The sequence below is a fragment of the Camelus dromedarius genome, chromosome 1 (genome assembly GCF_036321535.1).
Source record: "Camelus dromedarius isolate mCamDro1 chromosome 1, mCamDro1.pat, whole genome shotgun sequence".
NCBI lineage: Eukaryota > Metazoa > Chordata > Mammalia > Artiodactyla > Camelidae > Camelus > Camelus dromedarius.
Genome location: NC_087436.1, coordinates 7,917,275 through 8,061,453, shown reverse-complemented (window position 1 = coordinate 8,061,453; position 144,179 = coordinate 7,917,275).

The following is a 144,179-nucleotide window of genomic DNA, read 5'->3' as shown; positions in this document are numbered from 1 at the left end:
AAATCCTGTCCCCACCACCTGTCTCTGTAAATAGTTTGATGGGAACACAGTCACACCCACTTGGTCATCACTGTCTAGATCTGCTTTCCCATTACAGTGACAGAGCTGAGCGGTTGCAACAGACCCCGTATGGCTTGTAAAGCCTAACATACAATAAATATGCTTCTAATATTTATAATTATTTATCTTATATATTTGTATTCTCTAGGAGAGACTAGCTTAATGCTGATTCTGCTATTAACAGGAGTATGTATGTAAACACATGGCTATTAAAATTTGCAAGACAAAAATATGAATATATTTGCCAGGAGAAACTCAAATACATGATGTTAACTCTATTTCCCGTATATTCTACATTGCCTAATCCTACTCTTGTAATACCCACTGACGAAATTACAATACTAATGATTTGGAAAAACATAAATTAAATATATACACAAATATACAAATTAAACTCAATATGTAAAATAAATGTACATAAAGTAGATAAAGTATCATCTGGTCCTTTATCTAAAAAGTCTTCTGAACTCTTAAGGGTTCAAGATGGCAGTGCTGGAAGATTCTGCCCTCATGTCCCCCCGTAGACACAACAAATTCCAAATCTCTATCACACAACAAACTCTAAATCTCCATCTGGAATTACTTCCTCAGAAGGGGACTTGAAAACTGAATCACAGAGTCTGCACAACACAGGTTAAAAGTGCAGCATCGAAATGGTCAGGAAAGGCAGAGATGTGATCTGGCAGATAAAAACCAAACCCCAACTGTGGCAGTTCACACTTGGGAGGGACCACAGTGGCACAGATATTTTCCCTAAGGAACGAGGGGTTCGAGCTCCACATCGGGTGCCCCAAGCCCTGAATCCTGTGCAGGGGAGATGCGCCTTTCCAAACAGCTGACTGGGAACCACTGGGGAAGACGCCTAAGAAAACGTCAGAACTTCAGGAGATGAAAAACGCACTTCTAAAGGTCCTGCATGCAAAGCCACTCAGCCTGAAACCAGCCCAAAACCCCAGGCTGGCAAGACTGTGTGCACACTGTAGATGAAGGGGGCCTAGGAACTGGTCTACAAACTGTCTTCTGGAGAAGCAGGAACCAGTCGGGATGCTGCTTGGGGATTGAGACACTGATGTGAGCTATTTTTGCAATCTCAGGCTGCCTTGCTAACACCAGCACTGGCGAGTGCCATCATGAAGTTCTCTATCCTGCTAGCACCAGGGTGTGCATGCGCCCTACTGAAAGCCCCACTCACCCAGGTGTTGGCAGGGCCTCGCAGCTACCCAACAGACAGCCCCACCCACTAGTGCCTGCAGCTGAAGCCAGAACCAGCAGCTGTCCAGGGACCAGCCTCAGCTACCAGCTTGTTGGAATAGCCATGAAAGGGTCCCACAGCCAATCCTGGGGTCAACCCTGCAGTCCAGTGCACCCCAGTAGCCACAGCCAGTCATCACAACAAGTCTGAGGCCAGCCTCACCCAGAAGCACACTATACCAGCCACAGCTGATCAATACAACACAATACATTAGACCCAATAGGCTTAATATATACAGAACATTCCATCCAAAAGCAGGAGAGCATTACTCTTTTCAATGAACATGGACAGTTCTCTCAGGTTAGATCAGCACTTAAGTCATAAAACAAGTCTCAATAAGTTAAGAAAAGTTGAAGTCACACCAAGCATCTTCTCTGACCACAATGATATGAAATAAGAATCAATCACAAGAAAAAAAAGAAAAAAGAAACCAACAAAACACAAGAACATGGAGATTAAACAACTTGCTACTGAACAACCAATGGTCATTGAAGAAATCAAAGGAAAAATTAAAAATTGCCTAGAGAAAAATGAAACCAAAAATACAACATACCAAAACCTATGAGATGTGGCAAAAATGGTTCTAAGAGGGAAGTTCATAACAATACAGGCACATCTGAAGAAACATAAAATTTTCAAATAAAGAACGTAACTTTAAATCTAAAGGAAATAGAAAAAGAACAAACCAAAGTCCAAGACTGAATCACGAAGAAAGAGAAAAATCTGAATATACTGATTACTAGTGAGGAGATTGAAAAAGTAACCAAAAATCTCCCAACAAAAGGTCAGGACCAGATGGCTTCACTGGTGAATTCTACCAAATATTCAAAGAAGATTCAATACCTATCTTTCTCAAACTCTTCCAAAAAATTGAAGGGGTGGGAAATCTTACAAACACATTTTACAAAACCAGCATTACCCTGATACCACAACCAGACAAGACACCACAAAAAAAAAAAAAAAAAAGAAAATTATAGGCCAATACCCTTGATCAACATAAAATCTTTGACAAAGTGTTAGTGAACTGAAACCAACAATATATTAAATGGATCAAACACCACAATCAAGTAAGATTTATTACAGAAATGTTAAGATGGTTCAACATCTGCAAATCAATTAATATGATATACCATATTAACAAAATAAAGGATAAAAATTATATGATCATCTTAATAGATACAGGGAAAGCATTTGACAAAATTCAACATTCATTTATGATAACAAACTCTCAACAAAGTGGGTATAGAAAGAATATATCTCAACATAACAAAGGCCATATATGACAAACTCACAACTAACTCCATGCTCAAAGGTAAAAATTTGAAATTATATCTTTTAAGATTCAGAATAAGATAAGGATGCCTACTCTTACTACTTTTATTCAACATAGCATTGTAATCCCTAGCCACAGCGACTTGGCAAGAAAAAGAAATAAAAGACATACAAATCAGAGAGAAAGGTAAAACTGTTACTATTTGCAGATGACATGGTATTATATAGAGAGAACCCTAAAGACTACCAAAAAAAACTATTGAAACTAATACATTAATTCAGTAAAGTCACAGGATACAAAATCAGTATATAGAAATCTGTGGTATTCCTATACATTAATTAATGAGAAAGAGAAATTAAAAAAAAAACATGATTTACAAGGCTTAAAAAAGAAAAAAAAAAATCCTAAGAATAGATTTAACCAACAAGGTTAAAGATCTGTACACTAAAAACTATAAGACACTGATAAAAGAAAATGAAGAGGACACGAATGTAAAGACAGTCCATGTTTATGGATTGGAAGAACTCATATTATTAAAATACCTGTATTATCCAAAGCAATCTACACATTTAATGCAATTCCTATCAAAATTCCTGTGACATAATTTCATAGAAATAAAACAAATAATTTTAAAATGTGTACAGTACCACAAAAAAATTCTGAATCTTTTTTACAAAAGCTTCTGAAGAATAAAAATGGAGGTATCACACTTCCTGATTTCAAACTGTTCTACAAAGCTATAAAAATCAAAATAGTATGCTACTGGCACAAGAACAGACACACAAATCAATGGAACAGAATTGAGAGCCTAGAAATAAACCCATAAATATATGGGCAATTAATTTACAACAAAGGCACAAAGGACATTCAATGGAGAAAGGACAGTCTCTCCAATAAATGGTGTTGGGAAAATTGGACAGATACATATGAAAAAGCAAAACTAGACCACTGTCTTACACCCTATACAAAAATTAACTCAAAATGAATTAAAGACTTAAATGTAAGACCTGAAACCATGAAATTCCTAGAAGCGAATGTTTCCAGTAACCTCACTGACATCGCAATGATATTAGCAATGTTTTTGTGGATCTGACTTCAAAGCAAAAAGATAAACAAATGGAACTACATCAAACTAAAAAGCTTCTGCACAGCAAGAGACACTATCACAAAAACAAAAAGGCAACCTACTGAGTGGGAGAAGATATTTACAAATTCCGTATCTCATAAGGTGTTAATATTCAACATACATAAAGAACTCACACAACTCAGAAACAACAAAAATCAATTCAATTAAAAACTGGGCACAGTATGTGAATAGACTTTATTTTTCCAAAGAAGACATACAAATGGACAACAGACAGGTGAAAAAATGTCCAAGGGCACAAATTATTAGGGAAATGCAAGTCAAAACCACAAAGAGATATCACCTCGTACCTGGTAGAATGGCTGTTATTGAAAAGACAAGAAATAGCAAATGTTGGAAAGGATGTGAAGAAAGAGAAACTTTTGTACACTGCTGGTGGGAATGCGAATTGGTGCAGCCAGTATGGAAGACAGTATGGAGGTTCCTCAACAAATTAAGAATAGAACTACTATAACCCATCTATTCCACTTCTGAGTATTATCCAAAGAACACAAAAATACTAATTTAGAAAGATATATGCACTCCTATGTTCATTGCAGCATAATTTGCAATAGCCAAGATACGGAAACAATCTAAGTATCTGTAGATGAATGCCTGGATAAATAAGATGTGGTGTATATACACAATGTAATATCATCCTGTTATTAAAAAAAAATAATGAAATCTTGCCATTTGTGACAACATGGCTGGACCTTGAAGATATTATGTTAAGTGAAATGTCAGAGGAAGAAAGACAAATACCATATGATTTCATTTAGAAGTGGAATCTAAAAAACAAACAAAATAAACAAAAGAAAACTCAGAGATACAGAGATTGGATTAGTGGTACCAGGGGGGAATGAAGTTGGGAGGTGGGCAAAAATGGGCGAAAGGAAGTCAACCGTATGATGATGGATGATACCCAGACCTGTGGTGGTGACCAGTTTGTAGTGGGAACAGATGTCAAATTATACTACTGTTCACCTGAAATATTAATAAATTATTAATTTATTATTAATAAATTAATAAAAAGGGTTTGCCAATCCAATTTAGACTATTCATAAACAGTGTTGAAAGTAAAAATTATAGACATAATCAAAAACAAAAATCTAATCTTTCAACACTTTACAAAATCCCAGGAAAGAACTAAAACTTTTAACTTGTTTAGTATTTTATTTTAACATGTTTTGTGATACTAAAGCTGAGGAAATTCAAAAACATGTTTCTGTTTTTCATAATCAGTATCTAAATGTATTGTGGTATTTTATCCTTTATACTCAAATTGTGAAGTTTCTTTTACTTGAAAAGTGACCCTTTAGACATTTCATATAAAGCATACATAAGCATAAATCTTAGAAAAATATATAGAAGTCATCTTATTCATCTTAATTGGAATTTTATGTATGTAAAAAATTAAACAGTACAAGTCAAAAAGTGGTACTCTTGAAATAACTAATTTGACACACATTATCTTTTATTCAAAACTTAATGTTTAATTCTTTTTCAGGAGATATTTCCTTTGCGGGATTTGACATAGTCACATGCAGATCTGGAGAGAAACATTGTTTACAGCTAAGAATTTTCAGAGTTTAGCATTATGCCATTTATAGTAATGTTTGTTACTTAATGCTATAAATTTGCAACAGAAAATACATTCCTCCATTTCTAAAAATCAATACTAATTTAGAAAAAGTTAAATTCACCATTATTAATGAAAATTCCTCATGCCCGAAGATGATTTTAAGTGACTTAATTTCAAATTACTCTTCTGATACATAGATTACTTTTTAAAATATATTGCAGAACATATACCATTCTTCATTTAAAATTTTTGGAATGTCTTTTTATGGATTAAATCATATGGACCCATAATAATTAGAGAACAATGACTATCCCATAAACTATGAGAAATGGGACGGAAGTTGAAGGCCAGTTAGTGGGAATGATCACTTCCTTTTTTCCCCTCCAGTTCATTTCAATTAACTAATGTTGATAAAGAACCCACTGATGTCAGGCACTGCATTAATTAGAGATGTAGTGATTAATAAATCATAGTCATGACTACCCGAGCCTTTCACTGTATTTTAAATATGAGAAATTGGCTTACATTGTTGTACTCTAACAGGTCTATAAATAATAATGTATCCTGGAAAATACGGCAACTGAGGGCTTGGCTTCTCCAGAAGAATACCAACAGCATGCAATATTCATTTAATTTAATAGTTTCATTATTATGTATATATAATCCAGTATTATGTTGTGATGTCTTATGTAACTTACTAAGTTATTAAGTGTCAAATATCAAATTAATTCTCTGAATTCAAAACTACAATGATTCCATACTGTATTATATATACATATTATATATATAATTGTCCTTTCTATATCTGGACTCATGTTTCAGCATCTTATGCATGAAACAAAAGGCTTTCCCTTCCTCAATAACTGCAATAAATACAGAGAAATAAAGAGAAGACACACCCAACATTTTTAGAGCACACATAAGTTAGAATTGATTCAATATCTGTGAATGTGTAGAAAACTTGTAGATCACACTTGTGCAAATACTTAGGCATTATCATTCTTAAGACACATGTTAGATTCTCCACACCATGAACACGTATGGACCACTTCAGTTACATTTTATTCAGAACCAAACATATGAATTTTGTTCTTTACCCCATTTTATATACTCATCAATTCCCCTTTCCTCTTATCTTTCTCCTTCCATCACAGAAAAAAAAAATTATTCCTGTATTTCTAGGTGCAAAATCATTAATTTATGAGCAAGACTGCTGACAACAATCTAAGCTCATAAAGTTTTCCTGCAGAGAATTTCATTTCTCAAAGGAATTCTGATACCAGCTACTAAGTTCATAAAATTCCCATTCGTATAATTACTAAATGTAGACAGTGCACTGTTCTATGAGATGCGTAATAAAGGAAGCTTGTTACTTATGGAAGAAATGTCTTAGCTGTTTTCTGAAGGCTAATCAGATGCTGCACACTTACTTGAACACACTTAACACTCAGGAAACCATGATGTTTATTACACAGTCCTTAGCCAAGAACAGACACGTTCATACAACATCTCCTCTGACTTGATAAAGTCCCAGCTCTCTGGTCTTTTGGATACCCTGACCATACCTGGAGTTTAAGTTTCACTAGAGACAGAAAACAACACAGCAGAGATAGGATTATGGGATTTCTCACAGCATCAGGCAATTAGAAATCCTTCTGAACCAATGGCCAGCCAGGATGACTCAAAGTCAGTTGGTGGTAGCATCCAGGAAGAGAATTAATCTAGTTGCAGTTTTCTCAGAACTTTATGGCCCAGAGCTTCTTAGTATCATGGTAATTTTTTTCTTGGATTTCCTAAGCCAAAATAAGTATCTCATAGTTTTATTATTACGCATATATTATGCATGCATTATATATGTATAGATTATGCATTTATACATTATATATAGTCGTTCCCGCCTTATGTTGTGATGCCTATGCAACTTAAGTATTTACACCCTCACAACTTAGCATTTATTTGGCGAACATTAGAATCCAGTTAGACACGGACACCCTTATTTCTTGTTCCACATTGCTTCTCATGGCACTTGTTTTTTATTATAGCAACTGATGGGAAAACAGCTTTGTAAGGATATGACACAAGCATTGCACCCAAAAACTTAAGTTACAGCAGTGAAACAAAGTAATCTTATTCAATTTAATTTTGAAGGTTTATCTTTTTTAAAAAAAAAAAAATGTGCATTTTGTTCTAGTGTAATTAATTGAATTTGGACTAGAGTTAATCTGTTTTTACATTTCTGATATTTAGATTTAGACTTATTTTTAACAGGCCCACAACCAAGAATATCAGCAATATTTGTTCATAAATTATTAGTACTCTTTAAATTATTTTCTTTTTTTAGTGCATATTTTCCAGGAAAATTCTCCTCATCATGAGAAGCACTAGTTTCAGTGGGAGAATTTTTATTTAAATTTGGGTATTTCTAGTGCACAATTTCTATTTGCCTTTTTTTTTTTTTTACTTATATAGATTCTATATATGAGACATAATAATATTCATTAATTGAAACAGACAAATCTCATTATTTACATTCAAAACAAATACTGAGAGCCTACATAATCGTTAAACAGACAAAAGCCAAGGAAACTTTTCTTATCAAAATATCTTATAATACTTCATGACTGCCTTTTGGATTTCTTCTTTTGTCTCAGTGAACATTTTTCTTTTTGTTGTCCTCATCACCTGGTCTACTCTGAGACTTGAAATCAAGTACCCAGCAGCTGTTTTCCCAAAGGTTTCACCAGCAGTATTGAAAGATTTGGGATAGCCCTCTTTCTTCATGATTCCAAACATTGTGAGGGTTCCTGGCTTCACAGGAAATGAAATTTTTACCACCCATAGGACAGGTAATCCCCAAGGCACAGAACAGGTACAAGTTTGAATAGAACTTTACAGACACTATAAAATGATGCCTTAAAATACTTAATTGAATGCAATTTATCTTTTAGTGTTATACTTCCATCATCTTCAGTTTTATACACCCTGTTTATATGATGATAGCCTGGTATGGAGGACAGCTGATTTATGCTGATTTGTGCAAGCAGCTGTAGCTACATGAAAACAAAGTAACTATAAAATACCTGACAACCATTCTGAGTAGTTTTGCAAACAAGTTCATCAACGCATGTATCACATTTTTGACACCCTCACTATGAACTCTGGCAATGGCATTGTCTGCAAATAACAATTTGATTTTTCACAAGTGTGTTACAATTAGAATTAGGAAAATTTAACCCAATGCATTTTATCGAAGGACAACAGTGGTTTCTCTAAATGTAGCTCTTATTATAAGAACTTGCAAAATTGAGGATTGCAGGTTAAAAAGGAAAGGAAAAGGACCTTTACCGTATGCCTATTGGAAAATAAAATATTTTAAATAATACCTCTTGACACAAATGAACTTATTTACGAAACAGAAAGAGACTCACAGACACAGAAAACAAATTCATGGTTACCAGGGGATAAAGGGGTTGGAAGGGATAAATTGAAAGTTTGAGAATTGCAGACACTAACTACTCTACGTAAAATAAACAAGTTCCTACTGTATAGCAAGGGAACCATATTCAATATTCTGCAGTAACATATAATGAAAAATATGAAAATGAATATATGTTTATATACATATATGACTAAAATATTATGGTGTACACCAGAAATTGACAGAACATTGTAGACTGACTATACTTCGACTAAAAATAAATAAAATACTAAAAAAATGATACTTCTTGATGTTTCTTCTAGTCTTTGACTTCTAATTCATGGCAGGACATTGAGGCTAGTGGTAGAGAAGAGGGGAAGTCGTCAGATGATGACAAGACTGAAGGGCTCCGTTAATTTCCCGGTAACAGTGGTAGAGAAGGGGGAGTGTGAAGTTGCCTATCGGGGGTGTAAGTTGAGGCCATAATAACAACCATTTCATAAATATGCAGAAGGCTTCATGACAGTGCGTACATAGGGGGCCACAAAATTCATCTGTAAAAACAGTATGTGTGCAGATATTAGGAGGTTAAGCTTCTCTTTAGATCTAGGAAACACATTGTTGGGTTATTTTTTCCTCACTTTTAAGCTAAGTACTTATTCCTAAGTAATGCAAAGACGGCATGAAAGGCAAGCGACCCTTTGAAGAGTGCACCTTGGAGTTGAAAAAAGCAAAATCTCTACTATTCACATAAACTATAAAGAAAACAAAAGTTAACTTTTCTGTTTATAAAAAGAAAATGTTTATCCAAATAACATGCTGTAATGAGCTCCCAGGGTTCTCCACTCTATTAAATGTAAACTTCTCTGTTTTAGAGAAACTAACATATGCCTTAATACATCTGTTAACTCCACACATGTACTTACAGCCAAGTAATTAATAGTAGATATCATTTAAAACTTTAATTACAGAATTCTAAACAGGTTCTTTCAAGAGATGTTTTATAACAATATCTGTTTAATACAGCTATTTTACCTTGAATGTTATGAAGAACTAACATATTTGCGTAGAGACAAGGTCGCAAAGATAACAACGGTTTTATGGTGACAGTATTTTTTTCATCTATTCATTTAAATTCTTTAAAAATATTGCTAATTAGTAACTTCACATAATGTTAGTTCAAATACCTACAGTCCAGTAGATAAAGTACACTACCACAGAACTAATACACTATTTTTTTATAATATTACCTTTATTTCCATGGTTCCCTTATATGCATTTTATAATTTTTTTACTATCTTAGGTATTTTTCTTCCAATTCTATTGACATATAATTGGCATACAGCACTGCATAAGTTTAAGGTGTACAGCATAATGATTTGACTTACATCATGAAATGGCCACAGTAAGTTTAGTGAACATCTATTATCTCATCATTTGCAACTGTTTTCTCCCAGTCCATAGGTTGTCTTTTCATTTCGTTTATGGTTTTCTCTGCTATGCAAAAGCTTATTGTTAGATGGATAACATTTTATGGAACTTGGTAAAATGCATAGGGGTCTTCAAACAGTGTGATTAATTTTATGTGCAAGTTTAGTAATGACAGTTCTATGGAAATCTAAGGATATGTACTTTTTCATGTATTTCTAGAAAGATTTACATTAGAGAAAAATCAGATTTTCCCAAGTGTACAGAAAATAATACTCTAATATTCACTGCTAAAAGATGAAGAGCGTTTGAAAGTAAATTAGCAAAATATAGATATATACCATAAATGGGAATTAAATAAAATTATAAAACTCCAGGAAGATACTAGAATGATTTCAAATGGATTAATTATTTTTCTTTTAATTTGAACACTTTTTAAAATAGATTCTGTACTTTTTTCTGTACATTTTACCAATTATACTTTAAATAATATATATATATTTTTCAAAACCACTAAAGCACCTTGATGAATAAAATCTAGTTTCATAATCAGAAGTCTCTATAAATGTAGTCAGTAAATAGGTATTTTAGTTGCATTTACTTTGGAGGGGAAATTAAGTTTTCTAAACCTAAAATGACTGAGACAAATGTAAATCTTTAGACTTTCTTCTTTGTCTGCACCTCATTGTATAATCTGTTTCAAATATTATTTTAGAAGCTTGAATCTGTAAAGAATCTTGATAAAATAGAATGTTTATTGGTGTAACTTGATTATATTATTATGTTAACTTAATGGTTTTTATAAATTTTCGAATCTCTTTCACTTTTATGAAACTATCGTGAGTAAAATAAACAAATTAAGAAAAATGTCATTATAGAAGTTAGCATTGTTGATTTGGTTTGCTCTTTGTTCTCTCAATACCAATAATTATATGTGTACTAATAGAATTTAGTTTTTTCTTGATATAGTGCATTAAAGAAATCATTTTACACAGTATTTCAGGCAATGCCAAATAATTTGTAAGAATTTTTTATTTTATCTCTGAGATCACCTAATGTTTAACTTCAGAAAAGGAACTGACATTAGAGACTCAGACTCAATTTCTAATAAGAATGAAACATTTTATATGCAACATTTTTCTCACTTAGTAATTGCCACGAAAGTGGAATTGTCAGGTTCAATTTCCTTTTCCTGTTATCTTTTTCATGTGAAAGATGTGGCAGAAAACATTGTTCCAGACTATTAAAAAGAATAATTGAACTGGATTGATCATTGAGTTTGATTTGTTAATTTTCCTAGATTGTTTCTTTTTTTTTTTTTTTTTTTTTTCCTGGAAGAGGTACAGGCGAAAAGAACTGAATGAAGATTGCCTTTCACATGTCATCAAATGTAATCAACTAACAACAAGGATTTTTCAGTAATAGAGAACTTCGTGTGGATAGACTAAGGCTTGAAAAACAGTGATTAGGCAAAGACTACCAACATATATAAAGTGAGTATCGTGTGTTTATGTGTGCTTTCCTGCAAAGCAAAAATTCTGCGACTGACCTCATTGCAATGTTATGATTGTTTTTAATTTTCATATGTAATATCATCATAATTTATGTGTGTACCTCTATCTAAGGTACGTAGATCATGAAGCAAGAGTTGCTTTTGACTATGTAATTCTGCAGTTAAGCCATGCTACAGTTACTCCTGATTTTTCACTTCCAGACAATTAACATAAATATCGAATGCCCACTACATGTTAGATTTTTATTTATGCACTGATTATTCATAGCAGTTAAATTAACAAAAACTAATTGGTCTTATAGAATTCCTATTGTAGTGGTATATATGTACAATACTCAGGTAGACTAATATACCATCAAAGTTTAACATGACATTTGCATTTTGGGGGGAAATAAAATACATTTTGTTTGGTAGCAACTGAAGACATTTGACTATTCTGCCTGCCGTCCTTGCTATATAATAAGGCAAATGTGAAGCTTTCCTCAGTGGTGAACTAGGACCTGGATGAGCGGATACACTGTTTACCAAGAACACTCTTTCCTGGTTTTGTTGTACCAGGTGTCCTCCTGCTTTCTGAGAGCATCATTAAAATCTGTTCTTAATGTAGGACGAAGCACCTGGGATGTAAGACACAAAACACTAACAATAATACATTTTTCACTTGGAGTTTTAGAATCACATCACTTCCATAAATTCAGCATTTATCAATATGTATTTCTAATTTACCTTCTCATCTTACGCCAGATTTATCACTGCAGTTGAAAGTGACTGACATGGAATTTCACTTCTGTTCATAATGATGTAACAGAGAATGGATTTAACCTTTCACCGTAAGTGACTATAAAACCAAACTAAATATATAAAATAGCAGTTTTTAGAACTTGGAGAAGAGGCAGTGCAATGTCTGGACTAAAGACTCAGAGAAGTGGAACACAAACAGGGCACAGGAGTCTCACTGAGTTTAGGAGATGGAGATCAAGGGTTCAGAGGGGAAGGCTTGGGCCACAGTTCAGGAAATAAGAGAACTAAGTAGAAAAGGGTTTCTACATGGAAACATAGAACAGAACATGGAAACAACAGCTTAAAGCAAAAAATTAAGAAACCAACCAAAACGTATTGCACAGCTTACTACATACGGAGATTTGAATCACAAGCACAAACAGAAGATACTGCTGTAAGGGTTTTACACTCGAGATGAAGTGCTAAGACATGCTTTGTGGTAGACTGTGATAAGTTAAAGACAAAGATTATACACCCTAGAACAAAGTAAAAATTAAAAGGAAGTATAGTTAAGCATTAATGGTAGAGATGAAACAGTAATAAGAATTGCCAATTAATAGAAATAAAGAAATTTAAAATGTTTAGTGTATGTAAGAAACAAAAGGCAAGATGTTAGATTTAAATAAAGTTGTATTGAATATTACATTAAATGTAAGTTGTCCAAAAAAATCCAATTAAAAGACAGAATTTGCCTGACTGGATAAATAAGACAACTATTCACTTTATGCTGTTTATAGGAAACCCACTTTAAGTATAAATACATACATTGGTTAAAAATAAAACAAAGAAAATATTATCACAGAAGGACAAAGCACAAGATGAAGTGGTCGTGGTGGTATCAGATAATGTATATTCAGAGGAATAAGTAGTATTAGAGATAAAAAATATTTGTAATGATAAAATATAATTCAATGGGAAGATACAGCAATCCTAAAAGTGTGCTCAGTGTCTGAGTTCTAAATACATGAAGCAAAACCAACAGTTCTGAAAAAGAAACAGACAAATTGGCGATTACAGTTGAGTATTTCAATACCCTTCTCGCATCAACTGATAGAACAAGTAGGTAGAAAATCAGTAAGTGTGCAGAATATTTAAACAACTCTATGAATTGAATTGAACTAATAGATATTTAATCAGCATGCCACACAAAACAGCAGAATATACATTCCCTATATTGCACATGGAATATTCAATCTCATAGACCATATGTTTGACCATAAAATATTACAAGGCTCAATAAATTAAAAGCATATCGACTATGCTCTCTGATGCCAGTAGAATTAAATTGGAAGTCAATAACATAAATTTACCTGGAGAATTCTCATACATTTGGACATTAAACAGCACACTCCTCAAAGGAAATCCATGATGAAATTTAGAAAGTATTTTGAACTGAATAAAAATAAAAATGTAATATGTCAATATCTGTGAGATACAACTGAATATGTGCTTAGTGGAAAAATTATAGTTTTAAATTCTTAGCAGAGAAAAGATACTTACCAATAATCATAGCATCTGCCTTAGAAAGTAGGAAAAATGGGGAAAATTATCCACAGAATTTTTTGAAAAAAAAAGAAGTATTTATGATAATAATATCAGTAAGTGATGCAGAAAATGTATAGATAAAGGAATAAAAGTATCAGTAATCTGAAAAGTCATTTTTCAAAATAAAATCAACAAACTTGATAGACCAGTAGCTAGTCTGAGCAAGATACAAGGAGAGCAGATACAAGTAAGTGATACTAATAGAATGAAAATGTCAGAACAGACCAATATACTTTAAAAGGATTGTAAGAAAATATTATGAACAATTTATTCCAATAAATCTGACAATTAAGATGAGAAGAGTTCTTGAAAGACACAAAGAACCAAAACTAACTGAAGAAAAGAAATGAGAAATCTGAATAGCTTTCTGTCTTGAAAGAAATTTTATTTGTATTAAAACATTTCCACAAAGAAAACCCCAGGCCCAGATGGCTTCAGTGATGAATGCTATAAATGATTTGATGAAGAATTAATACCATTCCTATACAAACACTTTTAGAAAAATAGAGGAAGAGGAAATATTGTCTAAGTCATTTTTATAAAGCTCATATTACCATCATACTTCAGCCAAGTGAAAATATTCCAAGAAATGAAAAAGGGAACATAGATGTGAACATCACTCGCAAAATATTACCAAGTAACTCCAGTAATATCTAAAAATAAGAAAATAAAGATTTATTTACCATTTGCAAATCCATCAAAACTATCCACAATTATTACAGAATAAAAGAAAAAAACTCAGTATATTTGGGAATAGTACTTGAACATGATTTTTTTTTTATAAAATAATAAGTTCTCAACATGAGACTGGAAAGTAACTTCCTCAAAAAGGTAACAATCCTCGATAAAAATCTTATAGCTAGCATTATACATATTGCTGAAACACTAAGTGATTTTCTTCCAAGATCAGAAAAAGGACAAGGATATCTGCTCCCTTACGCTCAAAATTAGACTGGAAGACACCGAAGACATACAGATCATATTTATAGATGACATGATTGTATTCAAAGTAAATTCTAAATAATCTACCATAAAAAACTACTTCTCTGAAGTTTAGTGTCAATATTTAAAAATTTGTTTTCTTTCTATATATTAACAATAAACAACTTGAAGAATATGAAAATGAATATGTGCATGTATATTCATGACTGGGGCATTGTGCTGTACAGCAGAAATTGACACACTGTAACTGACTGTGCTTCAATAAAAGAAACCAATAAACAATTTGAAATCAAAACTGTAAGATAGGTGTTCAAAATAGCATCAACAACATGAAACACTCAGGGATATATTTAACATGGTATGTGCATGATCCTTAGACTGAAAACTACGGAACATTGGTGAAAGGAATAACAGAAGTCTTAAATAATTGGATAGACAAACTATTTTCATAAGTTGGGCAGGAGCACAATCCTGTTATCAAGCTAGTAAGTTTTTATAAAAAGCAGAACTAATATAAGGTCATTTAACTCAGGAAAATTTCTTATAATTGTAGCAAGTGGAATTCAATATTATATAAAATAGGAAACACAATGTCTATTTATCTCTGGAAGATAAGGCTGGTTTATTATTTAAGTTATTTACAATGAAATTCACATATAGAGATTATAGAGAAAAAAATTTGATAATTACAGAAAAATATATTTGACAAAAAGAAATATAAGTTGATTATTTATAAGAAAATCTCTCAGTTAAGTTGGAATAAAAGGGCATTTTTTAGTGTGATATAATTTTTAAAATGACATAATCATGTTTATTCTTTTAAGATGAGTAAAAAATCAAGGATGATTATATTATCACTTCTTCACTTCCTATTGAAGGACCTATTCAGGAAAAAATAAATTTTAAAGCAAAAATATTAAGAGGAAATTAAATGTCATTATTTGCAAAAAAAATTTGACAGTATACATTATTAAGCTAAAGAAAATGTAAATAATAGGAAATATGTTTCCTATTTATAATATTAAAATATAAATAGGAAACTTTGCACTATGAATATATGACTTAGTAGAAATGTCAGTTGCAAGTCTACACCTCTGAAATAAACTAATAGAAAAATAATATTATTTACAACAACAACAAAAACATAAATTATTTTGAAATATATATAACAAGAAATTCTCAATGACTCTATGTAAGGGATTATTCAACTTTTGGAGGAAAACATTGAAAGATACTTAAATAAGGAGAAATTCAATGTTTATGAATGGAAAATAAATATTGCAAAAAAATAAATTTTTCACAAAACTTTTGATTGAGTGAAATTCAAAGTAAAATGCTAACAGAGTTTTTATAACACTTGATAAGATATTTCAAACATTTATATGAAAGAGAAATAACACAAGAATAACCAAGACATATTTGAACAGAAAAGAGAGGATTTGCATTCTAGAACATCAAATTTTATAAAACTATAGTAATAGATGTAGTATATAATTAAAATATAATATAATAATAGACAGGATTGAATAATTCTACTCATAGAATATAACTGAGAGCCAAACAGAGACAGTTTTTATAATTCTTGAAATATGATAAGTTAGCTTGGAAGATCAGTGAGAAAAATAGGAAATTTTAAAAAATCAAGTCGAGCAGGAAAATAATTATTGACATGAAATAAATTAAATTGGATTCCTTTATCACACATTAACCAAAGTCAAATCCATATGAAATAAGTTAAATATCAAAGTAGTGTTTTTGAAAATTTAATATAAATTTTAATGGGTTCTATTTCTGAGCTTGGGAACTGGAGGTATTTTTAAATAACGCAAAAATTGCCACTTAGAAAGCAAAAGATTGACAAAAAGGGTTACATTAAAATGTAAAAGCCTTTAAATCAAAAACCACTTTATAGAAATTTAAAATGCAACTTACAAACTAGAGGAAGATATTTGCAACACATATAATGAATAAAAAATATAAAGAATTCCTACAAATCAATATGAAAATGACAGACAACCCAATATGAAAAACGAAAAGATACTTGAGAAAGTACTTCACAGAAGAGGTAATACATATGGTTAGTGAAGACATGGAAGGATATTCAATCATATTTATGATCAGACAAATGTAAATTGAAGCCAGAATTAGATTCTTGTTTACGTATTTTCAAATAGCAAAAATCAAGAAGTATGACAGCGCCAGGTGCTTGAAAGAATGATTCATCACAGTCTCCTATAAACTGTTGGAACTTTGCAGATATTCTATGTAGCCATTTTGTACAATCATTCTGAAAAATAATTTGACATCTTCTTATAAATTTTACCCCTTACTATCCATGAATTTCACTCCTAAGTGCATACAAAAGAAATACAAATACATTATAAGATAATATGCAAGGGTGTTAACAGAAGTGCTGTTCAGAATAGCAAAAATGTGCCCATCAACAGGAAAATGGATTACTCAAATATAGGATTTTCAAACAATGGAGTATCACACAGTGGTCAGAGTAAGTGAACTACAGCTAGTTATGACAACATAGATGAACCTTATTACTGTAATATTTGGTTTAAAAATCACCAAAGAGTGCATAAAGTATGATACTATTTTCATAAAATCAAACTACCTGAGACCATGTGCTCAATAGGAACACCTTGAAATGTGACCAAACTGAATTTTTACCAGAGATAATGATAAAGACAAGATTAAGAGAATGGCTATTTTGGGTGGAGGAAAGTACCACATAGGAGGAAGTTAATTATTGTCATTATTTTATTTTTTATGTTGGATGAGCTGTATACAGATATGTTCTTAAAAGAAAACATATATATATATATACATATATATATATATAAATATATTCTATGCATGGAAGTCAACCATCTATTGACCAATAATAAAATAATATTGTGAATTAGATGAAGAATAATCCAATTCTATGCCCCTAAAACCTAGAGATTAAAACCTAGTGTAAACACACACACACACATACACACACACACACACACACAGCAAATTCCTTAGGATAAACTTGGAGCCTTTTTTACATGGTCATAGCTCCCCTATGCAGCCTCAACTTTGACCATTTGGTAGACAAGACTGCATATTATGCCTACACCAGGCCATTTATATTTTTTAGCAGTACAGAACGCTGTTTTCTTCATGCGATATCTTCAATGTCTGTACCTGTACTTCTTCCTCTTAATTAGCCCATTTTATTCATCTTTTATAGTTCAGTTCAGCTTCTGTTTTTTAAAAGAAACCTCTTTGATTTTTCCCCCATGCTCACAAAAGATATCCAGCTCTGTGCTTCCCTGATACTCGTAGCTGTTTATACGTGAAGAGTGGAGGTTCCTGCCCTAGACCTGAGCAATTTAAGATCTGGACGTGCGTCTAGTTAATCTGTATGTTCCCAAACTAGGTACTATGCCTGGAATGCAAGCAGACATTCAATAAATATCAAATTAACTTGAGTAAGTATACAGATGAACCTGTAAATTGAAATCTGTTGAAATACATCCATTCTAACTACTGCTCATTATGAAGGCTACCATTTCTGACCACCTCTAAGCTGTTCAACAATTTTGTAGAACAGAGCTCCAGGAATTATGCAACAAACATAATCCCACAACCATCCTTAGAGATGGACAGAAAAATTTAAGGCTGACAAATCACGTTCCACCAGCAATCCTTCACCCCGTGGTTTTAACATCTGTTGGTGACCATTGTTTAAACAAGTATTTACATTGGGCTTTCTCATTTTATTAGTCCTTATATATGTATTAATTGACTTTTTTTTAAAGAAGAACTTTTCTCTTCCTCTCCTCCTTCCGCTTTTATTGAGTATAAGTATAGAATGATAGGTTTTTTAAAACCATTATTAAAAATGTTAACATTATGATTATTATTACTCATAATGCCCAAACTTAGGGTAGTATTAGTTATTTCAAACTGGCTTCTTTTCTTTTTGGCATAACCCCATTAATTTTAGAGCATGACATATATATCTATATAGATATATAGATACATATCTCATAATGATACTTCTACTTCAGATACAATACTTCAACCTTTTCTCTTTCTCAGCAAAAATTATGGCTTCCAACAATATCAATATATTTGTCCATTTCACACTTTTACATAGTACAGAGGAAATGGTTTCAGGATGACAAAATAAATACCATCCAGACAACAAGATTACTAATAAAGTCTAAGATTGTTTTGTGTGTTTTGTTGCCCTTGGAATACGTTCCATTAAACATGTACAATCAAAATACAGCCATCAAAGTTATATGAATTATTTTCCTTGTTTTTATATAAATTTGATATGAAGTGGGTATAAAGTTGGGATAGCATTTGTTTGTATTCAGGGATTTGCTTTGAAGGGGCATATTTTGGCCTTTTAAATAATTATACTAGTATTTCTTTGTAATAAAATTGTTGTCGTGTGTTTATTAATGTGTTTTTGGCAAACAAATGTCCTTTTTGAAGACCTGAATTATCATTAATCCTGAATATCTTGACATTTTGCTAGAAACTCCGTTTGCATTTCTATGATTCTCAACCTTGATGTTTATTCTTCTTTTATTGTTCTTTATAATGCCAGTATGTTAGTTTTTCTTTTCTTCTATTGTATTGACTGATTACAATACAGTCAATACAATATTTGGCTGACTTTTTCCTATAACCTCATGAAATTCCAATATGCATAACCAGTGGTAACCTTTCACATTGGAGGAAGGGAAAGCGGGAGGAGAGGGAGGAGGGTGAGGAGGGTCCAGAAGATGGCATTGTGGCTGCCTCCAGCACAAAGGGGCATTACTTCTTCTAAATGAGTGCCAGCAAGGAACTCGTTAGAACCTGACAGCCACGACTGTACAGTAGCAGAAAGGACTTAACCAGACATGACCCAGTGCTCATTGTATTATAATTAGCACTGCGGTTTAGGCCCCCATGGGCTGCTCTGTATGCCTTAAAGACATGTGCAAAGGGGGGGGGGCGAACATGACTGAGGGACATGAGCTGTCAATCAATCAAGAGACCATCTCTAAGTGAGGGTATAAGAGAAGGAGGAGACAAAAACAGTCACTTTTCCTCCCTTGGATCAGCCCACCTCTCATTCTTGGAGGTGCACTTTTCTTTTTTTTTAAATAAATCTTTAAAAGTTTTTTGCTACACAACGCACCATCTCCTGACTGCAAACTTATCTTTCAGGTGTGACAAGAACTGGGGTCTTTACTTTTGGGGGTAACATAGTCACTTTCACTGCAGTCTCTGTCTCTATGGAAGTGTCACCTGCTATGACTGGATATGAAAGTAGTTCATCCCATTTCTTCTAAGGTTAACTTTAAAACTCTTCTTATAAATGTAGAGTGTATATAGCCTAACTTGTAATAATTATCAAATATGCAACATGAGGAAATTACTCCAGTCTCACCATTGTGTGTCTCTCTTCTGGTGCCACGATGTAGCAAAAATTCAAAGGTCTGCATGCACCATAATTTGGAGATAATGATGTTAGTAAGGGTGAAACATAAACTGAATGGAATAAATTTATGCTGAAGCCCCCATTTTTTTTCCTGAGTGATACGTATCTATTCCCCAGGATTTTATGCAAATCAAGAAATTGACCCGATATTCAGCATGAAAATCGCATCCAGTGTGCTGTGGATCTTGCTGAGCTCTTCCAATAATATTGCACTGGCAGTTTTCCAAACCATATTTTACCCAGACTTAAAATATTGCTTTAGTCTGCCTTTATTCCTCTGAAGTGACACCTTGAAAGTGATGCCTTGTGTGTTATAGAAGATGGACGAAAGACAGATTCAATAAACTGTCTGTCTAATTTATACCACGGACAACATCATCTGGAGACAGTGTTCAATAAAGGGAAAAAGGAAGAAATAAACAGTGCTTCTGGCATTCCGGAGAGCATGCGAGTTTGGAAGCCACTTTGACTATATTTTGTTTGCTGTGTGTACCTCCATTCCCAGAATTTGTCAGATTTTAAGTCTCTCCACCCATTGCAATTTGTACTCCATCACAAAGTCATCTTGAAAATATTTACCACCAAATTTTACCTTATTTTCTTTCCAGTGTTTCAGAACTAGGGTATTCTTTAAATGATCTACAAATGAATTTAGAAAACAACATATGATTTCTTCTTTCAACATTTAAGTTAACGAGCCAAGATATATTTTTTAAAGACACATGTGTAAAACACATTGGATAGTAATTATACATATTTCCTTGATCATCTGATATAAAAATATGCTAAGGCAATGTGTTATTAAAGTTAGAAAAGCTCATTATACCTTACAACATATTGCCTCTTTTAGAAACTTAGTAATGGTTTATTATATCAAAGAGAAACCTCATTTCAATCTGGAACACAATATCTAAGTCAATTTCATAATATTTGGAGAAATAATACTATCCTGACATATTGCATATCCAAGTGGAATTTAAGGGAGGTAATAAAACTAAGTGTGTTAATATTTCAATGACTTGAAACGTTGAAAATGATTAGTTATATCATTGTGTACAATAACAAGAGAAAATTGAGTCATAGGCTGATTCAGAAAATATGAAAATGTTAATGATCACATGTGATCTTTATCAAAATTAGAAGTTGTAAAGTATACAGACTCTCCCCAAAGGCTTTTGATCTTACCATAGTCCTGTTTTTCTATCTAAGTTTAAAAAAAAAATGGCCTATACGTAAGGACTGTATTTCTTGGTATTTCCAATTGATTGAGGATTTACATTGGATCATAAATTTGACCTTCCTTTTTGGATGAGAAATGCTTTATGATTCTCATGTTCACCTTCTGACACCTGAGCTGTAGCCATAAAATGGAACAGAACCATTGCCCTGACGTAAATGTCATATTCCATGACCACATTTTCAGAAAGGGACACAGATGCTACATTGGTATAAAGATATAAAGAGGAACATTGCAAAAAGTTAAGGGATCCATTTATTTATATAACCAGTTCAAATAATGGTTTAATACAATCTATTTTGTAATTGATAAAACTGAAGAGAAGCATACTCCTCTAGTATTTTACACAATATACATTTTGAAATACTTTAAATTGGTTACCATCTTTGGAAAGGTTTTCTCAAAATGAAATTAATTTTGAAATTGTTTTGCAAAATGTGAATTAGAATTCATATTTATTCATTCCTTTTTTTTTTTTAAATGAGCAAGTGTTTGAGAAATTTGTAATGGTTAAAAGGTTAAGAACTCCTTATATTTAACATGTTACTTTTGATGAACTACTTAGGTTTAGAAAGAAGATTGATTTCTAAAACTATCAAAAGTTACTTTTGAAGACTTTGTTTTTTAAAGCAGTTTTAGTTTCACAGCAAAATTGAGAGAAAGATACAGAGATCTCTCACGTACCCCCTGCCCCAACATGTGCGTAGACTTCTCCGTTATACCCCACCAGAGTGGTACATTTGTTACAACTGATGAACATACACTGACACATCATTTTCACCCTAAGTCTATAGTTGACATTAAGGTTCCATCTTGGTGTTGTCTATTCTACTGGTTTGGACAAATGTATAATGACATACATCCACAAATAGAGTATCATATGTAGTATTTCCACTGCCCTAAAAATCCCCTAAAATCTTTTTAAAAAAACCTATTATTTATCACTAAATATAAAGTATCTCATGAAACAAAAAAATTAATTAAGTGTTTAATCAATGAATGCCGTAGCATTAGTTTGTTTTGATGACGTAACATTCTTCCACCCTGGTGCAACAAAGCCTGCTTTTCTGGAGACTGTCGGTAAATCAGATGCTTAGCAATGTCCAGCCAGAGTAGTTATTGCCCAGAAACCAGGGAAAAGAAAGCTAGTAGCTCTTCACAGTTACTGCTTCCTTGTGCTCTGAGGATCTGTCTCTCACCACCCCTAACAGATAAAGCAGAATTTTTGCTGCTTCCTTCCACCTCCTAAATCTTGCTCAACTTCATCTTAAGTGAACTCTAACCCAGTGCTATATTCAGAAGGGGATTCGGAGAAATACAGCCCCAGTATAACCAAACTGAAATTGAGCAATCTGGCACAAATATGTTTGGGTCTGAACCTCTTCACTCAATACTCCTTCTGCCCCTGTTCCTATTTTCAGGTGAGTTCCCTCTCCATAATGCACAGCTAGTCACCCCATACAGAAGCTCTTGCCTTAATGTCCAAGGTTCCCATAAAGACACAATGTGAGGCTCTGAGTCACCCACCAGCACCTGGAATCAGCATCCAGGGACATGATGGGATAAAGATCGAGTAAGTTATTTCCAGCTGAAGCTGGCAGGGAGGAGAGGGCTCGGCAAACCAGCGGCAATTCCATTAACTTTCTAGATTTTGTCATATTTTAAGTATATTTTTATTGAATTATAGTCAGTTTATAACGTGTCAATTTCTGGTGTAGGATTTGAAATAGCGTATTGAAGTATAACACCCATGCAGAAAATTGTACCTATCAAGGGTTCATCACCCTTTTTCCACATTTGCAGCCAGTGTGCAGGTCAAGAATAGCACTCCTATTACTAGTACAACCGTGGTCCCCACGGGGCCCTTTGAGCATCTCCTGCTAAAGGATAACAGCTCTGTGGACCTCTGAGAGCAGAGATTGGTTCTTCCAGGTTTTTCATCTTTATATCTGTGAAATCATACAGTAGATACACTTCAGAATCTGGCTTCTTTCCCTCAACATCCTATTTTCAAGTTATCCAAATGGCTGAGTGGCCACAGTTCCTTTATTTTCTCTACCAGGTAATCAACTGGGAAAATATAGATTACAATCATTTATCCATTCTATTCCTGGGGAGTTTCCAGGTACTCGCTATTACAAATCAGTGAACATCCCAGGGCATGTCTTTGGTGAAAAAATATACATATTCTGCAGAGTGTCTTCCTAGGAGTGGAGGAGCGAGGTCCCCGGCTATGCAGACATGGAGCTGGAGTTATTACAGCCAAGTCATTTTCAAAATTGATTTGTGGTGTGTTCCACTTAGGCAAGTAGGGGAAGTTGGTTAATTATGTTCTTCAAATGCACTGTATTCTTACTGATGCATTTTCTGGTTGTTCATTTAGCTATGAAGACAAGTGTGTCAGGTCGTACCGCTATCTTTTAAATTCTGCCAAGTTTTACTTTACATAGATTATGCTTGCAGATTTATAATAGCGATTCCTTCATAGAGGATTGGTTCTTTTATCATTATGATGTTTATTATCTCTAGAATGCTTCTGCTTTTTAATTTTTTTCTATTTTTAAAATTTTTATTGAAGCATAGTCAGTTACAATGTGTCAATTTCTGGTGTACAGCACAAGGCCCCCAGTTATGCATATACACACATATATTCGTTTTCATACTCTTTTTCATTAAAGGTTCTTACAAGATATTGAATATAGTTCCCTGTGCTCTACAGAAGAATTTTTTATCTATTTTTATATATAGTGGCTAAGTGTTTTTAAACCATTTTAATAGAACCTTAATTTTATATATTGTACTTATAATGTCTAGAATTTCTGTTAAGCATTTTTGTAGATTCCAATTTTGTAAAGCATTATTCAATTATCAAATGTTTGTAGATCATAATTCTCCAAGTATCTAACTTTCTTCATTTTTTTCTCCTATTTTCTCTACCTTTTCTATATATTTAGATTATATTACTCACAGTTGTTATAGTCCTAATTAGCTTACATGAATGTCTGGTGAATTTCTTGCAAATTTCTTTATACTGTCTGTTTATACTCTTGATTCAAAAAAAAATTAGATTTCTCTGTCTTTTGGCAAGCCTGGTGATTCTATTACATGGAAGCCACTGTATATAAAAGTTATGGAGGCTCAAATGATATTATCTCCCTCATTGGCTGACTCTTCTTTTAGGCAGGTAATATGGTTTCTGAACATTTGATAAGATTAGAGACTTTGCTAAGTCAACTTTAGGCTGCTTTCTTTGCCTGAATTCAGCAACCGTACTGACAAAAAAAGTAGTTATATCCTAGAGGCTCTCACATTTTTTTGTGCAGAACTCAGCATATCCCTCTGTCTCCCCAGCTTCTATATATATAGTTTTTATATTTTGTAGGGGGAGGGCAGGAAACTAGGTTTATTTATTTATTTACCTTTAGAGGAGTTACTGGGGATTGGAACCCAAGACCTTCTGCATGCTAAGCATACATCTATCACTTGAGCTATACCCTCCCCTCCTGTATGTATAATTCTGTGCTTAGATCCTCAGTTCCTTGCCAGCATCCAAATCAGCAAATGCCCCCAGGGGAAAATAGCTTCAAAAATGTGATCCCCTCCATGAGGTTCTCCCTTCTCTAATCTTATAGCAGTTACAGTCCCAATGACAGCCCTTTCAGATAACTTAAAGCCAACATATACTCTATTGAGTATTCTTAATTATTATTGACTGGAATATTGGATGCCACAAACTACTTCATTTCACCTGTAAATGTAGGTTGTCATCTAGGGGACTTTTTGGTGTGAAATTTTGTAGCACCCCTCTCCCTGCTTCTTCCAGTACAACCCACAATTTAGAAGTCTTTGGAGAAAGACTCAGATTACCACATTTTAAAATAATAATCCCTGGGATTCTCATCACAGATGTAGTTGATTTATAGACCACCTTGTGACTCACTACTAAAATCTACCCTAACTTTGACATAGATCTCATCAGGTTTAGCAATCTTAGTTGTGCAGCAAATAGTCAGATGAAGTTAAAGTAGAATATAATTTTAATTCCCTTGTGCCCCATCTTGCCTTCCAGATCACAATAAGTAAAAGTCAGGACCAAGCAGTCCAAAATTCAACTGAAATCTCTGCTTTTTACCAGACAGTCTCTTCTAGAAGATAAAGGTTAATCTCATTATATTTTATTTTCAAGTAACAGCACCATGACTTTGAGAGTCTTAACTTCTGTGAAGGTATCAGAATATATGGAAGGATCTTCCATTTCTCAATAATTTTACTATTATTACTTCATTTTATTATTTGTAACTTCTTGATGTATCCACTGCATTTACTCATCTATTTTTGGTTAAATAAACTTCTAAAATTTTACATTTCAGCCTGAAAATTAAGCATAAAATTTATGTTGATCATAGTAATGATACAGCCTGACAGTTACTCTTAACTTCAGATATAATAAACATGTTAAATTGTAGGCTTTCCATAACCATTTATTGAAATATTCCTGATCAGTAAATATATTATATAATTTTAGGTTTTGATCCACCAGTTAAGGATTTGCTCTTAATCTTTCTGTTTTAAAACAAGTTCATGGCATGACATATCTTGGAACACATGATGTGTTTGTGCTCATAAATAAAAGTTTAACTTCTTGCCAACTTCACAGGGCCATGATGTGCCCTCCAGTTATTGTCTGGAACTAAAAACTGCCTGCTTCTAAACCCCTTGCCTTGGATGCTGGAAGTATAAGCAAGTAGACTTGTTTAACCAGATTCTTTCTCTTTCCTTCTCTTTTTCTTTCTCTTACTTATTCTCTTATTAACTAGTCATCTCTCTTTTCCACATTGCTACAGATGCAGGCTGTATTTTCCTCCAAATTGTATTAACCACAAGAAAATATATCAGGTAAAATATGACTCAATACTAGCCATTAATTGGGGGTGATGCCAGAAAGATGGCTGAACAGGAAGCCTCACACTCCTTCAACCATGGAGATTAAACTCTATGATTCAGCTCATTCAACAACACGTAGACCCAAACCCTTTGTGAGAAATCTATTGAAAAGTTAAGAGTATCTTGCACCTCAGGGGAGCATGAAACCAGCTGCATCAAAGACAGCAGGAAAATCCAAGGCAATAAAACTTGCCAGAGCCCCTCCACCTGGCTCAGTGCCAACACAGTCGGAAGGAAACTCCCAACTCTCAGCTTCTTCTTGGGTCGTGGGGTGTAGAAAGAGTAGTCTGAAACCAAGTCTAACATTCAGACTTTTCAGAAGGCTACCCAAGGGACTGGTTTCTGTCTTGCTTCAATAGAAGTGCTCACAGGATAGAGTGCCAGGTTGGGGGTCACTGAGAAAAAGGGTGACAGCTTGAACTGGGTGAACCCATTGCTCATGCACTGGCTCACCACTGCCCCTCCCCTAGCTCAGCCCAGAGCCCAAGGGAGAAAGCTCCAGGCTCTCTCTCTTGAATGAAATGTGCCTGCACCTGACACTCTAGCTTCATGGAGGGCTACCAAGGGGTTGGCTTCTGGTTCTTCTGGCTTAGAGTGCTGACAGGATCTAACATACTCTAAGTGCTATAGGACCTTCAAGAACAACAAAAACAACCATAGCTGGACCACTTACTGCTGCCCCAAAGGACCCACCATACAGCAGCTAGAGGCTGAAACAGGTTGATGGTTTCTCCCTTAGAGAGGACAGGGAAGGGTGGAGTGTGGATCCATCATTCCAGCTTTATGGTGACTGCCCAAGGGACTGTTTTTTGTCTCACCAGGCTCAGAGCACTGATGGGTCCCTGCATGTTCTAGACACCTGGGGTCTGCTGACAGACATCAGAGAGGGCAGGAGCTACAGGGTACTGAAAAAAGGGAACCAGTAAATCATTTCTAATTAGGAATTCACATGCAAAACTCCAGGAAAGATGAATACACAGAAAAGGTTGAGGGGTTCCCCCACATTTCTAGCTGAATCAACTGGTGAATAGATTTCCTGTTTAAAAAAAATGTCAGTAAACACCGGAAGCTGTGACTGTTTTTTGCAAGTGTGTAGACCCCAACACAAAGTAACAGGGCACACAGAGAACTATGGCCCATCTAAAGAACGAAAATAAATCTCCAGAATTTGACCACAAAGAAACAGAGATATATGCATTACCTGACAAATAATTAAAAATAACTGTCATAATGATGCTCAAAGAACTTAGAAAAATGATGCATAAAAATGAGAATATCAACAAATAGATAAAATATGAAAAAGAACCAAACAGAAATTGTTGGGTTGGTAATTAGTAACTGAATTGAAAAATTCACTAGAGGGATTAAACAGTAGACTTGATCAAAAGAAGAGAAATTTAAAGATAGACCACTTGAAATTATGCAATCAGAGGAACAAAAAGAAAAAAAAAAAGAAAGAAAAAGAGGAGTGAAGAGAACCAAAGGGACCTGTGGGATACCAGTAAGACAATCAATATACACATTACAGAAGTCCCAGAAGGAGGGGAGAGAGAGTAAGGAACAGAAAGCTTAACTGAATAAATAACGACTGAAATCTTCCTAAATCTAGGGAAGGAAATGAACGTCCAGATTCAAGAAGCCCAGTAGAGCTCAACTGTGGTGAACCTAACAAACACATTGAGTCACATGTAACCAAATAATCAAAAGCCCAAAACAAAGAGAAAAATTTGAAAGCAGCAAGAGAAAACAACTCATCAAGAATAAAGAATCCCCTATAAGACTGTCAGTGGATTTTTCAGTGGAAACCTTGCAGGAAGAAAGAAGTGAGACTATACATTCAAAGTACTGAAAGAAAAAAAAAAAAAAGAAAACTGCAAAGCAACCAAGAATACTATGTTCACAGAAATTGCCCTCCAAAAATGAAGAAGAAATATAAACACAGGAGGAATTTTTGTTAATGTAACCCCCCTTCCCAATCCCCTGAAGTCATGTGGTTTTTTGCTTGCAGCCTTATCTCAGGTACTGCCTAAGCCAGTGGCTGGAATATAATTGATATTCATTTCATGTCAAATAAATTTTTGTATGAATTAATTGATTAATATGGTAATAAGTAGAAAGTACTAACAAACCACACATACTTGAAAATACTTTTTTCTTTTTCTTTTTCTTTTAAAGAGGTATTGGGGATTGAACCCAGTGCTAAGCAAGCACTCTACCTTTGAGCTATACTCACACCCCGCCAAACTTGAGAATATATTGATCACAAAAATCCGTCTCCTTTCACTAGTAGACCACCACTGTTATGACAATTGTTTTATTATATTGGTAAGTTATAGGTGATAGATGAGGGATGGAGGCAGAAAGAAGAGAAATTAATATGGAAAGAAGTGAGAGAAAACAAATAATTTTAATATATTTTTTATAAATAGATGGTGACAGCTGATGCAGAATTAAATTTATAAGTGTGCAGGGAAAAGTTAATGCGTGTTACATTTAGAACTCCATACATATATGTTTAAAAGCACTATTCGTCATAATATTGCAAAATGTTCCTTGGTCTCTGTGTTAAACTTTTCAATACTATACTAATTTTTGACTTCCTTCGGAAGCACAAAGAAAACAAGAAGAAAATTTAGGAATGGGATGTTTGCTACTGTTAGAAATAATACTTGTTTACATTTTAATATCTAAGAGGAAGAGCCTGGCAAGTGGATTAATTTGGTTTTGCTGTCACTTGCACACCTCTGCCATTCAACGTCTCCTCACTCCAAAGCAATATTTGACTATAATGTTAGTAGTTATGCAAACCACAAACTTTTATAGATTCAGACATGGTCATATTTGTGTGAAGCACTGATTTCTGTTACCTATTACGCTGGTGTTTAGAATTACAGATTATGCTGTGCCAGGGTTTGTCACAAGATTCTAAGTGATGAAGTTCTCAGAGTCTTTTCCAAAATATTATGTTTGTTTTTCTTCTTATGCTGGGTCTTCTAATATGTGGTGTTTAAGGAAGGAGTCCTTCTGTCTGTGTACAAGAGAGATGCTGAGTGGAACAACCTCCAAATCTCCATGCATTATAACAATTATTTCTTTCTCTGCATCTTACTTCCATTCTCAAGCAATTCATACATCCATACCGGAGGTCAAAGAGGAAAGATATGTGTTTTCCTCTTATAGAAAGGGTCAGTAAATAATTGGGAGTAATGATCCTAACCACCCACATAAATATACCATTTAAGGCCACTTGGATTGTTTCCATATGTTGGCTAAAACAGATAACAATTCTATGTAAAAGTTTAAATTATTTTATTCTTCTTTGTTGCATATTTATATATCTTTAGGATGCATATCTTCAGTTCTAATAAATGATCAACAATGAATTAAACAGATTTTTGAAGTTATAAAACTTCACATGCTCACTATCATGAATTTTTTTTTTCTTGCCAAATCATTCCAGAAGATGGATGTATACTGTTAAATAACTCTTAATGTACTAATATAAGCAGGGAGATTATGCTGTAAATGACAGCAAAAAGAAAAGTATTTTCAGGAAAGAAAAACTCATTTTCCCAACATTCCATTTTAAAAACTTCCAATAAATGTATTTTAGAAAAAAAGGAAATTGATTCTAGAAAGAAAGCTGAAATTCAAGGAGGAATGTTCAGCAAAAAAAAAAAAAAAAAAAAAAAAAAAAAAAAAAAATGTTGACATTGGGGTAAATATGAATAAACAAATATTGTAAAGCAGTATTTGTAATATGAAATTTATAAGCACAAAGAAATAAGATACAACTAAAACACTGAAATAATTGGTAGGAATACTAGGATTAGATTACTTTCATATATTTTTCTTGTTTTGGAGTAGAATAGATTATTGATTAAAATAGATATTGCTTACTTAAATATGTATAGTTTCTAAGGTAACTGCTGAAGTAATAGAAAAAGCTATGATTATGATCTAATAGAATAGAAAAAAGAATTAGACACTCAGGTTGAAACATAAAAAAAGTAAGTACCTAAAGAAACAGAAGCAGGCAAGTGAAAATAGAAATCACAAAGCGTGATGGTAGAATTTGATGCCACCATATGAGAAACTATAGTGAATAAAAATGAATTAAACTCTCAATGAAAATAAGTAAATGAAATTTAAAACTTAAAAGTAGAGAATGTTTGGAAATAAAAGGATATCAAGTTGCATAGTAGGAAATACTAACAAAATAAAGCAAAAGTTGTGGTTATCATTTTGCAATGTATACAAAAGACGAATCAGTACGTTGTACACCTGAGACTAATATACCATGAATGTCAATTCTACCTCAATTTAATTAATTAAACACTAAAAGGGGGGGGGTAAACATAAGAGCCACATTATCAAAGATAGATATAAAAATAGAATACATTAATAAATAGACAACTATGTTTTAAAACAGTATAATGAGCAATCTCTAAAAATTCTAAAGTTCTATTTAAGCAGAAAAAAAATCATTTCAAAATGCATAAATCAACATGCAAAAGTGACAGATAAGGTGAATTGGCAAATTTGCCATTATGGAGGGAGATTTTGCCACATTTCTATCAATAATTGATACAAGAAGCAAAGCTTTGAAAAATAGCTAGAATTCGTCTAGACCATTTTTATTTAGATTTACAATTAACACTCTTAATCAAATAGAACTTTGATTGAAACCTTTAGCAAAAAGGCTCCTACTGGAATATAAAAGCATATCAATAGCTTTTTTTTAAGACATCTTTTTAGAGATATGACTGTAGTACCACAAATTAAGATGATGCTCCCGACCAAAGGAATGAGGGGATATCAACGGGACACAGGAACCAATTTGAAAAAAATCCCCCATGGCCCAAAGCTGGAACAATTTGAGCAACATAGTAGTGTAGATTTGGAATAAAACCTGAAGCACAAAGCAAATTTACACGAGTCCATAGTGATATAAATTTTGAATATGTAAAAGGGGGAGGGGAGAAGAATCTTCCTTACAGAGGATTTCCAAACAATGTGCATAAATACTATTACCTACAATCTTACAGAAGGAAAGTCTGTGTGCCTTACACACCATAAGGTCAAACAAACCAAAACATCAGAGTTTGGAGCAGAGAAAGGTTGATTGCAGGGCCGAGCATGGAGGAGGGGGTGGCTCATGCTCAAGAAAACCCTGAAGGGTTTCAGCAAAGCCAACTTAAAGGCAGGTGAGGGAGAGGATCACAGGATCCCTTATCAGCCTGTACACAATCCTCTGGTTGATGTCAAGGGAACAGGGCAGTCACCACTGTCAAACCCCAGGAGCCAGAAGACCAGGGGGCCACTTGCTCTAGACCATCAAGCCATAAATTTCTTACCATTCGTGGTGGTTTTTAGCATCTGAAACACTCAGGAAATATACATGAGATACTATTCTCTGGGTGCTTCAGAGAGGAGCTTCAGCAGAGGACATGGGGGACACATGTCCTGGGAAGGCTCCACAGGGTCCTGATCATGTTACAATTCCCCCCTTTTCTTTGATAGCCCTCAGTCTCCAGGAGGACAGGTGTTGGATGAGAAAGGGAATAATGTTTGGACAGAGAGGTTAGCCATCAACTCGGCAGAGGAACCCGGTTTTAGGGGGACTTGGTCTCAATCACAAATCCTATTTCTTCCTTCCCCAAAGCTTTCAGAGAACAGGTAGATGACTGGCTACTTCCTGCTGAAATGGGGCATTGTCCTGCTTTAATTTGGGGGACGGACACCGAGTTGAAAATATCCCTGAGTTTCAAGTCCTGGGTCCTAGCCTTGTATGATTAAGATCCCAGGCCTTTAGTCCACCCTTTTAGTGCCAACAAACCCAATTAGAAGTGGAGGGAAGAGTGACAAACAGAACTTTAAAAGACAAAACAGATCTCAATCCCCAATTCTCTGAGGAATTCAGGAGAATGAGCCTGAAAACCAGTCTGAACCTGGCACATTGGGGGAGACTTGCAGCCAGTTGTATACATTTATGTAAGTAGGTTTTAACTTCTGATGTGGTATCAACATATACATAAAAGGAGTTATTGGCCATTACACACCTTTTTTTTTTTTTTTTTTGCTAACATCTAATCTAAAATAACTTTTCTATCTAAAAACGTAATAGTTACAAGAGGTGACCTTAGGATCATAAGTTTGCAGCTACCAGCAGGCACTGCTTTGAGCACGGTTGGTGGTTTCCTGAGTCTGGCACAGCTCAGAAAATTCAAGTTCTCCACGATACAAGAACGTGTCTGACATCACGCACCCCCTGGCCACCTAGTTTTCCCTTGAATGTCTGAACCACAGTGCTCCATTTTGACTTTCAAATGCATCCCCTCCTCAAGGCCAAAGCAGATGTACAATGCATGTCCAACAGGCCACAAAACAGGAGTTTCGGTCAGTAAAGTTTAAGTTAAACTATGTATAAGCCAGAAAGACTTCTCCACACTTCAGTATGTGCAGATTTTTTCATCGTTTTCCATTTTGATAGCAAATCTTCCAATAGAAAGCATTGATGATCAAAATATTAGTCCTTCAGTGCTGGGGTGAGGGCTCCCACCCCAGGTTCAGAGCATGTCCCTCAGTGCCAGGCCTCCTTTGTATTTGCCTAGTTATCCATGTGGGGGGAAACTAAACAGATGTCATGAAGAGGCTCAGAGGCATGTTAATGGGGACACACTTTACAGGCCACACATTCATCACTTCTACCCCATTGTTACACAAGCATAGTGCGTGTGCTTTTAGCAACAGACACAGAGCGAGTGCTGCTGTGCACCATGAGAGGTTGTGCTGCGACAGCTCCATCAGAGATTTCTCTTTCTGGCCTAAATACTGGGGGCAACACCGTGTTTCGAAGTAAAACAATGATTTTCAATACTGATTGAGAGACAAACATTTGATAAACAATTCAACTAGAAAATGTAGATTAAAAGCCAGAAATGTTTCAGACAAAACTAAAAAATCAAAACCGTATTCACCAGTTTACTCAATCCTATGTAATCAATCATTTTTACTAACAGTTTTATGAAATCAGAGTTTTCATTAGACTTTTCAAATATCTTATCCAGCTCATCAGTATGATTTAAAAGAAACCTGTACTTGTCAAAAAAGTCCATTTTATGAATATTATTAAAGATGAAGCAGTTTTGCAAAGCATCAGCTTAATTATCTATGAATGACAAAACACTTAAAAAGGTAAGGTTTAAGAGCCGGTTACATTTTTGACTTAATTGAGTTTGATCAAGTTGCTGTGGCATACACCCTTTTAAGATAACAACTGGAATTATGACTGACAGCATTACACCAGGATGCATCTAACTTTCAGAAGCCTTACATCATTTCCAGAATGTCTATATTAATAACATTTATCCATATCATATAATCTGAGGAGACTATCACTCCTTTGACAATGTCATGTAATTTAACATATCAACCAATCCTACTTAGTTCAATATTTTTCTCTGAGATGTCTCAGGGGTCCTCTGAAGCATCCTAAAGTTAGCTGAAGTCAAAAGAACTTTGATTATACTTTTATAGGAAGTTTGTCAACAACATCGAAGCTTCACACAGTCTGTAATCAGAAGCATTCTAAGTAAACTTGTTCACTTAACAGAAAGAAATCAAATCTAGTCCTTTACTAGTCTACTTTCAATAACAAAATCCCTTTACCTACTTTTTAATTTAATCTCAGCTCAACCATACACAAAAGTCCTTTTATAGGGGTCCCTTTCTACAAAATTTTCCCTTAACACAATGCACATCCATTGCTCATACTTTTTATTCAAAACATATATACTACTTTTTTTTTACTGTACTGAAATGTTTCCTTTATTATTTTAGTAGCTTTAATAACATCTTTAGAGTTTGCAACTCTTAAAAACCTTAATTTCTAGTGAAAACAAAGAAGTTAGCAATTATAAAATGTATTTTACATTAGCATTGTATAGATTGGCAAACATAAATACCAATAATAATTTCAAAAAATATTGCTTTTTATACAAAATATCTCATTGTGGCACCAAACATATTTAATAATAGTCCTAATCACCTTTAGTTTCTCTGTAAAGGGAAGCCAATGATTAGTAAATTATGTTTCAGTATCTTATTTTGTTTGGGAATGACCTAGCTATTCAACAAACTTCCATCATTTAACTTAAGTTAGCACAGCTCTCCAATCTCAAGTTGCCAAGTATTTGCGGAGATCATGTTTAAGTAGACACTCCTAAAACAGAATTATTACTAAAGAGTTCCCTCAAAAGCTATAATGCTATTTAAATTTAATTTACTGATAAGAATTTTGTTAGAATTTTGTCAAGAACTTTGTCATATTGAGTTAATTGACTTTTTTACTTTCTTTCTGCTGTCGAACTCAGAAAAGAAACAACATAAACCTATTGGCTTTCAGTAAATCCAGGTGCAATAAAAGACATGTCTTGGTGTTGATTATATCAACAAGCTTAAACTAGCTTTAATATCAGATATTAATTTAATACTGATTATTTTCTAGGTCACATGAGCCTTAAGTTTGATCACATGAGCTCTTCTACATGTTAATTTTTACTTAAAGACAGAGACAGAGATCGCAATTTTTCTGCTTGAGTTTAAAAACCCCTTTTTCCTTGAGAGCCTGGGTAGATCATTTATATTTCAAAGTCACACAAAAAGAAATGCAAATTCCTCTTCTAATGGCTTATACAGAACCCAAGATGACTGGGATTTTTTTTTTTTCCTTTTCTGAAATACTCACTTCACTTTAAAGAAATAACAGTAATAGACAATAATGGCAAAACCAGGAAGAGAGAACAGGATTTGGACTCAGGAACCAAGACGCACACACACACACCCATGATAAAAGCCAAATTGCAAAAGGTCCCTTTTCATATAATAGCAGAGACCTGAGAGTCATTGTTCTCCAGATCTCAGGGAGAATTGAGCTCACACAGCATTAAAATAAAAATATCATTTTCTTTAATTTATGGAAGCATAGTCAAAGATCTCCCAGCTTTGCAAGTTACACTCTAGGAGGATTGTATGTAAGCGGGAAGAGAGCTCTGATCAGTTATACTTAATTATTCATGGCTGATGTTATCAAATACCAAGCAAACAACAATTCAAAACGGTCTCTCAGGGTCACAGTCCCCTGGTTCCAAAATGGAGAGTCCCAACCAATGCCCATCAGAGACAAAACTGAGTGAAAACCAAGACTCGAGAAAGGGAAGATCCTGAGCAACGCTCCGCCACAGGTGAGGCCAATGCAACAGGGAGGCGCCCCGGTGTTGTCACACGTGAGCCCTGTTACTCAAAGACGTCTCAGCCGGCTCATGCAAGTACTGACACACACATACAGACAACAGACATGGTCCCACAAACAAAAGGTCACAGGCGAAGTGTAGTCTCAAAATTCCACTTCCTCTCCCAAACTGAGGCCTCCAAACTGATGCATCCAGCTCCTGAAAGAGGACGGATCCAGAGTGGCTCACTCCCTGCAAGGGACGGAGCCCAGGTGGAGCAGCTAAAATTTTCCATCTTGCGTGAGTCAGAGTGGCTCATCCCAAAACCAGATACACACACACACACACAAAAAAAAAACAAATAAGCTGCAGTCACAGAGACAACCCATCTGAGGAGGCGTCATTGAAAACTTCCATCCACTCCCAGACGGGAGGGCTGCAAACAGAGCAGCCCAGCTCCCCCAAGAGAACACACCCCCAGGGACCCCCTTCCTGGAGGGAATGAGCCCAGATGGTGGAGAGAAGCCCCAGCCTGCGCGGGCTGGAGCCACTCACCCCAGGTGACACCGAGTGTGGGCGCAGCTCCGGATGTTTTCTGGCTCCAAACAGTCTTGTGCCACCTGGAAGAGTTCCTCCCTGGAGGGAAGTGAGCTCCGGCTGCTGCTGGAACCAGGGAAGGGTGGCCCCTGGCTGGAGTTGAACTGCCAGGAATACAGACTCCTTCGCTGGCTCACCAAAATTGTTACTGAAGGTAAGTTCGTGTGCCCATTTCACCATGAGGTCAAACAAACTGAAATGTCAGAATTTGGAGCAGAGAAAGTTTGACTGCAGGACTGAGCAAGGCGGACAAGTGACTCATGCCCAAGAGAACCCCAAACTCCTTGAAGGGTTTCAGCAAAGCACATGGAATGGCAAGTAAGGGGCAGGTTGGTGGGGGTCACAGGGTGCATGCTTAGCTCATGCACAATCCTCTGATTGGTCAATGTCAAGGGAACAGGGCGGTCTACACTATCAACCCCAGGGGGCTAGGAGGTCCGGGGGCCACATGCTCTCCATTATCAAGTAGTTAATTTCTTCCCTTTGGTGGTAGTTTTTAGCATCTGAAACACCCAGGAAATATACATGAGATACTATATCTGGGCACTTCAGAGAGGAGCTACAGCAGAGGGTATGGGGAGGGGACTGTCCCAGGAAGGCCCCACAGGGTCCTGCTCAGTTACAACAGGAAGGGGAATTTGATTCCTGCATCACTCCTTGAGGGTGGACTAGATTTAGTTACTTGCTTTCAAAAAAATATGTTAGAGAAAGAAGAAAATAGTAACTTTCCAGTGGAGAAACCTGACAAACACTACCTTGAGCGAGCAGTGACAACCAGTGTCACCAGTAATGTGGGGTGGATATCATGTATATTTTGATATGATATGACCAGAAAAGCACTGCATCTCTGTTGGATTCTTTTAAAAATTTCTTCCCAGGAAAATTATAAGAAAAAGATAAGACAAATTCAAATTGAAGGACATTCTACAGGATATTTGGACATTACCCTCAAGTATATCAAAGTCTGAAACAGAAAGAGGACATTAACCCCATTCCCCCCAAAAGTCTTTGAAATCCAAATAAACTGGATTTTAGGCATCAACAATGTACCAATGTCGTTTATTAGTTTTGCCACATGTAACATGACTATCATTATGGATTTGTCTATTTTGGAGGGTAGTTTTATGAGTTTTGCTCATGCGTTTTGAAACTCTGTTATTAAGCACATGACTGTAATAGGGAAGAACAAATCTGACTTCATATTAGGTCTGTTCCTTTGTCTCTAACCCTGTGCTGTTTCCTGAGCTCAGTCATGCTAGTCCTGCACCTTCTGTAAAAGAATGTTGCCTTGAGCCTGAAATATACAGGATAGTCCACACTCAAAGCTCTGACCTTTAAGGGTGTAACATTTTGCCATAAATATAAAGATAAAAATTTGCAGAACAGAAAGTAACATTTGCCTTATTGGAGGTTTACATCATGATCTGACCTACATGGACAGCTGCAAGAACAAAGAAGTTTGCAAGCACTAACCACACCTTCTTCCCTTTTTAGTATGAAAGGAGCCTGAATTCTGACTAGGGGAAGATTGTTCTTCAGGACATTAGTCTGCCACCTTCTTAGTCTGCTGAATAAAGTTGCTATTTCTTGCCCAAATACCTTATCTCCAAATTTATTGACCTGTGAGCAGAATGAGTTTGGACTCAGTAACATGACCATTTAAGCTTGTTTTCTCCACCTGTTGAAATGACTTACTTATCATCAGTAAGTGATCTTCTTTATCCCTGGTAACATTCTTCTCTTTGAAATCGACTTTGTCTGATTTAGTATAGTTAGTCCAGCCCATCTTTTTATAAGCATTAGCATGATATATGTTTTATAATCTTTTATATTTGACTCACATGAGTTTTGTATTTAAAGTATGTTTCCCATAATCTTATACTTTGACCCAATCTGACAATCTTTTCCTTTCACTGTGGCACCTACCCCATTTACTTTCTATTATGTTGTTGACATTTTGGGGTTTAAGCATCTCACATTCATATATATATTTATTATTCCTATCTATGTTTTGTTCTTCTTTCTTCTTTGTCTATGTTTTGAATAATTAAATATTTTTTACTTTTTGATTTTATTTATTTTGTGTTATATTAACTATAATTCTTTGTTTTAGTATTGTAGTTATTGCTTTAGTGTTCACAGTGTAAATTTTTCATTTTTCCCATTCCACTTTCAAATAAAATTATATAATTTCAGGTTTTGTGTAAGGATCTTAACAAAGTATTCTCCAATGTACTCTCTCCCAAACTTTGTGCTATTTTTGTCATATTTAAAATTTTTTTATATGCTGTAAATGACATACTGTTTGTTTTTTTAGTGTCAATTATATTTCTGAAACATTTAAATAATTCATAAAATATCTTCTAAATTAACTGTGTATTTACTCTTTGTTGTCTCCTACTTCCTTTTTTTAGATTTACATTTTACTATGTTATTTTCATTTTCTTGGAGAAAGTCCTTTTACGTTTCTGTAGTGCAAGTCTTTTGCTGCTGAATTTTTTTCCACTTTTGGATGTGTGAAAAAGTATTTATTTTGACAATGTTTATGAAACATATTTCCACTGTGTTTACAGTTTTTGGTCACTTTTTTCTCTCAATATTTTAAGATGTTTTGCTGTTGTCTTCTTGACATGCTATTTCTGACAGGATATCTACTTTTATCATCTGTTTCTCTATCTCCTTCTTTTGATTCCTTTTAAGATTTTCTCTTTGTAATTGCCTGTGAGTAATTTGACTATGAAGCAGGTGTGAAGCCCAGTTGAAGAGACTCTATCCCAGGTGTCCTACTCCAGTGTCCAGGTTGCAGGGGCAGGATCTCTTCAGGGCAAGTTCTTCTCTTGACAAAGTTAGAAGCTGCCACAGAGATGAATAAACATCCAATGAGTGTTTGGGACTAGCACCCTGTCACTTCTTTGGAGTCACTTGGAAAAGCCCCAAATCAATGAGTGGGGGAAATATTCTTTTCTCCAGAGGTGGAAGAGAAAATGAAAATTTGGTTGAAAATATGTTATCTACTGTGGTCACTCATCAATTATAATGACTTGAGTTTAATGGAGAAATCAAGGAGAAAGCAGCTTATTTTTCTGAAGAAATAAGAAGTGAAGTTTTCAATAATCAAATTAAATGCACGCAGATGATATATGTGCTTAAATGATGAAATTTGTTCAATTGACACCAATGAATAATCTTACCGTTTTAAAGTAATATGTTTCAGTAAATATACCTTATATATTGTTAGAAGTAGAATAAATTAAAGATATTTGGGGAAAATAATCTAGGGAAAAGAATTGGAAAGATCTGAAAGCAAACTGGAGAAATTCACATAATCAACTGAATCATACTAATTGTGAATGAAATAAAGGGCTTCCATGATGTAACATTATGGACACATCCTACGACAATTGCTTGAATGTTTTTCACAATTATTTCCATGCATTAAATCTAATTAAAAAGTTACAATCGTGTCATTACTGGCTTTCATCTGGACACAGAAATCTGGTTCTATACCTCTAACATTATTTTCTGCATAATTTGTTCAACCAGAAAAACGCCAGCTCATCATTCACAGCAGATGACAGAGCCTGTGCCTGTGGCTGCAACATCTCTCAGCCCTGACAGGTCGGAAAATGCGAGGCTATTAACAGAGAAATTGATCTCATTAGCTTCTCCGTTTGTATGAACATTGATAAACATTTGGGCTATAACAGTTCAATCATGCAGATGGGGTAGCAATCAAGTATCCTAATGTGGCCCCCTCTCTTCAAAACATCTATTAAATTGTCATTAAGTATTTCCTGTGGCATTCTTTGTCTAATTCAAAAACATATCTACTTCCTGGGACTCACTATTCCTCTGCTGTTTGCATGACAGTACAAATATTAAAACCAGATAAGCTTTCTCAAATATAAATACAAACAATTTCAGACTTTAAGACACTAGTTCCTTCCCCATAAAAAATTGAGGGCACAGTTGATCAATAGATATAAAGGATTAAAAAACAGATGATAAGACTCTTGTTCCTTTCTCCATTCTTAAATCTTAGTTGTTTACAAATTGTCTAAATGCAGATATTTTCAGCAAAATTATGTAAAGAAAGAAGGTCATTACATTTCTAGAATTAAGTTTTTAAAATATGGAAGTCTTCTTTTTCATGAAGAGAATCTTAGAAACCCCAAAATATACAGTGATCAAAAATTGTTTTGATACTTGTTTATATTTTAGGACTTTAGATTCTATTGGGATTTTGTAAATAAATAATATACCTTTTTTTTTACCATACTTAAAAACCTCAAAAATTTGAATTTAATTATATAATATAACAAAACCAAATCTGAATAAAATTCAAATAATTTTTACATATTAAATGCAATTGAAAATTAACAAAAAATGAAAAACAGAAAGATATAATTTTGAAATTGAAAAAATCAGTCTAAAGACATATTCAATTAGAGATTAATTACAGCTATATTGCATACTATTTGTAATGTGTATATATAAATTCATCTATTAGAAAATAAAGATAAAAATGAGTAATGTAAGCATTCTACCAAAAAAAAAAAGAAAAAGGAAAAAGAACAACAAAACAAATAGATGAAAGTGTGAGTAGTTAAAAAAAAAAAAAATATATATATATATATCAAGTCCCAGGGATAATTCTTTAAAACACATAGTAAAATAAAAACTTAAGTTACACATACTCAAAAAAGGAACAATTATTTAAAAGTGAAGAAACAATATAATAGTATTTATCAATATTTAAACCCCCAAAGTTTTCAGTTGGAGAAGGTAAAGAGTTGTATATTTTAGTCAGAGTAACTAATTATAAGTTTAATCTTGAATGTGCAAATTCTTAGGAACAAACTATCAATGGAATAGATAATTTTCTGTCAAAGAGTAAGATTAAACTATTTTTGTTTAGAATGCATAGAATAGAAAGATTTGATATATATATATTTAACTATATGGGGGAATATTTCCATAAATTGTACAGTGATCTCTTAGCAAATTACTTTGCCTATAATTCCTACAAAATGCCTCTACATAATCCACTACAGGGATTTTATTCACTTAGAACTAATAAATAAAATATTAATTAATGAAATAATGTATACATGAAGCAATTAACTAATTATCTAATGTTCATAGAGGGCCAATTCTTTGACAGGCTTTGAGAGGTGAAAAAAAAATATGTGTCGAGAAAACACTTGATGGAGGTCATGGAGTGGCAGAAACGTGACTGACAAGCTGAAACTAAGAAGAGGTTTGTTGGTGAGGATATCCACACCACACCTGGGTGTGACAGAGATGCTATAAATATTCACTTTCAAATTTAAATTTATTTTTTATTGAAATACAGGCAGTTACAACGGGTCAATTTCTGGTGTAACGCATAATGCTTCAGTCAGACATATACATGCATGTATTTATTTTCATATTCTTTTTCATTATAAGGTACTACAAGGTATTGAATATAGTTCTCTGTGCTGTACAGAAGAAATCTGTTTTACTTTTATCAATTTTGTACATAGTAGTTAATGTTAGCAGTTCTCAAACTCCCAATTTATCCCTTCCCATAGAAATATTCATTTTTACTACTGAATTTTACAGTGCTTCCTTTTTCTCCCACCAGCTTATTTTGTTGATATTAAGACATCAATTATAAAATCTATTTGGAAAGGCAAAGGATGCAGAATATCCAAAACAATACTGAAGAAGGACAAAGTTGGAAGACTGACACTGCCTAACTTCAAGATTTGTTAAACCTACGGTACTTGAGATGGTGTGGTTTTGCTAAAATAATGGAAAATTAGATGAGTAGAACAACATAGGGGACCTAGAAATACCTACAAAATAAATTTTATGCTTTGTCTGTGACATAGAGCTTAAAATAAGACTTAATCTCTACTTGGTGAGAACTTTTGGTGTCCTTGGCTACATTCATTCTTCCACTTAAAATAGGATAAATAAACCATTTTATGCAGTTATGCTTGTTTTAAGTTCTCTCTCACAGGTTTTGATGGCTCTGTGGAATTTCTTCTGAATTTGCTGACTCAATTCCTTAACTGAGGAATTGATGGGTTGCATTCCCCACCAATGCAAAAGACTGTCCCTCTTAACTCTTCTCTTTATTAATTGTTTTGATTTAACAGAGGTCAAAATGGCAATAGTTAACCATTATGAAAGCTTACTAGGTGCTAGGGATAATTCCAAAAGCTGCACACGCATTAGTGATTAACAGTTGCAAAAACCCAGTGGGACAGATGCTGTCAGTTTTCCCCATTTAACTAAGGAAACTGAGGGGTGGAATATCTGTAACTTATCTGAGGTGGCATAATTGTTCAGGGACAAAGCTGGATTGCTATTTACTTTACCACTTTTGATACCTTGACTAATTTAATATGGAGGACAAGTGAGTTTACTGAGGTTAAGGACTCAAGGATGATATGGTAGCATATATATTAAAAGCATTGCTTATTTACACATTAGAATAGTTGTATGTGTGTGTGTGTGTGTGTATTCATATACATAAATGTGTCCATATGGAAATGTCTCATTTGGAATATTTGAAGATCTATGGAAATGTGTTTATAATATGTCTCGTGATTTTTAAAAGTCTACATCCGATTGACTAATCTCAGTTCCAGAGTTCCTTTAGAGATTTCCAAATACTTCCTTCATAAAAATGCTTTTCATTCAGCAGTTCTCTTCAGATTCCCTAGAATTTCTCGGGTATTCAAAGAGTTTTATCCTCTTCTAAATAATAGTTTATTAGATGCTTTTGTAAATATTATGTTACTCTCCAGGGAAGCACATATTCCTGTCATAAGACATAATTAGACTGTATAATGAAGAAAGCTCAGTTATATATTGCTAAGTGTAGGGAGGAAAAAATGATATCTTTTAGAGGAAAAGAGGAAAATGTAATACTCTGCAGTATTATATGCTTTAGAATGTCCTATTCTTTTTTTAACATTTTTTATTGATTTATAATCATTTTACAATGTTGTGTCAAATTCCAGTGTTCAGCACAATTTTTCAGTCATACATGGACATATACACACTCATTGTCACATTTTTTTCTCTGTGATCTACCATAACATTTTGTGTATATTTCCCTGTGCTATACAGTATAATCTTGTTTATCTATTCTACAATTTTGAAATCCCAGTCTATCCCTTCCCACCCTCTGCCCCCCTGGTAACCACAAGTCTGTATTCTCTGTCTATGAGTCTATTTCTGTCCTGTATTTATGCTTTGTTTTTGTTTATTTGTTTTTGTTTGTTTAGATTCCACATATGAGCAATCTCATATGGTATTTTTCTTTCTCTTTCTGGCTTACTTCACTTATTGTGAGTTAATACTCTTTTACTCTTAAATAGACTTCACTTTTACATATCCCTTAAAGTTTTTAAATATAAAGACCAAAACATTTATGATTGCTGTGAACTGAGAACTGACCCAGTTCAGAAATATCAAATATATTCTTCTTGATGCAGCAGGGATGACCCAGATAATATCCTAAAGTTCAATTCAGAGCTGTCTTATTTAATAAGAGCTGACAGTGACTCAAAAATAAGACAGTAGAATTGCTACGCAGAACCCATCCAATAAGTGGGTCCACATTGATGTGGCATCTTTGGGGTGAAAAACTAGCAGATTATGTCTTCAAAAGAAGAAATGCCTCCTTATGTGCATGTATTTTTAGATCCATTTATTCAAAGTTTGGATGAAGAGAGATTATTTTTATGCCAACTAAAAATGGTTGTTTGCCATCTGGTTCCACAAGAATGAGGTCATGAGCCACTGCAGTCGCTGACCCTCAATATACCCTGGGAGGAGCTCAGGATGGAATCAGGAATGAGGCACTCAGTGCTCTGGAAAAACTGTCAGAACAGACCTTCAGATAGATATTTTCAGAAGAGTTTATGAGCCTAAATTGTTGCATCTCCTCATATTTAGAAAAGCACTAAAATCATTCATGGAGACATTCATCCCTCATGACTATCAATAACCTTCTGCCAAAATGTGTGTTTGATTGCACGTACCAGCCCTTCATTAAAAGTCACATATATACTGACCCCCCCCACCACCTCTGCAGAGCACGTCCTCAGAGCTCTCTGGGAGGCTGTCTCCTGGGCTGTAGTCCTCAGTAAGCCCCAAATAAAACTCAACTCACAACTCTCACATTGTGCACTCTTGTTCAGTGGACAATATAAATTTAATTTAAACTAATTACTAGAAAATGTTTCTCTTAATTCACTGACTAACCTATCAGTAATAGTATAAAAATGTCTGAATAAAATACACACACACACACGTTTGAATTACCTCATTATTTAAACATGTATGAATTAACTCATTATTTAGTTGAATCCCCAACGTGCATATTTCAGGAAACCCTCAAAATAAACTGAAGTTGTGAAATAAGAATAAGTATTAATACGACCATTTAACCATGTAAAACAGAACAGCAACAAAATTCTATTTTTAAGCACTGATATATGTTTAGATAAAGGCCAATTTTATGGAATAAAAGCTGTGAATTCTCTGCTGTATTTATGAGTTTCATAGCATCAAACAGAGTAACTGTAAAATAGACTGGAAAGATTGCCTCAAACTGGTGTTGAGTTCCAACTAAATCAATTCATAAAAATATCAGATTCACCATTAACTATCTATTAAAAAAGAAAGAAAAATATTGTAATAAAACCTGAGGAATTGGTAAATCACATCATCTTTGCATTAAACTTAATAGGTTAATTTTTCTCATTTTCTTTTTAGTGACCAGGTCAATCTGGGTAACCTCATGTGACCATTCCTTAAGGATATACTTAATAAACTGTTGTTATATTTTTGAAAAGTATTTTCCATGAATTTTCATCATTAAAAACTAACACACAGACATATTAGTACTTGCAATCCATTTCTCACCACTGGTATGTTCCCCACAGAGAACTTTCTACCTCTAACAATCATTGATCAAGAACACCTTTTGTGAATGTTGTTGAATAACCAACACAGAATTAAAGGAATAGATTGGGAGTTTGGGATTTGCAGATACTAACTACTATATATAAAATAGATACACAACAAGGTCCTACTGTATAGCACAGGGAACTATATTCAGTATTTTGCAGTAACTTATAATGAAAAAGAATATGAAATGGAGTATGTACATATGTATAACTGATTTACTATGCTGTACACCAGAAATTAGTACATTTTAAACCAATTATACTTCAATAAAAATTACAGAATTTAATAAGGCTTCTCTAAGACTTTTATACAATAATTAAAAGTATACATTTGAAAGTGATCAATATTGATTCTCCTTAAGATTATTAAATATTGATACAAAGTCATCTCTGCAATTTTCAACATTTCACTTATTTTTGTTTTAGGGCTTATTTATCATTTATTTATTTTCTTGTGGCTTTGCTATTTGTGATCAAAACAGAAAATCCTTTTTTTTTAATAATAGCAATGAGAATATATTTTTACTGTTTTAAAAACTTTTCAAATACTTTTAAAAATTAGTAGTTTCTAAAATAGATTCAGTATAAGTTGATTATATTTATTCCCTTCGTTTTCATCTTTAGGAGAAAGCTGTGTTTAATTATGGAGGAGAAGTGTGTCTAATGTTTCTTTTCTATTTTCTCATTCACATTAAACTGTAACACTAATCTTTGTGCCTAATTGGAGAAAAAAGCTCTGAGCCAATTGAGAGAGCAGCGGCAGACATACGAAGATGCTTTTGAGATGAGTATTTCCATTACTAAATTAAAAATGAAATTAATAGTTTCTGTGGGACAATACAAACTAATTCAGAATGAAGCAAAATGCCGGCAATCCTGAGGGCTGTACAGGTCTGTGATTAGAGGCAGCTGTTCCTAATTGGGATAGGCCATATCAAATAAATCTCCCGCAATTGTTTATTCTTTCAATCCTAGGTGATGACTTTTACCAAGACTAATTATTTTTCCTTACCCAAAATGAATTTCCTGTGGCATTTAGCAAATTCTGGTAAGTTTGTCTTCTGAAATGTTGATGAATATTTGATGTGAATTCAAAGCATTATTTGAATATTTCTTCCTGGTCATCCTTAAGGTTCAAAAGCCATCATACACATCAAATATTCTTTGAACAAAGAATGATGTGATAATGAGAGGAAAATGTGCTAACCAAGTGCACAGGATATAATAGTGTTTGTTCCCTGATTTGCATCAAACAAACAAACAAAACAAAACAACAAAAAACAGGACAATAGGCAGAGTGAAAAGAAACTGCCAGGCATTGGATCAAACGAGTTGGTTGCCTTGCTTACTAAACAATTTAGAGCTTTTCATTACCTCTTGGTGTATGGTCATATATCATCTCCCATAACTGCTCAAAACTTATTTTGTGATTTATCTGACTAGGTATCAAAGTATCAGACATGTTCTTTCTTTGTTAAAACACTTAGAGAATGGATGAATCTATTGGACACAAACCATGCTGCAGCTTTTTGAATACGTGATGCAGAGGTTTAACAAACCCACACACCTTACCTACACATCCCCAAAATATCTTACAGGGTTACAGAACAAATCATTCTTCCCAATTTCAATGTCAGATTTAATAACTAAGTAAATTGTCTTATTATTCTGGAAGTGAAGCAGCTTTCCTTTCAGGCATGATGCACATGGAAAACAGATTTGGGGAAGACAGCTCGGTTGGAGTTTTCATCCTTTTGTATATTTTGTTCATGATCGTCTGCTTGGTCCCTTGATCTTATCCAATTAGCATCCCCATTTTTGTGAATTTTGCTGTGAAATGTTCGTTTGCAGCAGCTGCTGTATTTTGGATTGTCATTGCAAATTGCCATTCTCTATACCTTTCCATTTTCAGGTTTATCTGCCAGCTTTCATCAGAATCACTGTTTCTAAGAAAGTTTTAATTAAAATAATTCAGAAAAATACCCTCCTGTTCAGAGTTTTGGGATTCCACACACGCTTAAATACATGTAAAATGCTTTCAAATATTCAAATCTACACAACCCTTTGGGTTCCTGGTCCTCCAGCCTTTTAGTCCAAGTAAAATCATTCCGGTTTCCAATACAGGTTCTACTGAAAATCTCCCCTGCCATCACCAGTACTTCTCACGCGGCCTGAAGACTTGGCTTTGTGTACTATGATCTCTCACCCCGAGTGTCTTTTCCCAGACCTATTTCAATTACTATCTGCCAGAGCTGTCATCTTCCCCTTTTGTTCTGTCCAGTTGTTTATGTTTCCTTAGCTTTAATTCCTAAAAAAATAATAATAAAAAAAATAATTCAAGTTTATAGCAGTGACACTTCGAAAGCTGAAAGTTTGAGAGTAACAAGAATGCCGTGGGGAACTAGAGATTAAAGCCCGAATCAGAACAAGGAACAGATTAAATGCCAGCCATTAGCATTCTTCCCAGTTCCGCTTTCATCTTTGCCAATTTGTGCTTCTGACCATTCACAATTCTCCCCAAACCAGCTTTTCTACCATTTCCTGGGTATTTCTTCCTCCGAACAGCCATTTCCAAATTCCCAAAAATGTCTTTCCTGCAGAGTTTTGAGAAGCCAATTCCTATATTCTTTACGATATTATATAAAGTGACATAAGGCTTAAAACTGCTTTATTCCTTTTATCTTCTTTCCCCACCAATTAAATAACAACAAATAAAAACAAACAAGCAAGTAAAAGCCATTGACTATGTTCATCTAAATTACTCTGAGAAGTGGATCACCCTTATGATAATCAATTAAGGTTTAAAATGGAGGGCCCTGGAACTTATACTAGACTGAATTTATTTGAAATCATTGAGATGTTGGCATAGCAATCTGCCTCTCAATGAGCTGGCAAGGTGATGCTCAAAAAAAATGATATTTACATATATATATATATGAATCACATTGCTGTACACCTGAAATTAACACAATATTGTAAATCAACTAGACTTCCATAAAAATAATACACATTTTAAAAAATGTATATGCTTTGACAGTCATTCAAGTGAAAACAAGAGCATTTCTCTCTCTTCTAAGGATTAACAATATCCTCCTTAGATCTCTTGTGCAAACAGCAGATAGATTTATGTATTTTTATCTCTTAAATGGTTTCCCTTTTTTTTGAAACATAGAGCTCTAGAAAATAGTTAACATTTTTGAATAATAAGGACATCAAATAATATAAAATTTTTGCTAATCACAATTATGTAAGTGAACTTTTACAATAAAAGTGATACAATAATATCTTCGTTACTTGCAATTCACCACATGATATGTAGTCATCACTGGGTGTGTACATCTATCAAAATTCATCAAATTGTTCATCTAAAATATGTGTAGTTCACTGTATAGGATTTATACCACAATAAAGGTGTTAAGGAGTTTGGATTTGGGTAACATTCTGCTAACGCTCTATGAACAGTTTGCATTTCTCATGGAGAAATTATATATTTAATATACATTTCATATTTTATTTATAGTTTAAGTAATATAGAATTAATATTAGTTACCCATATTTAGCATGCATACAAAATGGAAAATTTAATAGTCTCAGCCTGATGCTTGATTTGATTGGGTTTAATAACTGACTGTTACACTTTGTTATACTTTCTGTTGAGAGAATGACAGCACCTTGTTTTCCTTCCTACTCACTTCCAATTTAATGAAATATAATAAAGTATTTCTCAAAAGAAGAGTACATCCTTGAATAACTATTTTTTTTTTATTCTTCTTATCATAGGCATAGAATTCCTTTGAAGTTGACAGCAAAAGATTGTCTTTCTGATGTTCTTTTTAGTCTGGCAATTACTGAACCATTGACTAAGTCTTGTTATAACTATTTGCTGAGAGAAAATGGAAATATGATGAGGAAGTGAAACAAAAATAGTATTTTATCATCCATGTGCTTGTCAGTAAGACTTTTTTTTTATATATATTGAAAACTCTTTCTTGGCACCTATGTTGCAGTTAATATTTATTATAGAGGTAAAAATACACCAGAGTTTACATCTCAGCCAGTTCCAGGGGAAAGATAAATAAGTGTTTTTGCTTTCATGCAGTACAGACTTCTTTTTATAATTCTTGAGAAATCTATCACTTAGTAAGGGGACCCAATTAATGTTCTTGGGTTAAAAGTTCAAATAAACACAATTTTCCCCTGAAGGTAGAGTGAAGAAAGGCAGAACAGATGGAAAGTTCACTTTCCCTAGAGCTAATTTTTCCCCAAACACAAGCCTCCAAATGTATAAAAAATTATAAAAATCCCCCAAATTTATCCAATGCCATCCTGTTGTACTAGGTTTATAATAATTTACCTTATATATTTCCATCTAGTCCATAAAAAAGGTCAACAAGGGAAGTTGATTTCATAACACTTGGTTTCTCTTGGTAGTCTTCCAAAAGGTTTACTATTAATGTTGGCATTCAGTTCCCTAGAAACAGCTAAGTCTGCTGGGAAGTAATGCAAATAAATCAATAGGTAGTTAAATAGATGATACATGGGTAGAAAGATAGAAGGATAGACAGACCAAAAAAAAAAAAAAAAAGCAAGGGCAGAAACAATTGTTAAATTATCAAATTATCACAAAATTCTCATGAAATACACACGTTGTTAGAGGGGATATTAAGTCCACTCATTTAAACGCCCATCCTAGGAAGTGAAGAGTTCAACAGTGGCCCTGAGATAGTGATCAGTGCAAATACGCCACTCTGAACACAGCGAAAGGCTTAAGACAAAATGTAAAATGTAAGATAATGGATATTATAACCTTCAGTTGACTTGCTGATGTATAGTAAATGTTCAGAAGAAAATTCAAAACATGACTTTATTTAAAGATCTTAAGAAAGGGAACTTCAGCCATCGGGTGCTTTGTCCCATCTATCAGGTGAGGAGGACCACAAACCTTGATCTCAGCAGCCTCTGAAGCTGAGCAGAGTGACTGGTGGAAGCCACTTCAGTTGTGCAACAAATAGCCCTTCCTTCTCTTTTGTTTAATTTATTTTTAAATTTCCCTCTTTATTTTGGAAAAATTCAAAAATGGACCCTGCTAATAAAAATACACACAAAGAAAGCAAATTCTCATTTTTAGCAGTGTCACCTAAATGCACAAATAATGTGTTTATTTTCTTCCTTCTTTAAAACATAGCCATGGAATATGAAAACTAACTTTTAAAATTACATAAGCCCAAAAAGAGAAACAGGTCTCACTAAAGCTACTTTTTTGCCAAATTCAAATGCCAAAATCATCCTTAAAAATATACCACTTTATGAATTACTATTGAGAAGGAGATGAAAGAAAAAGCTAAAATTGCAACTGAGAACCAAGCATCTGGCAAGACTACGATAAAGTCAGTCTAACTTGTTTGTTACTTTCTCTTCTCTTAGAAGAAAGCAAGCTCAAAAACCACTGGTTGTTATAGCCCCCTGACTACTAAGTTAATCAGATCAACTGCACAGAACTTCTCTCACTCATCTGTCAACTACTGCGAAGGATCAAAAACAAACAAACAGAAAGACAACTACAAAGTCATCAGTTCAGCCTTGCTGTACACACATTGCCAAAGTACTGCAGGATGCATAAATAATTTGAAATATGCTTAAATAATATGTCTTGACTGCCAGTAAAATATTTCCAAGCAAATGTTATTGAAAGTGTTTGGGCTATTCACAAATGTTTAAACATCTTTTTACTATATAGAAATAATATAAGATCATTTTTCTCCAGTTACCTGATCAAGAATAAGCTCACCGGTTAATTATTTAAACACACACACACACACACACACACACACACACATCTCTTTTTCTCAATGATTATTTTATATTTGTTGTCTCAAGTTGCCATTTTCACATATAGCAATGAATATTTGTTTCTAACAAAAATGACATATTTTGCTTAAAAGAATAAATACATATATGTATAGAAACTTTACTACATATATATATTATATTAAATACAATTAAATACAAAATCTAAACAAGTTTATAAGGAGGGGAGCCACCAAGACATACCACGTGTTCCGAGAGTTTGCCTTAGGAAAAATACCTCTTTAGTTATATATAACAGTGTAGCTAGAGAAAACTTGCGTGCAGATAATTAATATTTTAGATGGAGTAACAGTGCATTTTGTAGGGAGTTTCTCACAATTCTCATCAGTTTGTTGGATTCCTGCTGCCCCACGTCTTCCCATTCTTCATAGCCAGTATCTGTAGGATGCATTTTGTGGGAGGTGATCAGCAGCATGTGCTACTTAGACAGTAATAAAATGTCACATGAATAAGAAGCACGGTGTTTTCCAGGCGGGGTTGAGGACCCAGTTGTTACGGAAGACAACATTCAGATTTATACATGAGAATCACAATGACATACCAATGTACACCCACTAAAATACCTAACTTCATAAAGACTGAAAACACCAAGCGTTTGCAAGAATGTAGAGCAACTGTAACTCTTGTCTATTGCTAGTGATAATGTAAAATACTGCAATTTCTTTGGAAAAGATGTAGACGTTTCTTATAAAGTTGAAAACCCACTTACCTTACTACACAGCAATTGTATTCCTATTTACCCAACAATAATGAAAACATATGTCTATACAGAGGCGTGTGTACACAGAACGTCCATAAAAACTTTGTTCATCAAACCAGACCTGGAAACAACAAAATATGCCTCAAATTATTTCCTGTTTATACAATGGACTAATAGTCAGCATAAAAAGGACTGAGCTAGTGATATACACAATATATATGACTTTGATTTCTCTTTCTTCATGGGAAAGTAAACTGCTGGAAACAAAACAGTATCTGGTGACCTCCGGGTGACTAGGTTTTGGCTGTTGAAAAAGAAGTACGACAAAGGAAACACTTCGAGTTTTTAAATATATTTATGTTTTGATTAGGATATGGGCTACATGAGCGAATGCACTTGTCAAAACTTGGCAAATTGTATGCATAGGATTTATGCTTCTCACTGTATTTACATTTTACCTAAAATAAAATTTAAAAAGCTGTAGACAAAAATTATCCAAGCTTATGTGGTTTTTCTCCATGCTCTACTCAGCATTTAAGTAAAGGAGCACTAAAAACAAATGAAAAAAGAGCAAGAGAATATGAAGAGAAAGAAATTGAAATTGTTAGAAAAGGCATGGTTAAAACTAAGGGGTATGGGCAATTGACTGTAGGGGGAAGGAACTTAACATTGGGAAGAAATCAATGCGTTGAGTCTGGTCCAAGAAAAGGTTCAGAGGAGCCAAGCTAAATGCTGGAATCCTAAGAAGCTGTAGTCAGTGAGTTCAAAGTTCAAATTTCAGATTTCATATAATTCGACAGTTCTAAGTTTAACAAGGCCAGGGGTATGTAGACGTGGGTGATGGACTGAAACACCATGAGGTTATTAAGAGTCCCAGGACTTCTATAACAAAGTATCACAAACTGAGTGACTGAGAACAGCAGAATTTATTAACACATGGCTTTGGAGGACAGACATTCAAAATCAAGTTATCAGAGGACCAAGCTCCCTCTGAACTTTCTAGGGAAGGGTCTGTACCAGGCCCCTTTCCAAGCTTCTGGTACCCTCAGGCATTTCATAGCTTACACATGGTGCTGTTGAGAAAAATACTCAATAAACAATCTATAATAGGAATGGAAAAGAGTTTTATTTGAGCCAAACTGTGGACTATCACCCAGAAGACAGTCTCCTAGAGAAGCATGGTTTTCAGCAATTTTACATCTTGTCAGAACAAAGAACCTCAAACAAGGCAAGGATATAGTCCTTCAAGATTTAAAAGAAAAAAAAAAAAAAAAAAAAAAAAACCAACAGATCAGCACATACATAGTGAGTCGGTAGTCCCTTGGCACCCGGGAAAGGAGTCTTCCTGTTGAAGAGGGACCAGCATTGGTGTCCCAGGAAGAGGGGTATTTGGTCTTTATTTTCAATGTGGACCTTCTTTACTTGTAGTCAGTGCAGCCCTTCCTTTAAAAATTAAAGCAGATGTACGATGGATGCTTGAAAGGCCACGAACAAGCTGTTTTAGTTAGCATAAAATTCAAATTAACTCCTATATGAGCCAGAATGACTTCTCCATACCTCCCTACATTAACATTTATCAGTGCTTTCCCCGTGTCTTCACATAGCCTTTCTTCTGTGCCTGTCTCTCTCTCTTCATATGGCATTCTCTATACATACATGCTTCTGTGTCCAAATTTCCCATTTTATAAGGGCACAGTCACATTGGATTAAGGCCCAAACTGAAGAGCTCATCTTAAATAATTGCATGTGCTACCTATTTCCAAATAAAGTTACATTGTGCAGTACTGGGGCTTAGGAATTCAATGTATAAATTTGGGGGGACTCAATTCAACACATAACATAGGGATAGGGTGGTAGCTTATTAAAAGAGTTGAGAAATTGGTGATGGATATTGAGAAAGATAAAAGAGGGATGGCATTGCATCTGAGAAGAACAATCTTGACTCCATATTGAATCTATTTCTTTGGCTCTAACCCCATGCTCTGTTTCCTGTGCTCAGTCATGCTGGTTCTGCACCTTTTGTGAAAGAATGTTGCCTTGACTCTGAAATATTCATGAGAGCCCTTTCTGAAGGCTCTGCCTCCAGGCTTGACTTTAAAGGTACTGTTTTTCATTCATAAAGAGATAAAAAGTTACAAAACAGAGAATAACATTTGTCTTATTGGAGGTTTACAGGAATATTGTGACCTACACAGACAGCTGCAAGAAGAAGGGATTATCACATCCCCTCTGGGGTCTGGTTGGCACCAAGAAGTTTGCAATAACCAGCCACACCCCTCCCCTTCTAGTATAAAAGAAGCCTGAATTGTAACTTGGGTAAGATGGTTCTTTGGGACATTAGTCCTTCATCTTCTTGGTCTGCTGGCTTTCTGAAAAAAGTTGCTACTCCTTGCCTTAACACCTGTGTCTTGAGGTATTGGCCTGTCATGTGGCAGGTAGTACTCAGTAACAATAAGGTCATAAAATCTGAACCGGTGGGGAAGGCAACTGTTTAGACACAGTGCAAAGGCTGAGTGGAACGCGGGAGGTGAGAGACAGCAGTACAGCAATGCGAACCCAGGTGAGAGAGACTCACTGACAGGTTTGGGTGCTCCCTCTGATCTGGACACATCCTCATTCATGTCACTCACTGTATTTACTTAAAGCGACATTACATTTCACGTTCTTTGGTGCTTAGGAGGAAAATGTCAACGTCTTTTCCCTGAAGGGTTTTGCAATAGCCGCCTCCTTTGTTTGAAACATGATATTTGCATGGCTGCGTCATTAATGTTATCCTTTTCTTAGCTTAAATGTCAGCTGCTCAGGGAATCATTCCCTGCTAATGCACTAAGAAATGACTATATGGTAAATATCTATGACATCTCATCATATTTTAACTATTTTTGCAGAAGACTTCACTCTGACAAATTCCTCATTTATTTCTCTTTCATCTGTCTATTTTACCACATTGTAATGACATGAAAAGGAATCTTATTCTCTTGATCACTTCTGTGTTTCCAGCAACTGGAGCAGTGACTAGCAAAAGGAAGCACTTAATAAGCATTTGCTGAATGAAGCATGATGTCGGTTTGGTTTGCCATTGTGTGCCCCCAGCTCACAAGCACAGAACCTGGCATATAATAGGTGCTCAATAAATTATGCAGACTGCATTAATAAATAGACAGGTGACCAAAGGTAAAATATTTACAGCAATTGCAGAAGATGACAATAGATTGAGAGCCATGATGAAGTTTTCCAGCTGAAAGGTTTCACGATGAATTATTTCCACCAAAACACCGGTAAATCTAGTGAGTATCGTGGGCTGAATAATGGTCCCAAGAGACAGTCATTCCTAATCCTCAGAAGCAGACTATGTTACCCTACGTGTTAAAAGAGTCTTTGCAAATTTTGAATAAAGACCTTGACTTGGGGAGTTTATCTTGAGCGCTCTGGATGGGCACAAAGGAATCACAGGAGTTGTTATAAGGAGGACCAGTGTTAAACTGAGGTGATGCACTGAAAGAAAAGGAGGAACAAGTTATGGGGAAATTTGAAGATTTCTCACTGCTGGCTTTGAAGATGTAGGAAGAGGTCACAAGCCAAACACTGTAGAATGCCTCTAACACACACACGCGTGCACACACACGCACGTGCACGCACATGCACGGGCACGCACACACACACACACACACAAGACAAGGAAATAGATTTTCCTATAAAGTGTCCAGGAGGAATGCCATCCTGGTACGTCCATTTTAGATTTGTGACGTCCAGAACTTTGTGTGTTTTAAGACACTAAATTTGTCATACTTTGTAGCAGGAGCAATAGGCAGCTCCAACAGTAGGTGAGGGACGAAGACAGAAAGGTTGGGTTCACAGATTCATGGAATATCTGAAAAAGTCCTTAGATGGCAAATTTGATTGGCCACTTTTTTTTTTATAATGCATGTTCTATATTTTAATATATAACTGAATATGTATGTATGTGTACAGATATTTTACAAGCTTTCCTACATGACATCAATCTATAGACTAAAATAAAATTGTAATTACTTACTTATTATATATTTGTCTGTAAACTAATATTTTAAAACCCAGAAATGGTTTTCTTCTTTAGCCTTGTTAGAAACCTACGACAGTTTTTTTTTCACTCACTATCCTTCAGACTACAGGTATTTCTATATATTACAAAAAAAAAAAAAAAGAATTCTGTAAGTGGAATGTTTCTTTGTTACCTTAAGATAAACTAAATCTAAGTCATCAAATAGCAATTAAAAAAAAAACTTTACAATTTGAGGAATGCTGCATTACAGTTGTGAACCTGCAAAACAGTATCACCAGGGCACTTCCTGGAAATGCAGTATCTCCCTCCACCCAACACTAGGGAAGCAGCATTTGCATTTTAATATTCCAAATATTAAATTTGCAGGCACATTACATTTTGAAAAGAATTTTTTTTTTAAATCTAGTCAAATTTTGTGTGGTAAGTAAGAAACTTACTTTCTAAGCAATTAAAACTCAGGACTAAGAGAATAATTCATATCCATGCTTTCAGCTTCCAACCATGAGCTCTTTCTGCCAGGGCACTGCTTTTGTTTCTGTTTTTGTGGTTGTAGTCTTCATAACACTATTTCAAAATAGTACCTTCTTTTTCAGAGAATAATAACACATTTTGATGTTAAGTCTAAAGGCACACAGAAGTCATCACTGTGGTCAAGGCAATACTATTGTTACTATATCTGAAGTGTTTAATCCTTAAAATTAAAACTACTGACTACAAATTTTGACTGAATATCTTGCCTTTACTTGTGATCACCACTGGGGTTTGGGGTGGTGGTGAAAAACTTGCTGTTTGACATCTGGGAATTTTCTTTATTGCAAAGCGGTGGTGGAAATGTCCATCACAGAAGAAAAGTGATTCCATAATATTGAGGAAGTCAACAAGATCCTGAGTATGAAGAAGGAATTCAGCCTAAAAATCCATGTAAAAATGAGAAAACATAATGAAATTTCTGATCTGATGAATATACTGAATTGTAAGTTAAATTACACTTATTTTACTACCGGTTTTGCTGATTTTGAAAAAGTATCACAAAGGCACTGATTAAATTGTCTTGCAAAATATTAAATAATTTCCCCACATATTTTACTTACAATAAATATCTTATATTCTGAAGAGAAAGATTTGACATTGAAGGAATAGGAAAGGAACTAACTCCCCTGATGCTAAAACTGTTTGCTGATTCTTTCTGACTAAGAAATCCTGCAATTCTCTCTCTCTCCCTTACTGCTCTTGCGCTAAGCAGCCCCCAAGATCTATCCCTGACATCCTTTACAATAGTCTTAACCCAGAGGCTGTGCTCCAGGAAGAAGGTAATGGGCTCATAATCTCGTAAGAATGGAAATGTTAGGCAGTTAGATAGAAATGAGCACTGGGCAGGGGGAGAGGAAGGGGAAAGGAACAACTCAGAAAACAGCAGTGCATATGCACTCAGGATAAGGAACTCCAGAAACTTTTACTTTCTCTGAATGAGGGCCAGCAAAAGAAGCCAGTTAAAATCAAAACGCAGCAGCTGCGCACAAAAGAAGGACCTGGCATAACTTGACCCAATGCTAATTATAATGTAATTAACATTACAGTGTGAGCCCCCTCCCTTAGGTTCTCTTTGTGCTTCATGAGTAAAAGTCTGCCCAAAAGGTTTCTTTACTGATTACAGTGGAACCAGGTGTTTAACTATGCTTTTAAGACTTTTGTCATTTATAGGCAGTTATTATTTTATTCTGTTGCTTTTGCAAACTGCTTCCTCTTCAGTTTATAAAAAGGACTTTTTGACAAGTATAAGTTTCTGATAACTTTTAAATCATGCTGAACTGGGTAAGACATTTAAAAGGTCTGATGGAAACTCTGAATTCATAAAATTGTTAACAACAGCAAAAAAAGGATTAGTTACATGGGAATGAGTAAACTGGTGATTATGGTTATAACTTTTTATTTTGTCTGAAATATTGGCTTTTAATCTGTGTTTTCCAAATATTGCAAAACAAAACAAAACCTCCTCAAGCTAATTATGACTCATAGCAATTTGGTAGACTATGCCTTTGTAAGCAGAATTGAAACATTTATCTTTGTGTCTCTACCTGACCCCTCCAGAGACTGGAAATTCTTAGGTTCCTACCACCTTTAACAGGGAAATTAAGACGACCACCTTCTAACAAGTGCAAAAATCTCAGAGTATTTTGGGGACCTCAAAAAAACAAAAAAGGAGAACTCTTTATTTGGCTATATTTGATTAAAATGAGGGTAATTATGGAAAAAAAGATTGTGTTTCAGTGGCTATTAAATTCTAGTTTTGTTAATTTAGGTCTGTAACTACCAAGACTCACTTCCTACATCATTACTTGCTGTTACGTTGTTGAAAAGTTTAACTGAATTATTAAAAGAACTCCAAGTTTGTTTTTGAAGCTCAGTATTCTGTCTTTGGATGAAAATCTGGTGCCCCATGACCTACAACCAAAAGATTTGTTGTAGGGTCACACTGGAAATGACATAATTTAAGGACTATCTCCAACCTAGATGGAAGGAAGTCTTAACTAGCTCATGCATGGTGAAACTGATGGAAATTGACTCTTGGATTAACTTCCACTCAGAAATGGCCCCTGCTTTGGACTGGCCTATGGAGAGGGCTACTAACCTCAAAATCACGTTAGAGCAATGCTCAAGGGAGAAGCTACCAGACCAGGTAGTCTTTGAGACTTTGAGAAAAGGACTTCATCTGAGGTAGAGAGCTGACCCAAGACACCAGTTCAGGCCTGTATAGCAATTCCTTTAATTGCTCACACCTTTGCTTATGAACAAAATGTATTTCACAACCCTGTGCAGAGTTAAAGTTAACCCAATAACCAGGTTTATGATCAATTACCTCTATCGGTACTTCTGGATAATCTTGATGGATTTCTCCACCTCAAGTTTCTAATTGGATAGCCATTAAAAAAATGTATCGTTCTGTTCAGGCCACTAATGATATTACTAGGTGGGATTCCCTCATTTTGTCAATTAATATTACCTGCTCTGACCCTGGCTATAAATGTGACTTTTTCTCTAAAGTCACTCAAGCTCAGTCAGAGCAATGAGAAAATTTCAGCCAAAGAATATAATCTCTCTCAACTGTGGGATGGACTTAAATGGTTAACACTACACTTACGTTTAAAGGCACACTTATGCTGGGAAAAATTAGGTCATACTAAGGGTAACCAGCCTGATAACACTAGGAAATTGGGCTGGGTGCCTTATAGACAATGTCGATGTATAATTTCCCTTAGAAGATGAGGACTGGTGTAGAACAGACTCAGTCAGACAACCTGGGGATACACTGGGCTGCACCTAATGGAAGTTCTTAACTTAATTTCCTATTTATGACCTTATTATACTGTTAGTTATATTATTTGCATATTGCCTATTTTACAAAATTATTTCTTGCACTCCTAGATGTGTGACTGAGCCTCTGATAAAATGAAGACCAGGCAAGTTGAAGCAGTTAACCAGACAGACAGTTTTACAGGAGATTTATGATTATAATGGTGTAACTCTAAATATGGGAAGAAGCAACAAGAGGGAATATTTTCCTGGACCATAACAGACTAGTAGGACAGGTGGTCCAGAGATACTCGGCTACTATTAATAAAGCCTAGTCCAAAAATAGCAATTGAGTGGCCTATCCGTGAAGTCCTGACCTGACCCAGCAATGAGCATGCCTAGCACTGTGGGATGAAATGGTCATGAAATGTCCCCTACACCATGGTCGAATTTGTGATTATGGGGAACCCTGGCAGTTAGGATTGACACTTGCCACCTGCCTCTACAAGGATGAAGTCATGAGTCACTACAGTTGCTGACCTTCAGTGCACCCTGAAAGGAACTCAGGGTGGAGATCAGGACAGAGGCACTCTGTGCTCTGGAAAAAACCGGTGGAACAAGTCTTCAGAGAGATAGATATTTTCAGGAGAAGATTTTATAAGCATAAATTCTTGCATCTTCTCGTATCTAGAAAAGTATTAAAATCATTTACGGTGATACCTGCTTTGGCCATTAAGGAGAGAAATAAATTTGAAAATCTAAATGAAATCACTGTAGTTCAGACATCTAAGGGGAAACTAGGAGACCACTGTAGACGCAATACAAGACAAGTTTCTGGACTGCTGAAAACCTGAGTTTTCTGGGCTGTGTCAGACTTGGGTTGCCACCATTCTTAAAGCAGTGTCTGCGGGCAACTTGAAGCTGCAAAAGCTTAAGCTTTCAAGGTCTTCTGTTATAATTATTAAGTTTCTAAACCATGAAATTGCTTTAAGCCAGATATTAGCAAAAAAAGAAAGACCTATGTGTAGCGGTCAATAGCTCCCATTACGTGTATGTAAATACTACTCAGGAGTTAGCATCAGACAACTGGCCGCCTGGCTGTAAGTCTCCCCAAAGTGATGAGCCTTCCTGAGATGGTGTGGCCACCTGGGGAGACACATGAACAATGACAGTAAACAAAGGGGCCCAGGGTTCCTGGCAGTCTTAGGGACTCAGTAACTATAGCTTCTCAGGAGCCCTGGGTACAGTCAACAGTGGGGTCTCAATTAATGGGTTTCTTACTGGACACTGGAGCCACCTACTCTGCTCTAAGTTGTAAATTCACCTATTTACGCAAGACCTGTGCTGGGGGTAACTGGGCAGTCCCAACACTGCAGACGTTAACGTGAAACACAGCGTTACAAAACTGCATGGCCTCAATGTGTCAATTGCCTCACAGGGGGGTCCTGTGCTGTGATGCACACTGCCTGTTGCACTTTTATAGCTGGTGAGCCTAGAAATGTAACTTCACTTTTAAACGATGAGATCTCAGATTCAGGAAAAGGAGACGCAGAGGCCTAGGCATCAGAAGTGAACACCAAACTATCCAGCTGGTGTTCAGGTCTGTTTTCCTTGGGGCTCTCAAAGCCTTTGATCTGTCTTTTTAGAAATCTTTCAATTCCTGCTGTAATTCTTTCAAAACCCCCAATAATTGGCATGATCATGTTCGTTCCTTTCATTTAAAGGTGCCCAGACGTCACCCCAAAGTCATCAGGAAACAGCTAGGGGAGAATGATGTCCATTTCCCTATTTCCATACAAATGGAAGGAATGAACTAACAGTGCAGATTTGAAGGAATAGGAAAGGAACTAATTCTTCTGATGCTGAAACTGTTTGCTGATTTTTTTCTGACTGCGAAGTTCTGCAATTTGCTCCCTCTCCCTTACTGCTCTTGTGCTAAGCAGCCCCCAAGCCTCTCCCTGACATGTTTTATAATAGTCTTAGCCCAGAGGCTCTGCTCCAGGAAGAAGGTGATGGGCCAATAATCTCACAAGAGTAGACAGACCCTCCACTGTTCCGCCATGACGCCAGAAGGGTTCATCCGGGTTAGGAGGAACGTAGCAGTACCCTGTAAAGTGCCCTGATTGTTACCACCTTTTCTGTTCCAGCCAGTTTTCTATAAAACTTCAAGACCCCAACCCCAGGGTGGATTCACAGTCACCAAGGCATGAGTCTCCTGTGACTCCCCGTTCCCTGGCAAAGCAATATGACTATTGTTTTTCTCCCCAAACTCTGCCTCCAAGTCTCAATCTGGCTTTCGGTGCGCAAGACGCGGGTTTTGTGGCAACCAAGTAACACTATATAAAAGGAGATCACGTCAACATAATTGATAAAAATTTCAATCTAAATAGCTTCCTCTGCTATATTGATTAGAGTAAGTCAACTGTTGACGTAGATGACACAAAATTTAAAATTAGAACACAGCCAAAAAGAAAAATATGGCAACCTAAAATGGAGGATTAAACAATATACTTATAAGAGAGAAGTCTTTTTTATTATAATTATCCTGTCTGCACCTTCCTATATATTGTCAAACTATGCTCGTTTTATAATTTTACTAAGGGGAAAATTAAATATTTATTTTAAGCAACCTGAAATTTAATCTTACTTATTGTATTATTGTTCACTGGTATTGGAAGCTCTTTGGTAAACTTAAAGAACGTGCATTCATTTTTACAGAGTTATATTGACCACAGTTATTTTTTCACATTACAGTTTCTCTAGTAATCTGTCAACTCTGTCAGGTAAATATATACCATACACAATGTCATTCCTTAAAAGTCAATATGAAAGTAACACCTTTTCAAGATATAAACATATGCAGGATGTTTCATTACTTTCTTTATTGTTTAAGGCACTGAGAGAAGAGTCATTACATTTAAAATTGAAATAATAGTGAGATGCATGGCAAGTCATCAAGTATGCTTTCTTTCCATAAACTAAAATCAAAGCAAGGATGACTAGAATGATTAGGAGAATTTGATTTTTCTACTTTGAGCCTGAGAAATGAACAACAGATTATTTTAAATCAGTAGTTATGAGAGTGACCTGTATCTTTCTAAGATAAGGAATAGATTGCTCATAGACAGATTGATAAATAGTCTTATAGAAGAGATAAACGAATAGATGACTGATAGTTATATGCAACACTTAGAAAATATACTTTTATTTTGGATAAAGCTGTTGTACAGATTATAAGATGTATGTTAAGACGACGATAAGCCATGTAAGTCCAGGCGCAGCGTGAGGTGTGCTTGGCTATGTCAAGAAAGCCAAACTTAACTTCACTACTGACTAGCTGTGTAAATACGCTGAAGTCATTGAATTTCCAAATACCTTTGTTTCCTTTCCTTTTAGAAGGGGCAGTAATATAAGTTCACCTCCCAAGGATGAAATTGAATAAATCTATTCATATGTAAACAATGATTGCATCAAACAGAATATAAACATTGGGTGAAAATGGTGTGAGAATGAATTTGAGTTTTAGCTGGATTTCTCAGATTATATCTGCATGACATAACAAGATTATCAATATCACATATGTTTAACACACATAGGTCTACATTTAATTTAGAGATAGTACCACCAGTGTGGCAGATTAATGAATCAAGAAGTTTATCATGATATTTTTGTACTAATTTTTTAACTTAAATATAGACTTATTTTTTCCTTCTAAGAGCAACAAATATATTTAAAATGAGACCTGGCTGCTCTTGGATTCAATATAATAACATGAATATATAATAATATAATTATTATAAGTATAATGATATCATTTGTAAATAAGTATGAATTTATAATAATGACATCATATGTAAAATGTAAAGGACTTTACATGCACCCATCAGAATTACTTACGTAAATAATAAATATTCCACTGATCATGACAAATAGAAAATTTGATTTCCCTGTTTTGATAATGATTTACCTTTTAATAATTCTTCTAGAGAAAACAAGGATTCTTGAGCCTCTTCTCTGGGCAGGAATCTTGGGTCAGATGCTTCTGGTGAGAAGAGATAAACATCGTTGTTCCCTGTACCTTTTTGCCTCTTTCCATAGGTCTGAGACCCTTATGTCTGCCTATGGGGAGGATTTTGGATTTTTGTTTTGGGTTTGTTTTCTTTCCCCTCATTTTATTGAGATATAATACTGTGTAAGCTTAAGATTTATGATGGGTTGATTTGACCCACTTATCTCTTGCCATGTGATGACCACCGCAGCATCATGTCACATGATTATCATTTCTTTTTTTGTATGAGAACAATTAAGAGCTAGTCTCAGCAACTTTTGAAGTCTATGTTACAGAATTGTCAGGAGGGACCAGTCCCTCTTTGAAATGAGGCCCATGCAGAGAATTCTCCCTTTTGTAGAACTTGGAATCAACTGATTTGATATCTTAAGTACAAAAGTTCAACCTGTTGAAGAACGCCTCAGGGTGTGTTTGATACACTGCCATTTGGAAATTTCCTACAGACTGAAGAGTGAGGAGCTGGGAGAAGGCTGATATTTCTGGGAGTAGCATTGGTAAGTTACATCAGAATGTATCCAGGTGGAAAAGCCCCAAGCATTCTAACTGACTGGGTCGTGTGTGTGTGTGTGTGTGTACACATACGTGTGTGTACACACATATCTGTATCAGTGCGCATGTGTAAAATGAAATACCAGTTCCTCTGAGCATTTCCACAATTCTGGGAAACATAGTACTTTATTCAAGTCATCCCTGAATTAGTGTGGAATGGAAAGATAAAATTCTACTTATCCCACTAATGGGACCATTATCACCTGAACAAATTCAAGGGGCTTGAAGCTGAGGCCAGGGATTTAGATGGCTCCAGAGAGCAAATGATCCAGGAGTGATTGCAGAAACCACCCTCAAAGGAGATATTTTATTTTTCACTCCATCAGCAAGTAAGAATGACTAACCATTCATAATTTGTGGACACATGTGACCAGTCCAAGAATTTTACAGCTGTTTGGGCTGAAGCCTCCCAGGATGTTATCTAATAAAAAAAGATACAGGATTGAAATATTAAGATCGAATATTGGCAAAAGTGCAAGACAAAGGCTGAGATGGTTGCTAGCTGGCTGTTGTCAATCAGTGTATCAAAAATAGCTTCCCACACTGACAACAAAGACCCCGTACACTGCTGGTTCTCATTAGCTATCATTTGCCTCCTTTATTCATGAACAGAATAGGCAAGACTATAGAACTAAAAATTAATTTTGAAAATAATTTTCCAAATAAAGATTTTATGTGATGGCGGCAGAATAAAACCCAGAGTTTCTCTTCACATTTCATCTAAAACAGAAGCAAGGCATGTCTAGATATCTTACATGCAGTCCTGGAGACCGAAGGCTTACACTGTGTTTCCTTTCACAACAAATTATTCTGCTGTGGTTGCAGCAAGCTTTAGGATTGTGGCTACTTAGCGTGAGAAATGTCAGTCCCGTCTTCTCATTTCACAGATGGGGAAACTGGGGCCAAGAGATCCATATTTGGGAGCACAAGCCACGAACCCACCAAGACCATGTCTTGTACCTGTGCCCACATGGCTGCTGAAAACGAATCTAACTTATTTTCCTATATTAGGTGAGGAAGTTGAGAGCCAGAAGGTTCAAATTATTCACCTGTGCTTAATGGCCAGTTGGTAGTTTTGAAGAGACGAGAATAAATGTGTGCTGATTGCATCACCTATTAACTTTGGGTGGTTATTTTTGTAGTATTGCTGTCTCTACCCTAAGTCTCCTGGGGGGCGAGGATCATGGTCCACATGGTGGATATTTCTAATAACCTCTAAGCATATTTCACCTTGTGGTACTCAACAGGTGATCAGTGAAAACAGGAACGCATGAGAAGAAAATAATGCAGCCTAAAAGACGATGATTTAACATAACCAACATTGAAAGACAGGAAACGCCTCATTCAAATTATTTCATGTATCTGCGCTAAGACAAGAAATGCAAAAGTATACAGCAGGACTTACCTATTTGAAAGCAAACCAAGGGCAGCTTTCTAAAGTAAGGTCACCCAAGCCCAATGTATAACACATGGTTATCTCTAAAATATGTTGTTCTTGAAGCTTTTGAATTTTTGAAAATGCATCATTATCAAGGCAGACATGGCACAGCTTGCCTAACGCTTTGATGTTGGATGACTAGCTCTTACGCTCTGTTTTCTTTGTGGTTAAATCCTTGGTTGAAGGGCTTGCAAGTCCGCCAAAATAAAATAAAAAGAAAAATAATTACCACATAGGATAATACATCGACCTCACAAATCACTGAGCTAAAATGAAAGGAGATTGCAAAAGTACGGTGAGGTTGTATCTAGCTTCTAAACTGAGTAATGATGGTGGTAAAATAAATATGAGAATGTTTATTTCAGTCTGTAATTCTTGGTTTATTCTCTAGTGAGAGCCTTATCATGTAAATGTAGCTAGTGTGCATTTAAGAAAGCCAAGTTGTAAAGTTCTCACAATTTTGTTATAATGTCTTGTACTTGTGAAAGTATTTCAGAGTGTATGATTCTTTATAAGAAGATATATGAACATGTTTTCATCATCCCTTACACAAAATCAAAGTATTTGAGGTAAAAGATCATACAATTGGGTATTCTGTGTGCAAGTGTACTATGGGAAAAATAAATTCATTGGCACCAACTTGAGCATCACAAATGCATAAACATTCTTGATTTTTCTACCTCTGATCCCCTTTTAAAATGAGGAGTCACAACAAATGCGTTTATATGCAAATATAATTTAAGCAAATATTAGCTATGTAAATTGTATATATGTTAAATGCAGAAAAGTTGTATATTTACAAACTCAACAGATTTCTTGACTGCCTACTGAAGCTTAGGCATTATACCAGGCGGTAAGAGTATAGGGACCTATGGCCCTGCCTTCCAGTGCAGTGATTTACAACCCTGGCTCTGTTTCATTGTTACTTATGGAGATTCTAAAATAAAGACACCTGACGCCACTTTGGGAAACTAAGATTCGGAACCTCTAAGGCAGGTTCTGATGAATTCTATTAAAACTCAGTAATTAAAATGAACACGTACTTCTTAAAAACCAGCCTCATCTGTATGACTTAGTGTGAGGAAAAGTGTAATGAAAATCATTCTAAGAATGCCATATAAATACCCGCTGGGTACAGAATGAGCATGGATGAAAGATGTCTAACCCACTGTATGTTTCCCAAAACTCATTGCATGAGTCTCAGGCTGTTTGATTTGGGTTTTAATAAATAGAGGGTAAGAAAATACAACAGATTTTCTGCAAAGCTTTAGGTACAGAATAGATGAGATTGGAGAGGCAACCACAGACAGATCATGAGGTGCACTGAGCATTTTGAAATCTTCCTGGAAGGCAGTAGGCACTCATGTACATAGAAGAGTCCTATCTGTATTCTGGGAAGTGAACTCTGACTTCAGAGTTAACATCCAGTGTCAATTCTTACAGGAATCAGGGACTATGTCTCCCAGCATGCCCCTCAGCAGCCTCCAGAGTTAGGCCAGACTCTTTGAGTCAGAGCCCAAGTAAACAATTGAAGAAAAAAAAAAAATGTCAGAGATGGTAGAATTAGTGAATAGGGAGTTTAAAACAGCTGTTAACAATATTTATAAAGTTTTAAAGTAAATTGTGAAGATGATGGGGGATGGCATGGAAGATGTTTTTAAAAAGAATCAAACAGAACTTTTAAAACTTGGAGATAGATTGATAGACAAATAGGAATGATAATATATCTGTTCACTGAACTGACCTAGCAGAATAAATTTAGACTAAAATATTAGTGAAAATTAGAACATAGCAATCGAAATTATCCAAACTGAAGTAGAGAAAGAAAAGGGTAAAGAAAATGAACAAGGCCTCTTTAACCTGTGGAATAACATATAATGGTCTAGCATATATGTTTAGAGTCCCAGATTTCAAGAGAGAAAAAGGGTCGAATATGAGCTCACTAGTAAAAGCCAGAACACAGAGCCTAGGACGGGAACAATGCTAGCAGTGGGGGCAGGCTGTCGTGCTAACATGCACAATACTCTGCCTGCCCTTGATGAAGTTGGTGCTAATTGGTCCTGTGGTTCAATTGAAGATTGAAATATATTTAATCATATGAAAGCAATTTATTAAATATATATACTTTAGTCACAAGCTTGTCTAGGTGCTGGGTAGTGACTTGAACTCCAGAGGAATTCTAGATGGAGTTCTAGATGCATCCTAGATAGAGTTCTAGAATGGAGCGTACCAAGAAAAAGATGAAAGCAGGAAACCCTTGAGCGGGCATCTATTATGGTCCAATAGTGGGAGAAAATGTGGGTCAGAATTTGTTCAGTGGGAAGTGAACACTCAGGAAAAGGATGGGTTTAAAAGGACATATATATTATGTATATGTGTAACTCAATCACTGCTGTACTCCAGAAACTAACACAACATTGTAAATCAACTATACTTCAATAAAAATTAAATCAAACTAAATTAAGTTTTTTAGAAAGACTTTATGGAAGTAGACTAGAATTTGGCCACGCTGACTGAATAAGGGTGAGGAACAATTCATATTAGATTGGAAATTTTGAAATATGAAGGAAAGAAAAAGTGTCATAGAGAAAGAAGACAGATATGTTCTAATGCATATATGTAAATATTTCAAAGCATGGACAGGGCAAGAAGTTAGAAGTGTCAAGAAAATACGTGGTTGAACTAAACCTTCTGAGTCAGGATCATACATTTAGATTTGGGGATGATTTTTAAATGTATTTTCTTTTTTGTATTTTTTTTTTATTGAAGTATAGTCAGTTTACAATGTGTCAGTTTCTATTGCACAGCATAAAACTTCAGTCATACGTGAACATACATATATTCATTTTCATATTCTTTTTCATCATAAGTTACTACGAGATAGTGAATATAGTTCCCTGTGCTATACAATATAAACTTGTTATTTATCTATTTTACATATAGTGGTTAGTATCTGCAAATCTCAAAGTCCCAGTTTATCCCTTCCCACCCCCATAAGTTTGTTTTCTATGTCTGTGGGTCTGTTTCTGTTTTGTAAATAAGTTTGTCTTTTTTTTTTTTTTTAATTCCACATATAAGTGATATCATATGGTATTTTATCTTTCTTAATGTCTAAAACCATTTGGTGTACTTAGTAATTTTTCAGCCAAAATTTTTTATTTAATGAATTAATATGATTTGTGCATCAGCATTTGGGGAAGACTGCAATATTTTTCATGGTGGGTAAAAAGGTGGGAGGGGATCCCTAGGTACTTGGAAAGACAGCGTTTACTTAGAAGATTGAAAGCAGCCATAAACTCAAAAGTGGCGATGAGAATGCCCTGCTACAGTGATTGCAGGATGAAGCTTTTATAGAAGACACTTTGCATATCATCAAAACAGTGAAAGGATTATGGGCAGCAGCTTTTGTTAAGGAAATTAAATGTGTGGACACAACAGATAGGTTGTTTATTGAGGAAAAGTTGAGACTCAGTATATGTAACTAGGTCACGAAGCAATAGGATGTAAAACTGATCTGAGTTAATTTCTCACCATAAACTTAAAATACAGTCCACATGAGTATTTCCAAATGTTAATGCTTTTAGTGTATCCTATAGCAGAACAGGGCTATAAAGTATGCAGTGCTGAAAACAGCATTATCATCTAATATTAAAAGCATTGATTGGAGGAAGTGAACAATTGTGGCAAAGTCTATGGACTCGTTAGCATTCCAAAGCATCACGTAGCACTGAAATCTTTTCAATACGCTGCCCCAGGCAGCCTTTCCACTGAGAAGTGTGGGACGGTGTATGTGATCTGTGCCAGCGCTACTCTCTGCTGCCAAGGTTAATTCATCCAGATCAGTCTTGGGTATCTAGAGTTGTCTCAACCTGCTTATAAAAAATAGGACAACCAAAATCAGCAGCACTTTTTGTCCATTGCCTTGAGGACTTTATGTTGATATGTGAAGCAACTGCATATTTTTATCAGTGTAACATCGAAGATGAGTGTATAGTAAGCATTTGTTTATTTACGTTTATTTGTTTTTCCCTAAAAGACTCACAGGCTTTCTCATTTTCTATAATGTGCAATAATTATGTCAGTAATCAAAGTATCACATTCAGTACATTTTCTCTCACTTTCTAAATCAGTCACTGTGTTGATTTTAAAGATGGACAGATAGACAATAACAAACACATTCACACACATATGCATGGTGTTTCACATATATGTACACAATTTATAAATAAGTTTGAGACAAGAGACAAGTAACTTAATCATCATAAAAATTCCACCAAAAACTCATCAACAGTAATTCAAGAGATTTATATTCATTATGTCCTCTTATTAGATATAGAAGAAGACTTGAAAATAATACAGAATTTTTTATAGTTAGTAAATATACACTGGCAAGTGTTTCCATCAATGGCTGTATCTCTATGCTATCCATTATTCATTTATCTGACAATTCTTAGATGCAAGATACATCACCAGTCTCTAGGAATGTGATCAACTTCTCTTCTAAACCAAATAATGACTCTCAAAAAAAGTACTGTATAATTTAGTAGAAGTGTAAAGTTGTTACTGTTTTGTTTTAAAAGATGTCAACTAAATCCAAAAAAAGATTCATGTCAGCAATTATTTAAGAATAATGTTAACCCATTCTAAACTCATTCCTGGGAATTATAATTATATAGCAATTTGAGAGGAAGGAAGAGAGTAAAATCAAGTGATGGAATGTAGCAATTCATAGTTATAGATTCAGTAGTAAACATTTAATTTCCTTCCAGTATTTTTAGAACCTGATTCCTACCTCTACAATCCTCTTTATCATTGTTCACTAAATTAAATAAACAAACAAACAAAACAAGACAAAAAAATAGTATGAAAATAATGACAGTGGCTAGTGTTTTAGTAATACCCTCTCCTACTTTTTTGATTTGGGAAAATATATGTTTGAAATAATACTGTTACCAAATCCAAACTCATTCTGCTGGCCACATGACAGGCCAATAAATTGGGAGATGAGGTGTTGGGACAAGGATTAGCGACTTCATTCAGAAAGCCAGCAGACCAAGAAGGTGGCAGACTACTGTCTTGGAGAACCATCCTCCCCAAGTCAGAATTCAGGCTCCTTTTATACTGAAAAGGGGAGGGGGCGTGCTTGCTTGTTGCAAACTTCTTGGTGTAGGAATCCTTTGTTCTTGCAGCTGTCCATGTGGGTCAGGTCACGGTGTCCCTGTAAACCTCCAACAAAACAATTGTTATTTTCTATTCTGCAACTTTTATCTCTATAAGTATGGAAAAATGTTAATATCCTTGAAGGTCAGAGCCTTGAGGATGGGCTCTCCTGTCTATTTCAGGCTCTAGGCAACATTCTTTTATAAAAGGTGCAGAACCAGCAGAACTGAGCCCAGGAAACAGAGCACAGGGTTAGAGCTAAAGGAACAGATCTCCAAGGGAGTCAGATTTGTTCTTCCCTATGACAATTCTATGGTACTAACAAGAATCTATAAGGTTGTGATTATTAAAGTCTTAAATCTGCAGCAACAAATATGACTCAAGTGTTAAACAAAACCAATTTGGGGATAAAGCAGGTGGCAAAACAGGGTTGAAGTTTATCTGAAAAACATCAGAACTATTGAACTGCATGAGGGAATTCAGCAAATGTTGGGGTAAAGAGATTAGAACTAATATAGCTCATTTTTATCAATATATTTCTTCTTGGCACTTTAATTCTCCTGTCACAGCTTCACTTCAGTGCAGTGAGACCATTGCTTAGGTTGATTGTAGATTTTCATACATCGGCTGTGGAATAGTGAGCTACCAAGAGGAACCATATATTGTAGTGATGGTTCATTTGTGGTGCTATGATAATTTATATTATACAACAATATTTGATCAATTTTTCAATGTATTATTTAATTTTACTTTACTTTTTCATACAATTAAGTTCTGGAAAGTAGAAATCCCTAATATTGGTAAAGAAAGGTCTAGATTTCCTGTTCCTAAAGCAATTATAATAATCTGGAAATAGTGACATTTTCCAATTAGCAAATTTTTAACCTCAATAAAAAGAAAAGGTTAATTAAAAAAAATTGTTGATTTACAATGTTAGTTTCAGGTGTACAGCAAAGTGATTCAGTTATACATATAAATACATATATATTTCTTGTGATAGCATATAATTAAAAAGGATCTGAGAAGAAAAAAATGACTAATTTTTAAGCATAGTCCCTATATATTCCATTGTGAAATAAAAATGAATAGTTGAAAATATATCAAAAAGCTAGGAATATGTTATCATCAGATGACAAAATTTTCATAATGTATTTCACTCTTCCAAGGTAGTTATTCTTTATAACTCTAATATCTATTACATGACTTTGGCAGTTTTTTTTTTTTTTTTTTGGTTTATATTCACAAGTTTGTCAGACAGCAAAGAATAGATTTTGATTTTTTTTAAATCGAATATGATTTATGTCATTTATGTTTATATCACTTTATGTTCCTTGTTTAACAATTAAACTTGCTTAGTATTTTGTTTAATCCCACCTTCACTTTTAGAAAAGAGGTGGAGGAAAAGAAGCAATAAATGAAGCCAAGCAATTCAAACAGTATCCAAAAACTAGGATGTTGTACTCACAGCAACATCATTGGCGGCCAGGATTTAGATGATGGTCCTTTTTTAATTGTGATGATGTTTTATAATACAGAAGACTTTTAGGGGTGTGGTGGGGAAGGGACTGCCAGAACTAAGTAAGCCCCATTGAACATCTCAGTTAAGTTAGCAGTTATCCATTTGTCCACACCAAATTGTACTCAGGCCCATATATGGTGATTCTTAGTGCTACTGATAACTTACAAAATACAAGTTTAAAAAACAAAATGATGTCAAATTATGCAGGATTTCCATTTCCTGGCAATAATATTGCCTATTCAGTAAACACTTTTCTACCATTTTCACTTAAATAGAAAGAATAAAGGATTAAAATGATAAGTAATTAATATTAAAATTTAATGTTTAAATATTTTTACTGTTTAATATTTAAAGAAGCTATGTATTCTCCGTGATCCAATACTAGTGATAAAACACCATGCAAATACATTCAATTATTAGATCTAACACACTAGCATTATAAAAGGCTGGTTGTGTCAAAATGCTAGCTTCTAAAGGACTAAAGGAAATTCGGATTACATGTTCTTGCCTTCCAATTCCTTGTAGCATAATGGAGGAAGCAAGATGCATGTAATAGAAAATTGGAGGGTTATATCTGGTGGTATATAAATAAGTGCTATAATATTTGCTAAGACAATGATTTATATAGAAGCATTAGATGAAGAAGGAAACACTGTGGAGAGGAAACATTAAAGAAAGATGTATTAGAGAGATGGTACCTAGGATGCACTTTACAGGACATTTGTGTCTCACTAGGATTCCAGCTAACCTCTCATCTGTTTTCTGAAGTCATACATGCCATTTTCACTCACATCACTCCAAGTATGAATGTCAGTCCCTCCTTGATTTCCCTCAAATGTATAATTCAAAAAAAAAATTAATTGTGTAATGTATACTTCAGTAAAGTGTGTATAGAGAGGAAAAAATATAGATATCTGCAAAACAAATTAATATAAAATCTCCTTAGACATACCTATTTTCTAATAGCCAAGGTCCCTACTCAGATTTCTCCTCACATATTTCCTCTACAGTGGCAACCTTGCTAGAAATGTTTTTTCCTCTCTCTCCTGGATTTTCCAGAGACATTCAAATTCTCCTCTTCATCATGTGGAACATCTCAGCCTAAGCCCATGTCTAACTTTTAAGCTTGCATATCCCAATGCAAACAAAAGTGCTTCCATTTTACAAGATCCACCCTCCAGTGGGTACAGTTTTAAAGTCTGCCTTTGACAATACTCATGGTTCTAGCTAAGCTAATTTCTTATAATTATATTGCTGTCTTAAAGAGGAATTTGGAGAGATATAGATATACTTTTACCATAATACACAGGTCAAATTATGAAGGTAGAAGACTGATTGGACAAGATCAAACAAAGCACAGAATAAGAAGTAAAAATGAGCTATGTCGGGTAAAACAGGAAGTTCAACTTTTGGAATACAGTTCTTATGTTGGTATATAAAGGAAGATAAATTTAAGTTGATAATAGAAAACAGGTGACTTTATTTTAAAAATTTGAGTACTATAAATGTCTTGCTGAAGGCTTAAAATCCAATGTGATAAGCATCAACAGCACCTTAGCAATCAAGCCAATCAAGCCTGTTACAAAGTACAAGAACTACATTTAGAATAGAAGCATGGTGATGGTTCAGAAATCAGGTCAAAGGTGAAGGAAAGTATGAGTAGATAGGAAAGAAGGCTACTGAAGCAAACCAAATATGGGATGATTGGTTTTCAAATCAGGAAGGGTGATACAGATAAAGAGGGAGACTGAATCTGAAGACTTAGAAAAATCAAATTGCGTGGCATATTAAGGCACATGTCAGATTAACATTTACGTATCAAAATTATTTTTATTGAACTATAGTTGACTTACAGTGTTGTGTTAGTTGTTTCAGGTGTATAGCAAAGTGATTCAGTTATAAATATATATATCCTTTTTCAAATTCTTTTTCATTATAGGTTGTAATAAAATATTGAAATTAGTTCCCTGGGCTCTACAGTAGGACCTGTTTTATATATGATAGTGTATATCTGTTAATCCCTAACACCTTACTTACCCCTCCCTCCTCTTTCCCCTTAGGTAACTATAATTTTATTTTCTATGTCTATGAGTCTGTTTCTGTTTTGTAAATAAGTTCGTTTTGTTTTTTTTTAAATTTCATATACAAGTGAGATCATATGATATTTGTCTTTTTCTGTCTGACTTACTTTACTTACAATGATAATCTCCAGGTCCATCCGTGTTGCTGCAAATAGATTATTTCATTCTTTTTTATGGCTGAGTAATATTCCATTGTATACATATATCACATCTTCTTTATTTAGTCATCTGTTAATGGACATTTAGGTTGTTTCCATAAAAGTCAGAACATTAAAAAACATTTTTATTGCATATGTGCTAACTCTGAAAGCAATCAGGGGCAAATGAACAAAAATACCTTGTACTAAACAGTAAATCCAAAAATCAGGTTTCGTGAGGCTGAAAATGAGCTTAATCTCATGAAAAAATTTATTTTATTGTACAGATTCATTTTTACATTCTATTTGTGAATTAGGGAATTTTCCTATGGTTTTCACTAGAATAAAATATATCCTTAATATATATATTTTGTATGCACTAGAATATATATATGACTCTAATTCTGAATTGGTTTTGAGTTTGATAGTGGGTGTTATTTATTTTTTTTTAAATTAAAAAAAAATTTTTGATAGTGGGTTTCTTAAGCTATATATTCCAAGTGCTGTCCACAGTGAAGTAGCCATGCTCCCCAAAGCTCAGACAGGCATGCTCTTTGTGGGAAGGAAACTATTAGAACTTCTATGTATATATTTTTAATTTGCTTTCTTAGTATCTATTTTTATATATGTTTAAAATACATATACTAGGGTCATGAGCATACATATGACTTATAAATAATATATACTCACATGTGTGTGTGAGTATGTATATACATTACATCTTAATTTTTTTGCATCATAAAGAAGATCTGGGATCCACCATTAGTTCATAACTGATGAACTAACCATGTCTGAAGTACCCGTAGACAAATATTAAACTGTTAATTATATATATGTGTACACACACACTTATTTCTCTTTCCATCATTGTTGTACAGAGGAGAAGCAGCATCAAAGCCACCCCCCCCCCAACCCAGTCCAGCCAGAACACTATTCTGCCACTTTAGGAAAGAAGAAGTTCCTTACCTCCTACTGAAGGAGAGGCTGTGTGTCACAGAGCAAGACTGTTGGATTAAAAGACCCTTAGAAGAACCAGTCACCTGAAGAAGCCATCCCTTAAGTAAGCCCTCAGTCACACTCATCACCTTGGCTACCACTCCTGTAGGACTCAGAGGTCCCACACCAGCCATATTGAACAGGTTTCCTGCCTTTGCTCGAGTGACTCCCACCGTGAACTTCATGAGCCTCATAACCCCCCTTCACAGCATTAGAAAATCATGAACCACAGATGCCTGTTCACACACCTTGCACAGTATTAGAAACCCAAGCTTCCAAGTCTATTTTGTGTTGTACATATCTATTAATCTACACAATTCCTTATATTTACACAACCTCGAAAGTCATCCTATGATGTATTTCACCAACAAGATCTATAATCAGCAAATTTCCTCATGTTTTCAAACATTACTTTTGTCACCCACCTCTTTAGAACACTCAGTTGTATCCTGATGCCACTGCTATCTCTAAAGCCCTCTCTGATGGGCATGTTTTTGTTTAATCACTCCTTAAGTTAGGACTCAGAGATAGGGGAAAACAAAACACTACTCTCTGAACATGTTTCCTATCATTCTGATTCAGTTTCTTTCCTACCAACATTTTGACCTGAGTGAAAACTCCCAACTGTTTTTTTTTTTTTTTCTGTGAACTGTTCTTTCTCCAACCCATGTCTTCACCTCATTTCCTACTCAAATTCAATGCCCCATAATTATAACAACACCCTTGCAAGACTTTTAATGCCCTTTCCTCTTCTCCATCTGTTTTACCTGGCACCTAATTAAACTCAATTTTCTGTCTTCTCCACGACTGCATGCAGAACTGACTGACCCCATCTTAAACTTCAGGCTGCACATTTAAAATAATCACTGTGTACGACTCAAAAATCTGACTATATTTTTACATTTTCTTTCATCCTCTCCTACCCCAAATCACTATTGCTCATTTTCTGTATCCCTTTTAATTTTCTTTTCCCTTAATCTTTTTTCATTCTCAGCTAATTACCTTGACTTGTGCTTCATTGAGAAACAGAAAGAGTCTAAGTGGACTAATTTCCTCTTCTCAGGAGCAAATGCACATGCATTCCCTACCTGCCGTCTGGCTCCATGGATGGAATATCTCTGCACTTACTAACCAAGTGAAGTCCCTTCACTTGTACTTTGAAGTCTCTCCCCTCTCTTTTTTTCAAAATGTCATTCCTACTCTCTCTTACACTATCAGTTTCTCAGTTTAAGCTGGATCATCAACATGGGCTGTATGGGGGTGACCCCTAATTTATATCTGATGTCTTTCTTAGCATGCTCCTGTATATTCCTTGCAGTGCTCTCCCATGTAATACGTCAAAAACGTCTTCATTCTTGCTTTTGACACTCCCATCTCATTCTCTTGGAATCTTTCCTCACTAAGTAAAGGTCATAACTTCTAATCAGTTGCTCAAGTCAAAAGTTGAGAAAGTATCTTTGAATACCACTTCTCCTCACCCCAGAGTTACCCCAGAAAAGGAAAAAGCCTCAGTTTTTGTCTTACCCAAAAGAGAAGATTCAGATGAGAGACGAAAGCACTGTGTAAACAAAAAGTTTATTAGCAAAGTGAAAGTACACCTTTGAGGGCTGAAGTCAGGCTGGTCCAGGAGAGGAAAATCCATGATTCCCCCACTCCTGTTCCTTTTGTGAGGTTTCCTAGGGGCTGTCTTAAGCGATTTTGATAGTTGACATCATCTGAGTGACATGTGTAGGTTACACAAACTTTCCCTTATTGTGCATGTCCTTCGTATCAGTGCATACAGAAAAGCCCACGGGGTGTGTGGGGCTAAACCACAATGCTAATTACATTACAATGAGCACTGGGTCATGTCAAGTCGGATCCTTCTCTCTACTGCACAGTCACAGCATCCGGTTATAACCAGTTTCTTTTTTGGCACTCATTTAGAGAAAGTAAAATTCTTTGAAGCCCTTTATTCTGAGGGCAGGTATACTATTATCTTCCAGATTATTCCCTCCTCTTTCCACTCCCCTTGCCCAGTGCCCCTACCTCTCTAAGTGCCTAACACCAGCACACTAGTAACTGTTGGTCTTCTGTGTCTTTGACATCTGTCTCAGTGTCTAACGTCTCCACTTTTGCAGCAGCTCCACTGTCATTGTGCTAACCACCACGATGTCTTCTTGGATTAGTCAGTTAGCCTCCTATGTGTTCTTTCTACCCTCACATTTCGCCCCTACAAACTATTCTCCACACAGTTGCATACAACTCTTAAAAGTATCTTCCGTTGGCATTTGAGATAATGTCTAAACTTTCTTCCAGCTAAAACAGCTCTACACTATCTGCCCCCTTCACAAGGTCTGACAGATGATCTATAATTCTCTTTCTCTTGCTTCGATGGCCCAGTCACACGACCTTTCTTTTGGTTCCTTGAATGCATGGAACACATTCTTAATGTAGAGCCTTGGCTTAGAATATCCTTCTATCTGGTCTTCCCATGATTAGTTCTGATTTGGTGTATGTGTGTCACTCTCTCAGGTGAGCATTCTTTTAACTAATCAGCCTAATGGAGCCACGTTGTCATTGTACCATGTCACCCTGATTTACTTTCTATTTAGCACTTGAACATCTGGTCTAATTTCCTGTGTAAGTAGTTATGCAATTCCTGAATTATAAGTTGTCTCCTTCAATGGTATTGTGAATGAAAAAATATTGCAGCCATATCAGTAAACAGGATTCTGGGGCCATCCAGTCATCAGCCATCACTGCCACTTCCAACAGTGAGCAGAGGGAACTCAGGATGTGGACAAGCAGGCAGTCCAACCTCTGCTTCCACCCCTAGTTGTGCCCCCTGAGGGGACTCAGGATGGGAAAAACAGGACACTGGCCCTAGACAGCTAGGTGCATATCAAAGGAATGATTTCAATGAGCCCAGACTTTTGCATCTTCCCATTCCTAGAAAAGTGCTAAATTCATTAACTTGGAATATCTGGTTTTGTTTAATTAACAGTAATCTTTTGATGTTCTGACTATCTTATCTTTGGGGCAAGACTCATATATATCCTGGCTCTTCCCCTTCCTCTTTGGAGCAGTCCCTCAGAGCGATCTGGGAGGCCACCTCCCAGGCTGGAGTCCTCAGAAAGTCCTCTAAATAAAACATCACTCTCAACCTTAGGTTGTGCATATTTTTTCAGTCAACAGCATGTAAATTCTCTGTTCAATGCTACTGTCCCAGGTCCTAGCATGAGGCTGGACAGGTTGTGGGGTCTTAGTCAAGATCTATTGAAAGAATAATTCGTGCACTATTCATTGATGTTAATGTTATCAAGAAGAGATCAGTGACTCTCAGGTTAACGAAGATCTGCTTGTTTCTGACTTATGATAATAGGTTGAGGAACTTGGGTGTAAATTTTGTTTTTGTTTTTAATAAAAGGTTAATGGAGGAAAAAGCAGGCCATGTTCCTGTCCACGTCACTCCCCACTGATCGAAATCTTAGAATATCATCTTTGTACCACATATGGGTGTGAAACCATCCATGAATTGAAGATTTATGCAATTTGCTTAAGAAGGGAGACAACTGAAGGGGCAAATAAAGGTGTTTCATTAGGTGGGTCAGGAAAGCTGGTAGTTCTTCGCTGATCAATGCCTTATGAGTCCAGTTAGGGGAAATTTTTCAGAAGCTAATGATATATATGGACAATTAAATCATCACCATGGAGCTGTATGATTAGCATACAGTCATTAGCTCACAAGTCATATACTTCAGAGGGAGAAAAGATTTATAGCATGAACAAAATTTCAGGTCTTCTATGTAATTTTTCTCTCGCAGTATAGGGTCTCCACTGTATTCCTCTGATGTGCACCTAGACACATCAAAGGAATGATTTCAATGAACCCAGATCCAATGAACACATATTACCGAATGTCTACTCCAGGCATGGGGGCGGAGAAACCAGGAATCATTCAAACCACCAAGTTAATGACTGAGAAAAGGCAGCAACTTCTCCACCTGTTTGTCAGCTCTCAATATCTCTTACACGAGTGGTTTCAACAACTGAAGGAAATTTCGAAGGTGCAAGTGATGAAAAATAAAAACTCGTCAACAGGATCTAAAGAAAACCAATGGGAAATTAAGCCCACTCTTCTCCTTCCTGGAAGACAGTGTCACAGTTTTCTCTTTTATGGAAGTTGAAAATCAGTAATACCTTTAATATGCTCAGCAACAGCTCGTATGAATTCATTATGCAGCACTGGGCATCTGTAGATATTCATTTCTCTTTCCCTTGCCTTATCTCTTCCACATGCTGTTTTTTCTGAGTATGTAATCTATGCCTTTAGTTGCTATTCTTTTTGTCAACTGTTTCATTTTATGCATGCTGACGTCGGCAGTAGAGAACTTCTGAAACTGGCAAAGCAGCCTTGTAAATGGATGCTCAAGCAAAAATTGTCAGTTTACCCCATGGAGATGTAAATGAAAAAGGACTGAGAAAGATCATTTTCTCAATATAAATCTAGATGTGAATTTTTTTTTTTTCCTGGGCTAACTTAGACTCTGGCTGATTTAAAAGAAAATACTTTGATCTCTCTACTTATTTTCTGTTTTATAAGGGATGATATATTTCCTAAATCCAATCCACCTCACATGAGCAGCGTAAGCCTAGATTCTTTGCAGTGAAGTGATTTTAGCTTCACATTTTGTCCAGTTGTGGTAATATATGCTTTTTTGCTTGATTTTAATTAGTTAATAATAATAATATAAACCTACTAGCTGTTTTTTATTGAAGTATTTTTGATTTATAATGTTGTGTTAGTTTCTGGTGCACAGCATAGTAATTTCAGTTATAGATTTATATATATATAACATATATATTCCTACTCATAGGTTACTATAAGATATTGAATATATTTCCCTGTACTATACAGGAGGACCTTGTTGTTTATCTATTTTGTTTATAGTAGTTTGTATCTGCTAATCCCAAACTCCTAATTTATCCCTCCCCCACTAGCTCTTTTAATTGTAAAAAGATTTCCTTAAGATTTTATAAATAGTTCTTCATACTTGTTAAATCAGATGCAGGCTTTAAAACATATAGTAGCCAAATTATATATATATATAATGTGTGTATATATATATATATATATACACACACACACATATATATATATTTTAAGCCAGAAGCTTAAAAACATTATACCAAGGTCATGAAGTAATCATTGGTATTATCAGAACACAATCATTTCTCTTTAAAAATTTTTTTCTTAAAACACTTTTAAACTTAATTCTAATAAAATAATTGGCATTACATAAAGTATTAGAATTACATGAGTCATACCAGGACTTATAAAAAGATTACTCATTTGGACCTTTGGTCTAGAATAGACTAGAACAGCTGTTAGCCTGTGGTGCACTCTGTAGTCTTTCTCAGCCTCAGATTTCTCATGTAAAGAAGAAAGGTTCAGAAGCCAGTTGTAGTAAGAGGCAGCAAGTCCTGCTGCCTTGAGTCAGGAAACAGGTGTGTGGTGCAACCAGAAATAGAGCATGTACCCTAGAATGGATGGGTAAGAATGGATACTTATAAGCATCATCAGACTGGTCACGGAACTGGAACAGTAAGACGTTATAAACCCGAGATGTTAAGGCTGAGTTGCATAGGCTGGCATGGGCGTGGATTGGGGGCGTGGCATCCCCAAACTGGGCTCAAATGGAAAAGAAAACAGCAGGTGGTGACACTTGTGGGCTCGTCTGTCCCGGCAGGCATCTGTCGAGACCATGGCATTTCACAAGGGTGCCCGGGAGACAGAGGAAGACTTCCCTTCCACCTTCAGGGACATTTGATCCTCTCTGCTTCTTTTTCATTGCTTCCTCACTGAGGCAAAAAGTAAAAGTAATTTCAACCAAGCTCTAAATATATCTTTTTATGTTAGACTTTATTTAACAAATGACTCTAAATTTCTCTCAAGTATCAGATGTTCACAGAAACCATGTCTTTGACAATTTTCAAATGTGGTATTTTCACTTTTATTTGTTTTCAATTTTAATTTTCCATAACTGGGGAGAGAAAGAGACAGAGAAAGACAATGGCTGAATATCTGACTATTTTGGAGATAATTTTCATGCCTAACATGAAAATCCATTCCTTTTTTTTTTTTTTTACAAGCTGTGGAAACACAATTCAAATTCTACTCTCTTCAGAAAACTTCTTTGATTATCCCAGTTTTCATTTAGTACTGTCTTTTAAAAAAATGATAAGCTTTAATAATACTGATTTATGGGGGGATATATGAAGTAAAAATTCTAGGGATACATTTGGAGGATATTAGATCTATTAACATGCTGGTCACTGTTTTTTTCTAACACCTAAAACCAGAATGGAGACATACAAAATACACTAATTGGATTCGTGGATAATGCAAATTTGGGAATATTAAAAATTTGAATAGGCAAAAAAATGCATCAAAACCCACACACATAAATGTAACAGGAAAAGTAAAATGCTCAAAAGAAGTTAAAATAGTTACAAATCTCAGGACCAGGAGTTCTACCCAGAACTGCGTGCTTCACAGTTTACTGATACTACAGCTTCCGATAAAAAGGGTGGGGGTGCAAGGCCAGATGTATGGTTTAAGTTGAATGTCTGGTCAACAATGTAATATACAGTATGCCCATAAAACAGAAGGAGTCAAATTTAGGCTTGATTTCTCATAATACGCAGGTTCTTAATAGACTGGTGGATGTGTTGGTAGATATACATAGTGTGTGTATGAAATACATCATGTCATGTTAAATATATATGTATATTTCTTTATCTGTTAATAATTCTGATTTCTGGTCATTTTACTGTTAGTAATTTTGTATCATTTTTCCCATGTTCAATTGTTTTGTTCCTGTGGCACGTCACCCACTTCCCAACATAGGGCTCCTGTATATGTTATTTCTCTTAGTGTGGAGCCCCTTCCCTTACCAGCACTCCAGGGAAGCCTTTCTAAGTCCGATCAAATCCCCTTTCTTCATCCCACAAGGGTCACCATGTGCTCCTGTCCACACCTACTGCCAATTGTAAGTTTACACTAATTCCACCATTAATTGGTTAAAGTATTCCTCTGCCTTCAGATTTTAGATTCAAGAATCTTATCTATTTTTTGCTCATTTTTCTACTTTTAGTGTTTAACTCATGTCTTTTCATATATGTTTTTTCACATATTTATTAAATGTGTGAACTAACACATAAATAAAAATAAATAACAGTGGTATTTTACAGATTGTTCTCTTTTTGCTGTAAAAATATGTATTTATTTTAATGTTTGGTATTGGTTTGAAAGTAGAGATGTATATGTCAACTTTGTTTCTTCATTATGGAAACTATTTCTTGTTTCATAAAAGTCATTTGATAATGTATCTCTTTGAACAAACCAAGGACATGGCTTTTACAGTTTTTGTTTATTACAAAGATAATAAATTAGAGACAATCTTCTTATGATTTTTCAGGCAATTTTGCTTTTTCCTTACGGTACATTATCATTTTATTCATTTTATTAGCCCCGTGGTGTATATTTTTTATTTGCTCGCTCTTATGTTTATCTATTCTTGAATGTAAAGATACATATTCAACTTAAATATATTATGGATTTGGATAACTATTAAACTGAAAGAATTTGTAGAAAATATATATCTTCAATAGATAATTTTAGCTGTTTCTGTGGATGATTACTGTTTTAATAAAAATAAGATTTAATATAAGCCCTTTTTTATGTTGCATTTTTATGGATGATTATTTTGAGAAACTTTGCTTTTTCATAGTAATGTCACTCAATTTTTGAACTCCCTAGTATGCACAGAAAATCAAAAAGTAGGCTAGAAGCACTGATGATTTTTAGTGATCTTTAAGCTGACATTTTGAATGCGTTCTCCTTCAAGCTTTGAGAGTAAAGATTGTAAACCACAGGACTTTCAAAGAATGTTTTTCCTCAGTATTAAAGCCACTTTTGTGGTTTCTGAGAAATGTCACCAAAAGCTTTATCAAGAATTAGAAAATAACAATCTATTCTCTTTCACTTAGAGGAATCCAGAAAAGCTTGAGAAACTAATTATTTTTATTTGAATGTACTTCTGCCAGTAAAATTATTTTTGATAAAATACTTTTATCATTATTTATGCTTAGACCTGAGGATTTATCTCACTTCATTTGCAGAAACTATCCATCACATAACCTAAGAGAAAAGGCAGTCTGCATTTTCAAATCAACCAACCAGTAGGATTTACTTTCTATTAAAATGCAAACCTTAATAAAGTTATCTGCAGAAATGAACACACTGAAATATTTTTAAGCATATAATATAACCATTCATGCTATTTAAGGGGTAAGAAAACTATATTAAATGCATTATACATAATGGACTAATAAAAATATCTAAGTCAAGTTAAATAATATAATAAACCAAAAAAAGTCAAGTTAGAAAAATATCTAAGTCAAGTCAATAATAATCTATAATGGAAAAGAATCTGAAAAAGAAAATATATATGTATACATATATGTATGTATGTGTGTATAGATATAAAACCGAATCACTTTGCTGTACACCTGAAACTTAACACTACATTGTAAATCAGCTATACTTAAATTAGTTTTTTTTTTTAGCCAGATTAAATTGGCGTAGAGCAACCTGGCTTAATTTGTGATGCTTAGCACACACTTCTTTCTCTGCTGACTTTCCTTGAGGACCAAGATCAGAGGTCCCATTCTTCTTCCATCAGTTGTGATTCCATGCCGTTTGGGTACTTTGGGATCTGGATGGCCTCAAAGGTTATATTCCTTATCGTGTTTCAATATTGCTGTCATTTCTAATTCTGCTCAGTGTCAATATTTTCCTCTCAGTGTCCAAGGAACTTGGGACTGTTCACATTTCCCCTCAAACATTCTGCATTCTCCTGGATCATGCATTTTTTTGTTTGGTATCCTGTGAATGTAAAAAAATCAGAAATTTGATGGCAGTGGGATGATAGTGAAGTACAGATTCGATCAAGCAAGTTCAGCAAATAAGAACTGGACAGTGGTTCCCAATTTGTTTAGATTATTTTCTGCTTATTGCAGTCACTGTGTTCCTCAGTGAAAGGTATATAACAGGATGAGTTTGAAAAAGTCCCTACCTTTTTAAGGTTATCAGTCCACTTGGAGTTTAGGGTAAAGTACATGTTTAGTACAAACTTGTGCTTTGTAATCCATCTGCATGATTTGCACATTTAGTGGAAAATGCCCCTTAATGTTTTCTATTAATTAAGATTAGAGGACTGACATCAAATTTTATATCTCTGTGTTTATCTACAGAGGTATTTTTTGAAAGATTGGGATAAACTATATTAGACATTGCTTGTCAGTATATGGTGTGTTGGAAATTACTTCTGCTACTAAGAGGACCAAAATTACTTTCACTTTTGAAATTATAGAATTGTGGATGTGCTTTGTTCTTTTATAAGTTATTTCTTCTTTTAGTGAAGCTTTCACGTATGTCACTTCATCTTTATTCAGACTTCAACCCATACTAGTCCTGGCTATAATCTTCTGCAGATGGATTTATTACTGGGACATATTGTTTAACACCTACTTTATTTCACTATAAGACATGTACTTCTAAACACTAGTTTCATTTCACAACTTCCTTTTCTGATATATATGGAGTAAAATGTATAGAAAAACTAATGCTTTCATCTTTCTCTTAATATCTTCTAAATTATTCACTATCTTCCATTATCTGTATCTTATACCCACTTCAAATTTTGAAAGAATGGTCAACTTGACTATTGTCCTTTTTACATTTAATACCTGATATTCGTTCTTATTTTCATGTCTGCATAATTTTTAATCAATGTTCAAATGTCTTAGGATAGCTGATGCTAATTTTTTTTTAAATTAAGGTAGAAGTAGAATACAGTATGGCATTTCTTTCAGGTACATAACAAATGAATATTTGTATTACTGCCCAATGATCACCATAATGTGTCTAGTTAACATCTGTCACCATGCATACTTACAGAATTTTTTTCTTCTGATTAGAACTTAAAAGATTTACTCTTTGCAATTTTCACATTTTCAATACAATACTATTAACCATAGACACCAGTTTGAACATTTTGAGTCCCTTCACTCATTTGCCTATCTCCACCCCTACTTTTGACAACCACCAATCCATTCTCCATATTTATGAGCTTAGTTTTTTCTTTTTCTTTTTTTTCAGATTTCACATATAAGTGATAACATACCATTTGTGTCTATCACTTATTTCACATAGCATAACATCATCAAGGTCCATCCACATTGTTGCAAATGGCAACATTTCATTCTTTTTATGGCTGAATAATACCCCAATGTAATATATACATCACATTGTCTTTATCCACTCATCTGCCAATGGATTTTTGGGTTGCTTCCATATCTTAGCTGTTTTAAATGATGCTGCAGTGAACAGAGGTATGCACGTATCTTTTTGAATTAAGGTTTTCATGTTCTTTGGAAAAGTACCCAGAAGTGAAAATGCTAGATCATATGGTAATTCTGTTTTTAATTTTCTGAGAAACCTCTCTATTGTCTTTCACAGTGGCTGCACCAATTTACCTTCTCACCAACAGTGCACAAGGGTTCCTTTTTATCCACATCCTTGCCATAAAGGAATTTTATGGTTTCAAGTCTTTAATATCATTTGAGTTAGTTTTCATGTATGGTACAAGATAACGGCCTAGTTTCATTCTTTTGCATCTGGCTGCCCAGCTTTCCCAATACCATTTATTGAAGAGGCCATTCTTCCTCCATTGTATATTCTTGACTCCTCTGTCCTCAATTAATTGTACATATATTTAGTGGCTTAGTTCTGGACTCTATTCTGTTCCATCAGTCTAGAACTCTGTTTTTAAGTCAGCAATGTGCCATTTCGATTACTAAAGCTTTGTAGTGTCATTTAACATCAGGCAGTATGATGCCTCCAGCTTTGTTCTTCTCTCTCAAAATTACTTTGAATATTCAGGGTCTTTTGTGGTTCCCTACACAATTTAAAATTATTTGTTCTATTCATGTGAAAAATGCCATTGGAATTTTGATAGAGATTGCATTGAATTTGTAGTTTGCTTTGAGTAGTGTGGACATTTTAACAATATTAATTGTTCTAATCCATGGGTATGGAATATCTTTCCATTTATTCCTATCTTCATTTTTTTAATCAGTATCTTACACTTTTTAGTGTACAGGTTTTTCATCTCCTTTTTTTTAATTTATTAGGTATTTTATTCTTTTGATAGAATTGTAAACAAATTATTTTCTTAATTTCTCTTTCTGATAGTTTGTTATTAGTATATAGAAATGCACAATTTCTGTATATTAATTCTGTATCCTACAAATTTACATTTTATTTATTTGTTCTAAAGTTTTTTTGTGATGTCTTTAGGATTTTTCTCTACATAAAAAAAGCCTCTCGATATAGCATCATGTTATCTGCAAACAGTGACAATTTTACTTATTCCCTTACAGTCTGGATAACTTTATTTCTTTTTCTTGCTGAATTACTCTGGCTAAGATTTCCCATATGTTGAAAAAAAGTGGCCAAAGTGAGCATCCTTGTCTTGATCCTGATCCTAAAGGAAAAGCTTTCCGCTTTTCACCATTGAGTATGATATTAGCTATGGACTTATCATATATGACCTTTATTATTTTGAGGTATGTTCCCTTTATATCCACTTTGTCGAGAGTTTTTTTTTTTTTATCATAAATTGATGTTGAATTTTGTCAAATGCTTTCTGTACATCTATTGAGATGATCATATAATTTTCATTCTTGCTTTCTTTGGTTAATGTGGTGAATCTTGATTGGTTTGCAGATGTTGAGCCATCCTTGCATCCCTGGTCAAATCCCACTTGATCATGTGTATAATCTTTTTAATGTACTTTTGAATTCAGTTTGTTCATATTTTGCTGATGATTTTGCATCTGTGTTTATCAGGGATATTGATCTGCAATTTTCTTTTCTTGTGATGCCTTTGTCTAGTTTTGGTATCAGGGTAAAGCTGGCCTCCTAAAATAAACTGATGTGCTCACCCCTCTTCTAACTTTTGAAAGATTTTGAGAAGGATTGCTATTAGTTCTTTGAGTGTTTGGTATAATTTATCAGTGAAGCTGTCTGATTCTGGACTTTTGTTTGTAGGGATTTTTTTAAATTAGTGATTCAATCTCTTCCCTGCTAATTATTCTGTTCAGATTTTCTATTTCTTCATGATTTAGTTATGAAAAGTTTTATGTTTCTAGAGATTTATCAATTTCTTCTAGGTTGTCCAACTGGTTAGCATATAATTGTCTGTAGAAGTCTTTTATGATCCTTTGTATTTCCGTGGTATCAGGTGTAATGTCTCCTCTTTCATTTCAGATTTTATTTATTTGATTCCTCTTTTTTCTTGGAGAGTCTAACTAAAGTTTTGTCAATTTCTTTTAATTTTTTTAAAGAACCAACTTATAGTTTCACTAATCTTTTCTGTTCCTTTTTTAGTCTCTATTTTATTTATTTGTGCTGTGATATTTGTTATTTCCTTTTGTCTACTAACTTTGGACTTTGTTCTTCATTTTCCAGTTTCTTGTGGTGTAAAGTTAGGTTGTTTATTTGAGATTTTTTCTTATTTCCTGAGGCAAGCTTGTGTCACTATAACCATCCCTCTCAGAATTGCTTTTGCTGCATCCCATAAGTTTTGGTGTGTCATATTTCTATTTCCATTAGTTTCAAGGTATGTGTTGATTTTGCTTTTGATTTCTTTGTTGGTCAATTGTTTGTTTAGTAGTATATAATTTAATCTTTACGTTTTTGTGAATTTTCCAACTTTTTTTATTTTTTGTAATTGTTTTCTAGTTTCATACCATTGTGGTTAGAAAAGATACTTGATATTTCAGTATTCTTAAATTTGTTAATACATTTTTTGTGGCCTAACATATGACCTATCCTGGAGAATAAGCATGAGAAGAATGTGTAGTCTGTTCCTTTTGGATGGAGTGTGATGTATATAGCTGTTAAATCCAGCTGATCTAACTTGTCAGTTAAAGCCAATGTCTCCTTATTGATTTTCTGTCTGGATGATCTATCCATTGATATAAGTGGGGTATTAAAGTCCCCTACTATTGTTGTATTACAGTCTATTGCTCCCTTTAGAGCTGTTAATGCTTGCTTCATATATTTAGGTGCTTTTCTTATTTCAGTCACTTGGCTTCAGTTCAATACTCTGAAAAAGGAAAAAGAAAGAAAGATGTATTTAGGAATATTTTGTGTACAATGATTAAATTATTTTTGAGTGCAATGAGTAGTGAATCATCCAAAGAAAAATTAAAGAGGCTTTCCAAGAGACAGCACCAGAAATCTTGCCTTTATCCTCTGTTGTTGTGAAAGATGGTCATGATATTAGCAGGAGATGAAGCTGAGAAGAAACTGGAGGTCTTAATAAACTTTTAGGATTTTTATAAATTCAGTGTAGTTTCATAGAATCAACATTAGACTTCCGCATCCTCTAAATCCCATGGTAAAGTGGATGTATCTTTCATTCTTGTTCTATTTTCTTAGGATTCCAGAGGGCCCAAACATCTAAAAATGTGTATAGATGAGGGAAACAAGAAGAGTTAGTAGCAGTGAAAACTGTTAGTCGCTCTATTATTAGTCTATTTTTCCTAAGCGATTTCAAGATTGACTCCTCAATCAGTGGATTACTTAGTATTTAGGATCGTCAGATCCATCCTATTTGAATGGTAGAGGAAGCAAGGCCTCACTATCAGTGGAGGGTCTGGTATTGTCTGACAGATAAAAAGTATTCCTATCAACCTAAAGCTGGCCATGATAGAATGGAATGGACAATTCAACCCCTGTGGAAGGAGGCTGGTGCATTAATCTGTGCCTTTGATACTAACTTATACAGTCCTTATTTAGCGCCTCAGTTTTCTAGTCTTAGATCCATAGACTCAATCTTGCTTCTAATTTTATTTCTTAAGGTGACTAAAAAAAAAAAAGAAAGAAAAACTGATTAAGGCATTCTTTTAGGTGTATTAGTTGATTGTAATGCCTAAGCTAAGTAATTTTAAATATTATTGCCTATGAACCGGTATTTCTAGCCTACTACATACTGATTGCAGACGAGCAACAATGTAGAAATAGGCAAATGTGTCTGAAAAAAAAAAGAGCTTTCTACAATCCATCTATGTCATATCCATACAGAATTAGAGAATCGTTCCAAATTCATAAATGATTTCCCTGAGTCTAAGTGTAATTATGTATACAATTTAAATGTCTGTTTCAAAAATAGTAGTTTTGAAACGGACCCATATACTACTTTACTGTTTAAAAGACATCAGAAAATATTTTCACCAAATATACTTTCTTGATGTGACTCTATATGCCTTCTTAAATTGAAGGTGTTTAACAGCCATTTTATATGAAATACAGTTGGGATATGAAGGCACTGCTGCCCACAATAATATGCTCTGTTTCCTGCCAAAGTAATTGTGGTCATGTAGCTTTGACCTCTGTTTGGGCAAGATATTTATCTTTCCTGGCTTTCATCTGTCCTAATTACTTTGGTTTCCTTACCACCATCACTCACAAAGAACCTAATTGCTTCCTCTGAGATGCCAGCCCTCCCTGAAATCACCAATATGCTTTGTCACCTAGGGAGAAACCGAGCATCTGTTCCCACATCGTCACCTCCTCGGGAAAAGGCAGCTGCAGCTGTTTTTAGTGAGATTTCTCATTGCACGTTCAGGGTTATGGAGAGGCTGATGATGTCCCTTTTGCTATGAGATTATCTGCTGAGGGAAGGCCAGGTTTTTAAGACGCATCCCCCGTATTCAATGTGGCAGCAGAGCACACTACGTTTTCTGTCCTGAGGTCACACAGAGGATTTCCTTCTAGCCTTCCACAAAGTGATATGCAATTTTTATTGACTGCTTCTAAAGTAATTATCCTTCTTATTTGTGTTACATTGTGTCATTTCTAACCCAAGCTATCAACCCATATGCAGAAGACATTCCTATTTTGGCAATGTCACCTCAAGTCTAAGTGACACTGTATTTCCACTGTAATATGTCATGACTAAGAAGAGTTTCTCCCTCTGTTTTCTGTGTTCATCATAAAGAATTAGAGGTAATGAATTCTGAGTGCATCAAAACAATCAATACATAGATTTTGTAAAGGAAGATTCATTACTACCAAAATGTCTTTAATCATTACTTTATAGGTGTTTAAAACATCTTCTTTTATATTTCCTTATCAATGTAACAATAGAATACCAAAAAAGAAACAGCAAAAAAACCTACAAAAGTTTAAATGCCTCTTTTTCATACCAAAGAGTTTATGCATATAGGCAGCGTGGTGGAAAAGCTACTCTATTAGAGGGCCCTGGAGGCCTGGGCCCTGAACCTACATTGTTGGTGACTTTGATCTTCAGTTACACGTTAAATCTCTTTTATCTATTTTTCTACCATGAAAATAAGACTACTTCTTGCAGTAGTTTGAAGCAGATTAAGATTTTAAATACATTGGCGTCCTTTGAGTTTCTTACTGTTATCTGGGGATGTAGGCGCTTCCATTGTAACAGAGAATCAGCTAACATCACTGCATTCCCTCAACTGAGACTGGAAAACCCCTCCTTCTCTCACCTTACATGGGCCATGCGGACCTTTCAAGAGAGAATCAGGGATGGAGGCAAAATTATTTGAAGTCTTATTGACAATAGAAAGGTTGTCCTTTCTGTGTCTAAAAGTCTCTGCCACTAATACACCCTTTTATATATTTTTTATATAAAATCTTTTTGAAAAAGAGCATACATTTGCTGTCTCTGTGTTTGTAAATAGCTCTTTGCGGGAAGCTGCCCTCAGCAGGAATCTCCTTTTGCCCGGCCACTTTAGCAAAGCAACACTGGAACTAACTTTTAAACCAGGTGCCCCCCACTACCTTGCCTTACTCATCTCCAGCCCAAGCACCCCCTTTCCAGTGTTTTGATCACAGGACACCTTGCCTAACTTGTTGGTTGGTTCTTTGCTATATCAAAGAGGTAGGAATGAAGAATGAGTAATTAACAGATGATCAGATCTCTTCCCTAGCTTTCCCGTAGTCATCTCACAACTGTTCTCAATCATCTCGCAAAAAGATAGCATCTAAAGACAGACCACGAGGAGCAAACAAGCCTGCATGCAGTGGGAGATGGCTAAGAGTTTGGTCTCCTATCTCAGTGATTAACTGAGATTACTTCCCTTCTTCCCTTCAAAATTTTTATGGCTGGGCAGCATCTTTGGAGTTGGTTTTGAGGGGACATGAGTCCACCTTCTCCCCAGATTGCTGGCATTCTGATTAAAAGCTACTTTCTGTGTGTATGAGTTGGGGAATGGGTTAAGAAAAATATGCCTAATAATAAGAGAATGTGGAATAGGATGAGATCATAACTCAATGGATATTATAAAGCCAATCAGAAAAATAACCATAATGTACCAAGCTATATAGAAAACGGTTTGAGCTGGAAATTTTTTACCAGATTAACATTAGACTGGGGATGAAAGTTCATACTTCATAGGCTAACATTTATCTTAAATGGTGTTAACACAAAATTGGGCTGGTTATAATAAACTATTCTGAAATTCTAGTTTAAAAAAAAAAACAAAAACAAACAACAACAAAAACACTACTTTTCTTTTTACCAGCGATTGACTCTCTCCAGTATTGATTTTTTGAGTGGCAAGCAGCCGGGCCCAAGTTCGGTAACACTTTTAGTTCTCAGTCCAGTAAAATCTGATTTCTGAATCTGCTTAGCATGGAAATCGCTTGTGGTCAATTTCCAAATCTACTGTAGTAGATTTATCTTTATCAAACTTCCGTGGTGTTTACTCTGCACAATCAAGCCACTGTTCTAAGAGCTTCACGAATACGGCTTAGTAAAAGAACACTGATAGGAGGAAATCAGGTTTGTGGAACATCACTAACAAAGGTTCTTAGTGTGTATCCATAGTTGACTGCTGCATCTGTCACTGTGCACCCCACCCCTCGCCTTCTCAGTATTCTCCCCTTTTGCTTCCTGTGAGGAAACTCTCTCCAGGGTTTCTTTTACTCTGCCTCGCTCCTCTCCCTTCATCCCCTTCTTGGGCGCCTTTGTGAATGTTGGTATCTTACTCCTCTTCTCTCTCCCTTGCATCCTTTGCCTTGGGTGGTTCAAAGACACTGAGAAGCATCTCAAGTCTCGTTTTCTTAACTTGGCTTCAATGTCTTTTGTTTTCTTTTTCTATTTTTTTTTTTTTTTGGCTTATTTGTATTCAGTGAACATTTCCAAGACCCTCAAAAGCTAAGAATCACAAACTAAAAAGTACTAACCTCAAAACCAGTCTCCCTCAAACATCCCCCTCTGCAGTAAATGCATCACTGTTAATCTGTTTGCAAGAGCCAGGTAGGAGCCACCCAGATCAGTTCACAGGTGCTGACATTCTACATCTTCAATATCTCTAACACTTTGATTGCAATGTGCAATTTATAGTATATGGCTGTTCACTTAGTTCTTTCCACCTTTATGACAAAAATAAATACAAGATAGACAACATTAACTTGGTATGTTTTCAGAATTTGATTGCTGTTTTTAATGTTTGAAAATGATGACTTTCTTTTTCTATGTAACACAAATTTAGATTTAGAACTTCTTCAATCAATGCTATTGCTTTATCATTAAATACTTGAAGGCTTATACTCAGAGAGACTAGTTAGAGAACGGCAGCTCAGTCTGCAAGGGGAGCTCCGTACATACCGTACAATGGGCATTGTAATTATATCTCCATTTGGTTAAATATTTCACCTAAAATGTAGACAGTCTCCTTTATGCCATTATATTTGCAGCATTCTAAACTACAGATCATAAAAGCAGTTACTAAATTTGAAACAATATTAAGCTAAAAGTTTGGAATATTGAAAATGCTTTTAAGGTAGTCATTAAAAAAAATCACACATCTTTTCTAAGAGAGATTTAAATTGAATGGTACCTCATTGCCGTGTTCAGATTGATTTAAAACAGGAACACTAAACACTTTACCCAGAAATCAGTTTTCAATCAGGCGAACTAGAGAAATTGTCTCATAAAACAATATTTAATGTCAAAGTAATACAAATAACCACATAGGAAATCGTTGGAATGTATCATCAAAGAATATTATGGATTCTCTGAATGACCAAAGATATATGAAGCCAGAGTGTATGTAAGAAGCACAATTGGGGGTAAAGTGAGATGGAACAGTCATTGTTTTAAAAGGAATTTTATTTTACTTCATTATGATACATACAATATTTTATCATGCTAACAATTTCAAATGTAATTAAAGAACATAAGGAAAATATTAGACAATCCTTCCCTATATTTATTCTCATTTTGTAGCTCCAAGATACAATTTCAGTTTCTGTTTTTCCTTCCAAAAAAAAAATTTAAATTTGCAATCATTAAATTTAGTAATTTATTTTTATTATTTACATACAACTAGGATTATATTAAGTACCTATTCTACAATATGCTTATATCATAAAGAGACTTTCTTGTTAACTGCATGTGAATTGCTTTCACTGATTTTAGAAACTTGTGGTACTTCAACTTATGGGTGTCTGATAACTTACTCAGGAATTTTATACTGCTGGATATTTATTTCACTTTTAGTTTTATTTTCATTATAATACCAAGAATCCCTCAAAAAATGTACATATGTATCATTTGTTAGACAATTGTATCCTGCAGAATTAGAACTTCATTACTCATTTCACACTGCTTCTCTTCTGTTAATTCCACACTCACCACAAGTCTCAAGTTAATTTTTTTCCCACTGCTATGTGTATATTCAAAGAAGGATTTCACACTCCAGAAATACATTCAGTTTAGCTCAGTCATGAAGTTCTCCCCCAAATAGTCGCTTGTATTTAACATTATCCATCCAAACTATTTCTAGCCTTCTAAATTACTGACAGTATATCATAAACAAAATTCATGACAACTACAAAAAAATTCTCATGAGGAGTAGTTTTCATATGCTTTGCTTAACTTTTTTTCTTATTCTGTGAAATAAACTGCAGTCCATATTTACTTTCAGACTCACATGTAAAATAATTAGGTGTCAGTCCAAGTCTGAGTAAATATAAAATAAAACATCTGTTTTCTTTTAATAGAAGCTGGATTTATTCCAGTGATCTTTGTAATTTAATGACAACTCACCTGACCGGAATATGTTGAGGCACTTTATTAAAATACAGCTATTTTCTATGACACAGTTGCATATTGCTCAGTTATTATGGGTGGCACATCCTTTTGTGATGCTATTGTAATTCCGTGGACGTATGCTTTGAATGACAGTGCACTGACAAAGCTCACTGAAGGGTAAGTGGCAGTGCCCTCTCCATCTGCTTCCTTTCTGACCGGACTTGGTTCTTTAAGGCTGCATCAATGATAACTAGAAATTCTCAAAGCAATTAAGTTTATAGTCATAAGCCAGCCCAAGAAGTGGTGGGAAAACAAAATTTAAGGTCAGACAAACACCCTTTCTTCCTCATCTCAATTGAGGAACAACATAGATTTTTTTTTTTTCTCTTTCTCTGCCAGTCTTCTATTTCCTCTCCACTACAAGCTCATTTTCCTGCTTTACACGGCTGCTGAATTTCATGAGGATGCAGTGTCCAATGCAATCTGTTCAGCCCTTCAGGTAATTACTTTGTGTACTTAAACTCTCATCCCATTGAAAGAAGATGAAGAAAATGCCAGAATTCACGGTGACCATTTGAGCAGCAACCAGAGATAATTGTCGGTCTTAACCTTTGCCAACCCAATTGACGTTGTTTGATAATGTAGTTGTCCAGGGCATTTTTCCTATGGCATTCTTGCCTGGTTAGGCACTGTGTTTTTAGAACAGACGTTCTAACATTACAAAACCCTTTAAAAAAAATTCATCCTGAATTATGGAGATTCTAAACTTGAGAGCTCTGAATGACCAGTTAGATACAAAATGAAACATTTTAAGTCAGACAGGAATGAGTAAAATATCCAAATGACTCAAAGTCAAACCCAGTATAAGTGTGCTGCAGGAAAATGATGAAAAATCACAGGAAATTAAATATTAAGTAAACGGGTGGCCAGATGGAAAGAATGAAATTACAGGAAAAGAGTTATTATTTATTTTGATTAACCTACAGATTCAGTAGGCTCGCCCAGAACCTCACACACACACAAATGTTTTTGGTTTCGGTTTTTGTCTTTTTTTTTTTCCCCCAGATTGCTAGGGCCATGTAGAAATAAATTGTTTCTATTTTTTTGTTTGTTTAAAATCAAACATGGGGTGATCCAAGGAACTTCCTCAAAACAAAAATTAAATCTGGCTGTTGGTTCATTCAATACCACTTTCTATAATATGTAACTCAAAGCCCAGGCAATTCAACAGATCCTGGGTCATAATGAGAAAACGTCTGGCATCCAGCAGAGAGAACTCAACATTGCTGCCTTCCCCTCTGCTGTTCAAAGGGTCTGTCTGCCGCTTACATCGGCCACCCATGGAAACTGGGCTTAACATACAAACCCTCCATGTGTACATATTGTAATTGACAAAGTACACTTGCATCTTACCCATCAATCATCTGGCAATCTCTAAAATTGTTCACATGTTTTAAATAAACATTATTAAGACCACAAAACAGATGTGCCTGGTTTCAAATGAGAAAGTCTTAGAACAGAGCTTGAAGTTGGAGTTTCTCTCTCCACAGATGATAACCTGGACCCTACTCCACGGGAGATGCAGGTCCTTCCCTGGCCCTCGAACACACGATCCTTGGAGCAGCTGAAAAATAACACACCCATGGCCTGTTCTTGGCACTATCGTTCTTAGTGTAAATATACTATCAAGGTTTTCCCTTCTCCCTCTCAAGAGACCTATGCTTTCCCTTTATAACTAGAGAATATATAAATAAATTGGCTGTGTACCAGCGTCTGACACTCACATGTAAACTAGAGGCTATTTTCATAACAATATATCCACCAGAATATCCCACTGAGTATTTTTAACATTCTTGTGGTGCTTCCGTCTTTGTAGAAAGTCAAGTAAAATTAAAAAAAAAAAAAGGAGGTCTTGATTCAATTTTCATAATAGTACCCTTGAGAAATGTATCCTCATTCCTTTGTGTCTTGAAAATGCAGAAGAAAGTGTGTTATTACACTTAAGTCCTCCCTGTAGGATTCCCTTTTTGATTTCCTATTTTGACAGTGGCAATATTCCTGTCCCATTTACCAGTCTCAAAAACTCAATGATCTTTCATCTTTAATTGCTCTCCCATACAACTTAATCAGATACCGTGACTCCCCATTTCCCACCTGAGAATCACTTTGCCACCCACCCCCTGTGTGAGTTTGGGGAAGGCAAACTTCTCTTCTTCAGTGTCATCAATGGCAAAATTGAGATAATAAAAGTCCCCTTCTCATATGGCTCTTGTAAGTATAAAATGTTATTATTTCTTATGTACGGTTTTCATACAATATCTGATTTATGTTAAGCAATTCCCAGCCATTGCATTTACTATTTCCCAATAGCCAAACGGATCTCAGTACTATCTGGATGATAGCACCGCTAATCTGTTGCCACACCTTTTCCCAAAGGATGTTCCTTATTTATAACGTCCTCTTGTATACTTTAGAATGATAAAATTTAAGCCCTAGCATCTAGACATTCAAGGACACAATTCAAATGCTGCACCTTTTAGAGGGAATTTTAGATCTTTCATCCCAGGGAAATCTCTCCACATACTGGATGCATAGGACCTATTACTTAACTCACAAGGTTTTTGTGAGGATAAAATGACAGAGCTCAGTCCAATGTCTGGTAAACAGTAAATATTCAATAAATGTCAAATGCAATTCATATATTATATATAAACATAGTAAATAGTATCACCATTAATTGTGTAGAACAATTTCTGCGATGCATTGTCTTTTGACAAATTTTGTTTTTTTCTGCATATATGTATGTGGGAGGGGCTAAATTGGGAGTTTGAGATTTGCAGATCCTAACTACTATATATAAAATAGACAAACAGGTTTTTACTGTATAGCACAGAGAACTATATTCAATATCTTACAGTAACCTATAATGATAATGAAAATGTATGTACACGTATGACAGACATGATGCTGTGCACAAGCATTGACAACATAGTAAACTGACTATACTTCAATTAAAAAAGAAAAAATATAAATATGTGTCTTTCACACCCATGTTCATTTTGGTTTTCTCAACTCAACTGCAGATTCTTTTGATTAGATGACTAACTGTTCAAACTTTATCAAATACGTCAAAATCATGAAATTGATAAAATGTTATAAAGCGACCTCGACACACCAAATTTATTTTAAAAGAGGGAATTAATTTCATGTCTTAAATATGATAACATGGGGTTTCAAATCAAATATTAAAGCCACAGAATTTTATCAGGGAAGCTTTGCCAGAGAAGTGAACAGACTTTGGATCCCTAAGACAAAAATGGAAGAATCGTCATTCAAAACATATCAGCTGTGTGCTCATTATTCCCCATCAATGACTTGTAACAGCTGTGTGATGAGATTTATGGTGGCTGGAAAGTGAGCAGGCTGATTCTGGTGGCCTGGGAACCGTGAAGTCTGGAGTAATGGTGTGTTTGGCCTCGGTCTGCTTTTCAAGCTGATCAATTGGATGAAAGAGAACATTCGACTGAGTTTAAAATCAGCAATAAAAAGTGGAGGAGGAAAAATATTAGGTAGATGTGTTGTGTTGTGGTGTCTCTCTGTGTGTGCGTATGTTTGTGTCTCCTCCAAATCATAGATTTGAATAGACATGTAAAAATTTGGCTTCATAAGAAAAAGCAGGCAGCTGAGAGAAGACATATCTTCCACATATTACCATCTTTAAATATCCAACATATGTGAATCCCTAAATTGGTTTAAAGTTCTCTTTTTTTAGCCCTTGAAGTTTAGACAGTTTTTCTTCATCGGGGGACCTATGGGGAGAGCGAGGTTACTTCTGGGACATTTTTTCCCCATCAGTGAGCATAGCTCTCATTGACGTGCAGGGCCCCTTGCTGTAAGTCACTCCCCTTATCCAATAATTTTGATTGTCAAAACTATTAAGAGAGCAAGACTATACTGAAACCATCTAATACATCCATGCATAATTTGTCTTACTATATTCTTTAATGCCTAAGAATGACATTTGTTCATCTTTAATACAGTGAAAAAAATTAACTCAATATTGGTTTGTAGGCAGAATCTAAACAAATGATCCAAATGAATTTCTTTACAAAACAGAAATAGATTCAAAGACAGAAAAAAACATGGCTACCGAAGGGCAAAGTAGGGAAGGGATACATTAGGAGTTTGGGATTAACAGATGCAAACTGCTGTGTATAAAACAGATAAATAGCAACATCCTAGTGTATAACCCAGGCAACTATATTCAGTATCTTATAATAATTTTTAATGGAAAAGAGTCTGAAAAAGAATATATATGTATAACAGAATCACTTTACTGTAGATATGAAACATTGTAAATCAACTACACTTCAATTAAAGAAACAAAACCCGCACTGGTTTGTGATAATTCTTTCATGCCGTTATCTGCCTTCCAGTTACAGGTCAATACCCCGCGCTCTCATCTTTCATAGTCTTTCCTACCCCCTGTATAAGGGGAAGATATCTATTCCTAGCTAATAAACAGCAACAGCATGGATGCAAGTTTGTCTTTGAGTCTCTATTTGGACTATTCACCACATAAAATGATTTGTGGTCCATGTAAAATCTGATGCACATTTCATACTTTTCAGGATAAGCAGTGATATAACGTGAAAATATTAGCCACAAAGAACACTGAGAGAACATATCAGACACGTGCTTTAAGATCTTTTATTTATCCTGTGCAAGTGACATAAAATCCTCGATCAATGTTAGAGACAGTAGAAGATTATCTACTAGATTATTCGTAGAAGTAAAGATTAAAACACACATAAATGCAATTGAAGATAAGGCAAATACAATGAACTTTGTTATTCAAAGTGATAAAGGAAAACAGGCATGAATGCATTTTAAAAGTAAAGAATAAAGCAAAAAAAAAAAAACCTTCCTTAATCGGTTTAATTTAAATTCAAAACACCTGCAAGGTCCATGGCCCTGGTCTCTAAGGGTCACTTGGTGTTTGTTGAGTAAACCCCATCAGCTCGTCTTTTCACTGCAGAATTAAAGTATTCCATTTTTTGCATGCCATATAGCGTTCAGCAAAAATCTAGCTCACTTTGTGCTTTGGGAAGAATAAGACTCACATATCTAAGCCCTAGCTCTCTGTATAGTGTTATTCTGTTACCTTTTACTTTACCCCATTTTCTCTCTCTCTCTTTTTTTTTTTTTTAATGAAGAGTATATTCAAGCACAATCTACTCTCGAAAAAGTGTTTGGCCCAACAGTGATTTAATCTTGAAGCCTGCATATTCTTAACAGTGGAACTTGGCGTGGGTACCGTGTGAGCAGATGTGTCTGAGAGTTCCAGAACAGGGCAGACACTTAAAGACACTGAGTGATTCAGTGCACCGATTCCGCAAGCTGCCGTCGGAAGCTGATAGGCTCCCTGCCCTTTCTGTGTATTGCTGTTTTCGGCAATAAAATTTGCATTTTAATCTGCAGGGTTGTTCCTATCTTTCTGCCAGCTAGTCTCAGCGTCCTGCCCAGCATCATCAAACTAGAAGCATGATGGCCTTGACAGATATTTTCATTTCACTTAGCAAATATTTCTTCCATCACTGAAAAGTTAACGCCTCCATAACCAGAACTTATATCACTTTGGAGGGGTCTAAAACTTCCTTTAAACAAACAACAGTAATTTCAGAAGGAATTATATTGCCATAACAAATCAATGGGTTCGAATAAGGGAACAGTCATCCGAGTCTCCGCAGCATCTGGAGCGCGTAGAATTCAGAGTGCTCAAAGGGGAAAATACTGTCCTCGGTGACGCTCGCTCACTTTGGTGGAAATTACACATGCATATCCGAGTAGATGCAGTTCCTGCTCAGCTTACTGAAAATTCTAATTAGATACATCCATGCAGTGCTCATCCAATTATACCTATGGACTTTTCTAAAACCACTTACGTAAGCAGGAATATAAATTAGCATGGGTTACCCGAAAACATATACAAGAAGATATTACAATATTGAATTTAGGGAAAAAGAAAAACAACACACCAGCTATTAAATCACTAATACTTTCAGTTGCTGGAGGGATATTGAAAATGAGATTGAAAAAAGGAGAACAAAATATGTTCTCTGCTTCTTTTCTCAAAAAAAAAAAAAATATTAAGTGAATGTTTTTCCAAGAGTATCCCCAGAGATGCTGCTAAATGTCCCTAAGGAGTCTATTCTAGATTCCATAAATTTGTTGAAGATACTGTTTCACTTTCTAATATTTAGATTAAAAAAATGACAAAACGTAAACTTGAAACTTTGCGTTGCTTTACAGTAGTGTATTCGAGGAATAAAGTATTATTCCTTTAGCTCCCACATCACAGTCCTGACCTGTTTCTTTCACTACAGTTCTGACAGTCTTCACTTATTTCCTATTTCTGCTCCGTTAGTGGCATGTTTATAATGCTGCACGAGAGGGGAGACTAGATAGAGCCTCATTTCAGAGCCAGCTCTGAAGTCAGGGACAACTGGTTATTAATCTCAGCTATGCCTATTACTATCTCTGTAACAGTGATCCAGAAAGTCAGTAATAGTGTGTATGGTATGAGCTGGTGAGCAACACATCACCGGTATTTGCCGTCCCAGCTTTGGCTGGCGCTCTGCTAGCTCTGCAGCTCCAAACCACTGACAGAAGGCAGCACCCTCCTGGTCTCCCCAGGACCAGCACTTTGACTACTTACCCTTATTGTATCCAGCCAGGCTGGTAATAAGGAAGCGCTGATGCGATTTGCTCCATTACAATTTATAGAAATGTTTCACTTTCTACACGTTCATTTTTATACAATTTGTTTTATAAAAAATATTAATCAAATATATTTTGTTGTATGATCTTATAGCCAGAATCAAGCATTTACTCATCTTTGTTTACCCCACCAAACTTAGCCACATAGGCAAGAAATGCTCATTGGATTATCATTAAGTCCAGAAAACATATAATCAGTCACTTGACTTTCCTGTTTAATTATTTACTCAGAACGAGAAATACTGTCCATTGCACGTACCTTTCTTTATATTACTAAATATCAGGTGCTTACACATTTATGAAGCTTTAGGTCAAGGCAGGAACAGCTTTCTGGAATTCTTTTGGTAAGAGAATAATATTAAAACTATGACATTTTAATCTGCTATTGACTGCTCGGAATACATCACACTACATTCAGGAAGTGTCTATGCTCATTTCCATTAAGTGGTTTCTCAGCACATTACGATGATTGCACTACATTGTAAGCCATGTTTAGAATATTTGGGGGCAGAATTTATAGTGAATCTTTTCTTATTAAACAATGCTGCCTTTTATATTCTCCTATTACTCAGGTTTTCTCAAAGTTTTGCTTAGAATATAAATCCTCACTGTTGAGTTCACTGCCAGGCTGTGTCTTCTACCAGCACACTAGGGCCTGGCTTTTTGCTTACCTAAGGATTTCATTTGCTTCCCTCCTCCTGCTTCTACTTGCGGTCACCCTACTTACGTATTCTCAAAAGGTGACCCTTGAAGATGCATCGTTTTCACGTCTCCGCCTTTGCTGTCAATGTGTTTTCTAGTTTGGGCTTATTTATTTATTTTCATACATTTTTTTAAAATGAGTACTGCTTCAGCAATGACAAACTATATCCTAGGACCTAGAGTTACTGTATTTCTAGTAACATTAATGACAGAATTGTAGATACCTGAGTTTTGATATTTGAAAGTAAAACATCCCCAAATACTGTATTTATTGTTCCTAAGTGAGTCATACAGAAAGTTAGTATTTGATTTCAAATGATGTAGTGTCGTTTTCTATGTGCTTAATCTTCCTCACGTGCTTAGTAACGAGATGTCTACCTTCTCCGCTCCCACGCCAAATGCCTCATTTGTTTTTGAAAGTCCCAAAGAATTCCTTACTGATATCTCCTCAACAAATGTGTCAGAGTCCTCACTAGATGTCCGTCCTATTCCTCCTTGTCTACTGTTGAGACCGAGCAGGACCCTGTGGGGACTTCCCAGGAGAGACCCCTCCCCCATGCCCTCTGCTGCAGCTCCTCTCTGAAGCACCCACATCATAGCATCTCATGTATATTTCCTGGATGTTTCAGATGCTAAAATCCACCACCAAAGGGAAGAAATTAACTACTTGATAATGGAGAGCCCCCAGGCCTCCTGGTGCCCAGGGGTTGATAGTGCTCACCGCCCTGTTACCTCAACACCAACCAGTCCGAGGATTGTGCATGAGCTGATCACATACCCTGCAACACTTTCCCTCACCTGCCTTTAAATATGCTCTGCTGAAATCCTTCGGGGAGTTTGGAGTTTTCTTGGGCATGAGCCACCCTGTCCTTGCTTGGCCCTGCAGTAAACCTTTCTCGGCTCCAAACTCTGATGTTTCCATTTGTTTGACCTCATGGTGCAGCGGGCACATGAACGTGCCTTTGGTAACAATTTTCATGAAGCCAGCACAGGGGTCTGCCTGGTCCCGGCAGCGGCCAGAGCTCACTTCCCTCCAGGGAACTGGGACAGACTCTCCCTGGCACGGGACTGTTTAGAGCTTGAAGACGTCCAGAGCTGCATCCACACTCGGTGTCACCTGGGGTAAGTGGCTCCAGCTCACGCAGGCTGGGAATTCTCTCCATCCACCTGGGCTCATTCCTGCCAGGAAGGGAGTCATTCTGGGACTTTCTCAAGATCTAGGCTGCTCTGTATGGGGGCGTCCCCCTGGGAGAGGAAGTAGAATTTTGGGGCTACACCTTGTCTGATATTTTGTTTGTAGAGACATGTCTGTTGTTTGTACGTGCGTGTCAGTACTTGCATGAGCCAGCTGAGACGTCTTTGAGTAACAGGGCCCACGTGTGAGGACACCGGGGTGTCCCCCCCATTGCACTGGCCTCACCGGTGGTGGAGCGTCGGCTGGGACTTCCCCTTTCTCTAGCCTCGGTCTTTCATTCAGCTCCGTCTCTGATGGGTATTGGTTGGGGTTCTCCCCTTTTGGATTGATGGAGCTTTAGTTAGGAATCTCCCTTTTGGGGCTGGGGAACTGTGACCCTGAGAAACTGTTCTGAATTTTTGTTTGCTTGATATTTGATAACATTGGCTGTGAGTAATTAAATGTGGACCATCAGAGCTCTGTTCCACCTTATATATAGTCCTCCTAGAGTGTATTTTTCAAAACTGGCAGATCTTTAGCTATACTCCCATAAATGAAGTAAAATGATATTTTTTATTGAAATATTGTATGATCTAGTTACTTCCTGAGAGGTGGATAATAATGGCCCTCCTGGCTCTGTTATTATATCAAAGTAAATCTTTTGCAATTTGGCTTTTATCTTGGGGATGTGGTGCTGTATGTGTGTGTGTGTGTATTTGCGTGTGTGTATCTTGGTACCTGAGTCCAAATCCTACTCTCTCTTCTAGTTTTGCTGAAAGTGAGGCATATAAATGTGAGCAAATGGTCAATATATATTATTGTCTATTACTGTTACTTCTTTAAACTGAAGTGAATATTTGGGAACTGAAAAAAAAAATTCCTGAAAATAGCCAAGATGGTTGGGTTTTATATAAACCATTAGAGGAGGATTTTGCATTTCTCTTCCTCTGCCTTTGAGATGTAAATAATCTATCTGGACTTTCAAGGAAAAAAAAATTTTTTTTTAAACTCAGGCAGAAAAACTAAGATCTCTGGTTCTGCCTGTCTTTAGGCAAAAATTAACACGTAAAAAAGCTCTATTTAATTGACTTAAAAGCAATCACTTACAAATTAAATACTTCTAAGTATAAAAGAAGTTAGATAAATTTTAGGCTCCTGTGATCTAGGAAATACTTAATATTAAATTAGTATCTGATACTAAATCTAGCTTAAGCTTGTTGGTATAATCAAGACAGACATGTCTTTTAGTGCACCTAGGTTTACTGAAGGTCATTGGGTTCATGTTGTTTCTACTGGAATCTGTCAGAAAGAAAAGAATTCAATTAACTTGGTAAGACAAAATTCTTATGAGTAAATTAAATGCAAATAACTCAAGAGCTTTTGGATGAACTCTTTGGAAATAAGTCTATTTTAGGAATGTCTCCTTAAAAAGTGATCTCTTCAGATAATTGGTAACTTGAGATTTTAGAGCTGTGCTAACTTAAGTTAAATGATGGAAGTTTGTTGAATAGCTAGGTGATTCCCAAATAAAATAAGATTCTGGAGCATTATTTACTAAACATTGTCTTCCCTTCACAGAGAAACTAAAGGTGTTTAGGAACTGTTATTAAATATGTTTAGGGTCCCACGGCGATATTTTCTATAAAAAGCAATATTTTTAGAAATTATTATTGGTACTTGTTTGCCAGTCTACAGAACGCTAATGTAAAAGACATTTCATAATTGCTTACTACTTGGTTTTCACTAGAAACTGAAGTTTTTAAGAGTTGAGAACTCTAATTTAAAGATGAAATTAAAGCTACTAAAAAATAATAAAGGAAACATTTCAGTATATAGTTAAAAAAAAAAGTAGGATATATGTCTTGAGTATAAAGTATAAGAAATGGAATTGCATTTTGTTAAAGGAAAATTTTGTAGAAAGGGACTCCTAAGAATGAGTTGTGTACATGGTTGGACTGAGATTAGATTAAATTTAAGTAGGTAAATGGATTCTGTTATTAAAAATAGAGTTGTGCAGGACTGGATTTGGTTCCTCTCTGTTAAGCGAATAAGTTTGTTTGCTTGTGGTAACAGATGCTTCTTCTGATAACAGATTGTGTGAAACTTTTTGATGTTGTTGACAAGCTTCCTATCAAATTTTTATCAAAGTTCTTTTGACTTCAGCTATCTTTGAGATGCTTCAGAAAACCCCTGAGACATCTCAGAGGAAAAATATTAAACTAACTAGGATTGGTTGCTATGTTAAATTACATGGCATTGTCAAATGAGTGACAAGCCTCCTCAGATTATATGATACAGATAAATGTTATTAATATAGACATTCTGGAAGTGATGTAAGGTCTCTGGAAGTTAGATCTGTCCTGGTATAATGCTATCAGTCATAATTCTAGTTGTTCTAGTCATAATTCTACTTCTAGTCTAGTTATCTTAAATGTTGCATGCTACAGCAAATTAAGCTTTTTTTTTGTCAAAAATGTAACAAGATCTTTAACCTCACCTTTTTAAATCTTTTATCACTCTTAGACAGCCAAGCTTAGGTTTTGCAAAACTGCTTCATCTTCAATAAGACTCATAAAAAGGACTTATTACAAGTACAGTTTTCTTTTAAATCATACTGCTGAACTGGGTAAGATATTTAAAAGGTCTAATGAAAATTCTGATTTTGTAAAACTGTTAGAAGGGTTGAGTAAACTGGTGAATGTGATTATAATGTTTTGGTTTTGTCTGAAACATTACTGACTTTTAATCTACATTTTCTAATTGAATTTTTTATCAGATGTTTGTCTTCCTATCAATATTGAAAGTCATTGTTTTATTTCCAACCACACTGTTGCCCCCAATATTTAGGCTAGAGAGAGAATTCTCTGGTGGAGCTGTCGCAGCACAACCTCTCATGGTGCACAGCAGCACTCGCTCTGTGTCTGTTGCTAAAAGCACACGCACTACGCTTGTGTAACAATGGGGTGGAAGTGATGAAATGTATGGCCTGTAAAGTGTGTCCCCATTAACATGCCTCTGAGCCTGTTCATGACATCTGGTTAGTTTTCCCCATACGTGGATAACTAGGCAAATACAAAGGAGGCCCAGCACTGAGGGACTAATATTTTGATCATCAGTGCTTTCTATTGGAAGATTTGCTATCAAAATGGAAAAATCTGCACATACTGAGGTGTGGGGAAGTCTTTCTGGCTTATACATAGTTTAACTTAAACTTTATCGACCTGTTTTATGGCCTGTAGGACGTGCATTCTGTATCTGCTTTGGCCTTGAGGAGGGGATGCATTTGAAAGTCAAAATGGAGTCGCTGTGGTTCAGACATTCAAGGGAAAACTAAGTGGCCAGGGGATGCGTGATGTCAGACACGTTCTTGTATCGTGGAGAACTCGAATTTTCTGAGCTGTGCCAGACTCAGGAGCCCACCAACCATTCCCAAAGCAGTGCCTGCTGTCATCTGCCACCTTATGACCTCAAGGTCTCCTCTTATGACTATTACATTTTTAGACACACAAAAAAAATTGTTTTAGATCAGATATTAGCAAAATAATAATAATAATAATAATAAAGATATATAATGTCCAATAACTCCTGTTATGTATATGTTAATACCATATCAGAAGTTAAAACCTACTTAGATAAAAGTAGACAACTGGCTACCTGGCTGTAAGTCTCCCCTAAAATGTCAGGTCCAGACTGGTTTTCAGGCTTATTCTCCTGAGTTTTTCAGGGAATGTGATCTATCTTGTCTATTTATTTTTTCAATATTAAGATATGAGATTTAATTCTGGTGTAAACTCAATAAAAAAAAAAATAAAAGTAAAGCTTGCTATATTTTAATTGTGATTGAGTGTCCTGTCAAATATAATTTAGAGTCTTTTTAAAGTTGCTAGGAATGAGTAACAACATTGTCTAAAGGCAGGAGAGGTTCCAGTTTTACCCCAAGGAATTTCTGCATTGTCTGTTAAAGCTCTGCTTGTCACTCCTCCCACCACTTCTGATTGGGCCTGTTGGCACCAAGGGGGTGGGCTAAAGGACTTGGATCTTAATCATACAAGACTCAGATCCAGGACTTGAAACTAGGGGATATTTTCACTTTGGTGTCTGTCCCCAAATTAAGGCAGGATGATGCCCCATTTCAGCAGGAAGTAGCCAGTCATCTCCCTGCTCCCTGAAAGCTTTGGGGAAGGAAGAAATAGGATTGGTGGTTGAGACCAAGTCCCCCTAAAACCAGGTTCCTCTGCTGAGTTGATGGCTAACCTCTCTGTCCAAACATTATTCCCTTTCTTGTCCAACACTTGTTCTCCTCAAGATTGAGGGCTATCAAAGAAAAGGGGGGAACTGTAACCAAGCAGGACCCTGTGGGGCTTCCAGGGTCACACCCTCCCCCATGTCCTCTGCTGCAGCTCCTCTCTGAAGCACTCAGATAGTAGCATCTCATGTCTATTTCCTGAGTGTTTCAGATGCTGAAAACCACCACCAAAGGGAAGAAATGAACTACTTGATGATGGAGAGCATGTGGCCCCCAGACCTTCTGGCACCTGGGAGGTGAAATTGTTGACTGCCTTGTTCCCTCAGCATCTACCAATCAGGATTGTGCATGAGCTGATCACAGGCCTGGCAACCCACACCCCCTCACCTGCCTTTAAATTGGCTTTGCTGAAACTCTTTGGGGAGTTCAGGGTTTTCTTAGGCATGAGCCCCCTGTCCTCTTTCTGAGCCTACAGTAAACCTTTCTCTGCTTCAAACTGACATTTTGGTTAGTTTGGCTTCATGGTGCTTTGGGCACACAAAATTGCTTTCAGTAACACTGTTTCCATTTTTTTTTTTTTCTTTTGATACCTGCTTTGTTTGTAATACTTCTTGAAAAGTCTCTCTGGCTCTCCTGAAGAGAGATTTCTGTCCACAGTGTGAGGGAATTTCTTCCTGCTTCATAGCTTTCTTTACTCAGAGTCCTAGACAGTGATGCATCCTGCACAGAACTGGAGAGCAGTGACGCGTCCTGTGCAGAACTGGAGAGAACTGGCTCCCACATACTTCTCTGTTAGACCTGCTTACTAAGTCTTGATTTTCACCAAAATTTTCTATCACCTGCTGCTGCTAGCCCTTTATTAGTGTGGACTCAAAGCGAAACAGTGGGGAACAGAGGTCATTTATTCCAGAAACATTTCCCTTTGCCCTTGTAATTTGCCAACTGAACAGTTACACATATGAATAGGGGTATGTGAGTACAGTTATGAAGGTGTTGCCTTCCTTAGCAAAAGCCACGCTGTTGAAACCAGTAGTCCTGATGCTGATGGACTTATTCTATGTCTAGTCTGAGTTGAGGTGTGCTGTAAATATAAAACAAACCAGGTATTTAGAAGTCCTAACAAAAATAAGTGTGAACTGTCCAATTTTATATTGATCACACACTGAAAGGAACATATTTTGGATACGTTAAAATATATAATTAATATTAATATCATATAATCCACTTTACCATTTTAATATGGGTACTATGAACTTTCAAATAATGTCTGTAGCTTCTCACTCACATTCCATTGCTATTGGACAGTGCTGATACAGAAAATAAAACTGAATTAAAATGTATGGTTACATTTCCTTTTAGTAGTCACCTATTTTCGGTTATTGTGTAAATTTTCTAAAAATCCAAGGTATAAGGATGATGAAAACAATTTTATATTTTCCATGGGACTTATCACATAGTGCTATTTAATTCTCACATTAACTTAAAACTTGTTAGAATGTAAACAAGGATGCCATCGCCCATTTACTCCATAATGTTCAGGATAAAATTACTGTTGATATAATTTCCCATGTATTTGAGATAGTCAGATATCAGCATTTTCTTCTTCTTCAAACAAGTCATTGAATTCCTAATTGCAATCCATTGGTAATAAAAATTAATTAGCAAAGCATTTGCTCTTGTTTAGAATGTTAAATAGAATGTATTTAAAATTTGAAATGAAATTATTGTGTCCAAATGTTGTATTTGGACATGCTAAGTTGGACATGCTAAATAGTACAAGAATTCTCCAGCGAAAACTATTTCTGACACACATTTCCTAGACCTGTACACTGTGGTTTCTTTGATCATTTATAATAAATGTCTATAGCATGCTTCTCTTTTTTAGGGCATTCAGTGATAAATCTTACAGAAATGCATGTGGTTGATGGAATCTAACTTGCCTGCAGAGGAGTCATGATCGAATGATTCCCTGGCTTTAACTTTAGGACTATGAGACACATCATGGGAAATGCCAGTGAGAAGGGGCAGGTCGTCACAAATGTTGGATGACCACAAATAAGACAAGTGCTTCCTGTGATGGGAACTGGCAAATGTCTGCCTATCTGTAATTCTTATACCTCTTATTCTTCCTCAGAACGGGGTTCATATTTCTGACTTCAAAAGCTTCTTTCATGCTGATTGCCCTGGTTCCTAAGAGAAAACCTAACCCATTATCTGTGTGGTAGTTGGATACTCAGTTCCAGTAAAAGGTTGCTTCTGTTAAATCATTCATTATCAACTGAAGTTGAGGGCTGTTGGGCTGCATCCCGCAGGCTCAGAAGCCCTGTAGCTGCTCAGCTTCAGGACCAAAGAAAGAGATGTCAGTGGTTTAATGGATGGGGACCTTACACGTCAGCAGCAAGGTCCTGGACGACACCCTACTGTGTGCGGCAGATGGCGGGCAAGACATGGTGCCATCTTTGCGATGGGGGGGTTACCAGTTATAGGCGGAATTCACATCAGGTTGACTCTCTGGTTACCAAGGAAACCAGCAGAGGGGCACACCCTTCACTGCCCCCTTGGTAAGAACAATCACAAGCTGGGGCAGGGGCAAGTGTATAGGAAGGGCAGTCAGTTGAAGAGGGTACAGGTGAAGTGGCACTGGTCCATCAGGGGACGTACAGAGAACAAAAGGACAGCCCTCTGGAGTGGCCTGGCCATACAAGGGCGTATCCATCCACAACTACACTCCTGTGGTGACAATATTACATCTATCTCTAAAAGAAAAATTCCCTGTGCATGCCATTCTGTTTAACTCAGAATTATTTTAGGATAGATAAATTGAGTAAATTCTTCAGTATTGTTCACACCCTTTTATAAAAAGTATAAGAAGTATATAAAATGCAAGAAAATGCTGAATCTTTTGAATATAAGTGTATATAGTTATTTATCCAGAAGTGTTTCTATAACTTGTTTCTGTTGTGTATTTATGGTTTCTCTCTTGGTATCACAGTATTTTGAACAGCTTTAATAGCATTCTGGACAGATGGTAAGGTATAAAGAAAATAGAAGTCAGGTTTAAAAAATATTATGAAAACCTAACTGAATTTCAGATTATTGCTTCCAATATATAAATGAAGTTTTCACAGCAGCGCTAGCGATGGTAGACATATAGCTGATATTTTTTGAATACATATCAGAACAAAGATGACACAGTCTTTCACAAAATGACTAATTTTTTTTATTAATATGACATCAAGCTATAGAACGTATTTTTTAAACATATAAATGTCTGTGAGAATTATCACCGACTACTGCAAACAATATTCTGTAACATATGTTGGTGTTGAGTCATTTAAATGTTGTTTCTTTTCCTAAGTTGCCCTTGTTACTATCTTATAGGTAAGACTTATAAGTACGTATTTTATTATAACACCTGTTGACCATTACAGATTTTTAATATTTAAATTTTATAAAATATTCTGTTGCAAAAGGGATTTTATTCATTATTCTAAACAGGAGTAAATATATTGCTAATTGATCTCAATTTGTCTCTATATCGCAATTAGAAATTCATTGATGTGTAGAAAGATCAAAATGCTCACATTGGATTATATGAAACATATGGGGGATTCATTGGGGAATAATATTAATTTAGTCTATTGTTAAATAATTGGACTCTGATACTCAGATTAGAATTCTAGTAATTACTGAAATTAATTTCGTGTAAAGCTTGAAGGTATCATATGGTGTGTCAATATAAAGAATATGGAAACTCTTCAGTCACCTTTGTAAATTGGATTATCCAACATATTAGACAATTAACACCATTGCTGATAAAAAATGAGTATTAATAAAGGCAACACACTATAAATTTCAGTTCAGTACTATTTCCTATGCCAACATTGGTATCCAATAATATAATGTGAGCCATAAATTATAACCTCATATGTAATTTTAAATTTTCTAATAGCCACATTCAAAGAGTTAAAAGAAACAGGTGAAGTTAATTTTGATAATATATTTTAGTTATTTCAATATTTCTGAGTATTTCCATTTTCATGGGCAATCAATATAAAATATTAAGTAGATACACGGCAGTTTTTAATACTAATTCTTTAAAAACTAGTTTGTATTTAAATTTTAAAGGACATCTCAGTTTGAACTAACTGCATTTCAGGGACTCCGAAGCGTCCTGTGGTTAGTGACAGATGTATTGGTCACCTATTATATTTTAGACATATCAAGAGTCTTGACTATGTTCCTCATATAAATGTTCCTACTGTGATCCATTAACAAATTGACTCCACCTTTTCCCCCTGCAATCCAGCAGAGGTCCGAGAAACTATTCCTTTACACAACCAATCCTGATACAATTTCAGAAATATTTTCTTCTAGGTTGTCAACTTTTAACCAGCAGTAATCATGTAATGTAAAGAAATGCACTGGGCACTTGAACTACAAGTATGAATAAAGGGCTTCATTATTTATCAGCTAAGAAAGGACAAAAAAATATGTCCAATGCACAGAGAAAAGTGCTATGGTGTTAAATACAGAATATAAACAGGAAAGAGTGAGGGAACAATAGTAGGTAGGCATGAAGACCTTGAATCAGATGATTTTCTATTAAGATATTTTATTTGCAATGGTCCTCAAAAGGTAGAAATATTCAATAGCCTTGACCTAACTCTGTTCTCATCCAGCCCTGGGCTACTGAGGGTATCTGTGGAGAGTCATATGACACTGAATAGCAGATCAATTTAAAGTCAAAATCTGCCACTTCAAATAGATTCTCAGTAATACCAGGAAATCTATCTGCATTTCTGCAATCAATGTCCCATTCTCCACACTGCCTCTCAAATCTTCAATCTGTAAAACCTCCAGCTCACCCAGTCACCATTCACAGAGAGCATTGCTTCCTTTTCCTGAGACAAAATAGAAGCTATAAGACAAGCTACTTCACACATATCTACATATATGCCTGCAACACAAAAGCACATCTATTTTATTTTTCTCCCCTTTTACTGTTGCCATAGTTTATGTTTGTGTGCATGGGTGTGTATTTGTGTTCGTGTGTTGCTGTATTTTAAAGGGGCAGCAATAGTGTCATGACACAAAGAACAAGGAACCCAAGTCTGGTTGTGAACGTCACATAGTTAACTGGCAATCTAGTATACATTTTATATATGTCTAAACAACACCAAATTGTAGAAATAAAAATTTTACGGTCTCCCCATGCTTTATACTGAAAGATTGAGAAAAAAATGGTGCAAAAATGAGAAATATATACATAGGTAGTTGTATAGAAGATAGACAGAGAAGAGAGAGATTATCGATGTCTATTTTAGTAAAAATTAATTCTGTCTTCTTTTATAATCTTTTTGTAACTGAATTTTGACTATTTTTCCATTTTTTAAAAAGGCTGTATACCTCAGTCATAATCTCCTGCACCCTGTTGTTTATCAACATTCTTAAAAATATCAAATAACAATGATGAACATAATAGTGAATGCAATGATTGTAATATATATATTTTAAAATCCCAGGCTGCAGTATGCACTGTGGTTTGTATAGAGCCCATAATTTTTGGCACAGAATTTCATTATTTTGATATATTCAAAATACATAAAGCATAAAAATTTACCAGTTGAGATGGATGCATTAAAATTGTGTATCAAGCAAATGTTCATTGTCTTGTATTTCCAGAATGTTCAAAAGGAAGCATAAAAGATATTAAAGTGTGAATTACAAGAATAATTCTTTCTTGAGTATAAAGACTTTCTTAAGTTAAAAATTAATGTGATGGTATTAAGATGATATAATTAGTCCTACTTTGAAATATCCATCTATACATAATGAACTTGGAGATCTCAAAAGTATCAAGCAAAATAGGGTATTATTTGAAGATGAAAAAGTGAAGGGGACAGTATTTAGAGTTATTAGATCATAACTATTAGATCATAATTCTTCATCAAAACTCATCTAGAGTAGAGCTAAAAACTTTTTCAGAAGCTACAAAATTAGTAAAATAAATGCTCCAAATCTGATTATGATACAAATGAGAAATTTATGTTCAAGAATCACAATAAAGTTACATAATATTTCATTTTAAATTTTATGACATTAAATATTCTTCATTTGTATGGGGTTTACATTTTGTATATTTTGGTGATAATTTATGTCAGAATGATAATGCATACTGAAGTTGCTATTTCATAGTCATACTTGTATTTTGTGTCCTATGATATGTTTATAAGGTATTTTCAAAACCCCTGTAATATTTAGTAAATGTTAAACTATCAGCGAACACACTGCAAGTAATAGTGACAATTAAATATCAGTATTGTTATTTTACTCTGACAATGCAACAATTAAATAATAATAATGTTAATAGGATTAGAACACAGAAAAGATAAAAAAAGCAAAAAAGGAAGAAGGGAAAGGAGATTAAATATTGTTTTATATTTTTATTTTATCTTACAATTTACAAAACATTTTTACAAAAAGTTTTCTTGATAATTCCCTCTAAACCAAATTATTCAATATCTAATCGACCTCAGCAACCTTCTGACAGGGCCATACATTAACTTCCATATCACTGGAAATAACATTTATTAAGAAGATCTCAAGACTTGACTTCTCCCTTTATTTCTTTTTGTATTATTTTTAATTGAAGTATAGTTGATTTACAATGTTGAGTTAGTTTCAGGTGTAGAGCAAAGTGATTCAGTTATATTTATATATATATGCATGTGTGTGTATGTGTATATATATATATATATATATATATAATTTTTCAGATTTTTTTCCATTATAGATTATTTCAAGATATTTATTATAATTCCCTCTGCTATACAACAGGTCCTTGTTGTTTATCTATTTCACATATAGTAATGTGTATCTGTTAATTTCAAACTTCTGATTCTCCCTCTTGGTAATCACAAGTTTGTTTTCTGTGTCTGTAACTGTGTTTCTGTTTTTTTTTTTTTTAAATAAGGTCAGTTGTATCATTTTTTAGATTATACATATAAATGATACAATATGATATTTGTCTTTCTTTTTCTGAATGACTTCACTTAAAATGACAATGTCCAGGTCCATCTATGTTGCTGCAAATGGCATTATTTTATTCTTTTTCTATGGCTGAGTAGTATTCCATTGCATAAATATACCATGAAAGAATGTCAATTTACCATAGTGTTCCCCAAATGAAAAACTAATTTTCTTACTAAATGGAAAAAAAAAGTCAAACTGAGCTAAAAAACTAACTTCAGCTATGAACTTTACATGAAACGTATTAAACATTGTAGTAAAGAAAGGGTGGGTATTAGGAACACAGGCAATAGGTGTTGCTTGTTTCTCTAACCCCCAGTCACTTCCATTCTATTCCCTCCTGGTATAGCAGTGACTGGAAGGAAAAAAACACATTTCTATCCTCTCTTGTAATTAGAGTTCTGATGAAATACAGCATCAGTGAATGAGGTGAAATGGCTCAGGATTTAGGTGTGCATCTCCCTGCAGCAGTGGTGTCTGGCAAACAAATTTTGATAGCTGTGTTTGTGGTTACTGGGCTCTAATGCCAGTGTCTACACCAGGACCAGGAGCATGAAGTAGTTTGGGTGAATATAGAAGTAGCAGAAGTTTTCTAGAAGCAGGTGGAGATCATTAAAGTCAGTTATGTATTTTAATATTTAAGAAATATTATAGAAATAGATACTCATCTTAAAGAGATTAAGATTAAGAAGAGAGAAAAATAGAGGCAGAGAGTAAAAGAAAAAGAGAGATTACATCAGGGGAATTTCAGTGATAAATTAAACAGATTTTTTCAATGGCATTTGCTTGGTTAAGAAATATATACATTCTCAAATAAGGTAACTTCTTTTAGAGGCTAGAAATACATGTAAGGAATAAAATTGTGGGTCAAATACATTAAATGATTATAATAGGTAAGTAGAGTCCAGTTTCCAAAATTATATATGATGAATAGAGCCCTCACTAATAGAAAATTAAGAAGAAAATAATAGCTACCAAATTTCACAACTCACTAAATCAAAAATTTCCAGTATCTACTTGTATTATATTTAGGAAGTAATTTTAGCAACCCAGCATTTTGAAGATAAATTTGCTGTTCAGCATGTCTCATTCATATTCACCCCAGAGGAGATCAGACAGAGCTCTGGGTCTGGCATTCCTTGAGGATAATGAAACATTCCTGGCAGGATAATTCATGGTCATTTTATTGTTTGTGTATTCCCAGTCACTTGGTCTTTGGTAGGAGAGTTAATTAGACTTTGCTGAAATGGTGGTTACAAGACTGCTGTTCTCCTGGGTCTTGTCCATGGAGCTCAATTTCTTCAATTATGCTGTATTATTTGAACCATAATCATGCTTACATACCTCATTATTCTATGTGGCACAACAAAATGATTCAAAATTTCATTTGATTAGTTACTTTGAACACATAGTTCACATACACACACAAACACGCACCCCAAATTGTGTGTTATTTAAATGGAAACAAATTGAAGTAGTGTCTAAATATTATCTGTATAATGACCTTTTTCACTAGATGAGTGTCATACCACATGCTAAAACCAACCATGATGAGAGAATTTGATTTTCTTTTACGAACACAAATATTGTTAAATTATAAAATTCAGTCATGTTCCCTATTTTTACTACAATTTTTCTTTTAAGTAGGAAAAAAGGCAAGATGGACTACATAGAACTTAGTGTCTCCTATCAAATCATTTCACTAAAGCAGACACAAAAGAAGGAGGAAAAAAGATAAGCACTCAAAGCGCTTTGAATTTCCCTGCAGAGAGAATAAGCTTTCACTAACTGCTTTGTTTAATCCGCAAGACAATAGTGTAAACTAAATGGTGGCCCTAGTACAAGGATGGGAGGAAAAAGGTGGACCATGGAAAACATAACTGGCATAGCTGAATTATCCAGCTGTAGAGCAGCAGACGTAGAATGTAAGGTTGGGTAATTACTGACTCAGAAGCCCCACGTTGTTTTATTATATTCTATTTACTTTTATTGTATTTCCTTAAAACAGTAAGGAAATGAAAAAAGGAAGAAAGAAAAACAGCTTTAATATGAGGATTGTTTTAATCTAGTATTCTAAGAAAAAAATAATGTTATTTAGTATTTGATTATTTCATTGGATTTCTACTGCTGGAAACATATTCTAAGTGCTTATAAATTATACATATATATTTAAAAAAAATCAGACAAACTCTCCCTGATATGTTTTACTTTAACATAAGAAAGGTATTGACACTTAAGATAATACAAATATGTCAATTTCATGGTATTTAGAAACCAGGTACAGCAATGCCTGACTTGACCTCCAGGAAACTGGAAACACAGACATCCCAATACAATTTACTTCTTACAGTGAGTAAATATGAGATTTCGAGCAAGTTAATTTAACTCCTCCAAGTTACAACTTTGTCATCTGTAAAATGAGATTAATAAAGACTATTTCCTAAAGTTGCAAATAGCATAAATAATTTAATACATATGAAGCTCCTAACATATCAGTTTTTCTTTTTTTGCTTTATTATTATCATCAGAAGCTATAAAACATCCCTAAAGTGACAAATATTTGTAATTAATTAATAGGCAAAAATTCAATTATTTCAACTTAAAATTCATGAAAACCTTTGATGGTTTCTTCTACATATGGACTATGTATGAGTATTTTAAAACATTTTAAAATAATATTAAGGAACTTCTAATATGTATATTCAAAGGAATATATTAACTATGTAACTTGCTAAAGATTTAGAATTTCATCACAAGGAACTGTATTTTTTATTTTTATTAATATTTTGTTGGATTTCTGAAACTATAGGGCTTCATTTGTAGAAAATATGTTGTAGTATTATTTTATGACAAAGATGTATCATACAATAATGGGGAACCAAAGTAATATGTTTCTTTAGACAATGGAAGCTAATGTGTAGAATTAATCTATGCTTTACAAATTCTGTGTCAAGTAATATAAATGCATATAATTTTTATTAAGTGATTCTAATTTTTCAAACTCCTTGTCAAAAGATATATCCATACTTACTTGACAAAACTTATTTCCTTTAGCTAAAATATTAACATTTAATGCTGAATTAACTCAGAAACTTTTCCATATATATATGACTTCCCAATATGTTATTTCGTATTTGATACATTTAAAACCTCTGAATCAAAGTAACTTTAAGCCATAAAAGCAGTGCTCTCTATAAATGTGCTATCTTTAGGGACATGAATATTTGACATACTTACACTTCTGATATATTAGGTACATTAAAATGAGAGCAATAAACAAATTATTCTGCTTATGTTCATCATAAATGGTCCACAGACACCAAAAACATTGTAAATAAATGCAAGTCAAAATGTAATTACAAAAAATGGTGATGCAATCAGCAAAGAGTAAACAAAAAGCCTTGAATACAAGAAGTGAAGATGGAGATCCATTCCTTGGTCAAGGGAGAGGGGTTTACATGGCAAGTTCTTTAACTGTTTTTGCAGTGTGAATAATTTGAATGCATGTGAGAGTCTCTAAATTGATAAATAGTGATACAGGCTTTAGGTTAGCTGCACTGTTCACAAATTCATTATTTTTTCACCTTTTTTGAGCTGCTAATTTGATAGTAAGAAAGAATCAAGATTAACTAAATCTGGGCATTCACATGACTGCCTAGGAATATTTAGTCAGATACAGCCATGAGCTCTCAAGTCAGATCTGCCCTGTTAGTGTTTAATATATGACCATAATTTTGAATGTTGGAGACCACGGGTAGGACTTCAATCACAGCCAGGTCTTGAATTGATAAAAGGGGAAGAAAAAAAAAAGTAATGAATTTCATGTCTTCCAGTTTTAGCTCAGACATGTAAAGAGCTTAGAAGCAATCACTCTTGCCCTTAAAACAAGTGGGAAAAAAAAAAAAAAAAGAACTGAGTAGAGTGAAACCCAATGACTCATCTTAGCAGAGAGTTTAAGCAGAGAATTTAAGTCTCGGGGAAGACCAGTACCCCCAGAATCTGGAGATGCAGATGCTTATGGAGAATTACATCTGAGAGCAGCCTTCTTGGAGTAGAAACCTCTGGAACCGAAACCCAGCAGGACCACTTAGAGGGTAATTGTGACTAATTGCTGGAGGTAGGATGTGGACTACAATGCAAATGAGCATTTTCTGGGATCCTCTGTCTTAGGACCCCCCACACACACTTCATGGGCTTACCTCCAGGAGCCCCACCGATTCCTACAGGTGAAGAACCAAGAAAACCCTCAGGAAAAGTGACTCTTTTGAAATTCTCCAAAGTGGTCTCCAGAGTACAGAGCTAGTTAACAAGGACAGAGACATCACAGGAGCCTTACCTAACTAATTCCAACCCCTCTGGACCATCTTTCTCATCCACTGGGGAGGCAAAATTCTAGAAATTGCTTGTGAAGATCACAGCCCAGGGCACAGACCCACTGAAGATTAAGATTTGTGATAGAATTATAGAATGCTTCCCCTCCAGATGAAATCTTACCATTATGACAGAACTCCATTATCATAACAATAAATTACAGCAGAAAGAGCTTCCAAATGCATGCTCTATCGTTAAATAAGGAGTTCTTAGGGAAACCCAGTGACGAGAGAGGAGACCAGAGAAGAAGAAATTGAAGCCTCAGACACCTACAGCTACAGCAAATTTTAAACACAGCCCAGTTAGCCAGATTAAGATGAAACCCCACATTAAAAACCTAATAACTTAGTTTCCATTACCAGATGCACCATCTCCAGCTTTCAACAAAAAACTGCAAATCACGCTAAAATAACAAAATATACAGCCTGAAGAGATACAGGAAGCATCAGACCCAGACTCAGAGCACAAGTTTTGGAATTACCAGGCTGAGAATTTAAAATGACTAAGATAAATATATTAAATACTCTGGTAGAAAAAGTGGACAGCATGCAAGAACAAATGGCAACACAGACATCGAGATAGAAATCCCAAGAAATAATCAAAAGGAAATACTAGAAATTAAAAAAAAAAAAAAAGACTGTAACAGAAATGAAAGGTGGCTGTGATGTCTTCACCAACAGACTGAACACCTCTGAGGAAAGATTCTGTGAGTTTGAAGAAATGTCAGCAGAAACTAGTCAAACTGAAATACCAAAAAATAACCTTTACATTAAACAAAAGAACAGAATATTCAAAAACTGTGGAACAATTATAAAAAATAGCATAATTATAGTGGAAATACAATACAGGAGATGAGGAAGAGAAGGTAGGAGGGGAGATGAACAGAGGAGAGGAAGAGAAACAGAAAAGTAGAAGAAATACTGAAGTAATTCTAAAGTAACAGTGTCTGAGCTTTCTCCAAAATTAATGCCAGAAACCAGACCACAGATGAAAACCAGAGAACAACCAAGCAGGGGAAATAACAAAAGACCTACACCTACGCATATCATAGTCAAACTGTGAAGAAAAAGACAAAAATCTTGAAAGCAACGTGAAGAAAAAAAATCCCTTAGATAAGGAGGAACAAGGATAAGAATTATATCAGATTTATCTTTTTTAGAAGCCATGTAAGCAGCCTGGAATTCTGTTTCCAGCAAAATTATCTTTCAATGTGAAGGAAAATAGCCTGTAACAGACAAAGAAAAACTGAAAGCGTTAAACACCAGTTTCATTTTTCAAATTTCTTTTTATGCAAAAAATGTTGGGAGAATATCTTCAATGAGAACAAAAATGATATATATCAGAAACTAAGATCGATAGAATATCAGAGAAGAAATAAAGTGAAATAAAATATTTTCTTGTTTTGATTTTAATGTAAATGATATCTGCTCAAAGTCATGACAGTAGCATTATGTTGTGTGATTACATCATGTGTAGATATGAAATGAATGACAGCGATGTTATAAGGGATGCGAGGGACGAATTAGAAATACTACCTTATAAAGTACCCGAACTATTCTTGAAGTTTAAAGTATTATTTGTGAGTAAACTTACATTAATTATACATACATACTGCTCACTCTAGGGCAACCACTAAAAACATTTTTAAAGAAGAATTATTGACATGCTAAAAGAGAAAATAAAATGTAACCATATAAAAAGCATGGCTGAAACTAGAAAGGACAGAAAAAGAGTGAAGAAAAAAAAAAAAACAGGTGCAATGAATAAAAATAAATCATTACAGAGATGTTAAGTTTTAGGTCAACTATAGTAATAATTTATATATAACAGACAGAGACTGGAAAAATATATTAAAAAAAATCTGTATGTAACTACATTTTTTCCTACAAGAAATAGACTTTAAGTATAATGACACAGAGGGGTTAAAAGTAAAGAAATTACGAAAGATATGCCTTGTTAGCATCAATCAAAAAAAAAAAAGGCTATGTTGATTTCAAAAAAGCTGACTTTGGGAAAAGGAAAATTATCAAGTAGAGGGAAGTATTACATAATCAAAAAGTGGCTAATTCTCCGAAAAGGTGTGATAATCCTTAACCAGCAGAGCATCAAAATGTGTGGCGCAAAAACTGGTAAGAACTACAGACAGACATAGACAAACACTCAGGCCTAGGACCTCCATTGAGGAACGGATAGTTAAGCAGGCAGAAAATCAGTAAGCACATAGCAGACCTAAGCTGTCTTCAGTCAAGTGACTCTAATTGGTGTTTATGGAATACTTCAGCCATCAACAGCAGGGTACATGATGTTCTCAGGATCACATGGAACATTCACCAACAAAGACCACATTCTAGGCCGTAAAATGCACCTTAAGAAAAATAAAAGAATAGAAATCATGCAAAATGTCCTCAGATGACAATGGAATTAAACTAGAAATCAGTAACAAAAGCAGCTGGAAAATTCCCAGATATTTGGAGATTAAGCAACATGAGAAAAACATTCAGATCAAAGAAGTCTCAACAGAAATTTTTAAATATTTGCAGCTAAATCAAAGTGAAAATGCAACTTATCAAATGTGATGCGATACAGCAAAAGAGGATTGTTTAGAGGGTAACTTAAAGCATTGAATGCATATACTAATGGACTTGGTTAAACAGAGAATATGTCATTTGGTGGAGTCTGAAGTAGAAAAATGACTCAATAAACTATTCCAAGTACAAAGGATTTAAAAGTCTTGTTCCCAAAATAACATTTATATAAAAATTAGGTTTCTTTGGGGAATCAAAAAGAGCTAGTTTTAATAAAATTAGATTAATGGGAAAGTAAATCAAATTAAAATAAAACTAAAACTACGTATATAATTATATATGTAGTTATAATAATCATTATAATATATTATAAATCTACCTATCTGATTAAGCTGCAGAAACACCTGTAGAAACATTAGTGGCATGCTGGAAAAGTATACAACATAAAAATATATTTTATTTTCATTTTTCCTCAGCTTTATTGAAATATAATTGACATATACTATTAAGCAAATTTAAGTGTAAAATCTGCTGATTTAATACATTGAAATATTGCAAAATGACTATCACTCTAGCATTAGCTAATACCTTCATGTGTCATGTGATTATCATTTCTTTTTTGTGATGAGAACATTTAAATTTTACTCTCTTAACAACTTTCAAGTATATAATACAGTATTGTTAACTGTAACCATCATGCTTGTACACTAGATCTCCAGAATTTGTTTCTTATAATGGGAAGTTTGTATATTTTGACTAACATCTCCCCATTTTATTCATTTTGCAGTCTCTGGTAATCACCCTTCAACTCTGTATGAGATGAATTTTTTTTAGATTTCTCGTATAAGTGGTATCACAGAGTATTTGTCTTTCTGTGTCTGATTTATTTCTTTTAACATGCTGCCCTCAAGCTCCATTCATGTTGTCACATATGGTAAAATTTTCTTCTTTCTTGTGGCTAAATAATATTCCATTGCTTATATCTACACTGCAATTTCTTTATTCATTCATCAGTGAAGGACACTTAGCTTTGTTCCCACATTTTACCTATTGTGAATAACGATGCAATGAACATGAAATCACACATACCTCTTCCAGATCCCGTTCACCTCCTTTGGATATACGCCCAGAACTGTGGTTGCTCTGGATCACATGGGAATTGTATTTTTAATTTTTTAAGGAACTTCCCTGCTGTCTGCTGTAAGATGAGATCTTGATAGTCATTCTAGGGATCTAAATGAAGGATGCAACACTAAATGCAGAAAATGTTTTAGAGTGAACAGGTGAGAGAGAAGCCCTGGCACTGACAGATACCTAACAGAGGGAAGGGAAGGGCTCCAAGGAAGTACCCCAGGTTAATTTCCAGAGAAAGAACATAAAATCAGGAATTCGTATGGGAAGTACTTCTTAAAGCAATACATAAAGGGCTCATATTAAGAACTAATAGAAAATCATAACGCAAAGTTTCCCAAAATTCAGAATGGGTATACTTGAGAAAGGGAGTCCAGATAATTAGCAGAAAATATTTAATCGTTGACTAAATATTAAACTTGTATTATTTTAATATTAACGTACTGTACTATTAATATAATGTAGATACCTTGTATGCTCTCTGAGCACAATCAATGAATTTAAGAACTGAATTGACTTGCTCAGCAGATTCAAGCATATTCCTAACCACAATAGTTAGAAATAATTTGGTACAACCATAAGCAGGTGCATATCTAACCCACAACTATTACAATTTGAGATTTAGTTATTTTGAAGTTTCTTCTTAATATAAAAAAGGCAAATCTATTGTTTCAAAATATTAGTTGTCTTGCAAAACTGAAAATGGCTTTCATGGACCTTGGGATTTTTATCTTGAACATCCAATCAGAAAATAATACATAACAAGACTATGATTTAAATAGCTTTACTTAATCATTTCTGGTCATTAAGTTAATACACAAATTATGATCACTGAAGTTCAGTAGGAAAAGTATGACTTTTCATTACATTTCACGAATAGTTAATCTTTATATTAATATTAAGCATACAATGGAAATTGTACAAGATTATAGCTTGTTTAAATATAACATGTTATCTTGTTTGCACAGCAAAATCATTTTTATATGTTTTGCAGTGGTTTATGTAAATCACTAATCATGAGAGAAAATGCTTGTCTATGGTATCAAACAGATTTCTGAATTGTTTTGTTATTCCAAATGATTTTAATAAGTGTGGACTTATCTAGTGAATAAATAAAGCAGACTTCTAAATCTGTATCTTATACTAGCTTTACTGAAGTTTTAAAAAGCTATGTTTTATTTTCCAAACAATTTTTATATTTTGATTTTTATAGTCTCCCGGGCAATCATGAAACATTAATTTCACAACAAGCTGTAGGAAATTATTAGAAATAAAGTATGGGAACTATATGAAATTCAAATTTCTAAAATTAGATTTGAAAATAAAGAAATATTATTTACAAATTTCTGCAAAAACATGTATTTATAAATATGCAAAAATAGACATCAGTTGTTTAAATATGTTTCTGTTTACAGATCATTATACATTAATATAAAAACTACAGTGAATAAAGTATTAAATGTTAAAAGATTTTTCTGAAGTTGTTATAAATCCTCATAATAGTGAAAACAATATTTATTGAGGATAATGGAAAAAAAATCAATATGAGTTCTAATCCAAATTAAGTTGGTTAATAATCATGTGATATTTGGCAAGTTCTTAAAGTACAGAACTTTTCATTGCACTAAAAGTTAGAAACACCTCTGAATGCATTCAAAGAGAGTGTGAGTGAATATATTCATACAATGGAATATTATATATCAATAATAATGAGTTTAAATGTTGATATTAACACAAATGCATCAACTTTTATAATATAAATATAGGTAAAAAATGGAAAAGAGTACTTATACATACTATTCTTTTTATAAAGTTAAAAATAAATACATAGTGAATTTAGGAATAAATTAAAACTTCAATAAATTCATAACTGTAACATGTTTTTTGTTAACCAAACACTTGTTATCTACAGATTCATTTTACATATAAAAATACAGATAGGATGTGTGGAGTTGTTATACCATGTAAATACTAGGGTTATGATGACCATTTTAAAAACAGAACAATTATATTAAAATAAACATCACCTGAGATAACAGATATTTTATAAAAACAACAGGTCAGTCCATTATGAAGACAATGAAGTTAATTGTGTGTGTCTAATAACAGCAAATTTCAAGGGGAAAAATCATAGAATTAACAGGAGAAAGAGAGAGACATCTATAAACACAGTTGGAGATCTTATCTCTGCCTCTTCCTGGTACTTGGTAGAACTAGACAAAATCTAAAAGGACACAGAAGAACACTGTCAAGTACTACCAAATCGATAATTAGTAGCTACACTCAACAACTGGGGAAAGACCATTCTAGGGTACATGATATTTTCACCTTAAAAACAACATAGCCAGTCATAGTTCAAGCTTCAAATCATTTGAAAGAATAGAAATAACACAGTGTCCACTTTCATCTAAAATACAGAAATCTTGAAAGAATATAACTCCCATCAAAACAAGGATGAGAGCCACACAAACTACAGAGCCATAACTTTCTTGAAGCTATCAGAGAGCTGACATTGTAAGGTAACATATCAACATAGCAACTCATGTGGGATGCTGTGAAGGTGGTACTTAGAAATAAATTGATAACTTTAAATATTTCCATTAAGAAATTTTGAAAACATCTAAAAATCAGCAAGATAAGTTTCTACCTTAACAAGTAGATAAAAGAAAAGAAAGAAAACACAAAATAAGTAGAACGAGTTAAATAAAACAGAGAGCAGCAAAAACGATGAAAAGAAAATGGGGAAAATAGGAAAAAAAAAATAGAGATAGAAGTACCAATTGCCAAAAAGTTTTGATGTGAATTTTTTAAAAAACTATAAACCCATGAATCCAAGAACTTCAGTCAATCCTTAGCAGAAGAAACATAAAGAAAAACACACCATAGGAAAGCAAAATCAAATTATTGAAGATAAAACCTTAAAAAAGAACATTTTTAAAGCAGAATAGATTACATAACAGTAAGCATAAGGAAGTCCACAGACTTCTCATGCAATAGTATGCAAAATTAAAGACAATAGATAGACAAAGTTTTGAAAGGAAACACAAGAAAACAAAACTTAAACTTCCTCTAAATGCTGCCACTCTAATTCCCCCCCACAAAAATCTTTTTAAAAATATGGTGCTTTTATTCTTTTAGATACACAAAAATGGAAAGAATGCATTATCATTTGATTTGCACTACAGAAAATGTTAACATATTCAAGCAGAAGAAAAATAATAAAAAATGTGTTATTGTACCTAAATAGATAGAGTAATAGAAATGGTAAATATATGGGCAAAGGTAGAAGTTTTTCCTCAAATGTGATACTTTAAAAACAAAATTGACTATCAAGGACATACAGAATAGCAATGCATTGTTCTATAAAATATTTAGAAGTACATGACTGAAGAACAATGATTGGGAAGTAAATAGAAAAATTACATTATAAGATTTTTTTAAACTATAAATAAGGTTTTAGAATATTTTTTGAAACTCAGTTATGATAAGTTAAAGTTGTGTAATATAAAATATAGCACAAACACTAAAATAAAAGTGTATCTACCATTATTAGCAGTGAAGGTAAAATGTAATAAAAATAACAAGACTTTAAAGGGCAAAAAAGGAAGGAAATGTAAAAACTAAAAAACAAAATACATGAAACAAATCATAAGGAATAACAAGATGATTGATTTAAATGTAATTATACTGATAGTTACAGTAAATATAAATGCTACAAATATGCAGTTAAAAGTGAAAGACTGTTAACCTCAAAAACAAATACATAAAAACTCAAAAAACTTTAAATACAAAACAAAATTAAAAGTAGGTTAAAAGTAAAATAGATGGAAAATTATATATAACATGCAAACACTAAAAAAGAAAGATAAAATAAGTACATTAATATCAGACAATAGATTTCAGAATAAGGAGCATTGTCAGAGACAAAGAAGAGCATTCCATAATAATAATACAAGGGCCAATTCATCACACACACACAAAAATAACAGTAACCTAACTTCAAAATACATGAAGTAAAAACCAATAGGACTGAAAATAGGAATTTTTTAAAATTAGCAATTAGGATATTCCTACATTCCTCTCTCAGTGTAAGATAGAACAAGTAGACTAAAATTCAATAAATACATTAAACATCTGAACAACACTATTAATCGACTTGAACTAATTTCTATATAGAGAACACTACAACAAAAAATTTCACGGTACAGATTGTTTTCAATTTTACACTAAATATTCACCCAGATGATTGATATTCTGGGCCATAAAATAGTTTCAATAAATTTAAACAGATTGAAATCACACAACAAATGATCCAAAGAAATTAAGCCAGAAAGCATTAACAAAAATATACATTATAAAACACCTAGTATTGGAAAGCAAATCGTATTTCTAAATAATCCACAGATTAAAGAAGATATCAAAAATGGAAGTTAGAAAAGAGTTTTACCTGAGCAAAAATGAAAACACAACACATCAAAGTTTTCACAGTATTGTTAAAGAAGTAACTAGAAGGCTATTTTAGAAATTATATGTTTAAATTAAAAAAGAATAAACTCAAGTAAAACCAAAAGGCTGAGGCCCTGAATAGACATTTTTACAGAGAAGACATACACACATCATAAGTGTAATAACTTACATGACATGAAATTCCTTGATAGACATAAACTACCAAAACTGAATCAATAATAATTAGTGAAGGTGAACAATCGTGTATTTATTCCTTGAGCATCTTTGGTAATTTAAAGGTGGTGGGTTGAGGAATCTGATAAAGGCCATATTAGCTTTTCAGCTAGTATGCCTGTGAATTCTTGGTTATCAATCTATGGAAAATATATCTGGATGTGTGCTGGTATATTTGTGCAACAGATTATGTTCTGTGGATTTATAAAGTGTTCACACAGAGGCTCAGAAGTGTTAAACTACTCCCTAATGACATGAATTATGAAAAATTGGGTTCATTTATATTCTGACAAAAGTAGTGATACTCTTCTTCCTATAACCAGATTCTAATTAATTTCAAGATTGGTATCCTCGGCTTTCCACAATTCAGAAGCCTATGTAGCTTGAACATGGAAAACATAATATGTCAAAATGATTGCAGTTTAACCAATGTAATTGTGTCTTACAATGATATTAGTAGTCTGCTTTGGAGTGAGAGTTACATGACAGAATCTCAAATTTCTCAATTTTGGTTCCATGAAAAAATAAGCCCTTGAAAGAATCGAAGAAATGTTGCTGTGATTCTGTTTTCTCAATGAAAATTAATCTGCACCTTCTAGGATTACTAGGATGGCAACTAAATTAAATATACTTTAAAAAATGTTCACTGAATTTGATTTAAAATAAATAACAAACAACATATTACACACACAGAGCTTTAGCATTTTTTGTTAATTAATCCTGACCTTTTGGTTGGAATGTTGTCAAGTCTGGGGAACATGGTGAGAAGTCTGAAGCTGTGTCCCTGTGATAGGGGCACAGATCCAGCCAGCAGTCTAAGGCATGACTGTGGCACCCAAGGTGATTTGATGAAGATATTTTCACTGAACTACCTCCCTGCATTAGTCAGCTCCAACTGCGTAACAAAATTCCATACACTATGTGTCTTTCAACAGGAATTTATTTCTCTCCGTTCTGGAAGCTGGAAGCCCAAGATCAAGGTGCCGTAGGGTCACTGTCTGGTGAGGGCTCTCTAGGTTGGAGACGCCTGTCTTCTTGTTATGTCTTCTCAGGGCCTTTGTTCTGTGTGTCCCGGTGGAGACACAGAGGAGGCAACTTTTAAAAGGGCATTGATCTCATCATGAGGGACTTGCCTTCTTGAGCTCACCTAAACCTATTCATCTCCCAAAGGCCAAGTCTCCAAATGGCACTACTTTGGGGGTTAAGGTCTTTAACATCTATATAACTGGGGACAGGAGACACAGTTCAGTCCACAACACTCACTGAAGTGTTACAGCCAGAAATGTGAATGAAAGCAGAAAGTTTGGAAAAAAACAAAACAAAGCAAACAAAAAACCCCATAACATACAGATAGGTATCTCACTGGGACAGGCTACACATCGCACAGCGCCTGAAAGAACTGGGTGATTTTCTCTCGTTATAAAGGGGCACAGAGGGAAATCTACAACTTAAACCCTTGTCAGTATTAACTACCCGTGCACACACTCTTTGTCTATTATTTTACACTTTAAAGACTAGACAGTAACAGATACTTCAATATTAGGAGTATAGCAACGGCTGTTGGAGGCTGACTAGTAGATTAATGATCCAGTCAAATGAATGTAAAAGCAGAAATGTCCTCTTTGCCTATTGTTTCTGTTATGTTTCCTAAGAAAAATACCGAATGCATATGCTTATATCTCTCACTAAAGGAGTTAGCAATTACAAAAGAGATTTTTAAACGTCAATTATATTTAAAACTTATTTATTTTCTTAATAAAGATGCCTGATTCTAGGATACCCAGATTTAGCAAATAAAACGCAAGACACCCAGTTACATTGGAACAATTATCTCTAACTGATACATTTTTCTATTCTAATTTTAAAAAGTTGAGTATGAGACATTTAAGAAGTCCTGACAAAATCATTGTGTGACTCAAGATCAAAGAAATATATACATAGCATGTTCTGTCTACAGTCAACCCTACCTGTGTCTCACTCTTCCGTTGTACTCTGTATAGTATTCTAAGCCCAAAGTTAAGGATTAGCATTAATTTTTAAATAGAAAACAAATCAGAGGCATCATATCCTTCAACCAGACAGGATTTTAGCAGTTTTAAAGCATTTTTATTGTTTATACAACAGTTTTGTGAATGTGAAACTGTAGTAACAGAAAGAAAGCACTTTGGAAAACTTGCTGATACTCAAGCAGTCATCGAGTAATCTTGTCACCAACTATATTCCTGAATGTGTGTTGTCTTTTGGACTTTGAATAGGATACACTGAAGAAATATGACAAAAAAAAAAAAAAGATGTGAAGGACAAGGAGAATTGAAGGTCCAAATAATTCTGATTATATGAATTACAAAATGAAAAATATACTTGGTTTTGAGGCTGTAAGAGAGTGAGGTGACTTGACAAATAGATCTTACATGACTTGTTTTGTAAGCCATCCTGCATGTCAGAATTCCTGTGGCGAAAGCACAAAACTGGAGTGAACTTGGGACCACGGAAGAAAATCAAGTGTGTTTTTAGCATTTACAACAAGTGAAAAGCAGACATCCCATCTACCCTTTGCCCCACACTTGGGAAATAAGGCTGAAGGCCCTTTGTGCTTGGGATGGTAGGAGGGAACTCCCAATGAGGGCGTCTCTTTTATAAGTACTCAGCACAACTGGGCGTTTCTGGGTGTCCTAAAGGTCAAGCTAATATTAGCTGTAAAGGTTAGAATCCAACATTGCTAGGATGGGAGGAAGAGACAGAAAACGTTTACCATTAGGGAAAGTGACACATTGAAACTACAACAGAAAAGTGCATTACAGAACAAAGTTAAAGAGCATTTAAAAGGGAAAAAAATGACCACAACATATCATGTGAAATAACATTATTAAGTCTGCACTTCCTTTTACATGTGAATCATTTTCTGTGTTTAAAGACTGTTGGAATATTGGGTCAATAGCTGGAAGGTACGTTATGTGGAAAAATTTGATCATTTCCTTATGTTTTCCAGTAATGGCACAATTATTTGTAAATATGTATTTCTAAAATAATATTACCATAGAAATATTTGTTCAGAGTAGAAAAATTCAAAAGTGAAAGGAAATATAAGGACAGAATAAAGGTAACACTCAAAACAGCTTTCACAGGTTGCATAGAAATCTATCATAGTTAATCAATTCCTTCATTTTTTAGAAATCTTATTATAAATTGCACTATAACCATTGTGCTTTAGTTAAACTTTAATATTTTGAGTGCTGACTATGTGACAGTAACAGTAACTCTATGAAACAGTACTAGTATCAGTATCTCTATTTTATCCAAGAAGGAACTGAGAGGGTTTATATTTAAACCTACAATGTCTAATTTCCATGCCTGCACTCTTTACATTTATATTATCTTACTGATGGTTAATGAACAGAATTGCTAACTCAAAAATATGAAGAACTGTAAGACTTTTGACAGATTTTGCCTAATATCCTCCAGATACTATACCAATCATTCTCTTACAAAGTTTATGACAGTGTATGAGGATTCATTTTTCCTGCTAATAGTGGAAATTAAAATTAAGAGGAAAGAAAAGAACTTTTCCATAGTAGCTACAAAATGGTTTATCATTGGGTGAATTTTTGTTTCTCCAATTATTGAAGTGGTTTGACTACATATAATACATATCTGGAAGAAGACTTAAAAGAGATGCTGCATTCAGAGAAAGAGAGTCAAGAGAAACCCATCAGGAAAGTCCAAAAGTCATTGGCCCTCGACCTGGTGGATGAATACACGAAGCTGCTGGTGTCCACATTGTCTGTGATTCTGTGCTTCAAAAAGAATCAGCCAACAAATGTCCCATCAGGCTCTGGCAGCCTTGTACTTCTGCCAGAGCCTTGTACTTTCAGATATTGAAGAGAAGAGCATCACTTTCCAGGATCTTTTGCAGACAGTGCTAGAGAAAGCAGGGATACCCAGGAGACCTGAAGCTGCTTCCTGACACCTACCCCATGACCACCACCTGGAAAACAGTAGCCCTCAAGAGGAACAAAGGACCAGATCATCATTCAGGAGAAAATCTGGCAGCTCCTGGACCACCGAGAACCCAGCCACACAAGGGAGATGCTCATCTTGTCCTGGAAGGTGTGGATACTCATATGGAAAATCTCAAGTTTATGTGGATCAGTGAAAGGCATTGAGGGAATGCCTGTGAATTTGAGCATCACGCTACGTACAGGCAGGACGGTGGTACCACCTCATCCTTTGCAAGGAGTCTTCTGTCTCCAGGCACTCCCCAGACTGCTCTGGGGGAAGCAAAGCAGGACCCGCTGTAACCAAGTAGGACCCTATGGGGTCTTCTGGGACAGACCCATCCCCCATGTCCACCTGCCTCTTGTCTGTAGAAAAACTTTAGTCTCCCAGGCTTCCCCAAGTTCCAAAGAGTACATTTAATCAGACAAGTGAGAAAACGCAGAAAGAAAAGGAAAAGAGTCATGCAAGACTAAATAATCGTTTAGTCATCAAATCAAGTCAAGGGCCTTTAGTTCCTCCTTAAGGGCTAGAAATAATATTCTGAGACATATCCTTTGAGCTGTTTTGCAGATACTGAAACCCCCACCAGGTGGAAGAAGTTAACTGTGTGCTGCCCACAAGCACATTGACCCCAGACCCGTTGGAACCAGAAGGGTGATGATGTTGACTCTTGTTGACCTCACCACCCATCAGTCAGAAGACTGTCCATGAGTGGATCACAGGCCCCCCAGCCCCCTCCCTCACCCTGTCTTTAAAAACCTTTCCCTGAAAGCCTTCAGGAAGTTCAGGCCTTTTAAAGACTGGCTATCTGGACCCCTTGCTTGGGGCCTGCAATAAACGCTGCACTTTCCTTCACCACAGCCCAGAGTCAGTAGATTGGCTTTACTGTGTGCAGGCAGGTGGACCCAAGTTTGATTTGGTAAAGTAGCACTGTCCCCTCCAACTCAGGCTGGAGTGGTTCCAAGAAAGCAAAGTCCACATCCTGGTCTTGCCCTGTTCTTCTCCCCTGATGCCACAGGGAATCCCATTAGCTTCTCCCGGGGTCTGGTCAGATCTGGCTCTGACTCTCAGAAGGGATCTGTTTCAGGAACCTCTGGCCTCAACTCAGACACAAGTGTAGGAGAAAGGAGCATAGTGAAAGGTGCCCCTTCCTTTAGCCTCTGGTGGCACATTTAATTTTACTTTTCTCTTAAAGACAACCTTTCTATTTATTTAAAAAATGTATGTGCACATATGGGTGTGTCTGTGTGGTTTGTGGTTATGTGTATGTGAGTGTTTGCATGTGTGTGACTTGCTGTGATATGGCTGGAGGTGGTTCATATCAACTCAAGAAAATCAGTAATTAAATTTTCAGGAACTTTTGCAAGTCTGTTGATTGGTAGTTTGAAATCAGTAATCTTGGGGGTGTTTATCTAATAGAAAAGAACAAAGTTTACAGGTCAGAAAACTCTCCAAACAGGGTTGTTTTTATCTACCTAGAGTCCCTGCCCATTAATTTTATGTGTCATTTTTCAGATGAATGAATTTTTGAGGCCCACAAGTTAGGAACTGACATGCTTGTGGTCACATATATAAGTAGGGGCTGAAAATCTAACCACTAAGTGCTGTTTCTGAACATAGGTCAGTAATTTTTTCTAGGAAAATTGATTTCACTTATCTATGAGATTCAAAATCATTGACTGTTCTTTTTCCTCAAAATTAATTCATACCAGTAGTGGTAAATACAGCCAGTGTCTGGATCTTGGTTTCTGGTATACCGTTCTCCAGTGACAGGAGACAGGGCTCCTTGGAGACACGTCTCATCCTAGGGTTGACAAGGAATAGACAAGATGAGCCTGTGAGGAGAGTGAGAACGCAAGTGCTACTGCCACAGAGGGCTGAGGGCACGCGAAAGGGACCCGATGTCCACTGCGAGGGCTGCCAGTGGCCAAAGCTGGAGCAGTTTGAGCATAAAAGTAAATGGCATAGAACTGGATTATAACCCAAAGTTTAAAATATTCGTAAGTCCATACTGATGTGTATGGTGAGTTAAATACATAAATAGGGAGAATAGATAAATATTCCATATAGAAGAATTCTGAATAATTTATGTAGATATCACCCCCCACGACTGCAAGGAGGTGGACCACTCACGTATGAGTCTGTAACAGAAAACAAATCTGACTCCATATTAGATCTGTTCCTTTGGCTTTAACCCTGCGTCCTGTTTTCTAGGCTTAGACTTGTTAGCTCTGCACTCACGTAAAGATAACAAGTTGCAGAATAGAAAATAATGCTTGTTTTGTTGGAGGTTTACAGGGGCACCATGAGCTGGCCCACATGGACAGCTGTGGGAACAAAGAATTCATACACCAAGAAGTTTGCACAACCAACCACACCCCCTCCCTTTTTTAGTATAAAAGGAGCCTGAATTCTGACTTGGGGAAGATGGTTCTCCAGGACATTAGTCTCCCATCTTCTCGATCTGCTGGCTTTCTGAATGAAGTCACTATTCCTTGCCCTAACACCTCATCTCCCGATTTATTGGCCTGTCGTGCGGTGACCAGAACGAGTTTGGAATTGGTAGCGGGTTGGTCATAGTGACTTCCTTTCAAAGAGCACATGGTGGAAAGGAGGGAAGGGTAGCAATGAAGAAATACGAGAAACACCACCTCATCCAGGTAACCAAGTTTAACATTGTTAGTGATGTCAGGTTAATAGCATGTTGTATGATGGAAGGAAATAGTACTTTCCCTCTGTGGTCTTCCTCCCCCACAAAAATCCCCATTGTCTCACAACCATATAAAATCAGACAAACTCAAATTGATAGGGCATTCTACAGAACATCTGACCAGTAATCCTCCAATTAGTCAAGGTCATCAGGAACAAAGTAAGTCTGAGACACTGTCATGGTCTGGAGAGGACTGCAGAGTATGACAACTAAATGGAATGCATCCTGGGTGGGATTCTGAAACAGAGTAATTCATTAGGTAGACACTAAGGAAATCTGAGTGATGTGTGGGCTTTAGTTAATAACCAAGTATCAATATCGTATCGTATCATTTGTTGTGACACATCAAACTGATGTAAGATGTTATTAAAAGGGAAACTGGGAGATGGGTATATGGGAACTCTGTACTAATTTTGTGACTTCTCTGTGAATCTAAACTGTTGTAAAATTAAAAGTTTATTTTAAAAAATCCATGAGGGGTTCATCATCATATTGAAAACTTGAGCTCAGAAATATTTAAATAGAGCCACTCCATTGTTTATTGAAGAAAATCAAACTGATCTGTCAGTAGCTTCTTTAGAATTGAGTCTTGGCTGGAATAGCAAATGGGGAATTGAGAGCAAAGTTAAGACTGTCTAAGACTGCACTTGAATGGTTAATAAAACTGCACGGTTCTGGGGAACAAAACAAAACAAAAACAAACCAAAACACACTTCCTTGGTTAAGGAAGTCTGAAACCCCCCTGAGAAACTAAGCATGTAAGATTTCCACATGCCTGAGCATGCAGGAAATCAGCACCACCAGTCAGTGTAATACACTGTTTGAATCTTTGCTTAAAATTATCATAAAATATTTTAAAACAGTCTATCTTTTTGATCAACTTTAAATATTCAACACTTCATTATTTCAATTTAATTTAAGCCATTTTTGTGTTATCCAGCAATGCTTATTTAATTTCCCCTGAATGCAATCATATTTGGCTAGATAATTGCTCATTAATAAACCCATTTAAATGCCAGTATCTAAGAAAGGGAAGAAGGAAATGAGACCAGTTACATTTACTGGCTTAAAGCATCTCGGAGGAAAACATCTGTGGCAGAAATAGGTTGAAGCCATTAGTGTGAAAGAAATCTGAAGAATGACAGTTATTCAAATTGATGTATCTAAAATTTCATTGTATTGGATTTAAAAATTGAGAGTAGGCTTTTTAAAGGATATTTTTTCTAATATTTTCAAGTACCATACTAATTTTTATCCTTTTTTTTTGTAGGCCAAATTTGAAAGCTTGATCCTCACCTCTGTAGTTACCTGTAAAATAAGAAGAAAAATACTAAAAGTGAATCATGAAAACAATACTGCCAAGATTTGCGTTAACTGGAAGTTTAACCCATATATGTGGGTATCTAGCTATGTTTCCTAGATAGGTAAATTAACTGGATTCTTTGACATTCGAAAGACATTGTATAGTTAATTTTTCTAAAGTAGGAAATTTAGTTAAAAGTTTCTATTTATTTAACCACAGTAAAAAAAAAAAGAATAATTATAATAAAATAAAAATATATACCATATACATAAAGTTCTTTGTATATCAACTATGTCTCAATAAAATTATTAAAATTAAAAATAATTATGTTTAAAAGAGAAAAAAGCTGCAATAATTATCCAAGAAATATCTTCAAGTAATACCTAATGAGCTGATAATTGCAACTTTTTCTTACCCTGAAAATTCAAAGGGGAGTCATTTATATTGTGATAGACATTTCTCAGAAGCAGCTAGCTATCTGTTTTTAAATCAGGTTCCCTTGCTTATCTGAAACAGGAAACAGGGCATAACTAAACCATGATCACTGCAGTTTGAAATTATAAAGGGGAAGAAATGGGTATTAATTTCAGATCCATTACCTCTCCAGAAGCTGCAAGCGACAATCAGTCAATAGAAGTAGAGTATTAATAATTGAATTAATGGTACTCAGTGAAAAGGGAGTGCAGTAAGATCATGGCTTAAAGGGCTTTAATTTAGACTGAAGTCAATTGTCACAGGGTGGAGAAAGGGAATATTTGTGACACAGAAAGAGATGAAGTGTCATTATCCTATAATAGCTGAAAAGTGTTCAGGAAGGAAATTTTTATTATACAGTATTACAATAAGCCGGGGATAATTGAACTTTTTTTTTCCTTGTTGCAGACTAGTATACCAATTAGAATATTGACACAATGAAAAATGTAGAAAAAAAAAGAATATTAACACAATAGCTCATGATTCACGATAATTTTATTCAGCATTATATATTCTAGAGCACATGTAACAAGGTTTTGATTATTTTATGTATTCAGTCATGTCTAGAAAGCTTAACAATTAGTAATAACTTTTATTATTTATTGTAGTGATTACTAAGTATTTGTTTCATTAACTCTTTTAAAGCATTGACAATAAATTTGTTACTGAGTTCAAGCTCCTTCTGCTCACCACGCAACAGGCCAATAAATTGAGAGATGAGGTGTTGGAGCAAGGAATAGCAACTTTATTTGGAAAGACAGCAGACATAGAAGATGATGGACTAGTCTTACCCTTAGAGTTTAGGCTTCTCATACTAAAAGGGGAGGTGGTGTGGCTGGTTGCAAATTTCTTGGTGCTGGAATCCTTCATTCTTGCATCTGTCCATGTAGGTCTGGTCACAATGTACCTGTAAATTTACAATTGTTATTTTCTGTTCTGCAACTGTTCTCTATATGAATGGTAAAATGTTACACCCTTAAGGGTCAGAGCCTTGAGGATGGGCTTTCCTGTCTATTTCAGGCTCTAGGCAACATCCTTTTACAAAAGGTACAGAACCAGCATGACTCAGCACAGGAAACAGCCCAGGGTTAGAGCCAAAAGAACAGATCCAATATGGAGTCAGGTTTTTTCTTCTGTGTTACAGATTCACTCATGTCGGCCAACATAATTGAGAACCATCTCGTTGGTGGAAGGATATCACAGGATAGTCTCACAAAATATCTTTATTTTCTAGATTTTATATTAAAAGTGAAGAAAGCTGCCAATATTACAGTAGCTTCTGAGCAGAAAGATACCAGACACTAATGCAGTCTTTGGCAGAAATTTCAGACAAATACAATGTGTAGAAGTAATACTCCCTGATGTGGATCAAGTTCTTTTTAAAACTGTAGAAAATCAGAATTGCAGGAGAAGAATGCTTCTGCATGTCTCCTGAAGCTCAAAACAATAGCAAAGGCAAAATTTAAATGCTCAATGTAAGTATAAAACAAATCTCTTTTTACTGAGTGTATCAGGCAGGCTCAGTCTGATCTGATAATATCTATGTTAAGTGTAAAAATAACTAATGGAATTAGTAAGGGTCAGCTTTAGAGATGGGACACTGTTGAATGTTCATTTTATACAAAAAAATGTATTGATCTCCAAACCACTCAGACTGGACGGGTATGATAACAGTGCTTCCGGTCATAGATACCATCTCCGCTTGTGAGCTAAACTGGATTCCTCATGCATTCTATTATGTTTAAGAAATACTAATTATACTATAATACATTAATTGAATCATCTTTCAGTGATAGGTGAGAATGATCAATCCTTTCAACTACATAGAAAGGTAATATTAACTGATAGAAATTCAGAACAATGTTTTTTTTAGGGATCCTAGCATCTAATGATCTAATTTCATAAATGAAAATTTTGAAGCTTAGAGAAGTCATCTTCATGTCCTTGATAATCTGCTTAGGGCCGATTACAAAGGCTTGCAAATTTGTGCTTATATAAATTGCTATGGATGTTGCTTTTCTATTCACGGCCAGTTACTTGGGAAACCTAGCTGTGCAAGAAAGGATTATTTAACTAATGGCCACATTGGAGTTCCAGCTAATTGACCATTCCCTCCCCCATTGAAAGAATTATTATGCGTATGGCATGACTGCAACAATTCTCCTACATATTTTCATTGAAAGTTTCATTAATGAATTTCTAACTTGCAAATTATTATTTTTTTACATCAGATTACATAATATTGCCCTCTTTTAATGTTCTCAGTCAATTATCTTTACTCTTCTTTCTCTGAATAATGATTTATTCTGAAATAAGTCACTCCTTCATTCCGTTTATATAGACTCCTCAAACAGAGAGAAAGATTTTGATTTTAATAATGGAAAGAAAAACAATGTATTTGGAAGTATATTTTGACATCCAAAATTAGTTTAAATAATTTCTAAAGTTTTTGCAAGTCCGTAAGTTCTATACCTCTTCTTAATATAGTAACTGAACATGTTTTCTATCACAAGTGCTCACAATAGACAGATGAAAAATTATAGATAGATAATAGATAGATAGATAGATATTTGACATGTTTGAATACATGTTAGGCACCCTTATTTTTTGATGAAAGTAATTCTTATGAAGGAAAGTGAGATATCAAGTTTATTCAGATGATATAAATTTGTTACTTTAGTGAATACATGGAAGAGTGCCCAGATTAAGGAAGCCGTGAGCAGGAACCAAAAAACAACGTGAAGAGACTCCAGATCTTTAGAAGGGTCTCTATTCTTCCTACAGCTAGAGAGAGGTAGCCCTGAGAACAATCAGAATCCAGCAAGGTGGAAACTTACGTTCAGCAAATGTTAAACTGGAGATGGTACGTCACAGCGGTTCAGAGCGCATGCTCTGGAAACACACACTACCAAGGTGTATCACCCAGCCCTGCCATTTACTGCTGTAAGATCTGATGTCTCACTTAGCATGTCACCTCTCAGTTTCCTCATCTGTAAAATGAAATAATTACGGTAACTCTTAGGGTTATTATAAAAAATAAGATCGTCAATATATCTAACATGCTAAAAACTGTGCTCAGCACAAGTCCTCAAAAGAACTGATGCATTATTTTTCTTCATTTTCTGTCAGTTTTCTGGACAACTTCCTTATGCTAATGATATTATGATGAAAGCACATGCAGTGAAGTAATAAATAATTAGAGGCAAAGCAATTGTTAGGGAAAGTGTTCTACCTTTCTATACTGAAAAGTTTCTAAGCAAAGACTACATTTTTGTAACTGTTTGCAATTAACACTCTAGATAAGTAGATTATATCAATTAGATGCAAAAGCATAAGATTTGAAAAGCAGGACGTGGGCAGAGACGTCTGCACTTGAGAAGGTGAAATAAGTAGGTTCTGCGTTCTCTTATCTGATTCCTAGTTTTATGGGTGTCAGAGGCTGTTAAAACATGACCTTTTCATCATGACAGTACAGGTCTGAACTTGAGGCCAACAGTCCAGACACAGTCCCATGTGACTTTTTCAGCATCTAATTGTTTGTATTAAACCTCTTTCTGCTAAAAATACCTAGAGTTGTTTCTGATTTCTGTATCACTCCTGAGTGATACAGTGCTGGACACCATCAGTAGCTGCAAAATAAAATCACCAGAAGCGGAGTGGCCATGGCCACCGTAATCAATGTCAGGGTCAAATCAATAATCAAAATGGTTTGAAACTCATGTTCTTTGTTCAGGGCTATTTGATCGGTGCCCCAGAACTCAAATAGGTGAGCAATCTAAGAAAGTTCTATTGGACCTATGATAAAAAAAAATAGATACATAAAGACAGATGATAGATAAATGGATGGGTGGTTAGTTAGTTGGATGGTAGATAGGTACAACCCTCTAGGTTTGGAGAAAATGACCTGATGTAAGTTATTACAGTCAGGATTCTCTACCCAATTTCTAGACCCAAGTGAGTTCGTAGACACAGAGCCCATTTTATGAAGAGAGAACAAACGTCCTTCAAGAAGAATGTTCTGACATGGTCACAAGTGCGCTTGTGGGACTTGGGGCACTTACTAAGGTGAATGTGTATCATAGAAAAGACGGAAGTACTCAGTTTAGAGGATTTGGGTGCATGGATTTTGTATTGATGTGAATTTCTGGCATCACAGAGAATCACTGTGATTTACTACTCAGTTGGAAAGCAGAGGGAGGCAGAAGAGGCTGAGTTTGACTCAAAAAGGTTTAATACCCTCGTGAGCACACCCTGTGCTTATCTCCCCACTTCCTGTATGCAAATGTGAATTAACTGCAATTGGAACCTGGCAGAATATTCACATGGGTTCCTTGTGATAAGAGCACTTCGATGAAGCCCCTTTCCGCCTGTACTAAAATAGTAAGAATCATACAATGCCACATCTGCCATGGATTTCACAGGTGCATGCCAGTCTCAAGGACTTAAAATGAACTCTGTTGACTCCTATCACTTTCCTAATTTTTTTAGCTTATTTAGCTTATGTAGAAAACACAGGAACTTAGAGAATGTAAGTGGATTATTATAAATATAACTGGTATTAGCTCTAACTGCAGATAGTTGACTGATGTAGTCTCTTTACCTGACCAAATCCACACAGATCCTGTCATCTTTTGTGAGGCTTCCAGGCTAGTAATATATATTCTATCCCAGGCACTCACGCATACTATAAACAACTTATTTTCAACAGACAGTAGCAGCAATGTTTCTTTCTGGATTATTTCAGCTTCCTGTCATAATCTAGTCTGCTGAATCATTAAACACCCCCCCCCCATCTTAGGGCCACCATCCAGAACCACCTTATAGATCGTAAAGCAGGCTGATTAAACCTGGGATACCAGAAGTAGCAGGTAGTGTCGGTAACGTGGTAATACATATATGGTCCAGGTGATGGGAGAAATGAAAAAAAAAAAAATCTGGAATATGCTGAAACTTCTGGAGAGCAATGATCTGGGGACATGTCAAAATACCCTCTCTAAAATCAAATGCACTTGTTGAACCATTGCGCTCTCTACCCCTAAGAAAGACATATGACACTTAGTCGCTCTTTTTGAAGTTAAGAGGAAATAAACATTAGAGATCAGCCTGGGCCACCAGTACATTTTAAAGACCTCTTTAAAGCTACAGCTTTTGGAGAGAGTTCAGGACAAGAGAAGACCTTTCCACTGATCCAGGCTGCAGTGTAAACCCTGTTGCTTTAGCCACGTGACCTAGCAAATCCAGATTCTCCTCTCCTAGTTCTCTATCATTTTATATAAAGTGTATATTTCTACAAACTTCACAGTTCAGCCTTTTAGCTTAGGATATCAGTGTGGCATTGAATTAGAAAAGGAATGAACATCACCAAGAACTGGATATAGTGACTGCTGTGGGAATAGGGCCATGGACACGTATATAATCAGCACCCTAAAGTTCTAATGTGAAATAATTAATTAAAGGGGTGATTACAGGGAAAGAAAGATCAAAATGCAGAGAGATGTGCTAAGCTGCAAATGAGAATTCCAGTAAAATGCCAATCTCTCCTTTGTACTGCTCTATATATTTATAAAAGAGAAGGCCGGGGATATCCATTTGAATGTCTTCAAGGAGCTTCCCCCAGAAGGAAATAAGACCTAAGATCTGAGTGCAGTATTTTTGGAGATGATAATAGGAAGCACTTGTAGGAAAGACATCTAATAACATGCGCATTTTATGAGTAGTTTTCAATGAGCAGTTTTGATGAGTGGATATGGATCCGTTAGTTCCTACCAGTTATTGGCAGAAAGGGGCCCCTGGGGTCGTTAAATTCTTGGCAGTTTTAGCCTGCTACATGCACGGACTCAGCCAGCTCTGACATCCACCCATAGGAATCTTTTCAGCAATAATGACTAGATGCTTGTGTTACTCCAAAAGGTAAAGACCTCAGGTCTTGCCATACCCCAAAGATAAGGTTACAGTTGGGAGAAGCTGCATCGTGTAGTGAAAGATTTTAAAAGATTTATTTTAAAAAGGAAAACTACACCTCCAAGAACAGGAGGCCGGCTGATCCGAGGGAGGATGGCAATGGTCATTTTCTCCTCTCTTGTACCCTCGCTTAGAGGGGGTCTCTTGACTGATTGACAGCTCTTGCCCCTGGAGTACTGAGTCATGTTTGGCCCCTTTTGTGTGTGTCCTTACCCATGATGCACACAGGAAAACCCATTGTAGGGGGTTGGGGACTAAACCACAATGTTAATTGTGAGCACTGGTTCATGTCGGTTTAAATCCTTGTCGCTACCACGCAGTCATGGCTAACCGGATTCGCGCTGGCACTCATTTAAAAGTCATAAAGTCCCTTTGTGCTGCAGGCGGGCATAATGCCATCTTCTGGACCCTCCTCCCTCTCCTCCACTTGTCTGCCTGGTTCCCCCACTTATCTAACTGCCTAACTCTTGCAGTAATAAATAATTGGGCTGGCCTGTCTAAGGCCCCACGTGACAAGGTGATATAGATGGAGGCACAGGATACCCAGTGTCCTGGTCTATTCCTTCCACAGCTTGGATCCATTAATTATGCTGACTTACTAATTCTTCACTGTGATGGCTGGTCAGAACCTCTGGAATAATCATTACAAATGCAGGGTTAAAAATTAAATGGCCACAACGCCATCATTAGCATTTATTGTCTCTTCCTTGTTCTTGAAATATATCTAACTCCACTTCACACAGATTCCTGTCCCTTCCATGGTGAAAAGGGTCAGTCTTAATAGTTTACCTGCAATCAGGTGGGTGGTCAGTCTCCTGGAGGGAGAAGAACAGAGTGAGGATATAGGATTGGTGACTGCCAGTGACTTTAGCCCTGGCAGTAGCCAGACTGGTGAGAGGGAGTTCATGCTATTGGGCCCATTAGACCTTCCATCCCTGATGCCATGAAAACTCTGTCCATTGGACTATTAGGCAAGTACCACATACACATATATGGTGGTCGAGTATCTCTTCTGCAGAAGATTCTGCTCTCAGGATGTGACAAAAAACTATGCACTTGTGCTGATTCCAACAGCACAACCCATTCACAAGCCTTTGTTCAAGACTTTGATGCCAACAACATTACCACCTTGCTTTCTGAAAAGCCAGATGAAGCAGGTAACATGCTCACATCACTAAGGCATCTATCTGCAACCTTAGTTCTAAGCATTAGGTCTACTGCTCAAAGATCTGCACTGTTTTCCATAACCCTGTCTTTCAGTGTGGGACTCTCATTGGCATGTCCCAGTTTTGTTTTAGACTAAATGGAGATAACCCAGTTTTCAACTTTGCCTATTTTTTTTTTCCTGGTTTAAAAAAACACAACTAATGATGCCATAGGTGTGAGCTGAGAGAGAGGTGTTGATGTAACAGAGGCAGCTCTTTGAGTCTCAAGAATGCTGTCCACACCTACAGATTTATTCACTTGTAATGTTTTGGCAGACCGTATATATTTATTTGCTGATTGAATTAACAGTTTGCATTCAAGTTTGGCACCAACTTGACTAGATAATTCCTGTAAATTTTATAAGCTGTTTCATGATTAGTCACACTAGAATAGTTTTGAAAATACAGCATATTAAAAAAAAAGACAGCTAGAAATGAGAAGAATTTGTAGTTCACACACAAACATGCTATTGTACAATTTACTCATGTGTTCATTTTGGACGTTACTAGGTGTAACTTTTTGCAGACTTGAAAATTTCAGATCTTTAACACACAGCTCTAATTAGAGACTTATTTTGATTCCTGAAATACTTTTCATAACTCAGCAGAGGGCCATATTATAGCATCTAATGCCAATATATCCTAATTAAAATAGATACTTGGCCATATATAACCAATAAGTATTGAATAGTGAACTCTAAGAACTTAAAAAATGCTGAAATTAGAGCTCTTAGATCAATGTTAACCCAATCACTCACTATGAAGTCAGTCTAATACATTTTAAAATAAACAAACACTACAACTACTGTGCAATATAACAATTAAGAGATAGATTTATAAACCCTTAATTTTAAAAGAGTTGATTTTTTATTTTAGCACTGATATTATTTTAAATCAACTTTTGCAGACCCAAAGGTTTATAGACTTCTGAATCTTGAGAAAAGGAAAAGAGACAAACAAACAAACAAAAAAATAATAAAACTGCTGAACTTGGGGAAAAAAAAAGGATTTGCTCTTTTTTGGTATTATGGGAAGTCTGAGACAGTTGGAATAATTAAGAAGGCTCCTTCAAAAAAAAATTCAAAAAATATTTTTGAGTTACCATATCTGACACTAATATAAAGTGATTCACCGCATAATGACAGAAAATTATACTAAAATCTAATGAAAACAAAGCCTTGTAAGATGAGAAATGCCTCCTTTCTGCAGAGAGTCCAGATGTTTTTTGGCAATATCTTGTACTTTTGTGAGAAGGGGTGGTGGGTGAAAGATGTTTCCTCATATAAATTAGGGAAGAATTCTTTTCGGCGATGTCACAACAGATGTGGATTGGAGTTTTGATGGTAGCTCCCAGCTGCACTGCTTCCTGACCCACCAGAAATCACACACACGTGACATCTATAGACACCGTGAAGTTAAAAGAACTGGCAGAATGTCCCCCTATAGGTGTGATTAAGGAG